The sequence below is a fragment of the Ictalurus furcatus genome, chromosome 3 (genome assembly GCF_023375685.1).
Source record: "Ictalurus furcatus strain D&B chromosome 3, Billie_1.0, whole genome shotgun sequence".
Lineage (NCBI taxonomy): Eukaryota > Metazoa > Chordata > Actinopteri > Siluriformes > Ictaluridae > Ictalurus > Ictalurus furcatus.
Window position 1 is genome coordinate 8,173,535 of NC_071257.1, and position 132,951 is coordinate 8,306,485.

The following is a 132,951-nucleotide window of genomic DNA, read 5'->3' on the forward strand; positions in this document are numbered from 1 at the left end:
TAAGTAATTTAATATCAGTCTGATTTCTCAGACAGAAAGCCAGTCTGGGCTTTGACTAAATTGCAGATAAAATACAATAGTTACTATCTAAAGTAAATCCTATTCAATGTTCTTAATCTTACTAAAATGTGAGCTGCTGTGAGGCTTCTCCTATAATGCCTGATGAGGTTGGAGAATACATGGCAAGGGATCTGAGACCATTCCTCCATACAGCATCTCTCCAGATCCTTCAGATTTCTCCTCTTCAGTTCACCGCACAGGTTTTCTATGGGTTTCAAGTCAGGGGACTGGGATGGCCATGGCAGGACCTTGATTTTGTGGTCAGTAAACCATTTTTGTGTTGATTTTGATGTATGTTTTGGATCATTGTCCTGCTGGAAGATCCAACCATCAACCATTTTAACCTTTCTGGCAGAAGCAGTCAGGCTTTCATTTAATATCTGTTGATCTTTGATAGAGTCCATGATGCCATGTATCCTAACAAAATGTCCAGGTCCTCTGGCAGAAAAACAGCCCCAAAACATTAAAGAGCCACCACCAAATTAAACCGTGGGCATGAGGTACTTTTCCATATGGCTACCTCTCTGTGTGCACCAAAAACATTGCCAAAAAGCTCTATTTTGGTTTTATCTGACCATAGAACCCGAAACAATTTGAAGTTCAGTAGTGTCTGGCAAACTGAAGACGCTTGAGTTTGTATTTGGATAAGAGTGGAGACTTTTTTCTTGAATCCCTTCCAAACAACTTGTGGTGATGGAGGTGACTTCAGATTGTAGTTTTGGAGATGAAGACGCAACTAACTTCTGCAATTCTCCAGCGGTGATCGTTCAAGATTTTTTAACCACTCGAACCATCCTTTTTACAGTGCATTGAGACAATATAGACACACGTCCAATTCCAGGTTGATTCATAACATTTCCAGTTTACTTGAACTTCTTAATTATTGTCCTAATGGTGGAAATGGGCATTTTCAATGCTTGTACTGTTTTCTTATAGACACTTTCTATTTTGTAAAGCTCAACAACCTTTTGCCAAACATCACAGCTATATTCCATGGTCTTACCCACTGTTATGAATGTCTAAGGGAAATTGGCCTATGTGATTCATGGTTGAACAATTTCCTGTTCCTAGTCACCCAGGTGTACTGAAAAAATGTCATGTATAAATGGGACTGTACTTCAAATATAGTTTTCTCATATGAATTCATAGGGGTGACAATAATTGTTGCACACCTATATTTAACAAAGATATATATATTTTTTGATAAACATGTTTGTTTGCAGTTGTTTGATATCTATGAGAGCAGAGTATATTTGTGAAGTTTTGTGAAAAGATCAAAAGGTTAAACAATAAAGGCAATTTTTCACAGCCTTCTTTGCTCATATTTTACCAAGAGTGCCAGTATTAGTGTAAATATATAGGATTACTCACTGTTAAATGTTTTTGCCTCTATGAATACCACAAAATAATGATGTCTCACCAGAACCTACCATGAAGGAGAAAAAATGAGAACAGCATAAGAAAAATTGCTGTGCTCGAATTAGCTGTGTAAAGGGCACAGCCATATAGTGGAGACCAACTACTGTCACAAAATACTGGAAACCAGTATGTGGAAATGATATGCTGAATGCTAAATAAATAAACCAACCAAATGTTAATCCTTGAAAAATTCCAAAAGAAGACCACAGAAGCGTTTATTTAGTACTTTTATGAAAACAGTAAAAACTTTATTTCTTGAACATACATGTTCAAGGGTGCTGTTTAATAATTTCATTTAAATTACATTACATTTTACTTATTTTTTCCCCCTATACTATTATTTGACTGTTGTCATAATCAGGAAGTCCTTCAGTCATTTTTGTGCATATACTTGTACATATACACAAAAACTTCACTGTTGCTCATATTAAATTGGTGCATGTGTTCACATAGCGGCACAGTGGTAGAGTTGCCTCCCAAAAACATGCCAGTATGTGGATTGGTTAAGAGAAATTGAGTATGTGACTCATGCAAATGCAAAGCAAATGACTGGCATCCAAACCAGGTTGTATTCCCACCTCTCAGGTTAGGCTCTGGATCTACCACGACTATTACCACGATAAAGCAGTTACAGAAAAGTGAGTCAGTGTGTACACATGCAGTGAAGAGACTACAAGAAGCTCTTCACACAGAACCAAGAGATTTTTCTTCCATTTCTAAGAACTGTGGTCTGTTAGATGTTCTGTGATAGAGTTTAACTGCTGTATTCTACATATGTATAGATACAGCCTTATTCTATACTGATGTATTCTACACATGTAAGTTCTACAATGTACAGTTGAGGCCAAAAGTTTACACACACCTAGGCTTAGAACATTCAGTCATTTTTTCACAACCACACATTTCATGTTATTATACATCTCCTGTGTTGTCAATTATGGTGTCTACTTTATTTCCATAAGAGGTTGTTTCAAAATAATAGCTAAAAGACAGACGTATTTAAGTTTTTATTTACTATATCAGTTTTTTAGTGGGTCAAAAGTTCACATATACCTTGATAGTATTTAGTGGCATTGCCTTTTAAATTGCTTAAATTGAATCAAATGCTTGGGGTAACTTTCCACAAGCTTCTCATTATACTTTGCTGGAATTTTTTCCTGACAGAACTGGTGTAATTCAATAAAGTTTGGGGCCCTCTTTGCTCAGACATGCTTTTTTTTAGTTCAGTTCACAATTTTCTATGAAATAAAAGTTAGGGCTTTGTGATGGCCACTCCAATACTTTCACTTTGTTTTTGTTAGAACTTTGGAGGTATATTTAGGATCATTGTCCTTCTGGAAGAACCAGTTGTGACTAAGTTTTAACTTTCTGGTTGATGTCTCGAGGTGTTGCTTCACTAGTTCTAGATAATCCTACCTCATGATGTCATCTATTTTCTGAAGTGCACCGGTCCCTTTTCGATCAAAACACCCTCACATGATGCTGCCACTCCCATGCTTTCCAGGTGGCATGGTGTTCTTTGAATTAAATCCATTTAAATTTTTTTCTTTATACAGTGCCCTCCACTAATATTGGCACTCTTAGTAAATATGAGCAAAGAAGGCTGTGAAAATGTGTCTTTATTGTTAAACTTTTTTGATCTTTTGTTTAAATAAGTGTTCACAGCAATACTCTGTTCTCATGGATATCAAACAATTGCAAACAAAACACATGGTTTATCAAAAAATAATCTTTGTAGGTGTGCTACCCAGGGTTGGGAGGGTTACTTTAAAAATGTATTCCATTACAGTTACAAATTACTTCATAAAAAATCTAATTAGTAACATAATCCAAGTATCACAATATGAATGTAATGTAATCTGATTACGTTTGGATTACTTCAAGGGCACATTTGTAATAAAGTCAAGAGAAAAGCAAAATGATCTAAAATACTTTAATCTATATTGTGTTTGGTCAAAAGATTACTTTTAAATGAAAAAAAAAATTAATCCTGATAGTACCCCCTTTTTCTTTTTTTTTCTTTTCTTTTTTTTTTTAACAAAATGTACCTGTAATCTGATTATTTTGTTTTTTGACATAACTGTAACAGATTCGGTTACATGGATTCTGTTACTCCCCAAGCTTGGTGCTGCCTCCCTTTGCCAAGATAACAGCTCTGAGTCTTCTCCTATAATGCCTGATGAGGTTGGAGAATACATGGCAAGGGATCTGAGACCATTCCTCCATACAGAATCTCTCCAGATCCTTCAAATTTTGAGGTCCACGCTGGTTGACTCTCCTCTTACCTCATATTTACTTCATATTTATACACCTGTGAAACAGGAAGTCATGGTTGAACAATTTCCTGTTCCTAGTCACCAGGTGTACTAAAAAAAGAAGTAAAATATCAATGGGAATATACTTCCAATATATTTTTGTCATATGAATTCATAGGGGTGCCAAAAATTGTTTCACACCTATATTTAACCAAGATTTGTAAAAAAAATAAATAAAATAAATAACACCCCCCCCCCCCCCCCAAAAAAAAAAAACAAACAAACAAAAACATTTTCATTAAAAAAACAAAAAAAATCTAGACTGAGTGAACAGGTGATTACCAGGATGAATCCCTAGCCTTTTAAAGAGAACAGGTAATTATCAGGATGAATCCAGGGATTCATCCTGGTAATCACCTGTTCATTCAGTCTGGATTTTTTTTTAATGCTGTAGTAGGGAATTATTCCTTGTGTGAAAGATTTTCAGGCCATGGCAATGTAGGACTCAATGGAAGGACTTATTGGTGATTGTACATGTTTGGTACTTAATTTGTGCTGCCTTTCTGAATGATGCAATGTGTGTGTACAATTGCTTGTACAGCTGCTTGTGGTACCTTAAGTTGTTTGAACTTGTTCCTAAGGAGGAACCCAACTTGTGGTGGTCCTTTACAACTTGGTGTATGCAAACTTTTGACCCACTGGAATTCATCTAATATAAATCTGTCTTTAATCAATTGTTTTAAAATCACCTCTGAGGTGAAGAAATTAAATGCCTTAAAGAACATACATTGTGTGGAACTGTGAAAAACTGAGATTAAATCTTTAGCCTATGTGTATGTAAACTTTTGACCTCAACTGTATATATGTTCTGCTGTATTCTATAATTTATATATATATATATATATATATAAAACATGTTTTGGAAAACCAACAGTTTCTGGTGTCTCGTTGTGAGTGAATATATTTGATTGATTTTCTGCCTTGTGTACAACAACTTTTCCCCACCTTGTGCCCAATATGAATATTGTCTCCACACTTGCATCAGAAGCTATGAAGCAGGGCCTAGCTTTAAACAGGCACGGAGACAAAAGAGCCAGAGAAGTGCTGCTTTCCCACCTCTTCTGTATGGCTAATTCACATGAAGAATGAGAGATCATCAGAGGCATCAGAGGAGGTCATGTCTTAGCCTCTGTCAAGAGGGGCCAACAACAACAACAATAATAATAATATAGTAAACAATTTGTGACTATGAAAAGTATGTGCCAACATTAGTGTTCATAAATAAATTGTGTAATATAAAATTATTATTAATTCATTCATTTATCCATCTTTAATTCTAAAATGAATTATTAACTAAAAATGTTTAAACGTTGGCCATTACTAATTAATTCATGGAATGCATTAATGTTCTCAAATCCATTTATATGTGTTTGCGTTATATTTTGTAATTTTTGTATATTTTGTGTTGTAATTTGCCAAAATGTAGTACATAAGTTATGCTCCCCTTTTATTTTTTGACTTAAAAAAAAAGCCATTCACTTATTTGCACTTCACTGAACTCCTTGTCTCCATATTCACATAATATTTGCAGGTCTAAGGAATATCATATGGTCTTAAAGGAAGGTGAATGACCTCATATGAGGTCCTGGGTTATTTTACACACTGAAAATGAAAGGAACGTTAATTGTGTGTGATGGGCATGTGATAAAATACCAGAGGTTGTGTAGTACTATGGAAAGTTTTGCGTGAATGAACTCAATAGAGGAAGACATTTGTCTGGGGTCTTTAACCACAGCATCCTGAGCACACTGCCTCTTGTCTGCAGCTCACGGTTCAACTTACTGTGCTTGTTGAGAGTGTTAATGCATCTGTGTGCCTTTCCAGGCAAAGAATGTAGATTTCCTGAATAGTGTGGTCAAAACATTGAAAAGCGGCAATGACTGCTAGAGGTTTGGTTGGCCCACAGCAATAAGCAATGACAGCAGCGCTTGTTGAAAGTGTATATACAGATTGTTGAACACCGGAGAGGGATTTGAGTGCTTTCTTCTGATGTTTATGTGCCTTCAGGGGTTTCAGAGTCACTTAAGAATCAGTGTATAGAACCTCTCTCAGCAAGGAGCACATTCTAATCTAATTGAACTGCAGGTTTCGTCGAAATATAGTAAATAAACATAGCTAAGACTTATGGCATATGACTAAACAAACCCATTTTGTTATCCCTAAACCCAGCTGGGTGAATGTGCCAGCATCAATCAGCTGTGTTAATATTCCTTGTGCTGATGTTCCACAGGGATCACTGTTTGGGCCTCTATATTTGAAATAAACATCATAAACAGGCCCTTAATGTGAGAACTACAGACAGCTGCACAATTAGAGCAAAAATTATTGTCTAAAATAAAAACATTCAAAGACTGATTCAAATTTGTCACAAAAAAAGGAGAAACTACATGATGTTCCTAAAAAAAAAAAAGAAAAAAAAAAGTAATGCTATATATAATTACCCCTGGGGCGGCTGTGGCTCAGGAGGTAGAGCAGGTTTTCCACTAAACGTAGGGTTGGCGGTTCGATTCCAGGCCTACATGCCGAAGTATACTTGGGCAAGACACTGAACCCTGAACCCCAAGTTGCTCCCGATGGCAAGTTAGCACCTTGCATGGCAGCTCTGCTACCATTGGGGTGTGTGTGTGTGAGAGAGAATGGGTGAATGAGACACAGTGTAAAGCGCTTTGGATAAAAGCACTATGTAAGTGCAGATAATCTAACCCCCAAAACATGACACTCCTAAAGAATATTTTGAATAAATGCAAACAAATTCTCAAGTCTCTTTGGGGGACAACCAGAGACAGATGGTTGTTGAGTAGGTTGGGTAATGGATATAAAAATACACAATCAAATAAAAATATTATTAAGAACAATCAGGGCAATTTAATAGGGAGGCAAAAAATACCCCAAAATATCCTCACAGTTTCAGAATTGCAGGTATCATCATAACAACAAGCCGTTTACCATGGCTTCATGAAAGAAGACCCACAAAATACAGCACCTTCACCAAGAATCACTGCAATTGCAGTTGATGGTCAGATAAGACCAGCTGTATACCCACTGTAAAATATGGTGGTGGTTCATTGATGCTTTGGGGCTGCTTTTCAGTTGTTGAATCATGCGAAGCGATGGTGTCATTACTTTTGATATTTTAGTCTAAAAATAGACTACTCTTCTTACATATAGCATCTTCTTTATCTCAATACACTTTGACTTTGTACTGTACATACGACTTATTACATCTTTTCAGTGATACAGCTCAGTGATCCTTACAATCATCCTAATACCTTTGTATCATTACTTGCACCACACTGTATGCTTTTTTGTATTGCGCAATTTGCAGTATTCATTCCACGTGGAATATTGCGCAATACTTGTTTTTCTCACTGACATAAACTCTCTTTATGCTGTTAATTTGTATGCTGTCTCTGTTCAATTGCTGTATGCATGTTATGTTAACTGTAGGGATGTGCTATTGTAGCATAAGAATTTCACTGTCTCTCTTATACTCTGTGTTCTTGAAACATATGACAGTAAAGTTGAACTTGAGTATGAACTTGGTCACCTCTGCCAGGCCTCTCTAGGACTGTAGAGAGTTCAACAAGATAAACAGCTGAATCAACACAAAGATGGCTGCAGAACAAGAAAATCGGTGCTTTGCAATGACCAACTAAGTCTTCAGATTTGAACCCAAATGAAAACCTGTGGTTTGAACTAATTGTGAACTTACTAACCATGAGATTGATGTGGATGGGTAAAGATGGCTGTGGACGCTCTTCCCTGGATAGGGTAAAGATTGCACTTGCCAAAAACAATTTATGATCAAGTCTCAATCATTTAACAGTAGATACAATGGTGCTCGAAAGTTTGTGAACATTTTTGAATTTTCTATATTTTTTGCATAAATATGACCTAAAACAAAGTCCTAAAAGTAGAAAAAGAAAATCCAATTAAACAAATATCAGAAAAATATTATATTTGGTAATTTTTTTTTATCGAGGAAAATGATCCAATATGACATATCTGTGAGTGGTAAAAGTATGTGAACCTTTGCTTTCAGTATTTGGTGTAAATGGTCTGAACTTATATAGTATACCTTAGCGGTTCTACAAAGCACTTTACACTGTGTCTCATTCACCTATTCAGACACATTCACACACATGCAAAGCGCTAGTCTGCCATCGGGAGCAACTTGGGTTCAGTATCTAAGGTGTGACCCCCTTGTGCAGCAATAACTGCAACTAAACTTTTCCGGTAACTGTTGATCAGTCCTTCACATTGGTTTGGAGGAATTTTAGACCAGACCATTGAAACTTGGACACAATTGGGTGTTCCAACAGGAAAATGATCCAAACACACATCAGAACTGGCTGTGAATGGATAAAGCAGGCTAACATTAAGCTTTTGGAATGGCCTTCCCAAAGTCCTGATGTCAAGCCTATCGAAAATTTGTGGACTGTGCTTCAAATTCGAGTCAGGGCCAGGAAACCAACAAATGTTATTGAACTTTACCAATTCTGCCAAGACGAGTGGTCAAATATCCAACCAGAATTCTGCCAGAAGCTGGTTGATGGCTATCAAAAGTGTCTGCTCGAGGTGAAACTTGTCAAGGGACATTCAACTGAATATTAGGTGTGCTGTATGTATAATTTTGACCTTGTATGTATAATTTTGACCTTGTGTTGACTACAGAAAATCCCAAATAAATTAAAACTTGTGAACCAAATTCTTGTTTTTTATTAAAGATGCATGTTTTACAACCATTCTTCCCCAGAAAAAGAACAGTTCAAAGAAATTATTGAAAGCCCAATATTGCCATGACATTCATGTTAATGATGAGTGTATGTAAACTTCCAACCGCAACTGTGTCTGAAGCAATGTTTTGCAGGGGAAAAATAGCACTCTAAGGAAACTGCTTATGATTTTTTTTTAAATGAAATATGCATATAGATTATACAACATACCCACTAAATTTATACAATAATTTTTTATCGTTTTCATGTGGCCCATGGACCTTTTTATTTCAAAAGTAAATTAAATAAATTCAGCGGCACTGCGGCGTAGCAGACAGTGTTGCTGTCTTATAGCACCATGGTCTCTGGTTTGAGCCTGAGCTTGGGTTGCTGTCTGTGTGGAATTTTGCTGCTTTAGTGCTCCTCGCACTCCCAAAATATGATGGTAGATGGTAGATGGTAGATGATTTGCTAAATGAATAAATGTAAATGTAATGAAGAAAGTGGCTTTCCGAGTAATGATCTGAGCTCAACAATCAATGAGAACCTCAGAGTAGAGACACTGCTTTGCAAAATTGAGAGCAGCCGGTTGAGGTGGTTCAGGCACCTTACTAGTATGTCCCCAGGTCCTTGTAGAGCTGTATCAGGCATATTCCACTGGACGGAGACCTCTCCTCCTGGAGAGATTATAGCTCACTGTTGGCTTAGGAATGTCTGGGGATCCCCCAAGAGGTGCTGGAATCCATGGCTGGGAATGGAGATGTCTGAACTGACTTAATGATGACTAATTGAACTTCTCAGACTGTTGCCATGATGACCCCCAACAGGAAAGGTGGAAGCAAAAAAAGAATGAATGAATGATCAGAAATATTTCTGATCAGAAATATCAATCCAAGATGAACACCAGCAAATTTCCCATATCTTTCATGTTCCAAATATGGATCAAACCAATTCCAAGACCAGTCAAGCCACATCCCTTACCACTGACTCATCTGAGATTTCCAAATATAATTTAAACAGAATTAGAATTTCAAACTCATAATCAACTATTATATATTTAAATTTAAATTCAAGTCAAACATTCTTCACAAAATGTGCTCATATATTGTATCTTTGATCATTTCTTTCTAACCATAAAACCACATATATGGTTGCACTTGGTGCACATACATATACAGTATAATGTGCACAAATCGTAATATCAAAAGCAGAATCAGTGAGAAACTTTGGGAACATATGACTTTGCATGGGCTTAGTTCTTAGAGTTGATTGTTGGAATTTAAACCACCAACAAAAAATCCAGAATAGTCACTTACTCAAATATTACTCTATCAGTCACAGACCTGAAAACCTAAAGGTGGTAGTTACAGGGAAAATTTGGTTGACACTTCCTCAGCAGTTATCGTCTTACAGGAAAGGATTCCAGTAAAAGTAATTCAAGGAAACCCTCTGCAGACAGAAAGTTTAACAGATATGTCTGTCTGTCTGTCTGTCTCTCTCTCTCTCTCTCTCTCTCTCTCTCTGTGTCTTAAACAGACTCCTCACATTTATCTGTATCATCACTGGATGAAGCTAAAACATATGATTTGCATGGAACTGGAAGACTCAATCTCTGATCAATGTTTGTATCTGAGTGCTCATTAAAAATTTCAAAAGTTATAACTTCCTGTTCTTAATACTACTTTACATTCTAACTGTATATTTATGAAATAAAACTCTCTAACTTGGCCTGACTGCAAGTAGTTTTGATTTAATTTGTTTATTTAATGATTTCTGTATTCAGCGCAGGATGAAGATTTGATGGTTAAGTAGACTTTAAAAGACCTCTCTGTGTACAGCTGTCTGATATGCAGCAGAGAACATGATTTGAAGTAACTATTAAAGAAGTTTGTTTGAAGTTATAAACAAACTGATTTCTCACATTTACTGTAATACGCACAGACACTGCTTGGAGGAATGAACCGCAAAACCTACTCTTGTCCACTGTGTGTGTGTGTGTGTGTGTGTGTGAGAGAGAGAAAGAGAAAGAGAGAGAGACAATGACATGCCCAAAGCAGAGAACAGCTCAACATAAGCTATATAATTATGTCCACATGTTTATGCAAAGTTGTGTGGAAGGTACTGTACTTTCCATGTCTTGCAGATTAGCTCTGATAGGCTGCCCATTTGGAGGAAGGGAGAGTTCTCTTTTCATGTGAACACTCAAATTAAAGGGGAGTGTCTGTGTTCGGTATACGTTGTGTGCGTGAGATACAGGACAGAGTTTCAGGTGTTAATTTCAAAACAAAGTCTCTGGTCCTTTCTGTACATACTGTATATTTAAATACAGTGTTTAGCAATTATTTCTGAATGTCCAGTATAAGATCTTGTTAAAGGTTAAGTTCATCAACAAATATTTAGAATAATTAAAGCAAAGTTTCAATCAGTTAGTGATAAGAACATTTTTAACTGGTTACAGATGGTATTATGGGCCAGCATATACAGTTGCAATCAAAATGATTCAACCATCATTGCAAATCAGGTTTATTGTCAAAATTTACAGACTTTCAGCTGTTTGCAATGAACAAATCTAATAAAGGCAATTGAAATGGTTCAACACAATGAACGCTTCAAGTGGTTTCCCCAAATTCAACTGAAAATGCAACTTATAGTGATTTCTCCAGTCTCAAAATTATTCAACCCCCTGAATAGAATCCCTATTCTATGTACAACAGCACAAATATATAACATGCAATATGTGTTTTTGTTTGATTTGTTCTTTGCAAACAGCTGAAAATCTGTAAATTTTGACAATGAACCTGATTTGCAACTGTACTTATGACAACATTTCCATATTTTTTAAAATCTGCATTCAATTTCACGTTTTATTTGCAGAAGTGTTTCTGACATCTTAAAACGTTCCCTCTACTTGAAATAAAACAACAGATTGGCTTGTCCAAGAAGTCCAAAAGTCTATACTAGCCTTGGCACCATATTTTTCATGCAATACAGAGGCACCAATACGAAAGCTGAAAGGTTAATGCAGTACCCTCCATCAACTCACCCCCACGTTCTGTCCTTTATGGTGCCCCTGCATGCTTATTTTGTGTTCTTGTTGCATAGGCCCTTTTACACCTGGTATTAACATGCGTTTCGCATGATTAGATCACAAATGGTCAGTGCTTGTACAAGTACAAGAGCACATGGGGTCATGTGTGTCTCAGAGACACACTGTGATCTGTTTACTCAAACCACATACATAGGGAAGTGATCAGGGACGCATGTGTACATATTTGGAGTGTAAACGCTAATGTGTCTCAACATTGAAGGACCACCTAGTCACCAGTGTGACCAGGTTTTCACATGCAGTAGAGCTACTTATATTTTTGCAAACATTATATTTATTAAATCTCTATAGAGGAGCACTACCTCAGGCCTATTACCATTCTCAATATGAGCTGTGCTTGTTTATGTAGAAATGTATTTATGTTTTAAACTGTTTAACCTACTTTATTCTCATAATTTTCCTGACCGTTTTAGCACCTCATTGAAATAACTATTTAGGGAAATTGGGTGTTTTAATGGTGCTTCATTAAGTAATGTAGTATGATGTCACATTTTGAATGTTACACTTGCACAGATGGACTTGATGTTTGACTTTAAAATAAAGTTTGAAAATGAGTATATTTCATTTTGGCAGTGTAAATTCAGCCATTAGATGGCACTGTTATAGGAAACCATGTTACGCTGTTGGATAATATTGATCAAAAAACGCTGTGTAGGTTCTTGTTACAGCTACAGACTATAAAAGTGATATATTCTCTATGGCTCAATGAAATGTGTCTCTGCAATAATGTGCAGTGTAGTTCATTAGAGGTGTGTGAGAACAGTAGGCTATGTTGGTGTATGTAGGTGTGGGTGAGAGCTGAAGGCCTACAGTAACTTAAATTTTTAACTCCAACTCACATTTTTTCCCTTGTGTTTCGGTCAACAGCTCCTTTCTGTTGGTTAGCACCAATTTCACATAGCCTAAATATCTCCCAACAGCTTAATATATAGACTCAGGTCCAGATGCATAGCCAGGGGAGAGGATTTCTACTTTGAACCCCCCGTGAAATGGTATATTTTCCTATTCGAAATACTTATTCATGGAACATAACACTCAGACAATGCAGTATATTAAAGTGCACCTATTATGGGTTTTCAAATATTACCTTTCATGTAGTGTGTTATAGAGCTGTTTGTGAATGTAAAAAGTTTGCAAAGTTTCAAAAATCAAAACGCACGACAAAAAGAAGGAAGCGATTCTGAACAGCTGAAACGAGTCGTCAGTAATTCCAGACTTTACTTCCTGTACTAACCTACGTAGGTTTGTAACAAAAAGCCCAGCCTCTGGTCTTCATCTGCTGCTCGTGAACAGACAGGGCTGAAACTCATTATGGTAGTGGGCGTTTCCTTTTTGAAACACAATGACAGCGGTAGACCAATCACAACAGACTGAGACATCTGACCAATCAGAGCAGAGTATGCTCTCTGAAAGGAGGAGTTTACAATGAATCCTTTAGAACGGATCATTTAATGAGTCATTTTTGACTCTGGGAAAAAAGGTAATGCTGCAATTTAAATTATGAGCACATAAAAGTTTTTTTTTGATCTTGGATGCATGTAAATCTATTGTATGAGACCTTTAAAACAAAATTAGGCACGTTTCAAAACCATAATAGGTGCACTTTAAATATGCTTCATACATACCTTGTAATGCAATAACTGTTACTGTTATTTGACATTGAATAACATTTTGCACAGTCATTGCATCAATTTTGCTGTAATGATGTCCATAAAAGGTCAGCAGAGTCATTACGATGAACCACCGTCAAATGAACGCATCCCTTAGTTTGTTCAAATTGTATTGGCTACCAGCTCCTATGGGAAGAAACATTATTAACCAATCAATTTTTCCTGTACCCTGTGAGCTCAGGGCTATCGAGGTGACAGAAGTATGGTGACAGTGGTATGGTTTTATAATATAAAATGCCATTTTAGTATTGTTAGCATACTTATTTTAATACTTCTCAGTGGTATTTTATGGCAATGTTTAATATGGCAAGATTGGTTGATGTTAGATACCTGAAATGATTATGTAACACATTTGTTTGATCACTGCTTTCACTACTTTCTGGCAGGCACCCAACATGCACGAGTGCTTAGCACTTATCACTCTAACTGTACAGATCATGTCGTGATTTTATTTAGTATGTTTCCTCATTCTCCACTGACATCCATTCCTGGCTAGGTTATCACTTGAGACACATGGAAACACTGGGGTCATAATGAGCACATCCAAAGTGTCTAAGGCATTGTCAGGAAATATGCAAAAAAAAACAAAACAAAAAAAAAACAACAACACGTCTGTCATCTAAAGTTCTGAAGCTTCAGCACTGTTTCCCTGAGAAGACGTGTTTTGATTTGTCTTAAACTGTTTAACCTTCTTGTTACGCTGACAGATGCCGGATCAGATGGTTGATGTTTATCACAATTGATAAAAAAGTTTGTCTCAGAAAACTGCAGCCTCATTTCTATAGCCTCTGACTTGTACTTATCTGTCTTGGGTTTACATTATACTATCTTTTATTTGCATGGATGTCGTTTCAGTAATTTGTGTTTGTGTGTGCTGTAGGGCTTTTTTGGGTATCTATTTACAACATCCAGACGCCTTGGCTTTTCTTTCATAGAGAGCCCTTGTTAGTGTACACTGTGAATACTGACTGACTGAATAGTGTCAGCATGGAAAGTAGAGGTACCCTATTGTAGTTAATGCAAAAAAATGTAGGCCTACATATAATTCTAATCTGAAATAAAAGGTGTATAAATCGGCCATAACATTAAATCCACCAGCGTAATATAGTGTAGATCCCCCATGTGCTGCCAAAACAGTTCTGACCCATTGAGGCACGGACTGCACAAGACCTCTGAAGGTGTGCTGTGGTATCTGGCACCAAGACGTTAGCAGCAGATCCTTTAAGTCCTGTAAGTTGCGAGGTGGGGCCTCCATGGATCGGACTTGTTTGTCCAGCACATCTCAAAGATGCTCGATCGGATTGAGATCTGGGGAATTTGGAGGTCAAAGTCAACACCCTGAACTATTTGTCATGTTCCTCAAAACATTCCTGAACCATTTTTGCAGTGTGTCAGGGCGCATTATCCTGCTGAAAGAGTCCACTGCCATTAGGGAATACCATTGCCATGAAGGTGTGTACTTGGTCTTCAACAATGTTTAGGTAGGTGGTATGTGTCAAAGTAACATCCACATGAATGCCAGGACCCAAAGTTTCCCAGCAGAACATTGCCCAGAGCATCACACTTCCTCCACCAGCTTGCCTTATTCCCATTGTGCATCCTGGTGCCATCTCTTCCCCAGATAAGTGATGCACACTCACCCGTCTGTCCACATAATGTAAAGGAAAATTAGATTCAACACACCAAGCCACCTAATTCCATTGCTCCATGGTCCAGTTCTGATGTTCATGTACCTGTTGTAGGGGCTTTCAGTGGTGGACAGGAGTCAGCATGGGCGCTTTGATCAGTCTGCATCTACGCAGCCCCATACACAACAAGCTGTGATGCACTGTGTTCTGACCCCTTTCTCTCATAGCCAGGATTCATGTTTTCAGCAGTTTGTGCTACAGAAGCTCTTCTGTGGGATCGGACTAGATGGGCTAGCCTTTGCTCCCCTCACACATCAATGATCCTTGGGCACCCATCACCCTGTAGCCAATTCACTGGTTGTTCTTCCTTGGACCACGTTTGGTAGGTACTAACCACTGCATACCGGGAACACCCTTACAAGTCCTACCATTTTTGAAGATGCTCCGACCCAGTCGTCTAGCCATCACAATTTGGTCCTTGTTACAGTCACTCAGATCCTTTGTTGACATTTGCCCATTTTTCCTGCTTCCAACACATCAACTTTGAGCCCACCCCTTTAAAGGTGCCATTGTAACAAGATAATCAGTGTTATTCACATCACCTATCAGTGGCTTTAATGTTTTGGCCAACTGGAGTATATACATATATAATGCATTTCTTCAACAATAAACTTGCATTGTGTTTATTTTACAGTCAGGATTACATGTCAAAGTGCTTCCTTAAATTAGACACAAGTTAGGCATTTTTAGAAAGATGAAAAAGAAGCTTTTATTTACAGCAGTATTGCACAAGTTCAGCACAGCACAGTTTCAGTGCAAACACAACAAAATGTACAAAAGAACCAAAGAAAAACGTTTTGCTACAAACGTACTGGGTCTATGAGGTGGAGCAGTTAATTTGCAGGTAATGAGACTGAATTTATTCAAAAATACAGTGAACTGGAATGCAGAACGGCTTGAAATTGAACTTCTCTGAAAATGTATGTTCTGGTGGGGGAGGGCACAAATATTTTGACATGAAACATGACATTTCTATTACCGGGAGTTTGATTCTATACCAATCTTTATATGGTTGTGCAACATACCAGAACACAATGCAAACGTCAACATTTACATACAGTATGTCAAAACAAGTTCTTTGGTTTGACTGATAAACCTGAAACAGTTAGGGCAAGCTAAAAATGGGTTGTTGTCATTTTGACAAGAAATTCAATTGTGCATGAAAGAAATGATTAAAAGATGATGGAAACGAGATGCCCATAATCGCATTTTAACAAGTGGATCGTGGGTATCTTTAATATCTGACAATTCATCTTGGTGTCTATTGTCATCAGTTAACATATCAAACATATTTAACATATCAGTTGTGAAGTGTCAAGAATGTATGACCCATCTTTTGCAACGCTAAATGCAATACTGGGAAAATGGCAATACATGAAAAAGGGTTTGGGTAGATGCAGGTTAGAGCCATGGACTGGATCATGAAGGAAGCCCATTTTGTTTAAAACTCCACAGGTATAAATCCCCTGAGTCACTGAGGCTATTTTTTATAACATCAATACATCACAATTATTGAATCTAGACTCTGTGATTAAGGCTGTTTTTGGTCAATAGTCAGCAAGAATAAAACCTCACTTGAAAAATCCCCTGAATCGCTTTAATCTCACACACACACAATTAAAAGTGGATGCACCACCCATTATGAAATGCCCAATACAACCACAGCTGACCAACCACATGTGTATTATTAAACCCTTCACTCATTAAATTACTCCATGGGCCAAATTTAAAACAATTCAAATCATTAATTTGTTAAAAATAAAAGTTCAATAAAATCATTTTAAAGCGGAAACCTGTCTTTCTCGTCTGTCCTTGTGTTGTGTTTCGTCAATGTTAAATCACTTGGCCTCAAAACACGAAAGGGCATCGTTTTAAAAAGCCAAACTGCGAAATGAACTAGTCATTGAATGTCTGACCTGGTGTGTTTCTATAGCTCTCATAAGCTGTCAATAGCCAGTCGTAGATTTCCTTGTTCCCACCAAGATCTTCAGGGAATACGTGATTTTTCAAACAATTTTGTATGTCATGTGTAGACTATTTATACAGAAGTGCAAATTCTGAGTCAATAAAGAAGGGCAGGCAGAACTGCAACATTACCGCTAACTAATCCACTCCAATTCTAAACAAAACATAACACAACTTAAATACAACAGTGGCAAATAAATACAGAACTAAAGTGAGTTTTTAAACGATATACATAGTTAAAATGAACATAACGAAAAACAAACAGCGAATGGGCACTGAAAGGGAAAGATAAGAGCACTGAGGCCATGAAGGCACGTTTTCGACACGTCTTCACTTGGCGAAAAACGGAAAAACTCCAGAGACAGAGAGAGGCCTCACCACCTTCTCGACCCAGTGTTTTAATGGCTCAGCTTTCCATGTTCGTGCAGGAAACATAGCTGTCTATGACTCCAGGTTATCCCAGAATTCCCCACCCAATTCCAGCGCATCCAGATCCAAATTCTCCTCTGGACAGGGAAAGTAGAGGTCAGCGTGTAGTTCAAAGAGGAACAGATGCTCCCTCATAGTGACATAGAGGCAGACAGAGAGATAGAGCAAGTGAGAGAGAGATAGAGAGAGAGAGAGGGAGAGAGAAAGAGTGAGAGAGCAAGCGCAGTCTCTGGTGTGGCGTATTTACATATCTACAATTGGGTGCTACTTGTCTGCTGGGTGCTCTCTGTGTCCATCATCTTTGCCTCAGGAAGAATTGTAATAGCCGTCCAATCAGGAGCCCGATCCACAGCATGATGGCGGGCTCGTTTTGGGCCTGCGGACGGGCTGCGCCACCATTTCTTTCTGCCTGTTGAGAGTTAAGAGGAAAACATTTGCCTTAGTGTGTGAATACTTTGATTCATGAAATCACTCTCAGAAATTCAGACAACTTATGTGTATATTACAGCCTCCTGTGGTATCAATCACAGCTCAGTGTGATTGAACCACACCCCATTGTCTCTAGCTACACATGCTACTCCTGAGTTACCACTGATCCTGACTCCTTCTGCTCTCTGGACCTGCCTGCTCCATCCTGATGCCTCACTTTTGCTTTGAGCTTTCATCGCCTGAAATCTCTCGTTGCTGCTGAGGCTCACCCAACATGGACTGCCTAAAGACCTCTGTGAGATTACTGTGGATGGTACCACACAGACAGCCTAAAGACTGCAATTGCTAAGAACAGTTTACGCTCAGGTCTCCATCACTGAACAGTTAATAACTTCAGTTCGATACCACAGACTTAAAGTTAAAACTCTATGCTCCTACTCAAGTTCCTGTTAGCACACTTGTGCTGGTGTCACCCAGATGAGGATGGGTTTCCTTTTGAGACTGGTTCCTCTCAAGGTTTCTCGTCTCAGGGAGTTGTTCCTTGCCACCGTGGCCTCTGGCTTGCTCATCAGGGATACATTTAAAAAATTTCATTGTTAAAAAGTGCTATATAAATAAAACTGAATTAAAATTAGCACTAGCTCCTCATGTCATGTCATTCTCCCAGTCAGGGATCTTGGCATCACGATCAGCTAGCAGTGTTTCAGCTAATAAAACGGAGTCTCCTCGTTAAAGACAAATTGGCTTTGTGAGATCTGGCAGCAGTCAGGCTGAATCAGGTGGCCTCTTCTAGCCCTTGCTTTTGGCGTACTTTCACACCGAGCACACAGAGTGACCCCGATAAGAACAGGCCATTTCCCCCTGGGGACTCTTGGCAGGAACCAGCGAGGAAACACACTCCAGAATGAAAAAAAGGAAAAGAAAAAAACCTTTCCTGTACCGCATAAAAGAGGGATGAAAAACACCAGGCTCGAGAGGGCTGCTTCTACTTCAGCTCCAGGATAAGAGCCGTTTGCCTCAGACTAATAAGGCCAGCTATAAGAGCTAACAATCAGGGACGAATAATAAAAAAGAATTCAATCTGGATTAAGGCAGGTGCACATGCTTGGAGAGGAAAAACCAGGAAAGCAAGAGGATACTGACTTGAAACATGTGGTCTGAATTAACCTCAATTTATTCCACTTGGCGAAAAAGCGATTTTTAATAAACAAATACAGCGGGTGAAAAATAGGGGGGGGGGGGGATGATTCAGAAAAAAAGCCCAGCCAAAAACCACAACGTGCCCAAGAAGTGATTGTGTTCTCAGCCAGAGGAAACAGGTGAGAAGGAAGTGGAGTAAAATGGAAAGACATTTAACCCTCTGGTGTGGCAGAAAGAGCGAGAGAGAGAGAGAGAGCAAGCGAGTGAGAGATTGAGTGAACTGCATCAATACCATGAATGACTGTGCCAAAGGAACGATTTAAGTTTTAACACGTCACCCAGTGTCACTCAGGTCACGCTGGATTACTGAGACGCAGTTACACGTCACTTTCAGTCGATGGCTTTCAACCCAGATTTACAAATAAACAACCGAGAAACATAGAAATAAGCACACATCTAGACGTTCTGAGTAAAAGCTACACTTAAAATGCCAACATGAGCTATATGAAGCCATTTTATTTGGCTCTACTCTCGTGCTACTAGTCAAAAACTACCAAGATCCGATGAACAATATACAATCAAGCACAACTGCATTACTTTTCTTTTACTATTATACACATGCACATATTTGGGTATTTTTTGGCAAGTTAATGTCTCAGTTCAATCGGGTCTAAACACTACTGCATCGTGCTCTTCTGCAGAGACAGCATGCAGTCCCAGTTCAGAGCCAAATGACAGGGGGAGCATCCCTTTAATCATCTCCAATTAACTTACATACCACTGTGTAAACAACAGGCAAGGAATCACAGCTATAGTAAAAGATCAGTTCTTTTTTAAGCCTCAGTATATGTACATGGTGCGTATCTAGACCGTACATGATCAGATCACCGCCATGGTTCTTACAAACAACTGCAATACAATACTAAATTAAAAACAGGGGCATGCAGAGAGAAAGGGAACGATCAAGAGTGGTTATTCACTCACCACGAGTTTTTGCTAATATATTCTGAGATTTATTGAAGCTGTTTTAGCAGAAAAAACTTACTTAAATTATCCTTATCCCTATAAAATGTCAGCTTATTATTCAGTTATTTATTTTTTATTTATTTGATAACTATTATCCATCCATCCATTTTCTGTACCGCATATCCTACACAGGACCACATGGAGTCTGGAGCCTATCCCAGGGGACTCGGGGCACAAGGCAGGGGGACACCCTGAAAGCGTACCAATCCATTGCGGGGCATAATCACGCACACATTCAAACACCCATTCACACACTACGGACAATTTAGCCACGCCAATCAGTCAATCAGAGTACCCGAAGGAAACCCCCAAAGCATGGGGAGAACATGCAAACTCCACGCACACGGGGGGATGCAGGAACCAAACCTCCGAACCCTGGAGCCACCGTGCCTCCTTGAAAACTGCTATGAATTTTGTTTTTTAAATCCCTTTTTGATTGGCATAGTTATGAAAGTGAAGTAAATCTGGGGATAATTATACACAATTTAAATGATACTTAACCTGCAAAGTCTATTTGTTGACTTTACTCAACTGCCTTGTCTACAGTCTTTTAAAGCTGTTGTGATTGGGCAATAGCTGATTTATGCTTCATTAACTGGTACAAATTACAGCAATGATTAACTCCAACTCCAAGTAATCAAATCACATGTCCAAAATCGGAGTAAATTCATGACGCCAAGAGCAGAGACAATGCATCAATAACACTGTACGTATAATTCCTTTATCTTAAACCCAATAATGATAGCATGAAAATTACAATACATGTACATACCTTCAATAATAACAACTATTTTCTTGATGGACTGTCTAATACATGGCTTTAACCTTGACAAATGGACATCTCCTCACGCTTGTAAATCATTAAGCTTCTTGCCAGAGACAGAGTGGTAGTTTTGCGTTGCCAAACAGCATGCACGAACATAAATACCGTCACCCATCATCCCCTGAGAGGTGGCTGCTTGAATAAAGAACGGTCCACAGGCACAAAGGAAGACGCTGTTCTGCTCCGCAGGGGCAAGAAGATGTGCAACAAAAGAGCACTGATGCATATCACTGACAAAAGTCGACCGTGTGCACTAGTGGGATGCAGAGTGGGCTAGAACAACGCCAACAACTCCGAAGCCAGACATCTGCTCTGTATTAGCGCTTCACTTGCTTACTCTACTGGAGTGTTTCACATCTCACACTGCTTCATGAAATGCGGAGTAGGAGGCTTAGTGGTTAGCACCTCCGGGGTTGCGGGGCTCGAATACCGCCTTCGCCCTGTGTGTGACACACACACAACGTATGCACAGAGCTTGCATGTTCTCCCCGTGCTTTGGGGGTTTCCTCCGTATACTCTGGTTTCCTCCCTCAGTTCAAAGACATGTTGTAGGCTGATTGGTGTCCAAATTGTCCACCGTTTGTGAACGGGCATGTGAATTGGTGTGCGATTGTGCCCGTTGATGAGTTGGCACCCCATCCAGGGTGTCCCCCCACCTCGTGTCCCAAGTTCCCTGGGATAGGCTTCAGGCTCCCCCAAGACCTTGTAGGATAAGCTGTATGGAAAATGGATGGATGGAGTCCAGTAGGAATTCTGAGACAGAGCAGTGAATAATAACAGCACAGTGGCAAAATAGGCTCTCAGCAAAAATGTTTCCTTTTTTCCACTTCTGAACTGATAATTGATCAATGCTGAAGTAATATCGGCAGGACACTTGGTGTACTGTAGAAGGCGAGTGGCAAAGCAGGCCAACATGGTCTCATAACTCTGTGGGTGTAAAACATTTTGCACGAGTGCACTCGTATGAAGAGACGGTTCAAATTAGGGGGAGGGAAAGTATTAGCAGTGTTATACTTCGTTACAATTTCAGTCTAATTATACTGTAGATGTTGCACGAGGCTTATCAGAAGGCTGCAGATCCTGATCTTTGATCACGTGCTAAAAACACAAATGAGCAGCACTGATTTATTTAGTGTGGTCACGCAACATGTCTCCTCTATTCATTCTTTTGCTTGTAATGGGAACACATGGATGACGGCACTAAAGAAAGCTCTGAAAGTAGGTCAAGTGACATTTATCCATCAGACAAAACAAAGCAAAGCAGTGACATCACAGACATGTGAGAAGGAAAATAAACTAAATTGGAGGTTAAAAAAAAAAGCCCAAACATATCCATTTTAAACTTCTTTGCACAGCTCAGTTCTGACCCTGACTGAGAGCAGAGCTTAGCTGAGCCTCGAGTGCGTCTGCATGGCGCTGAGCAGAATGACCAAGTGGATAATTAGAGCCCAGAGTCTAACCACAGGGTAAACATTATGAAGTCAACTCGTCCAGGGTCACATACGAACCCTGCCATGCAACACTCTCAGCCTCCTCAAACTTTTACAACTATTACAACTACTACCTTCTCTGTACATCTGCAGTGCTACAGTAACATACTATTGTGGTCATTAGCTTAGCTCTGAGACGGCAAAGGAAAAAAAAAAAAGAGAGATCGAAATATTCCTTGCCTTCTTTGGAGCCATCTTTGAACACACATCAGGTAGTACATTTAAAGTCTAGGAATTGAATGCTCGCTTAAAAATGACAAATATATGCAAACACTACTAATGTTCACCAGAGATCATAACGTAAACATCCTTGCTTGAAATCTATAATACAGAGGATAGAGCATGAGAACCAGACAGACTCTCACATGTCACAAAGGATTCTTAAATGATTAATGTTTGTGTAAGAAAATAAAGTAAAAAATAAAGTTAAACACACACACACACAATTGTGCCATCTAAACAGTTCTTGAAAAAAATTCAAACTAGGAGCAAATCCAAAGTTGTGACTGACAAGCTTATAGTCAACGTATGCGCAAGAGACGAGTTGTGGAATGCTGAATATTGTAGCTTCATTACAAGCTTGTTTGCAGATAAGCCTTTTCTGAAAGGGAAACTCTCCGTTCTACAAAAAGAACTTAGTGACAGTGGAAAGCCAAATTAAAAGGCATGTTTTGCAGAACATTGTACGTGGGACACATGACACTGCACCTGTTCTGCTTTCTGGCATATGACATCGTTCTGTTACCGACATCTTAGCCACTTCTACATGGAGGTAAAGGAAAACATAACCAAAACAAAACAACTCCGATAAAGGTGACAGGCTGTCTCTGAGTCAGAATATTACTCATTGTTTCAAAAAGTTGCAAATCAAGCTGGTGCTTCCTGCTCATCAACATATCTCTGTATACTAATATAGTTAACAACACAGGAAAGTTACTCTGAGCTAATGTGTGTGTACATAGCTAAATAGTGTTAAATCATTGGTGGCTATTTTAGCTTAATATAATGAAGTATCCCTTTCAATCCACCATGGCGCAGCTTCTCTTCCGCTATGCTTCAGAGTGTAAGTGCGTTATAGACACGTGACAGCAATGCCAACGTTATGATGATGTCTGAAACGCAAACACAAAACGAACCTCTAGTCTAAGCCGTTTACAATGACTCTCTTTCTAAACCATAGAACACTAATTGATCTATTTTACAGAGCTGAGCAAGTGAAACAACAATGAATAGGAGAGAGAGAGAGAGAGAGAGAGAGAGATCAGCTCATGTGAGATAAGTTGCTATTTGCATAAAGAGCTCAGGGTCTGGCCTACATGAAAGCATGTGATGTGGAAGAGTATGATGACATGCAATACCATACTAGCATCTGACATAAAAGCTAATGTGCTTGTGATAATGAAAGTACACCAAGATAAAGCTTAAAGATTTTCTGGGGCGAACAAATAAAGATAGAGAAATAAATATCGAGATGATCCAAAAAATACAGCTTACATGGCTTAAAAAGAAGCCAAGCCACTGTCGTCCAACACTGGAAAACATGTTACTAGAAGTTTACTGCAGAAAAAAATGAACACAATTATATTATGCTTTATGCACTATGTATATGTGTAATAAATGCGTAATAAGTGTCTCGTCTGAGACGTAAAATCATGGAAGAAAATTATAAAGAGCTCCGTCCTCCATGTACACAGTTAGAATCCATCCATCCATTTTCTGTACTGCTTATACTACAGGGTTGCTGGGAACCTGGAGCCTATCCCAGGGAGCATGGGGCACAAGGCAGGGTACACCCTGGACGGGGTGCCAATCAGTTAGAATAAAATTGTTGGAATCATTTAAGAAAACAGGATTTCCCTTTCAGGAAAGGTTTCAAGCAGAGCCTCTTTACAAGAACTAGTAACCTCCCAAAGAACCCTTGAGAAATTTCTATTTCTAGAATGTACCGCATGACTCATGAGAGGTGGTTCCTTAGGAAAGGACCTTGATTTCTGACTATAAATGAAGTGATGCAACGTTCAGACATGGGAGTAAAAAAAAAAAAAAGGTACACAAATCTTTAAAGTAAAGGTTAGTAAACACATCTCAAGTCAGAGCCCTTCTCCCTATAGTATAGGAAATCTCAAAATGCTTTCAAGACTAGATCCTCATAATGAACTTAGAGAGAATAAATATATTCTTCAGACAGATTTGCAAACAATCTGTTATTAAACACACACACACACACACACACACACACACATACACTCAACTATATGCTTCTCACCTCATGAAAATAAAGCTGGTTAAATTCATCCCCGATGCGCCGCAACTCTTGCGCAATTTCCAACTCCGCTTGCATGTCCCCCGCAGATGCTGCTCCGTGGGGTGGATAGTGGTTAAGGAGAGCAGGCCATAATTCTACGAAAAGATCAACAAAGAAATAAGGAAAGATAAGGTATGTGCTTACTATGCAACTTACCCTCATGAACTAAACATAACACCAGAAAATCCTTTCTATAAAAAAATTATAATTAGGTAGATACAGTCCATAACATTTTTTTAAAAAAGCAGCAATGTAACACAAAAAGAGGTTATTTTATACTCATTCATATCATCATCACTTCAGCACTGGTAGTCATGAAAACATGATTCGGTCGAAATCTTGTCTGTAGTGAGATGTCAAATGTTATGCAATGTTAAACAATCCTCTTCTTGCCTTTTTCCTGTTGTCTTTATCTTATTTCTGATTCCCGGCCTGCCGGTAACAAATCACATTTCAGCCTCTCTAAAATTCTTCCGTTCTAAGAAGCGTTTCAGCTGCCACGCGCTGACGATTTTGAAGAGCATACATGATCAGCATGCATGAACGTTAGGACAGTAGTTTGAACAAGTGAGATAACTCAGTGAAACTGCACTGAAACTCTAAAGACCTACTGTAAATCTGAGTTGTGGTCAGAATATACTGGAGAGAATACCGAGGCTAAGCGCTAATAATACAACCACAATCTGGCTGAAGGTGCAATGATTCTCCAGCTATGACTCAAGCGAGAACCAGTTTTACTGTTATTTCTCATGCCCAATCATATTACGACCATATGCTACTCATTTCCACACGTCAGCCTCGCTGAGGCTTTCACTATAAAATAGCCAAAAAAAACTCACTCATGATATTACTCAATTACATTCTCTACTTTTACAAGCTTGCCACAGGCCAATACAGACAGCAATACTGACGGGTAATGATATAGTGTTTGTTTGTTTACATCTGAAGTGTCACTGTGGTCGGATGGGTTTGCGATGTGCTCTGTTTTGACTTACACACTAACATGATACAGTCTGTTACACTGTGTCAAACATATCACAATGTATGCCAGAACCCTCTCTATTACATCTCAGCTGGCACTGATGCGAATACAACTGGCAACCATACAGGCTCACAGTTACAGGGTCAACTTACTGACATGAGGATTTTCAAGACGTCTCACGAAGCAAAACACGGTCACGTCTGTGTGCTGATTTGATGACTAACTGCTACAACGAAGCCAAACAAAACAAGTGAACACTGATGGGGTAGCCCTGCTTCACATGAGACAGATGAGAGCCTTGATAACTTAGTGTTGCTTTCCTTCTCCAATAAAAGTGTCCTCTTGGAGACAGGACACTCGCAAGGCACTCCAGGAACACGATTTATCACAGGCTCTCATCTCTTGCCTCTCTATAGCAGAGAATAGGAACTGTTAGATCTCGTGTCCGGGCTTCACAAAAGACTATTTTGACTGCCAGAGGATAGAGCTTCTGCTCCGGCTGGTCACCTGAAGCCTCCGCAACAGGACACAGGAAAAAAAAAATAAGCAAACAAGCAAATCAGCTTACTCCATCGCTTCCATTGTGAGGAGAGGTGCATGCTAACTCCCTGTACACTCTAAACATGGGGGTTGCCCTTGGTGCGAAGACAAAAAAAAAAACAAAAGTGTTTCCTGTGGGTATGTGAAAAGGTACACGGACCTCCTAACCCAAACGGATGTTCATGCACATGCAAGTACAGTCACATGTGTAAACAAACACTCAAAGGTTCTGAAAGAAATGTGAATAATAGTTGACATGCTTTTTTTTTTCTTGGGGGTGGGGGGGGGGGGGGGGGGGTTGCAACCAGTAGTGACTGTTTAACGCAAGAGAAGGATAACTAGATTATAAAAGGTGTTTACTAACCTTAATGTAACTTTGCAACACAACTCTCTTCTATAAGTACAGAAATACTAGGCATATCATGCACATTTTGTAACTCCACAGCTGGGCCAAAGTTTTTAAGTGATCATGTCATGCACGGTAAAGTTTTGAGAACTTATTATTATTAATAATAATCCCCCCCACAGAAGTCGTTATGAATGAGATATGGTCGTGAGATTACGGTCAGAAGCATACCGTGCAGAGTGTGGAGAGTACAGTAATATCAGCATGCAGTCCCAGCACTCTAGGGGAAATGTGGCTCGGGTCTTACCATGATTCTGCGCGTCGCCTCGCGCTTTGGAAATGCGCTGCAGGGCGTGAGTTATCACTTGACTAGACGGACTCGGGGTCTGAGTGGCTGTGCTATGGGTGATTAGCGGAGAGCTCGGCTCACTGTCGAACGAAAAATATCCACTCGACGACCTGGAGAGGGTTCGGAACACAGGCGACCTCGACTGGTAAGCCACGCGGCTATTCGGCAGCGCGATCCCTCCCCTAATCACTTCCAATTCTCTGTGCTGAGGGCTCTCACACGGCTCGGCCCGGGAGGCGCTCTCTCCGCGTCCCCCCTGCTCCTTTAAGAAGGCTGGGCCATCGGCCCGGTATTGCCGTCTGCGGGATAAAATAAAACAGCAGTAATTACCTACCGTTTTTGTCATTGCGGGTGTAAAAGTTGTTTTGTTTTTGAATTTGTAACTCGAGTAAACCTGCGCGCATGAGCGAGGTTCTGGCACCGCTGCTCGAACATGCACGCGACGCACCGTTTTTCCCCGTTTCAGTTCACCGCTATGTTTACTAACGACGCCAGTTGTTGTGATGGCCGGGTCATGCGAGGCAGAAGCGCCGGTCAAACTGCGTCACAAGTCAAATTCATTCCGAGCCAAGAGCCAACTTCCTATTTTCTTTCTTCGACGCGAATCGCCTGAAACACGCCGCGTTCGTCACGTGAAACGCGTTTAAAGAGCTCGCGGCTTTGTTAAAGAGCGCTCGAGGATAAAACGTCACTCGCACACCACCGGAGAATTTAGAAATCTTGTCTCGTGCACAGAGGAAACTGTTCGCCTGTGGCGCGCGACTGTAGCTTATGTGAAAGCCTTTTTGTTGTTGTTGTTGTTGTTGATGATGATTACTTTCTCCGTGCTTGCGTTTCTAAACAATGTCAGTACAGTCAGTAACTCACGGGTAATGTAGTGCACAGCTGCCTCCACACCGCGGACTGCTCCAAACGGCTGTAAACATTAAGTTTATCCGCTCGTGCCGACGGCGAGGTGACGGATTCCTGCCGCGTGCGAGAAAAACTGCGAGTACGAGCGGCACGAAGCGCGAAACGGAAACGCGTGTCCTCGGCATCAAAAAAAAAAAAAAAACTACCAACGATTGGATTACAGCGTAGTTGACTGGCAGTCGAGAAGCCAAACAAAAAAAAAACTCATCCAAAAAGAAGAAAAAGAAGTTTTCGGGAAATTTTGAGCTCCTCCTAGCGGCTTGTGAGCAACGTCTCAGCAAATAAGCGCAAAACAAAACAATGTAAATATTCAGCATCCAAAAAGTATAGGTATCTAAAGGTGTATAACCGCAATATTTCGTACCCCGTGCTTTTCATAACATATAATAGTCGTTTTACAGGTGTTGCGTCAACGTCACGTGAAGAACAATCCCGGTTCCAGCTGTGTGTAGACTATTACCAAAGCCGAAAACTGTGCCATCCCTACTGCTCTGATCCAGCGCTCGTGCGTGGGCAACACAGTAAAACAACAACAAACAGGTGCTCTCCTCTTTTCCACAACACGGCTAAATAATTCAGCATGCTTAAGCGGCAGATCAACAAGGACTTTTTATTTATTAATTTGTTATAAATCTCCCCCTTTTCTCTATCATCTAAGACTGATGTCCTGCACAGGAGTGTTATGGTGCGAGAACACCGCGCAACTTTGTCGGCTTATTTCTATATTAAAGTCGAGAGTAATTATTATTATTATCATCATCATCATCATTATTATTATTACATTTCGAAACAAGCAAAAGCAATACTAACATGCCTTAATTGCATTAAAAAAAGTCCCAAAATAATCCATGAGCTGGAACGAATTCAGCCTTTCACGCAAACAATTGGCAGACTATTATCCCCCTTTATTGCCTAAAATAATCATTTAGCGCTTCTTGGAACGGTTCTCCGAGCCTAAAGAAAGATTTAACAAGCGACCTAATCCCAAAGCATTGTGTGCCATACTCACTTGGACATGTTTCTGGGGCATACGGCTTCAGGAGACCAAGGACAGAAGAAAAACCGACGACGACGAGCTAAGAGCATGCAACAGAAATCCACCGCTTACAAAAGAACACAGAGTCTTCTCTGATTGCAGGATGGCTCAATAGAACTAAAAGTTCCGAGTTGTCCTGTTAGTGGGATATATATATAGAGACTATATATATATATATATATATATATATATATATATATATATATATGTATATATATAGAGAGAGAGCGAGAGAGAGAGACCTCTTCCAGTTCGATGAGAAGCGTCGCGGGGTTTATTTTCGACTCTTTTGTTTGCGGCGCTCCGAGAGAAGCGCACTCCTCTGCACTATACTTCCTCAGAGCGACTCCGAGCAACTCTGCGTTACGTTCACGCAGTAAAGCGCCCTTTGGCCCCGCCCACTTAGGGGTGGGGTCTGTAACTTAAAACAGGACACAGGCGTGTCTGCCCAACCCCTGGATCGCTTATAACTACAGTACATGCATATATGTACAGAATAGATTGTAATCTATAGGCTATAACGGGTGAAAAAAGACGTAAGTTCAAAAGTTTGCGCACCCTCTTTCTGAACGTTATAAATGTTCCTTAATTACATTAAGCCCACCGTTTTAACTGCTTCCAACTTCCAACCTTTATACGTTTTACTGCTTTTGGAGCCTCTTAATTGTAACTGTAGACATTTTTCCCCCCAGTTTTCTTTTGTTATTGTTTTGTTGCGGGGTACACCTAGCCTATATTTTATGTTATACAGAGGCATATTTCCCATTTTTCCCCTTCACATAGAAACCATATGAGAGGTTTGCATTCAAGAATACTGTGCAAGGATTGTCCTCTACATTACAGGCTATACAATCCCATCAAGACTGTACATGGTTTTAGTTTTAGTTTATTTGTTTTCAAATCAATTAACTTCTTGTGGCAGCACACATACGTTCTTATTCATAATTTATTATTCATTAATAAAACATGAATACATGAATAAATCAGGGTTTGTAGCTACACACATTCAGAAAGACTAACAAATCTTGGGGGGACAAGGGACGGTGGCTTAGTGGTTAGCGCACTTGCCTCACGCCTTCAGGGTTGAGGGTTTGGTTCCTTCCTCCGGTACTCTGGTTTCCTCCTCCAGCATGTTCAAAAGTGTGAATGTGTGTGTGATTGATGACTGCACCCCATGACAGATTGGCACCCCATCCAGGGTGTCCCCCGCCCTGTGCCCCATGCCCCCTGGGATAGACTCCAGGTTCCCCCTGACACAGCAAGGATAAGTGGTACAGAAAGTGAATGGATGGATGGATAACAAAATTTTTGGCATGGAGTCAAAAATTCTGCCTCATGCAAAACAACCAGGAAACAGAAACGGAAAGAAGTGTTGCATATGTGGAAATAAAGTTTGCATTAAGTTGACAAATTCTGATTCTGGGCACAGGACAATGTTCTAAAGCCTTTTACACATTAGTGTTGGGCGATATAGACTCAAAACTATATCAGAATATCTCATGGTAATTTTTGCCGTAACAACATAAATGACGATATGAAAATAGTAACTTTTTTGGCCATGAGTCACAGTGGTCAGTGTTTTTGCTTGAGGTGGTAGAACAAATTTGATGTGTTTCCACCCTTTGTTGATACAGGTTTCTGACGCACTTTGCAAATCACAGATGTTCGATTCGCATCTGATCTTCTGTATCCGAACGACTTCCACATTACGGAGGAAGCTCCTTCCTCCTTCCTCGTCTAGGGTTTGAACTCTGCCTTCTGACATGCTTGTTCTCTTTCTACGTGCGTTGGGGCACGTAAACACGTCATCGACTATATCGTCAACACCGTGGGATGACAAATTCTTATCATGGGGAGGAATTGCACTGGTATGTAATGGACTACAATGTGATATGGCACAGCCTATTATGTATTATGATGAGGAGGAGGGAGAAGCCAGTTTGTGAGGATGCACACCTTTGGCTAATCAGTGGGAGAGAGAGAGATAAAGGAGCAGCTAGAAGCGCCAGGGAGCTAGAGAGATGCACGTGCGCTTTATGTTTGTGTTATGTTTGCGTTCTGTTCATTATTGAACATTATATGTTTATGGTCAGACAGTTGGCGCTTCCTCCTTGCCCATCTGTAAAGTTTGTTACATGCATTAACCCAAGTCAAATCCCAAAGAAAATCTTAATGAACCTGGCTAGTTGATTGTAGCAATTTCCAGAGCATTATTTTTTAGCTACACTTCAACTATATGTATGGTGACTAAATCTTATCTTAGGAGGTGAATTTTGCTAGTTGCTGTCATCACTATGTTTTTGATTGCACCAAACTACCTAAATTAAGCAGCTAGCTAGCTACTGAGATTTTGACAAATTATATATTATCATTTTGCAGACCACACTTTCAACTGATAGTGGTATACAGAGTAATACAGAGTGGAACTGGAAAAGTGGGTGGGGGCTTGGGTTGGAATTCTGGGCAGCTTATTATTTATGCTAGATAGCCAATAAGCTGCAGTAGACACGTAGGAGCTGCTGAAGAGTGTGAAGGAGACAGGGATGTTGAAACTTCATCACCGTAAAAGAAACACAGATGCACATTTATAGGACATAAGATAGGAGGGGGACGTGTGCTTTCTCCCAAACATCAGTTGTTTCATAACTCAGTTTCTGAATGAACGTCCTGTTATTTAAGGAATAAAATATGATGGGGCATGCTGTTACAGGAAGTATTCAAGAACAGTGTGATGTGATGCTGTTAATATCCAGAAGCTGATTATTTTCCCATAATATCATGTTAGGAATTTTTTTTTGTCTTATATCACAGCAATTTGCCAACCTTTTCATATTAAGAAATTACATCATGTTTTTTTTCAGTTTGCCTTCATTCATTCGTTTTCCTTTCCCCCCTGGTGGAGGTCATGGTGTCAGCAGATTGAGAACATCAGCCCAGACTTCTCTATCCTCAGCCACAGATTCCAATTTCTCCTTTGGGATTCCCACATTTTCCTAAGCCAACCCTGCTATATAATCTTTCTAATTTGTCATAGGTCTTCCCTGGACTCTCGATAAATCTCTAGCGGGAACCAAACAGGAGGTGTCCTTGTAAGGTATCCGAGCCACCTCAACTGGCTCCTCTCAAGAGGCTCTACTCTGAAGCACTCTTGGATTGCTGAGCTCCTCAACCTATCACAGTGAGTTAACCCAGCAACCCTACAAAGGAACCTAATTTCCACCACCTGTATTTGCAACCTCCTTCTAGGATCAACTATTGGATTGAGTCTCTGCTCCAGAACCCTGGAATAGATTTTACCTGGGAGGCTGAGGAGTGTGATTTCTGCATATTTGGAACACACCACGTAGTCTGCTTTTTAAAAACAGGGACCACCTTCCCAGTCCAAATGCACTGCCCTCATTTTGAAGAAGTGTGGTAACCACACAACTTTCCTGCTAACTTGCTGCTATGAAGGTTTCAACGCATCATAGAGATCCACAGAGCTCCAAAACAGTGCCAGAAACCTCATGGAGGGAGGGCTTCAAGTCTTAATATCAAAATTGATGACTGACCTTTGGTCCAAGGTGCTTAGTACACTTATGAGCAAGCTTGTGTTTGAATAAGTGTTTGTTATTGAATCTTCTTCCCACTGGGAAAAAAAAAAATCCAACTGCAAGTCCATGTGCTTGGATCATATGGATACTAGTGAGTAATCCTACACTTGCCTGAGTAGGAGAGAGACTGCCTTGATCACGAAGTTTGGTACCAGAGCCTTTTATGTGTGTGGATGTAAACCTTATTATATCTAGTCCAAACCTTTCCACCTTGTACCCGACACCTTGATACCCGACCATTGCATCCATATGTAGGCCTTCCCCAAACTGTTGCCAAAAAAGTTGGAAGCACACAATTGTCTAGAAAAGCTTTGTATGATGTAGCATAAAAATTCCCTTCACTGGAGCTAAGCGGCTGAACCTAAACCTATTCCAGTGTGACAATGTCCCTGTGCACAAAGCATGGGCCATAAAGACACGGTTTGTCAAGGTTGTTTTGGAAGAAGTAAAGTGGCCTGCAGAGAGCTCTGGCCTCAACTTACCTGGAAGGCCGATTGTGCACCAGGCCTCCTTGCCCGACATCAGTCCCCTACTTCACTAAAAGCTCCTGTGGATGAATGGGCACAAATCCCCACAGCCACATTCCAAAATCCATCAATGGGAGGGCTATTTCTACATTAATGCCCATATCTTTGTAATGGGATGTTCAACAAGCACATATCGGTGTGATGGTCAGGTGTCCACATACTTTTGTCCATATAGTGTATATTAATGTTTAATCTAGGGCATACCAACTGTATAAATTCCCTGTGGGTACTTTCTGTAAAATGATACATACAAAATGCACTCACCCTTCTGCTAACTCATCTCCTTCAACTATTCAAAGGCTTAATCATTAACTCATTAGCCAATGACTTTGATGAGTCATTACAAGAATGTTGTCAATGTGAAAAATGTGCAGGGTTACTGCAGAATTTGCACCTGGTGTTATGAGGAACACAGACAAGGGGACCCAAACGCAGAACACAGACTCAAGGACTGAAGGTTAAACAGGGTTTATTGAAGACAAGTGGAAGCTGGGGTGTGTGGGAAAAAGAGTGTGATAACGTGTAGTTGGGGTCAGGATTTGAACTTTGGTCAGCGACGTGAGAGCTGAGTGCAGAGCAGGAAAGCCATGGGGAAGGCAAGGTGGGACTGGGTGTAGCAGGAACTGAGCCAGGAGTGAACAGCAGAGAGGTGGAACGCCACGGCCAGGGACATGTGCACACACACACACACACATACACACACACACACACACACACACACACACACACAAACAGAAATAAGAGGGACAGAAAATACTGGAAACATGGGGAAATACACGTGGGCCCTGGCCTAGACCATGACACTGGGGGACAACGCTCTAAATCATATCCTGTGATACTGCTCAACAGTTCTAGGAAAGGACTGGGACAATATAGAAAGTGTCAAGACTTTAACAGGATAATAGTTATTGGTGCCTCATGCTAGATATTAAGGTACTTTTGAATGTCGAGTAGTCTAAGTGACTGGATTTGAAGATGTTTGGAAGGTGTTTCATATTCATCCCAGCTAGTTTTCGCTCCTGCCAAGCAAAAGCCAAACCTAATAGTCGATTAAAGGCCAAGATTAGGTATTTGAGACCAGTGGTGACTCCTGCTTGGTTTGAAGAAAAAACCTGCAGCTAAACAGGTCCTCTGCAGATAAGATTGGACACCCCGTCTTAGGTTTCTTCACTGATCCAGCCCTTTGTGTGACTGGTTATAAAAAAGTCTAGTCACCAAGACTTATGAGTACTAGACATTTTATTAAGTGGAATGTTCGAATCAGTGAGAGAGAATACACAAGTACCCCCACCCTACTGTTTCGCTTGCCATCGCCCCATAATGGGTAGTTAATGGACTTGCCAGCTCAATTTCTCTCAGCTCATTGTAGAAACCGGCGAGACCAGACCTGCTCAGGGAATCTACAAACTAAGTCATCACCAAACTCAAGGTTTACTAGGAAGACTGCTTGGAAGAGATTCAAACACAAATTTGGATTTGTATCAAAATACAACTGCAGAGAGAAGTGGAGGGCCAGGTGTTTGGCTGCAGGGCAAATCTCTGAGCCTATGTCACACTGGACATCATGAGTTGTAATGACTCATTAACAACAACAAGCTAGGGGGTAAAGAGGTGAAGATGGCTTTCAACCAAGAGGAATGATCAGTGGAAACAATATGGAGACTGGGTAAGCTAAGTACATCTGTTTGACACTGCAATCCCAGAGACATCCAGTGTCCACAATGAATGATGTTAGGAATCAATGCAAGAGTTGTTTTTCTTATTTTTCTTTATTTTATGTAAACCAGCAATTTCTTTTAGAATATTAATAATGCAAGCTTTATTTAAACCTTCTATTTTAAATAAAATATGTTTATTTTTTCCAGCTGTAGATTTAGGTGGTATTTTAATATAGGATATGACTAATAAGAATAATAATATCAACACAATATGAAGATAGAAGCTAATTCCAATAACCATTCCCTTATAAATAATCTCTGGTGCTGCCCAGCACATTAAGTGTTGCTGTGCTTCACCTTTCGGCCATTTTTTTTGGTAAGTTTTAATATGCACTTTATATTACACAGCTGATTGTATAGTGCTTAAAAACAAATTGGGCCTTTATACTAACATTGCTTGTATTTATTAAAAACAAGATCAGATATAAATAGACTTCTATAATAACAGACCTTCAATAATAATAATGTTTGAATTGTATAATGACATTGTTATTGGTGGAACAAGCAAATCATAAAGCATAGAGATTCACACCACATAACCCAAAACCCACTTTTGAAAAGACAAATAAGGTGCCATTCTTTTTCATCATTCCAAACATCCTAATGTTATCCATTGTAGGAGAAATTGCTAATCTGTTTTACCAACAGGAAGCAGTACAATTTAATCCAAGTGTTGTAGTATATAGGTTTTCTATACTTCAGAGCTTTAGTGTGGCTCTCTGCTGGCTTTAGGACTGGGGAATGGTGCTCTCGGCTGTGGGGAGAAGCCCCAAGGTGTAATGTAGTTGGGCACACTGGCGATGGGTGATTGGATACAACAGGAAGGCATGTTGAAGTCTGACGTCACCTTCAATACATCGTCCTTCACTGCACAACTCCAACAGCTGAACACAACAATGGAGAACAAGTGAGTGTCAATACACACATTTCCACTGCACTGGGATCTAGAAATGTGCTTAATAGGTCACTTAAAACTTGTGGTTGTAAATATTTGTTTCTGTAGAAAATCAGAGTTTAGCAGAACATGCCTTTATATACAGTGGCCTACAGGTATTGCCATGCCCTCTAGTGGTTTAAAATAGCAAAACGGTTGCATAGAATGTATAGAGCTTTATTTTTTTTATTATTATTATATGATTGTTGAAAACTTATGTTTTATACCATTATCTAATACAAACCATATAATACTGTATGGTGTAAATTCATTACAATAAATTTAACTCTGCAAATGCATGAACTGCTTTACTTTGTACAGCCTGCACTGGCTTTGAGTGTACTACTGTTCCTTGTGACATAAAACTGACTCAGTCAACACAAATGAACATTGTAACTTGTAACGCTACACTTATGCTCACACTACTATAAACTATATGGAACATGGCTAGAAATGTTGAGAAAAAAAAGTATGTTTGTGCAACTACAACAGTGTTACTGTGGAAGCACTGAAACATTTTCAGGGGAATGCTGTCAGATTCCCAATACAGTAAAATCTGGAGAACTAATCTGGACATCTGAGTGCCTCTTATGTAATCTCTGTGACAGGTCTGAAAGTTCTGGCACTTTCCACAGGTAGTGAAGTGACAGATTAAGCATATATTAGGACGTTTAATCAATAATTGCAAGGGATTGAACCTCACACACACACACACACACACACACACACACACACACACACACAAGTGCTACAATTATTCATTCAATGATAAACCAACGCCCAATCCTCATGGAAGGATATGTGTAAGCAAAAAAAAAAAAATCTCAAAGGAATAATAATAATAATAAAGATTATCTCAAAGGAATGCTGTAGCCAGCCACTACCACAAAAAGCAAAAACTTATTCTTTAATTTGCACATACTTTTTTTAAAAATTATATCTGAAAACTTTACCTTTTCGTGAACAACATACTGCATCCATAATACAGCTTTGTTCCTTTCACGTAAAAGGAAAAACACTTCTCTGATTAAATTGGGTGGAGTTACATTACGCTTGTTACGTATTACTCATATCACACTCATTCACCTTCTGTTTGTTTCTCAGTAAATCCTGCGTGAGTCACTCAAGTTACTACAGTCTGCCCACCACCCTGCCTGACAAAGAGCTTAGTTAGCATTCCACCACCGCAGCTTTTGTTTAACCGCTGGATAGTTGAGATGAAAGCCGACTCAAAAGACATATTGAGTTTATAAAGGCATGAGGCATATTTCACCACTCACTCCCTCACTCTTCACCACTCACTACTGTGTCTCCACGTCTCTCAAGATGAAAGAAGCCACTTGTGTGTGGGGAAGCCTACCTGATTTATGCACCAGTCTCTTTACTAATTATACTACAAAAAAAAAAACACCCAACACTAAATACTATAAAAAAAATATATATTTACTAGAGCCTTTTTTCTTTGGTAAAGATGATAATTATGAAAATTTTTTAATTAACTCCTGAAAGCAACAGACCAGTCTCATAACTTTCATAAGCCTTGATGATGTATGAGAGAGAGAGAGAGAGAGAGAGAGAGAGAGAGAGAGAGAGAGTCTTTTTTCCCCCATGCTGTGCGGTTGATGAGGCTGTCTAATATTGACAAGTGTAATGAGAGCACTAAGAGAACAATAGCACTGGCATTCTTAAAAAACTCACACCCTCCTGTCACAACTGCTGATTCTACACCATGCAGGCTCCCCAGGGGCCACCACTCACATACACAATAACAACACACATGTGGGTGTGAATAATGTTGCACACAACAACACTGTCACTTGTAAGTACATAGACATATACAAGTACATATGTCTTACGTATAAGATTTCTATAAAAATATGTCTTATATGTTTGTCTTCTGCATTTACATGTCAGTTGAAAAGAGTACATTTTCCTATAATCATTTTCCAAACAATCAGACAAGATACAATATATGTGTTCTAATGTTATAATGCTGTTATAATGACCTCTGCTGCATCCGAAATCATGTACTGTGACAGCACCAACTGCACTTGATTCAGTATGTCCTGCTTGGCCGGTGAGACAGTACGTACTGATCAGGATACGGTCTGTGAGAAGTATGAACACTATCCGGATGTCCTACATCCGCCATGTTGGCATTGTCATGTGACCTACAAAATAAAAAGAGCCGACGCGCAGCCTTCTGCCATTTTTTATTTGGACAGTTCTTCCGTTCCAGTCCTGTTGTATTATGGGATAGCACAGTGTCCAAGTATCCATTGGTTCCCTACTGCAGAATCACGGCGCAAGCAGTGGATCATTGGGGTTTTTCTCACCTACTGAGAATTCGGACATACTCTCCTTTGGCGTGCTGCTTTTCGCCTACTGTAAAGTATGGTAATAGGGATGTAGCCCTCCACTCTTCTGGAAAACTTTCCGCTAGATTTTTGGAATGTGACTGTGGGGATGTACCCATTAGTGAGGTCGGGCACTGATGTCGGGTAAGGATGCCTGGTGCGTAGACAGTGTTCCAATTCATCCCAAAGGCTCTTTGCAGGCCACGCCAGGTCTTTCTGCACCAACTTTGGCAAAATATGTCTCGCTTTGTGCACAGGGGCATTGTCATGCTGGAACATGTTCGAGCCCCTTAGTTCCAATGAAGGGAAATTTTAATGCTACAGCATACAAAGACATTCTAGATGATTTTGTGCTTCACACTTTTTGGCAACAGTTTAGGAAAAGCCCACACATGGGTGTGGTAATTCATGGTAATTAACTGGATATAGAATCTTTGCTCCACAGATTTTCTGCAGATGTGAAGACTTTTCATGTGAAAAGAAAGAAAAATTTGGCACACTACAGCTCCAAAAATAGAAAATTATTTATTACTTGTTCTCACCACAGGTGATGTTTCGAGCCCAATGGCTCTTCATCAGACAATGAACACATACACTAATGAGCCCTTATATACACAACGGAACTTTTCATGTGCACAGAAAGTCAGACGTCTTTCCACTTAGTGTTGGTCTGGCTGTGTCAGTAATGACTCACACCCTCCTGATTCACATTGCTTTTATAATCCCACTCTGATAACTGAATATGCTATATTGCTGGACAACCACTTGCTTCCACAAGAGCTTATTGACCTTTAATTATATACTAGTAAATGCAATTGTTTGACAAACTGCCATACAACATTAGTCTACAGACACACAGTCCACAAGCACTGAATGCGATTCAACCCAGAAAACCCAGATTTCTGTTACAAACTGAATTTTAATATCGACGTCCAAATCCACAAACTCGACGCATAAGACGAGGTCATGGAAGACTCATGAAATTGGCCCGTAAAAATATGCTGATAACTAGAACAAAAGCTTAAGGTTCAGAGGAAAAGAATTCATGCCAAAAAAAATAGCATATGGTCCTAACTATAGAGTTATTTCTGCGACTGAAGAAAGGCTTATTTGTGCACACAGAGGCTGTGTTAGCTCTGGAAGAATGGTAAACACACACTGCTGATTGCATACTGACAGACTGGTGTTAAAGCCACTGTCCTCTCAGCTTCAGTATGCTCCTATACATGGGAGTGTGCTGATAAGGCTGTTGCTGTATTTAGTAACAACTAATTGTGAACAACTGGTCAAACCACAAACCACACGCTATGTGTGTATGTCTGCTGTAGGCTAAAGGGATTGTAATCAATACCCTTTATTGACACTCCCATTCTATCACTAGCTCTCTGCTTCATCTACCTGTTTGTGAAGAGTCATAAAATGAAGAGGATTTCATATAAATTAAAAAAAGACTGCCAAGAAAGAAATTGCTAATAATACTCAAAAAGGTAGCTGCCACCATTTTCTGAGAGACACTAATTGGTGTTCATATGCGTTACAAATGAAGGTGTCATGATAGAGACAAAGTAATAAACATAATAATAGACAAAACAATAAACATTACTTGCTCTTTTGTCCACAACATTTTCAAAACCTCTTCATTTATTACAGAAGTATACTGCTTGAAGTAACAGGAATTATCATGCCACGCTGACAGTACAGTGGAATAAAACGCTAAGTGATTTAGACTTGGCTTAGTTGTTGGTGACAGACAGGCTAGGCTGAGTATTTCAGAAACCGCTGGCTGCCTGAGATTTTTTACACACAACAGTTGACAGAGAATGGCGCGAAAAGCAAAAAACATCAATTAACTGTTTGTAGAAATGTTTCATTGATGAGAATGGCCTGGTTTGAGCTGACAGAAAGGCTTTGGCAACTGAAATAACCACTCTTTACAACTGTGCTGGGCAGAAAAGCATCTCAGAACACACAACACATCGAACCTTGAGGTGGACGGGCTACAACAGTACAACACCACACTGGGTTACACTCTTGTCAGCGAAGTGCAGGAATCTGAGGCTATAGTGGACACAGGTGTGGAGGTTATTATAAAAGTAAATCTGGAATGGGATGTTCAACAAACACGTATAGGTGAGATGGTCAGGCATACACTAATATAGTGTACTTAAAAATATGAAACTGGTGATACTGGTTTGTATGGTTACCATGCTGTGTGTTCTTCATACCAGTGCACCTACATTTGCAAGCAGCATCAGATATATTACACCTTTGAAGTATAATTCTGTTGTTCGATTACCAGACCTACGCGTTGGCAATGATTTTTTTTTATCCTTCAATGATCTGTGCTTTGTGGTTAATAGGTCTTTGAAGCTGACAACGAATTGTGGTCGTACTGAACACGTACCTGGCTGCAGTTCTGTCTGATAGCATGAGTACTAAGGTTTGTTACTCGTGTTTGAGATACCACCCTCGCTCCTGATACACAAGACCTTTTCCGTGCAGAAGGCAGAATTACAAGTGAAAATAGAGAAAAAACCACATCAGTGATACTGATTAGCAACAGAATACAGTGTATGGCCTATATTACATAAATACATAAATACATAAAACATAAATACAAGCACTGTTTCAGGCTAGAGGCAAAAGAGAAGAAATACATACAGTCAAAGCTTAATAATGTATTTTGTTTATTCTTCGCCAGAAGACCTTAACCTTTAAAAGCGAAGTGATATAAAAGGAAAGACACTGTTCAACACAGTTAATTGCGATTTAACTACATTATTCAGAATAAACAGTAACAAACAGCATACCTTATATTTTGTTTGCTATAAAAGAGGGTCTGTGTACAGGTCTATGATCGAATGGAACATGTTTCTAGTGGTTTAAGCTCATTGAAAGCAGGATGCTCTGCAGAAGACAAAGGGGAGTGGAAAAAAATATTGCAGGTTAATATCTCCACTCGACTTAGGCAAGTGAGAACTAACCACTGCATAGCATCAAAGAGCTGGTCGGAAAAAAACAAACAACAGCAGCAGCAACACTGAGTAAGATGTTTGCTTAACTGAGTGGACAGAGAGGAATAGCGTAACCCGTGTCCCTGCAGCTCAGCTAACAGGGCATTCGGCAAACCATCTGGGACGAACTTTGACCTCTCTCGTTAATCTGCCACAGCTGCGTAGGACCTACAGACTGTGTGGGCCAGGGGCAGCTTGTTTAAATTGTGCCTAAATCCTTGATTGAACACCAGGGACTTCATATTTATCCTCAACCTAAAGCTGTACGTACACCATTCATCACTGTGCTGAAAAACAACATTAATGTTCCAAAATGATGGCTCGCTCATAATGCACCAAGAATGGTACAACTGTCTTCAGATGAAGAAACTTTTACAGCTTAACCTGATAAATGTACAACAATAAAATGGCAACAAATAAATGCACATAAATACCCACATAAAACACTGAGACTGCAGTGTTTCCCCTAATTTCATCTTTAAAACATACAGTGAGGGAAAAAAAGTATTTGATCCCCTGCTGATTTTGTATGTTTGCCCACTGACAAAGAAATGATCAGTCTATAATTTTAATGGTAGATTTATTTGAACAGTGAGAGACAGAATAACAACAAAAAAATCCAGAAAAACGCATGTCAAAAATGTTATAAATTGATTTGCATTTTAATGAAGGAAATAAGTATTTGACCTCCTCTCAATCAGAAAGATTTCTGGCTCGCAGGTGTCTTTTATACAGGTAACGAGCTGAGATTAGGAGCACACTCTTAAAGGGAGTGCTCCTAATCTCAGCTTGTTACCTGTATAAAAGACACCTGTCCACAGAAGCAATCAATCAATCAGATTCCAAACTCTCCACCATGGCCAAGACCAAAGAGCTCTCCAAGGATGTCAGGGACAAGATTGTAGACCTACACAAGTCTGGAATGGGCTACAAGACCATTGCCAAGCAACTTGGTGAGAAGGTGACAACAGTTGGTGCGATTATTCGCAAATGGAAGAAACACAAAAGAACTGTCAATCTCCCTCGGCCTGGGGCTCCATGCAAGATCTCACCTCGTGGAGTTGCAATGATCATGAGAACAGTGAGGAATCAGCCCAGAACTACACGGGAGGATCTTGTCAATGATCTCAAGGCAGCTGGGACCATAGTCACCAAGAAAACAATTGGTAACACACTACGCCGTGAAGGACTGAAATCCTGCAGCGCCCGCAAGGTCCCCCTGCTCAAGAAAGCACATATACATGCCCGTCTGAAGTTTGCCAGTGAACATCTGAATGATTCAGAGGACAACTGGGTGAAAGTGTTGTGGTCAGATGAGACCAAAATGGAGCTCTTTGGCATCAACTCAACTCGCCGTGTTTGGAGGAGGAGGAATGCTGCCTATGACCCCAATAACACCATCCCCACCATCAAACATGTAGGTGGAAACATTATGCTTTGGGGGTGTTTTTCTGCTAAGGGGACAAGACAACTTCACCGCATCAAAGGGACGATGGACGGGGCCATGTACCGTCAAATCTTGGGTGAGAACCTCCTTCCCTCATTCAGGGCATTGAAAATGGGTCGTGGATGGGTATTCCAGCATGACAGTGACCCAAAACACACGGCCAAGGCAACAAAGGAGTGGCTCAAGAAGAAGCACATTAAGGTCCTGGAGTGGCCTAGCCAGTCTCCAGACCTTAATCCCATAGAAAATCTGTGGAGGGAGCTGAAGGTTTGAGTTGCCAAACGTCAGCCTCGAAACCTTAATGACTTGGAGAAGATCTGCAAAGAGGAGTGGGACAAAATCCCTCCTGAGATGTGTGCAAACCTGGTGGCCAACTACAAGAAACATCTGACCTCTGTGATTGCCAACAAGGGTTTTGCCACCAAGTACTAAGTCATGTTTTGCAGAGGGGTCAAATACTTATTTCCCTCATTAAAATGCAAATCAATTTATAACATTTTTGACATGCGTTTTTCTGGATTTTCTTGTTGTTATTCTGTCTCTCACTGTTCAAATAAATCTACCATTAAAATTATAGACTGATCATTTCTTTGTCAGTGGGCAAACGTGCAAAATCAGCAGGGGATCAAATACTTTTTTCCCTCACTGTACAAAAACATATATGTGTTTCTTTAGATGGGTGATGACAGATAGATGATTAGATAGTTGATGGAGCAGAAATGACCTTCTACTTACTACATTACTTCTTTGCAATATTGCATGCTCACTGTCCTGTGTCAGATTGCTATCAGACATGCAGAATTGCATTCTTGCTATTGGAAAAACATTGCTACTTATCGGGAAATGATTATACACCTGTGTAGAAGTATAACGGCTGCAATTATAAAAAGTATAACTACAATCAGTTAGTGACAAATGTCTTCTTCTCTCGCTCTCTCTCTCTCGCAGTCACTGTGTACGCTCTTCTTCATGTGTACAAAACCAAAAAAACGAGATGGACATGAGCATGACCAGAATTGCTCATTGAAATGCATTAACCTCTTTCGGCTAAATACAGAGCAAGGCATCGCAAAATGAAACTGAGAGTGCAGTTGCATACCAGAAGCCTGACATGAGCCGATTCTACAGGGTTTGAACCACAAGAACAGTTTCACACGACTGGACTGAAAAGGACCACCCTACACCCACCCTTTTTTCCACAGCCAGTCAGAAGGTTTCAGAACTATTTGTGTTCGTAACTTATAATACATAGTTCGAAATAATTACATGAGAAAAAATAACTAAAGAAAGAAATACATCAATAATAATAATAATAATAATAATAATAATAATAATAATAATAATAATAATAAATTGATTGGCTTAGCAAACACTGAAAGGGGCATTCAGCATCTTAACTGCAAACTTGGCATGTAATTATCATGTTAAAGACATTTAACAGTCAAAAAGTGATAAGCAAAAAAGCCCTTGAAGAGTAGGGGGAAAAGCTTATACAGTAACTACATGATGGATAGCACCATAATATACGTCTGTATTGTGACTATCAATACATCTATAATATATACCTTGGTTTTTTTTTTCTCTTTTTCTTTTAAAATAGTTTTTATTTTAATTCAGCAAAAAAAAAAAAAAAAAAAAAAACATTATATTTTATCTTCTTGTGGAATTTTACCATACATGTCCTCCAACTTCAACCTCAGCAATTTAGCCCAGTCAATCCACCTACAGAAGGGATGTGTTTTGGGATTTTGGAGGAAACCAGAACACCCAGAACAAAAACCCCTACATAATCACATGTAAAACCCCACAAAGACAGCAACCAGAACCCAGAATTGGACCCAGGACCTTTTGAATGAGTTACTAGTCAGTATCTGTCACAGCCATGCACTAAATCATTCCTTTTGTTCAGTTGTTCCTGACGGGTTTTGCAACCTGATCCTTGCCGGTTGAGTCAGTGAATGCTTCTGATAGTGACTGGGATTTGCTTCTCTCTCATTCAGCAGATCAGTTTTTGAATCAGGGAATGTTTTATAAACATAAAAAAACCCTTCTCTGTCAGTTTCTTTAACCACATCTGTGAGTTGTGCAAGTTGTATTTGCAATTGCATGTACACAGAACCTAAGCCATTCCTCCTGTCTCTCCTCAGCAGTTCAACTGAACGAGTGAATTTAATGTGTCCTGTTCAGGCTTGTTCTGTCAGAGCAGGAGATTTCCAGCGTTTCAGTACAGGAATTAGTGGTCAATGTTGGGCTATGTGTGAGAAATATTTCTTCTTCACAGACATACAAGTATTCACATTTTACACCTTTATGACACAAGTAGCAATGATTATTAGCTATTTTATTCTGATCAATTTGTTTGTTGTCTACCTTGGGCAGCAGCATGATTAGGCTACAAATTTGAGTATACCACACAAATAAACAGATTGGTGTAGGACTCCAAAAATCATTTAACTGAATGAACTGAAAAGACTTACAAAAATGTCATCTCTACTCTGGACCATGGAGTTGTGAGGCACCTGCACTACCTGCTGCACCACACTTCCGCCCCTACACACAATGGATCTCTCAGATCTGTCACTAAACAGTTCAAACTAGATTAATGCAAAACATCCATGTTGAATACATAAAAAGTAAACAGCTCAATACATACTGTGAACTTACAGAACATGGTCAAACGTTTGTGGACACCTGACCATCACACCTATATGTTCTTGTTGAACATCGCACTCCAGATTTAGTTCCCTTTTGCTGTTATAATAACCTTCACTCTTCTGAGAAGGCTTTCCATTATATTTTAGAGCGAGGCTGTGGGGATTTGCTCAATCAGCCACAAGAGCATTAGTGAGGCCAGTCACTGATGTCAGGCAAGGAAGCCTGGGACGCAGTCGGCGTTCCAATTCAGGCCATTTAATTTCTTCCACTCCAACCATAGCAAACCATGCCTTTAAGGACCTCGCATTGCACACAGGGGCACAGTCATGCTTTAACGTTTTTGTGTAACTGAGTGCCTCCATCTTTGTGGAAACTGTTTGGGGAAGGCCCACATACGAGTGATGGGCAGGTGTCCACAAACCTTTGGCCATATAGTGTATATATAGTTTTAGTAAATTCAACAACTTTTCCTTTGTCCTCTAAAAGGATATTTCAAGCAAAAATCCTAGCATTACCTGCTCATCTCTATCTGGCTGCTCCAGTTGGATCCTTGGTGTCTGTGTTATAATCTCTACTGCATTTAACTGCCATGACAGCAGACTCCAGACATTCTACATTTTTAATGCAAAAGGCCCTGGTTTAAGAAATCCCCAAAATATTGAGACATTTTAAACCCCTTGTCAGACATCCTTTATATATCTCTCAATGAATGGGTATTGTCATATTGTCGTGGATATTGTAACAGACACCTGCAGTGATCAGGGAGTTATGCTGTGTTACGCTAAGTTATAACCTGCTAAATGTTCAAACTCTGACTATGAAAATCCAAAGGAAGCATCATCTCAGTTTAGAATTCTTACTCAGAAAGTCAGGAAGTTCGTCTCAACACCGGGTTCAGCATATGACGTCATATCATCACAGCATCAACAGTAAACAAAGCAGCACTTCTTAACTCTTAAATGAGTTATACAGTATATATTGGAATTTGCTTTAGATCAGTCAACATACAGAGACATTTGCTTGTTAAATCTCTAACACTCACTACACAGTTTGCTGTTTTGCTGTTTTGAGGAGGTAAATGCATCGCTCATATCACTAACATTGGCTACATTGTTGCTTGAATGCATGGAAGTCAAAACAGACATAATTACAAGTTCTGACTTTCCACTTCTGAGACCATTTGAAAGCAGCATTATAAATGCTGTGCTGAAGGTTAGAGACTTCAGTTAACCTGTGCCACTGATGTCCTAAAGTGCCAAAATAATACCACCAAGCCCTTCACAAGCCAAATGTTCTGAACTCTACAGCAGTGAGATTTTCTAGGACTTGAACCTGACTTTCAATAGAGGTCAAAAGGTGACTCACAGAGGATTTCTTGGAATCTTCATATAAAAAACGTTGCTCTCTCCTCAGCATGATGTGTCCATTATTGTTGTTGCTTGTAGACATGCACTTTTCAGCTTATTTTCTTTATTCCCGATAATACATATTAGAAGGTAAAATGTCCAGAGCTTTGGATTCAACATCACTTTGCCCTGTACTGAGTCAACATATCGTGTGCAAAAGCTGTCTGTTTACAGATAAATAGGCTAGATAAAGTTGATTAACTTTGCAATCATTTCAATAGAAGGAGACTAACAAACTTGCTGAAGGTATTGTTAATCCAATGTAGCTAATGGAACAGTGTTGACTAAATATGACACACGAGGAGCGATTCTCAAGCTATTCATCATATCAGTGTCATCTTAATCAATCTTCCTTCATTTTTTTCTCCACAGAGAAATGCAGTCCCCTCTGAATGTATTGGAACTGAAAGGCCAATTCTATTGTTTTTGCTATACATTGAAGACATTGGGGTTTAAGTTCAAAAGATATGAGACAAGAGATCAGAATTTCTACTTTCATTTCCTCATATTTACATCTAGATGTGTTAAATAACTTAGAACATGACACCTTTTATTTGAGCCCACCCATTTTTTAAAGTGATCAATAATATTGGAACATGTGACTGATAGGTGTTTTTTGCTGCCCAGGTGTGCCCTGTTAAACTGATTGTTCAAAGAATGAATAGCTTTGAATGTCTACTCTTGGTTTGAGCTTTAGGTTTTGCCTGTAAAGACTGCATTTGTTGTTAAAAAGGATAAACCAGCATGAGAGCTGTCTAAGGGAGAAAAGCAAGCCATTTTGAAGCTGAGAAAAGAGGAAAAAACTATCAGAGCCATTGCACAAGCATTGGGCATAACCAATATAACAAATAAATGTTCTGAAAAAGAAAGAAACCACTGGTATACTAACAACCAGACATTGAACAGGTCGGCCAAGGAAAATAACAGCAGTTGATGACAGAAAAATTGTTGAGTTGTGAAGAAAAACCCAAAAACAACAGTTAGTGACATCACCAACAACCTTCATAGGTGAAGGTATCACAATCCACTATTCAAAGAAGACTTCAAGAGCAGAAACATAGAGGCCATACCCAAGATGCAAACCACTCATCAGCAATAAGAATCGGAAAGCCAGATTGGACTTCGACTGGAAGTACAGAGATAAGCCACAAAAGTTCTGAAACCAAGTTGAACCTCTACCAAAGTGATGGAAAGGCCAAAGTGTGGAGAAAGAAATGGATCTGCTCATAATCCAAAACATACAAGCTCATCAGTCAAGCATGGTGGAGATAGTGTCATGGCTTGGGTTTGCATGGCTGCTTCTGGAACAGGCTCACTAATCTTTATTGTTGATGTAACTCATGATGGTTGCAGCAGAATGAATTTAGAAGTCTACAGAAACAATCTGTCTTCCAATTTACAGAGAAATGTATTCAAGTTAATCAGAAATAACTTCATCATGCAGCAAGACAATGACCAAAAAACACACTGCCAACCCAGCAAAGGACCTCAACAGAGGAAAAACTGGAAGGTTTTAGAAAGACCAAATCAATCGCCAGAACTTAACCCGATTGAGCAACATTTCACCTCCTGAAGAGAAGATTGAAGGGAGAACCCCCACAAAACAAACAACAACTGAAAGAAGCTGCAGTACAAGAAAAATGCAACAGTTTGGTGAGGTCAATGGGTCTTCAGATTGATGCAGTTATTGCAAGCAAGGGATATGCAACCAAATATTAAGTGTTATTTAGTAAGTCTTATCTGTTCCTATACTTTTTCTCACCTAAAAATTGGGTGGTCTAATACAAAAGGTTTTATGTTTTATATTGTTTAAGACATCTGAATGTAAACACCAGGAAATAAAATCTGAAATCCTTAACTCTCATCTCATATCCATCTTTTGATCTCAAATTCAAATGTCTTTGGTGTACATCACAAACAAATGAATTGGCCTTGCTGTTCTAATAGTTTCAGAGGGGACTGTATTTTCAAATGACATTTTGTCTACTTTTTTTTTTTAACCACACTTACCATCATGCCTCTGAATTTTAAAATAGAAATTGTGCCAAAATCTTCAGTAAAATGTAACTAGCTAGGTACCATTTTTTCTTGCTAGCTAGCTTTAGTGCCTTTTAACGGTTTATATACAGTCTGGCTATGGTAAATATGGTATGACCTAACATTGCGCTATACAACTGACTGTAAACACAGTCTTACTTTTGTTTAAATGTAAATTAATATTATAATAAAACCAATTAAACATTTTTGTGTTGGAAGCACCACTGTAACCTTGCTCTGGATTCCACTAAGTACATTTAACAAACACAATAAAAAATTCAAATGCAGAGCTGTGTCGCATCTAATTTTATTTTTGTGGCAAAATCTTTCATGTGTAATTATCAATCTAAAAGGTTTTATGTCATTGTTTTAAGCCCTTAGCATATGCTTATTAGATAGGTTAACTATCTAGAAATGCTAGAAAGCCAATTTTCCTTGCAAACATTAGCTAACTACATTTAACAGGCTAGATTTAATTAAGTTCAATTAAGCAAGTAAAGTAATTCATTGTATTTAAAAAACAACAAAACAAAGATGTGACCTTCATGGGCATAATTATGCAGTGGTAGGGAGAGAAAATGTAATTGGCCAAAAAAAAAAAAAAAAATGTGAGATCAATGAGAAACGAAAGTGCTTTAAGTCATCTGCCAAGTGTATCTCATGGAGGGGAAAAAGCGCTTCCATTTTAACTATCATTTAAATACACCTCGGAGTTAAACACTTCCAGTAATCACAGACTTTATCGATATTGCAATGCACTGGCTAGCTACAGTAGCTGAAACACAAGACCTTGTTATGTTAATCTGTACTTCTTTTATTCAATGGACGTATGTGAGGTGGGGTATGGCATGCATTTGAAAACTTGTTACCAAAGTATTCAAAATTGATGGGAATTTAGCAAAATACTTGGGGATATTACAAGAGAACCTGCTTAAGTCTGCTAGAAAAAAAAAAACAGCAACAAAAAACTAAAGCATGGGAGGAACTTCAGCTTTCAGAAGGACAGTGGACAATCCCAAACACAAGTTCAAAGCAATGCAGGAGTGGTTAAAACAAAAAGTCGAATCTTCTACAATGGCTAAAAACCAGATCTTACTGACAATCCTTGGCACTGTTTGAAAACTGCAATCAAAAGACTGCAATCAACCTGGAGCAAGGGCGAACATCACTCCCAAACAGTGTGCAAAGCTGGTAGGAAGAGGCTTAAAGCTGTTATTGCAGAAAAAGATGGTTCTACCAAGTATTATCTGAAGGGATTGAATGAATGAATGAATGTAAGTAGCATTCATTAACTTTTTTTTTTTTTAAAGACTGACTTCTGTGCCAGTGTCATTTGTAAGTGAGATGAATCTTATTACATTTAATGGAGTTGAATACTTTTGCAAGTCACTATAATTATTTTTTCTCCCTGATTGTCAAAGTGATTCTTATTTTCATTTTTTATTAAAACTCCTACAGACATTAGCTTTGTATTGAGTTATGTGTGGCATGTAAGGTGGCTTTGTATAGTTCTGGATACTAATAATGGATGACAGTAAATGAGGATGGCACATGAGTTCTGCATATAGGGTGACAAGCGCGTGTATTTCCGCGTGCAGTGTTAGTAAAGAATGTATGTAAACATTTTGTAATTCTAATACTGTACAGCACATTGCAGACAGAGTGTAGGGAAACTACAGATAGGACACAACAAACGGAATCAAGACCTTTGTACCCTCAACGTGCATCCAAAAAAAATTTGTCTGGTCAACGTTGCTTCTCTGCAATTTTTTTTTTCCACTACTCAATAACAAAATTACAAAACCCCGAGCTGTCAATTGTGGGTACAAGAAGCTGTTTGTGGCACTTCTGAGAACTTTCCATAGACTCAATGAGTCGGAAGAACAGAGTGGCGTGAGATGCCGTGAACAGATCAGTGGAAACCTGTTTTTTTTTCACACATACCTTCTTTAACAAGGCTTGGTCTTCATTCACGTGGCACTAGATGGGAATTAAACTGTGTGAATGTGAGTGTACACAAAGCGAATCATGTTTACTGCAGCACAGAGCTTAGTAAACATCCTCCTGTCAGAAACATAGAAACACTTTAATGCCATTAATTATGTGAATCAGAAATTTTTTTTAGAACAATCTATATAAAGAATAACGTGTATTAAACTATAACATGCTCTTTAAAAAAATCTCTTATATTAACTGATTTTAATAAAAAGCACAGAATAAAATGGCAGAGTGGATTTAGAATAAGCCTTCTGTCTGTAACATCTGTCAGATGAGATTCATATTCTTGTGTGTGAGTGTGTGTGTGTGTATGTATGTATGTATGTGTGGGAGGAAGATGAGAGAATGGAAATTTGGTATGGGGGGGATATCAGCTTTGTATAGCTCTTTGGTTAACAACATACTGAAAAGTATTTTAGAGCACACACACACACACACACACACACACACACACACGCACACACAGCCACTCAAGTTCGTATTTACTTATAAGAACAAACAGAATGAAACATTGTCTTTAACCCATTTAATGCTCATTATAACATTATACATTCGCAGAGCTATAGACTATTACATATCATTGCACAAGTAAAAACAAGGCACAAGAAGGGTGCAGTGTACATGTTTGATTTTTTCTTGACCATTGATCCAGGTGGTAACGCGACACAGAGTGCCAAAAATGTGAAGAAGGTTTGTAGAGGCGTGATTAAGCGTTCTGCTGTGATATCCAAACATATTCACTTGATTCCTTTGCATTAAGAACCCGACATTGTGATAGCACATTTTTGTTATGACATATTATTTGATTTCACTTTCAGATTTCATAAAGTGGTAGAAATGACCAGCAGGCTTGCAGAGTTTACAACAAATATATTCAGTTTTTTTTCTGTCACTAGATTTTATGTTTATATTTTAGTAATAGTGTAATAAGCACACACACACACACACACACACACACACACACACACAAAAAAAAACCCACTTTGAAACACTTACAGCTCGATTTTGGTAGGGTGGAAAATCATTTTATTTGATAGTTTTAAGATCATATTTGGAGAGAGGGGATGGACCCAAAAGCATAAAAGGAAAGTCATGTGAGAAAGAAAGTGAAAGTACAGCATCTGACCTTGTGTAATAAGATAAAGCTATTAATGGTATTAATGATACTGCCAGATATTATGCAAATAAATTCCTTCATTTTGTGAAGTAAAATTTAAATTAAAAAAATTTCACTGACAAGATTTCACTGGGTTTCTATAGATATTATGCTTCATTTACGTGTGCATTAAAAAAAATCAGCAGGTCGTTTTTGTGTGTGTTTTTACAGTGTGTTTTTTTTTATTTTTTTTGCAGCTGGTGTGGATTTAAAAGTTGGTTAAAAATAGAAGTGCTATGAAAAGACGCTTTATAAAAGCTTTTGGTGTGAACTGGCATTTACTAGCCATAACTGAGCTGTTTGTTCTTATTTGTTATAGATAAAATAATTAGGTCTGTTGTATTTAGTTAGTAGTTAGGTAGTGTGCTGATATAATTTTTTAACATTCACTGGGTGTTAAGAAATGGGACAAGAATTATAAGGCAGTGCTTTAAGTCAGGAGAAAATACAGTCTTATAGCCCCACAACAAAAACATGGTGTGAGGTGTTACCTCTGTGTATGTGTGCCAGGCCAAGGCCAATTAAATAATGCAGGCATGAGTTCCAGGTACTGAAAAACTCTTCTTTGTTCTTATTAACGTGCTCAAGATAATATAAAAATATTAATAAAATATTAAAAGGGTAATTAGAGATTATTCATCATTTACTAATGCGACTAGACATTAATGCCATAGTGGATATACATGTATATGCCCTATAAGTTCAGTGAACAACCACCAGCCAATAGCAGCTCCTCAACCACCACAAAATAAATAACGGCTAAAAACATGTACAGGAAACTGGGTTTTTTTCCCTCTGAGAGGGCCCCAGTGACACTGACCTTAGTGTAAAGGCGTGCAGCAAGGCTACATTGTAAGACCTTCTCCCTGTAGCACAAAGCATTCAGCAGGAAGCTCAGGTCTCCTTTATCTACAAAGAAACTGGGGAAGCTGTTGAAGAGAAGAGATATGTTTGCATTAGTGCTGCAAAGTGAAGCAAAATCAATCCATCTGCTCAGGAGCCAGAAATAAATAAAAAAAACAAACAAACTTAAAGCTAGAGTACGGAACTTTTGCCTCTCTATCGCCATCTCTGTTTGAAATATAAAACTTCAAGTTACTTGCGGAGTTATTTTTTCGTGTGGGTTGTGCTTCGGCACTGCTCCTCTGCGCGGATTAATCTGATGGTTTGAGGTATACTTATGAGTTGCGTATTAGCTCCAGTAATTGACAATGGAGGTGGCGGAGGATAAGGTTTTTTTGGAGTAGAGGTGAGTTGCTCTCTCTCATAGCTAGCAGAAAATATGTGCAATTTCCCACACTGACCATAGCAAAAAAAAGGAAAAAAAAAACATAGGAAACTCGATACCCAGCTGAATCAAGCAAGTAAGTGTGCTAATGTTAGCTAGCTACCTATTGAGCCACTGAAATGTCTTAACTGTTCAGCAGAAAAAAAAACATCTCTGCATCAGTCCTCAGTCCATTCAGATCTCAGAGTTTTCGCCACTTCTCAAAAGCCATGACAATATTTATTCTTGTTTTAGCACGGACTTGTTCGCTTTCTTTTTTTAACTGCAGGCTCTCCACAGTTCTAGGTTTCTTGGTTTTGACAACAGCTGATTCCCCAGATGTCAACGATGATTGCGTTTAGAACGATCCAGATTAATCTAGATGACAACTTTAAATTCTGAGCAACTGCTGTAAGAACAAGCTACGAACACGCCACCATCCCCAGCACCCACACACGCGATGTAGTAGCCGGCTCTTCTTTCTGTTTACGGACGTGACGTAACCACACAAAAACGAATGACGTCAAGCTGACATTTCCTGCAAAATCAGACCAGACAGCTCAAATTATAAATCATTATTATAAGCTTACCACTGTAAATTCTTCACTTTTTTTATGTACTTACTCAATAATTGTTTTTGTTCATTTTTAACCAAAAAACGTTCAATAGTGCACCTTTAAATTGAGATTATTTGTTAGCCCTTAAACTTCCATCTTACTATTCAGTCACTCATTTTAAGGCATATTATTCAGTAACTACAATGAACACAGTTGTCTACCTTTCATGTCTGAGGACACCTCTATGCTCTATTATCTAATGACTAGAAACCCAAAAACCACACTATTTCTATTTATTCCTCAGTTTTATATGTTCCAGCATAGAGGACAGGGATGACAACAACAGCTTGGTTTCTGTTTATTATCATTATTGTTATCCTTTCTTTAGTACATTTAATATATGAGTTTTACCTTGCTAAGTAGATATGTAATCTATTCCAGACTAATATGTTCATTTAATTTTCCAGATATATGTTTATTTAAATCACACAAGTTACTGTAGTTAACATTGTACACTTTGCATTTTACAGTTACCTCATGTAAACATTTTTACACAAATTGACTTAAAAATTAAGACAAGATACAATTGAGCAGTTTAGAGATTAAGGGCCTTGTTCAAGGGCCCAACAGTGGCAGCTAAGTGGTCCTGAGATTTGAACTCAAGAACTTCCAATCTGTAGCCCAGTATCCCGATGCCTTAAACACTGAGCTGCCACTTCCCACCACTAAGCCACCACCATTTTCATTCGCCTGTAACAACATGTGAACTGCACACAGATGCAAAGGCAAATTAGACAATTCAGACCTGGTTTTGAGGCTGTCGGAGGCATAACTTGTCCTGTTTTTGATCATTCCAAATACCACACTTTTCCCATTCTGCCTGTAGTACTGGCTCAAAAATTCACAAAGCACCACCTATTAATCTAGGACAGAAAGGCAAAAACATCCAAAAAGCCAAAAAAAAGCAAAACAATCCCCCCATTTCCCATCCAATTTGGTCGCCTGCCAATGCGCACCCTGCGACAGCTAACAACTGGGGAGTGTGAGACATATAGACATATAAAGCCAGCCAAAGGCATCTTTTCGAACAGGGCAGTGTAACAAACTCCGTGGAAAGTGCTATCTGCCCTCTTCCACATATATGAGCCTACAGATACCCACGATAGGCTAGTGTCGCTATGATTGACAGGTGTGAGAAAGTATGGCATCCTTCCTACCCAAGGAGTACGGCCAATTTTGCTCCCTTGTCTCCAGGCTACAGGTGGCATTGTCGTGATTCAAACTTGTTATCTCCAATACTAAAGGATATTTAAAATAAACACAAATTGTCAATCTTGAAAAGGAAAAAAAAAATGTTTTTCTGAATTGCTTTTAGTTCCTTCATAAAAACCCTTCATAATCCATCACCATGATGAAAACCAAAGAATGTTCAACACAAAAGAGATGGCTGTCTGATGTGATGTCAGCTAATGAACATAAAAAACATCCCGTTAAAAATATACCATTGAGCACAATAAGGCCTGTAATAATAAAACTAAAGTCAAATTGAAGACAGTCCACATACACAAACCTAAGAATTTAAGAGCTTGAAATGTTCTGCATGAAGAACTGTCCAGGACTATCTACAAATATCTCCAACGTTGTTGTACACTACAGAGACGCTGTGCTGTTACTGTTCCCGGTGAAAGCTTTGCCAAATATTAATTAGGAAAAATATATATTTTTAAATGCACCACTCAGCAAAATGTTATGTTTATCGCAAACTACTGTACACCATTCCCAAATGTTTATGTTCAAAATATTACTCATTACAACTATTATTCCTTTTACATATTCTTTTTTTGCTCGTTTTCACAAAGAGCACCAATTGTTCTGGAATTGAACATGTGTAAAGTGGTGAAGAAACAGCTGTATTTTTGATGCTGGTAGAAGGCATCAGGTCTCAAGAGTTAAATTAAGCTGAGTATACCTTTAAAAATAAAAACCCATAAATACCCCATAAAAAACACCAAAAAAAAACAAAACATTCACAGTACATGTATGAACCATTTACATACAGCACCAAAACTGTCTTGGTATACCTGATGAGGGTATCAACCTGAATGAAGCATCACTAACAGCTGTGGAAGTCCTGGGTTCAACATCTGTGCATGAAAAGGGTCACGAATACCTTAACACTAATATGGCTATACACACTTAGAAAAACCCAAATTCCATACGTATTATATCTGTATGACTAACATCCTGCCCCATACGGCCACAACAGGAAGAGCGGGAAAGGGCAAAGGAAAGAAGGAGAGCTGGTCTCTGTGACTGTGGGGACACCAAGTTAATTAAAAAAAAAAGCCACTAAACTTTTCCCTGCCATTTTTGCTACACAACCTTATTAACATCTCTGCAGTTCAGTTAAGGCTGCTTCCAAATACAAGTCTACTCTTAAAAGGTACAAACTGAGCATGATGTAATCAAAGTAATTAGTTAGTAATTAGTGGAAACATCTCCCACTGAGGGGAACACTGCATAACACAACGAATCAATGACTTAGAAATATTCAGTAAATGCTCGTTTCTGACTCATAGCTTACATTTTTGATGGCACGTACATGTACTGCATTACAATATACAAGTGAAATTGTTACACCAAATCAGGACATGAATTTTCCATTCAAGGGGCTTCCCATGAACGTGCCTAGGTTAAACCCTGTATTTCACTGCAAACGCCCCCTCATGACTGGGTATTCCACCATTTCCTCCTCAAATCATCTTCACTGTTCTGTTGTTTCCTTTTTACCTTTGATCAAATTAGTGAGAAGGAGGCTTGTAAGGGTTTTTTTTCCCTCCCTCTCCTCCTAATATGATCATGAAATAAGTCAATTTTCCACAGCTTAGGCAGAATTACTATTTTAGTATTGAGAAGGCTTCTGGTAATCAAATTGCAGAAGACAAGTTGAAAGTGTCTTCAGGCAAACTGTGAACAGAGAGCTTATACTTGAACATTTGTGTGTGTGTGGGGGGGGGATTTCATAATTTGCTTCTATTTCAGCAGGCTATAAAAAGTTTAAATAAATAAAAAACAAACAAACCAATACTTGATAAGTTATTCAAGCATACTCCTGACACAGCATCAGCACATGCTGCTGCGTGTTCAGTGACGCACCAAAACGTCCAACTTTCTCTTTGCATCGTCACCACCAGTAATTATCATTAGTTCAATTCTACTTGGAATGAGTGTTTAAAGAACAACAATTGTTATGTGTTTTCTGTTTTTGGCCTTTCATTTGCTTGAAAAAAGATCATGAGTACACCACAATGTGCTGCTGGACGATCACTAAAATAAGGCAGAAAACAAAAAATAACCCTAAGCAACATGAGTTTGCCAAGCAAGCCTTGTGATATAAGCTTTTCTCTTTTTTGCCTCTCAGTCAACGGTTGTTGAGAAACGGCGTGTGGTTTTAAACATTCTGAAGCTTGATTAAGTGCTTCATCTGCTTTCAGAGGAGGTGTTTGACACAAATTTACCTGGAGCAGACCATATTGTCTACTTCAAAAGTCACAAAGATATCCGAGTTACACGTCAGAGAGGGGGTCCTGTTCTCCATCATGAAGCCCTGATGCAATGAATTGGCAAAAAAAAAAATAAAAAAAATGAGAATGTGATATTGTGTATGTGATGTTCTTAATATTACCATGTTGCTGTAGTTCAGAACATTCAGCACTCTTAGACTCACACACACACGCACACACGCACACACACACACACACACACACACACACACACACAAACACAGATTATTGCACTGCAGTTCTGTTACCTTTTTATTTCACATCTTGTGTGGTGAGAGCTCAGAAAACTTAAATGTCAAATGGGTATGAGTTAAGAAGGTGCACTTTTCAGTGTCGTGCACTGTTCAATTCACTACGGGGGTGCAGTTTTGTGGTTTTCCCCTGCTTTTCACACTGCACGGTGCAAATAAGTGCAAAGCCATAAAGACGTGTGTTTTTAGATGTAACTGTGATATACATTAACGTTCAATTATATAGGCTATGAAATTTGAAAAAAAAAAAAAAAAAAGGAGCAACATTATCTAGGTTCATCAATGCAACAATATGCGAGAGCTGCCCCCTAGTGGCTGATCTAAGTGAAGGCTCTCCGCTGGGATTCGAGATCTTGAGATCTTCTGGATTCATCAGATTCATGGCTGCCTGTAAGTGTAAGTGTGTGCAAGGCTGCAATCTGGTTAGATGAATTCGTGGGCTTCCTCTCGTTTCAATTGGGGAGCCATTAATATACAGAACTTCCAGCTAGTTAGGGTTTCCTTTGGCACAAGTGTTGCTGGACTTCAGTTTGTCTGTTGGTTTTAAAAAAATATGGTATGAGTGCTTTACCAGAGAAGGCTGCTCTTGAAAATTATAGGAGAGCCTTCGCCTTAACAAGAAGCGCTACAGTAAAATTTAGCCAATGAATTTTTAATGACTGCAGACACAAGAGGTTTGAGACGGTATTGTGTGTATATGGGCACTGATGCACTCACCATGCCCCCGGTACACTTGCGACATTCCCGTAGGCAGGCCACGTTGGCCCATGTGCTGTAGGCTTTGAGGCCAGCCACCAACGCCTGCAGGGGATGGTTACTCTGAAGATCCTGCCCCTGGCATAGAGCTTCATCCAGCAGCCCTGCAGTGTGTCTACACACACACACACACACACCATATAATAATGCCTTATACATTATTATTGTTGTTGTTATTGAAATTGTTGATTTTAATAACTCTACTACTACCTACTATAATTCAGATACAATGTAGATATAAAAATAAACCCTAATCCAAATAAAAGCATCTTTGTATAATGATAATATGGGGTCAATGATAAAAGTGGCAGTTCAAGTATACTGAGAATCTTAAGTACTGTCCTGGAGTACAGTTCCAGTGGTCAAAAGTTTAAGATGTTAAGTGAGTGTGTGAGTTAACCGGAAATGCTCTGTACGCCACCTTCCTGAACGTCATCACAGCTCAAAGCATACCTGTAAATAACAGATTAAAGAAACAAAAAAAGACAACAAAAAAATCTAATAAACTACCTAAAATGACTAGTTAGTAAAATTGCTGAGAATCAAATTCCAAAGAAAATTTGTTGAACTGTTCGAAGTATTATCAATAACGGAACTCTTTTCTCTCTCTCTCTCTCTCTCTCTCTCTCTCTCTCTCTTTAAAGCTGCTATGACATGCTTCTGAACTCCTTCTGTGTTCTGTGTGCGTCTATATTCTGTGGTATTTCTCAGAAGGTGTACTGACGTGTGTGCAGCCTCTAAAAGCTCAGCCAGCAGAACCCCTTAGTCTTTAGACCAACCAACAGGTGCTACATTTTTTCAGTAAAGGATATAAGATGTCTTTTCCAAAGGTCTGATGATATAACAATGATATAAAAATAAAATAATGATTAGAAAACAGTTATACTGTTATACTATGATGCTATATACAAGCGAAAAACACAGAATTTGTATTTTTACATTGTTATCCTTCTATTACTGTGGGGTAATAATAAGACATTTAAGGTTTAAAATATTTCTGTAGCTTCCCTAAAATAAATAAATTAATGGATTAATCTAGTTAAGAAGACTGGCACACCAACCTTGTGGTGAAGGTGAGAGCAAGGGCAGTATCCAAGTGGGGCATCAACCTCAGATGGTGAGTCTGGTATGCAATGATTTTAACCTCTTAGTCTTTTGGCCCACACTGTCTGCAACTGAGAGAGAGAGAGAGAGAGAGGGGAGAGAGAGAGAGAGGGAGAAAGAGAGATTATAATAAAATATTAACATGTTGACAATTGCAGTATACTGTAGAGTGTAGGGATGTCACGAGAACCGATACTCGGTACCAACATTCTTAAAACATGACGGTACTTGTTTTCTGCAGTAGTATTAGTACCGTTTGTGACGAAAGTACCGAGGTTGCGATTCTTCCAGACCTGATGGGGGCAGCAAATACGCGCAAGTGTTTTAGTCGGTCCACAAGTGGTGAAGAAGAAGAGCAACACCTACAAGCACACGGGAAAACTACAGAAGTTTAGCTTAGCTTAAAAAGTTTAGCTCCGCCCCAACTCGTTGAGAGGAAAGCTAGTATCGGTTTCCGGTGTGCAACCGATGCTATCGTTCGTTTCAAACAAAGCGAGGAAATACCTGGAATTTGGCGAAGCACCTGAAAGACGGTCCTATATTATGTTTGTTTGAGGCAGGTGGCATTGTGGCCGTGAAACCAGCTAACGTTATGCTCCATGTAATGTTAGCCATAGCCAGTTATTTGTTAACGACACGAACACATTGCGATGTTATAAAGTACCTCCTAATGGGGCTCCATGCATCACCATTCAGCCTGTGTCCTGTCAGCAAACTGTAGTCTAATGTCACTAATAATTATTCAAATGTTCATGCTTTTAATAAATCGTTTTGGCCTGCCACCATATCAGTGAATTTAAACTAATGCTTGAATTCAGAGTATAAGGGGTGTGTGTGCGCGCGCGCGCACGCGTTTAGGAGTGCACATCCGGAGACTCATTGTCAGACAGTGTTTGATAACTAAAATATCCTCCCCCTCTGCCTCTCTCTCCCCCACTCTCTCGCTCTCTCTCTCTCTCTCTTTCTCTCTCTCTCTCCCTCCTTCTCGCTCTCTCTGCCAGTATCAGCCAGAGGAGGATGTCCTCCAGGAGAGTTTTTTAATTTTATTTTTTTAATTTTATTTTTATAACACACCGTGGTATCGACTTTGGTATCGAGTACCGTGTACTTTTGGTGACCGACTACTAGATTTTTGGTATCGTGACATCCCTAGTAGAGTGTATATATAGTGGTGCTTGAAAGTTAGAATTTTCGTTGTATCTGCACAAATATGACCTAAAACATCATCATATTTTCCTAAAAGGAAACAAAGAGAACCCAATTAAACAAATGAGACAAAAATATTATTATACTTCATCATTTATTTATTGAGGAAAATGATCCAGTATTACATATCTGTGAGTGGCAAAGATATGTAAACCTGTAGGATTAATTTGAAGGTGAAATTAGAGTGATTTCAATCAATGGGATGACAATCAGGTGTGAGTGAGGACCGTGTTGTATTTAAAGAACAGGGATCTATCAAAATCTGATCTTCACAACACGTTTGTGGAAGTGTATCATGGCATGGACATGATTTCTGAGGACCTCAGAAAGTGTTGTTGATGCTCATCAGGATGGAAAAGGTTACAAAACCATCTCTAAAGAGTTTGGACTCCACCAATCCACAGTCAGACAGATTGTGTACAAATGGAGGAAATTCAAGACCATTATTACCCTCCCCAGCAGTGGTCAACTAACAGAGATCACGCCAAAAGCAAGACGTGTAATAGTCGACGAGGTCACAAACAAATCCATGGTAACTTCTAAGCAGCTAAAGGCCTCTCGCACATCAGCTAATGTTGATGTTCATGAGTCCACCATCAGAACACTGAACAACAATGGTGTGCATGGCAGGGTTGCAAGGAGAAAACTACTGCTGTCCAAAAAGAACATTGCTGTCTGTTTGCTAAAGCTCACATGGACAAGCCAGAAGGCTATTGGAAAAATGTTTTGTGGACAGATGAGACCAAACAGAACTTTTTGGTTTAAATGAGAAGTGTTATGTTTGGAGAAAAGAAAACATTGCATTCCAGCATAAGAACCTTATCCCATCTGTGAAACATGGAGGTGGTAGTATCATGATTTGGGCGTGTTTTGCTGCATCAGGGCCAGGACAGCTTGCCATAATTGATGGAACAATGAATCCTGAATTATACCAGCGATTTCTAAAGGAAAATGTCAGGACATCTATCTGTGATCTGAATTTCAAGAGAAAGTGGGTCATACAGCAAGACAACGATCCTAAGCACACAATTTGTTCTATCAATGAATGGTTAACGAGGAATAAAGTTAATGTTTTGGAATGGCCAAGTCAATGTCCTGACCTTAATCCAAATACAAACAGAAATGTTGTGGAAGGACCCGAAGCAAGTAGTTCATGTGAGGAAACTCACCAACATCCCAGAGTTTAAGCTGTTCTGTACTGAGGAACGGGCCGATCTGCAGGACTGATCAACGTTACCGGAAATGTTTATTTGCAGGGGATCACACCAGATGCTGAAAGCAAATGTTCACATACATTATATAATTTTCCTCAATAAATAAATGACCAAGTATAATATTTTGTCTCATTTGTTTAATTGGTTTCTCTTTATCTACATTTAGGACTTTTGTGAAAATCTGATGATGTTTTTGGTCAAATTTATGCAGAAATGTAGACAATTCTATATTTTCTATAATTCTAATAACTTCCAAGCACCACTGTATATAACCATCATTTATTTAGTGTGTTCATATTCACAGGTTCTTCATTACTAGAAGTATAGTAATATAGTACTAGAAATCATTTTTTAAAATAGTCAAGTGGTACATTGTGATGTTAATAGTGGAGAGAAATGACATCAATTGTAAATGTTTGCATGAACCTTTCTGAGTGTGATATGAAGAATATACAATTTATTGGAGAATATTTTACTAACCTCCTTCTCCCCCATCCCTCCACTCATCAAATTTGCAAGTGCTATTCTTCTTGACATTTTTTTTTTAACTCTTCTGGACATTATATAAAAACTTTTTTCAGATCAACAAATAGGCTCATGGGAAAAGTTCTTTTTAAACCCAAATTTTAATTTTTTTAAACTTAAAATGATATTTATGGTACTAAAAATGCATTTTCCTTTTTCACCCAATAACCATGGGGGATGCAAACGTTTGCACGCAACTGCATCATGAAAGAATACAGAAATCTACCTAGCTGCAACAAGTGTGAGAAAAATGATGCAGTGTATCGTTGTGTCTGTGTGTGTGTGTGCTGCTGTGGTGGACTGTCAGCTTTGTGTTCAGCGCTGTACGTGTGTGGGGATGTGTTTCACTAAGATATGGTGTCAAAACTGAGAAGCATGCACCTGTTGCCTCTGAACCACCGCAAGCTGTATCTCGAAATCTACTCACTGCAGGTGCTTTCCCACAAGACAGGAGTGAAGAAGGGCCAAGTGGTGGATGTGTGTTAATGTGTGGCTGGTTCCACTGTGACGGGGTCTTGCCCTTTGTGTGTGTGAGACTTACAAGCGTGAAGCATTTACTGAATAATTCTTTTAACTCTTGCATCTGATTTTTCCATGTAGTCGCGTGCTATTTTCAGAACAAACATGCTTAGCAAGTTCTCCAATAGCAGTGCATAAGGGAAAACTAAAAAAAGAGAACTGTCGTTGTAAAATTCTTACTCATGTAGCTCTTATAAATCAAAGTAAGAGCCAAGATAGGTTCATTAACATTCTGGCTGAGGTTTAGAGCTATGTCAGCTTTGACCGTTAGCTAGACCACACAGGAGATGACACCTGTACCCGAGTGTGTGTGGGTATGATCAGGGGAAATCCTCTAAGAGAAAGCCCCCTCCACTACACACACACACACACACACACACACACACACACACACACACAAACACACACGTTTTTGTTGAGATATAATTTTACTTTTGTTTTTATATCTTATATTTATGCAACTACGTATAAGTAATACGAATTTTCTAGATTTAATCATATACCTAACCCTAACCTTTACCTCAGTGACCACAAAGCAATGCATTAAGCCTTTTATTTATAATAATAATAAAAAAGTAGCATATAACTTTCATCTTGTTGGTCCAGAGAAAGTAGGCCTACCCCCTGTTTTTTCTGGTTTTGCTACATAGTCACCACATTTTAGACTTGACCATTCAGAAAGACACACACACACGCACACACACGCACACATTTTGCCACAAGTCGCCAATGTGCAGTAACATATACAGAGAATTTCAGAATTATTGGCACCTTTGAGTAAAATACGCCACATAGATAATAAACTGACCTAGACATTGCCACTAAGCTCCTATTAGAAGAAGAAGAAGCCTTTATTCATCACATATACATTACAGTATAGTGAAATTATTTTCTTTACATATCCCAGCTTGTTAGGAAGTTGGGGTCAGAGCACAGGGTCAACCATGATATAGCACCCCTGGAGCAGAAAGGGTTAAGGGCCTTGCTCAAGGGGCTTGAACCCCGGCCTTCTGACAAGTGACCCAGACTCATAAACATTGAGTCATAGATTTTTTATGTTGCTTCCAGACTGTCCCTTTATAACCAATAGCAGAATGATTTCCATCACGTACCACTAAGCACGTTTAAGGAAAAAAACAAAAAAACATTCAAGATGTCAATCAACAAATTAGCCCAAAAACAGCACAGAAAATGTTCAGAACACACAAAAATCAATAACAACTTTGAAGGAAAGAGCATACCAAAAAAAAAGTTCTCTGTGTGCTCACTGGTCTTCATTGGTCCAGTATCTCATTAAACGTGTGTCCCAATCATATAAAGAATTACAGAAACGGAGTGTGCCAGGGAGATTAACCTCCAGTATTAGTTTTGACTGGGCATTACTCTAAAATATCGGATGACTTTGTACATTTCAGGCAAAATAATTTAGCGTAGTGTGTTGTAAACAGAGTAACATTTTCAAAGCTACTTTCATAGCAACGCTCGGTGGGCTGTCATACAAGTATCACTACAGCAGTAAAAACATCCCTCCGGTATATCTGATTTTCTAATGTGCGTGTGTAAAAGTGGTGGAAAAAGGCAAACATTTTTCGCTTTTGTCTTTTACACTCTCTTTTTCTCGCTGTCTTGGGGATACCATCTTTGGAGACAACCCTGCTACTCATCCACCCACGCACATGTGAAACACACATGCACGCACAAAGCCACATGTAAAGAGGAGACACAGCAGTAGTAGTGGGGAGGCCGAGAGTCCCCCCTCTGCACGGGATGCTCTCTGTGGTGAGCAGACTCTCTACACGTCACTGTTGTTTACACGCTCTTGTTTTATATGCTCTCTGCCCCCATGACCACATTAAATGCCTTTTATAGTATGTGCATCCTGTTTTTGATGTCAGCACTTGAAAGATATCAAAACAGAATCAAACTGAGTGCGCTCAGGAGTCCTTGTTTCCGTGGCGGCTCATCCATATGGGCAGTTCATTTTAATCAAAGTCCTCGTTCACATCTCCATACATTTTAACTACTGTTGAGTCACCAACGATGAAAAAATGATGCTATTTGACGATATACGCTGATGTTTCATTGAATCATTGATGCTCATCTTTCTAGATGTAGCATAATCATGGGGCAACATGCTCACTGCCCCATTTAGCTTCCACAGAGTTGTACCTAGTGGTCAAAATTGGGTACTGCAAGAAACGCTAATAGAGGCCCATAGAGGCAGGGCTCACACTACCCCATACTCAAAGGAGGAGCAGAGGATAGGACAAGTAATGGCAGGGTTGCAGATTGGGTTAGATGAAAAATACTCAGTCACCAAGATTTTGATTTATAGCAAATAAACAGAATTAAATGAAATACATTTCTGCAAAAAGGCAAAGCGGAGGTTCAAACAATGTGTATATGATGTACAACACCATTTCTATTGTAAGATATATTGCAAATATTGAGAGATGGGAAAGGGGGTTATGGAGGGGAAAATGTCCATAGATCAGACGTATGTGTCAAAAACATTTTTTTATTTTTTTTTTCCAGTGCCCAAATGGACAACTTGTCAGCCCTGGTTAATGATATTTCCTCACAAACAGCTGAACAAATATACATCTAAAACCACTTTAAAATAATCTGCAAGACTGTATGCTGCATGATTGTATGTTGTTAACGCTCAACTTTATATTACTAGTTACTCTAGAAATTCACTAGATAGTAGCTTACAGCATAAGGCAAATCTTATTGACTTCCATCCATCCATCCATTTCTATACTGCTTATCCTACAGGGTTGTGGGGAACCTAGAGCCTATCCCAGGGAGCATTGGGCACAATTACATACACATTCACACACTACAGACACTTTGGACATGCCAATCAGCCTAACATGCATGTCTTTAGACTGGGGGAGAAAACCAGAGTACCCAGAGGAAACCACTGCAGCACAAGGAGAACGTGCAAACTCTGCACACACTGGGCGGGAATCAAACCCCCAACCCTGGAGGTGTGAGGTGAACATGCTAACAACAGCCACCATGCGCCCTAGTCTTACTGACTTTTTTGACTTAATTTTGTTTGAGGCTATGTTGTTCTTCATGATGTCCTGCCCCACTAAAATCTATGGTCATGCGCCACCACTGTTTTGCTCATAATTACGCAGTAACCACCTTTTGTCTCGAATGATGGAATTATTACAGAAGCTGATTCATTCAGTTCTCATACACAAAGATTATGTCTTACCTGTGACTGTGGTGCACTGCTATGATGAGTCCCAGCTGCAAGCAAAAGAGTAGGCGTTAAAAGAGAGCACAACAGGCAACTTAAAACTGAAACTTTTGAACCAAGCAAGTGGAGGTGGAAAAAGTAGAAAATATTCATATTTACTGGGGATGAGTACTGTATGTATGGGTATTATATATTGACAATGAGAGTAGCAAGTCAAAATTATAACTGAATAAAAGTATTTAAAAATGACAAATGTTATGAAGGTTACGGTTAGGGCTTGAAGCATAGAATTCAAACTTTTCTTATTACTTAATTGTATAAAATTTATACAAATCCATCCTATCCCATGTGATGTGAATGATTTCTTAAAAGAAAAAGAAAAGTTGAAAGAATTTGTTTTTCCTCCAGAAGATACAACTGAGTAAGAGTGTAAATATTAAGTGTTACTTTTACTTTTACAATTACTTTTCAGCCCTGAAAATACTGTGGTACTGAAATGACTGAAATGACCTTTTGCAGTATTTGAAACGTGTGCTTTTAAACATGTATCAGACTAGATAAATGGAGCCTTTGTGCACTTATCGTCCCTGAATATCTGTATATCAGTCTAAGTTCAGGCCAAAGTACATTGCGTTTATGGGTATTATTAATGGAAAAATTGTAATACCATATTTTCTTCTTTTATTCTAAAAGTAGTACTGGGTCTGGATTGTATACTGTATAAAATTTTAGCCATATGCATTTACACTTGTAGTCACAAGCACCTCTCGTTAGACAAAAAATATCATATTGCTGTATCATAAGTTAAATGTAATGAGCTGATTTATATATTAACTACCAGCTTCCTTAGTTGTTTCTCATTTTCAGTTGGCTTAAGTCTGTGGTCATACAAACAACTGTATGCCATTTTAAATCTCCTTAAAGGGGATTTTGTGCATTTTGTTGTAATTCTTGAGCATTTTGTTGTAATGTGTTGAATATATCTTGGAGAAATTATTGCATTTCTCTCAGACCTCCTGTACTGGTATGAGCAAATTGATTTCAATGCATCGCAGGTGTGTTTACACTATCAATTTTAGGTGGATAATGCTCGAACTATGGTCTATCATCAAAAATCCACACCAATAATTTTTCCCAGTTGCATCCATTACGGCAGCGGCTGAGAAGGGTCCACTGTCATTATACAGTACGAAAGTGGCCTCTAGGGGTGAAAATAAAATCTATCACTGACAAATTTTGTTGTGTTATTTGTAGTGGTTTTTTAAAATTCATTTGGAATGTCTCTATTTTTATTCGTTATTTGGAGTGTTACTTTTTGGTTCAGTTTGGATGTATATCTTTTATTTTACTTTATATATTTATTTAATATTAAAAAGTAAAGAGCATTTTCATGGTTCAGTCAGTACTGTTTATTTTTGTAATAAAGTTCAGCAATATTTTACTTTGAGTGTTATTTTTTTATTCAGCATCAATTTTAAAATCTATCAGTTGATTAATCGGTTATCGACAGGTACTTGCCAACTTAGTTATCTGTATTGGTAAAATTCCCTATCGGTCGACCTCTACTATCTGGATATAATTCTGATGCTGCTGTTTCATTGATTTTCTCACCTTTCCAGCTGTGCAATAATGGGGAAGTGTGTTCAGTACCCCATTTAGCTTCCATAGAGGTGTACCTAAGAGTCAAAACTGGGAACTGCAAAAACAGAGGCCCATTGGAACAAGAATCATGCTGCTCCATGCTCAGGGAAGGAGCAGAAAACAGGACAGTTATTGGCAGGGTTGCCAGGTTGGCTAAGTTAAAAATTCTCTGTGGCCAGCAAAATCTGGTTTTATGTCAAATAATCAGAATTAAAGCAAATAAATTTTCGCAAAAAAAAAAACACAAAGTGCAGACAGTGTGTCTATGATGTACATAATCATTTCTATTGCTAGACATTGGCAAAGATTGGGAGAGGGAAAGAGTGGTTATGGAGTAAGTAATATCTGTACCTCAGAAACATGTTTGAAATATTTTTTTTATCAAAGGCTGAGAAAAAGAATAAAAATGTGTCACCTTCATCTCTATCCAGATATAATTCTGATGCTCAAGACACATAGTATGCTAATGATGCAAAAAAAACCCACCTCAGACTACACTGGTTGTCAATGTTTATGGTTATAAACCCTTAAATTCTCTTTTGTAGCAGCTTATCAGTTAAAAGTATTAATGGATTTCTAGTCTGGTTAATTTTTATGCGTTTGCATTATCTCCCTGCCATTGTTCACCTGAAAATATCCTTTAGCTACCTCGAGAGCTGATGAGCCTTGGCCTTTAACTCTTCCCAGGAAAAAAGGGGCAGCCTGACACTGACTTAGAAATATTATCCAGCTCTTTTTAAACAGTGCCAAATCACGTTGGATTGCTCTGACAGGGCAGGGAGTTTAATACATGAAATCTTTGCCTCATGACTAAAAATAAAAGGAGTGTCAAATGTTTAGTTTCAGGTCACTCCCTTGTGGTCAGCAAGAGACAAGCATCATGCATTATTAAAATCAGACAGATTCACAAATGAGTAATACTGCTGAGTGCATGATGAGTTCCTGACCTTCATGGCAGTCATTGTCGTCATAGTGAGACCCAAACGGTTCGGGTGAGAGCAGCAAGCTTGGTGTTGAAGCGACTGCCTTTACACTGAAATGGAGAGGGGTACTACCCATCAGATGACGCTGAACCAAACCTGTGTGAGACATTAACAGTTTATTTGGATTACCACAGAGACCAATTTGTCATGACCAAATTTCCATACAATATCTTAATACATAGAACATGCTATTTCTCCATGTGACATGACAACTAATGTCCCCATCACAGTCCTGCAAAGCCTGCACACAAAAGGTACAAAGTTAATAAGGTCTGTTATATGATCACATAAACTTAATATGGTCACACATTTTTTTAAATCCATAGAACATTCACTAAATATTTAGTAGAAGAACTGAAATCTGTTACCAAATGTTTTATTTGACATTTATCTTATCTCACCAATCCCAATGTGGGTATTATTGTTATGAAAACTGTCTCTAGTGAAATAGACCCTCACTATAAGTGATCTAAGACTTCCTGATAAACAGGAAACAGGACTGAATGTTGAGCTGGGCCCCTACACATCACACATCTTCAACATTAGGGCTATACCAGCAACTGCAATTTATTCAACTGATTCTGCAATCTTCTAGAGCATAATTGCGAAAAGCAATGCAATGTTGGTCATTTTAAAGCTATAAACCTTTTTAAAAGGCACAAAATGATTTTCACAATAGTTCTTTGATCATTATGGTTCAACAGCAATATTCAGCCTAACAAAGTTCTTATCATTCTTTAGGGTTAGGGTTATTCATACCATTTCTCAACAACTCAGCAACACTTAGCTGAAAGAAAAATGCCAACTCCAACACAAAAATAGCATGGAAATGGAAGTGCAATATGTGTACACAACCATTCAGCAATGCTCAACGCTCTAATGACAATAATTTCATTTCATTCATGATGTCCATAATGGTTTTTGTTCAACAATAGGCCAAAAAAAGAGAAAAAAAACATTTGAAAATTTTAAAGCAAGAGCTGCACAAAATACTGTATCGTGATTCCATTGTTATATCTTGTAACTCTTTCTGCCATACAATAGTCAAATAAAAAAAAATCAGGCCCTAGGAAAAAAATTAGGAGCACAATGACATTTACTTTAACCAGCAAAACATTTAGTGTCTTAGGTTTCCCAGCTCTTTCCTCATTATCACAGGTAATTAAAATTGTCAAATGGTATAGTTATTAATAGTGGAGAAAGATCCACTAATAGAATAAATTAGTTCAAATGGTTGCATGCACTGAATGTGCATAAGCTGCCATCTTGTCTGAGGTTGGTCAGGATGCTCACAGCTCGCAAAAAACAGTTCCTAAATTTGTTAGTGGGCCCATATATTGTACTCGTCTGTAAAATCAGGGAAATATCACAATCATTATCATAACATGCTATTTCTTTGTGTGTACAATAATTCAAAATATAATATAATATTCTATGTACACTAGATGGTCAAAAGTTTGTAAATACCAGACCAATAACACTAATATGTTCTTGTTAAAAATCCCATTCCAGATTTAGTTCCCCTTTGTTGTTATAACAGCCTCCACTCTTCTGGGAAGGCTTTCCAATAGATTTTGTAATGTGGCTGAGGGATTTGTGCTCATTCAGCCACAAGTCTTTATTGAGGTCAGGCACTGATGTTGGGTGAGGATGCCTGGGGTGCAGTCAGTGTTCCAATTCATCCCAGTGGTGTTCAGTGTGGTTGAGGTCTCTGTGCAGGACACTCAAGTTCTTCCACTCCAAACTTGGCAAATCATATCTTCATGATCCTCACAGGGACATTGTTATGCTGGAACATACAACTATGTGGTAACAGTCTGGTGAAGGTGCACATATGGCTGTGATTGTCAGATGTCCACAGACCTTTAGCCATATAGTGTATTCTATATATTCCATAGGCAAACTCTGATAAACAGCAAGTGTTGGTTACTAAACATGATAAAGGGGATGAATAAATTCACTTGTCTGGCAGGTTTTCCTGTGGTATCCTGACATGATCAAATATCAAGATGCTATTGTTAACTCCATGTAGGCCTTAACAAGGACACACACACACAAAAAACCAAGAAAACCTTTTCTAGCATAATCAAAAAATGTTAGTGTTTCTTTTTAAGATTATCTCAATTTGTCACACCTACTTTATGTTCCATATCAATTGCAGTCACTCCTAGACGCATGACCCCATTCTGATCTTGTATTGGCACAATGAAACAGTGAGAACCTGAGAGAAAATAAGAACAAATGCACTTTAAATATTTTCATGGATAATAAAATGCGTAATAAAATGCAGTGCTCCTTTGCACTGGAAAGTCCATTGGGTTTAATTTCCAATTCTTCAAATAAGGAAAAAGAGAAATATGTCCTATAATAATGGAGACTTATACTACAGATAAGAGCAGTCAATGCTCACAGCAGGTAATGAACATGTAAAATGATAAGGTAAGAGCATTAAGCCCATTACTATCCTTGCTGCAGGTGATTCAAGTTTGTTCACTGCATTTATTATCTTAACCTGCTACCCAGAGAACATCATCAGAGTGTTCAGTAATGTATTTGATAAGGATCTTAGGCTGTGGTTTTACAAAAATAATTTTCTGAAATGAAAAGAGCAAAAATATATGTGCAGGCAATATGTGTTATTTGGAGTTCAAACAGATAGTTTTAGCAAAATTTCTGCTAAGTGTAAAACTCTCATATATATCAAGAACAATCAAAACCAGAATATTTTCACAGACAACAATTTGCTTGCATTTAAATTATTTGGAGATACATAATACATTTTTCCATGTTGGAAAAGAATTGTGTTTATAAATTTTAGAATGATTTTTGTTAGAGTAAAGGTAAATATACAAACCAGTTATTTAAGTGAAAAATTTGAATGGTTATATGCCTGTTCTTATAAATGGGTGCTAAAGATCACTCAGTTGGAAATGAATCGGGTTCCGGGTTAACAATCCCACAACGTCAACTGATAAAACATTCAGAATGCTTGACAGATTGAACCTTCTAGGAAGAAGACATTCCTACTGTATATCCATTGCAGGCAATGCACCTTTTTGGTCATACATGCCATGACATTCTCCACTGATCATGAGCTGTGCAAAAACAGCAGCATGGTTTCCTTTCATTGCATTTCCAATGTATACAGTATCTTCTGTGCATTTTCACAAGGTGCGTAGTCAACAAACTTAATTATGTACTTAATTATGTACAACACTGTAATAGTAACCCTGCTGTTCTATGCTTTAACGCTGTAACACAGAGACCCAGGGACAGTACATTGCTCCTGTGAATAATGAAGATTGACTTGGATCCCGGTAGTGTAACTGCATTTGCATAATGATAATGAGTGAGTTCTAACATATTATTGTTTTTTTATCTATTAATATCAACACTATTACTTAAGCTGTCTCGCATATTTTCATCTTTTGTTCTAAGAAGAAAATCAATTTTGCGCATTAGTCAAACAAGAAATAAAAGTGTAAAGGTTAGCTGACACAAGATTAGCTTTGCCCCAGATTAACAGCATAATTGAGGGAGCAGTTCATCAACTCTTTACCTGTGTTGAAGGGTCATAGTGAGCCTCAGTGAGTATGCCCTGCACATTACTCCCATGACCTCTTTCTGTCATGGCAAACATCCCAGTGAATGCCAACTCCTACAAGTTAAGAAAAGTAGAGATGGCCTTTAACATAACATGCAGAGGTGCTTGAAAATTTGTGAACCCTTTAGAATTTTTTTTTTTACAAAACTGCATAAATATGACCTAAAACATCCTCAGATTTTAACACAAGTCCTAAAAATAGACAAAAAGAACCCAATTAAACAAATGAGACAAAAATATTATACTTGGTCATTTATTTATTGAGGAAAATGATCCAATATTGCATATTTGTGAGTGGCAAAAGTATGTAAACCTTTGCAGTCAGTGTCTGGTGTGACCCCCTTGTGCAGTAATAACTGCAACTAAACATTTCCGGTAACTGTTGATCAGTCCTGCACATCGGCTTGGAGGAATTTTAGCCCATTCCTCAGTACAGAACAGCTTCAACTCTGGGATGTTGGTGGGTTTCCTCACATGAACTGCTTGCTTCAGGTCCTTCCACAACATTTCTATTGGATTAAGATCAGGACATTGACTTGGCCAATCCAAAATACTAACTTTATTCTTCTTTAACCATTCTTTAATGAAACAAAGTGTGTGCTTAGGGTCGTTGTCTTGCTGCATGACCCACTTTCTCTTGAAATTCAGTTCACACACAGATGTCTCGATATTTTCCTTTAGAATTCACATGTATAATCCAGAATTCATTGTTTTGTCAATGATGGAAAGTCATCCTGGCCCAGATGCAGCAAAACATGCCCAAATCATGATACTACCACCACCATGTTTCACAGCTAGGATAAGGTTCTTATGCTGGGATGCAGTGTTTTCCTTTCACCAAATATAACACTTCTCATTCAGTTAAAACTAAAAGTTCTATTTTGATCTCATCCATCCACAAAACATTTTTCTTTAGCAAACTGCAGATGGGCAGCAATGTTTTTTTTTAAGAGAGTGGCTTTATCCTTGCAACCCTGCCATGCACACCATTGTTGTTCAGTGTTTTCCTGATGGTGGACTCATGAACCTTAACAGTATCCAATGTGAAAGAGGTCTTTAGTTGCTTATAATTTACCCTGGGTTCTTTTATGACCTCGTGTACTATTACATGTCTTGCTCTTGGTGTCATATCACAGCAAACCAGTGACTGCATTTCCTATCCTGCACTGCGGTCTACAAACATGGCCGCCATGGACTACACATCCCACACACACACACACACACACACACACACACACACACACACATGCTCACCTTCTCCACAATTGCAATCACACACACCTGTTGCCAATCTCATACTCACTCACTCCATGCTATAAAAGAGACCTTTTGAACACCATGACTTTGCATAGTATTGGATTTGGATTTGTCTGCCTGCCTCTCTCCTAATAAACTCTTATCTGCGTTCGCATCCATCCTAATCTTCATTACATGGAATACGTGACAGAATACTACGCCTTACCATGGATGCAGCAGGAAGAAGGAGGAAACATCATGCCAAGGTATTAAGGTACACCATACCGAGACTCTCTCATAATAGACATAATAGAAGCTTAATAGAATAGAAATCTATTAAGCTTCTTCATTGGGTAGCCATGAATCCCCCAGAGCCATACGATGGATTTTTTTTTTTTTTGGAAAATACCCTGAGTATTTTCTCTTTGACTGCCAATTGCATTTTTTGAGCCTGGCACACCCCAAGACTGACCAGAGGCAGTGGCTAGGGTTCATCCTCTCCCAGCTTGTTGGCCAAGCCCGCCAGTGGGCGGAGCATCTGGCCCATACAAATTCCAAGGGACTGCAAAATGTAACTCAATTTGTGGGACTATTGGTAAATTTGGGAGTCCAGAGTATGCCCCCAACCTGGAGGAGTGTTTGGGGAAGGCCTGCCTCATAGATAAACCTGACTTGCTGTTCACCACCTATTATGAGCAGGCAAACTGGGTGACCACCTCCCCAAAGCTCCTGCCTAAGATCCACTATGTGGTTTCAGCAGCTGAGGTCCAGCCGGAGATCAATGTGGCGACCTTCTTCCCAGAGCTCCAGCAGGAGACCCACGAGGCGGTCTCATCCCCAGAGTTCCTGTCCAAGGTCGAAGAGATGGCCTCCCAAGCCAAGTTCCTGCCCGAGGTCGAAGAGACGACCTCTCAAGCCAAGTTTCTGCCCGAGGTTGAACAGATGACCTCTCAAGCCAAGTTTCTGCCTGAGGTTGAACAGATGACCTCTCAAGCCAAGTTCCTGTTCGAGGTCGAAGAGACGACCTGTAAAGCCAGTTTCCTGTCCGAGGTCGAAGAGACGACCTCTCAAGCCAAGTTCATGTCCAAGGTCGAAGAGACGACCTCTCAAGCCAAGTTCTTGTCTGAGGTCGAAGAGACAACCTCTCAAGCCAAGTTTCTGTCCGAGGTCGAAGAGACGACCTCTCACGCCAAGTTTCTGTCTGAGGTTGACGAGGCGACCTCCCACGGCAAGTTCCTGCCTGAGGTTGAAGAGACGACCTCCCACCCCAAGTTCCAGCTAAGGGTCGACAAGGTGACCTCCCATGCCAAGTTTCTGTCTAAGATCGATGATGTGACCTTTCACACCAAGTACCTGTATGAAACCGACGTCACGATCAACCAAGTTATGCTCATGCCAGTCTGTTGACACAACCACCCAAGATCTCCTCACACCCGAGTCAGCTGACACAGATAACCAAGTTCTGATCAAGCCTGAGTCTGCTGACACGGACAACCAAGTTCTGCTCATGCCCGAGTCTGCTGACACGAATAACCAAGTTCTGTTCATGCCTGAGTCTTCTGACATGAATAACTAAGTTCTGCTCATACCCAAGTCTGTTGACACAGACAACCAAGTTCAGCCTGCAGAGTCGATGGAGAACAACGCTCCACTTTCCTGCTTTGCTGAGGACGGCGCTCTGCCTTCTGGCCCCGCTGAAGACGCCGCTCTGCCTTCCTGCCCCACGGAACAGGCCACTCAGTCTCCCGGTTCAGCTGAAGACATTTTTCCGAGAGGGCCGAGAGGTTGTCACGATTTCCCCACAAGCTAGCACTGCAGTACTCGGAAAGCTGATGCTCGAGCTCGTTGCGTGAGCTCGAAACCCGAGCTCGAAGCGCGAGCCCGATGCGCAAACTCTTAGCGAATGCACACTTTTGGGGCTTCATTGATATTGACTTTGTTTACTTTGGACACATGCTTTTGTTATGGTTTATGTCCTGCCTGAAAGATGAACTCTTTATCAGTAATAATGAGTCCACTAATACAATGTCAGCAAAGTGAAGGATACCCAAGGTGGTTAGCAGCTAGAAAAATTGCATATATTTACAGGTTTGCAACCAACAAGAACATAAAGTGTGGATTAACCATTTACATCCCACCTTTTCTTCACACATATTTGATACCAATGGCGAGGTATTTTCCATTTTAGGCTTAAAAGGACTCAATGTGTGGTAAGCTGATGCTACTGGTGCCAAAAAAATCAAATGTAAAGAAATCTCACTGAAACTGTCTGGTGTTTTAAAAGGTGAAGTGTAGGAAAAATAAATAGTAAAACCAATTTCCATCAAATTTGGGTGAGCAGTGCAGGAATTACAGCACTTTTTATATGTGGCCCCCTCCTTTTTTAAGGGACCAAAAGTTTTTGAACAATTGGCTACTCAGCTGCTTCATGGCCAGGCGTGTGTGTTAGTTGATTTCAAGTCTGGAATTTACATTTGTAATTTGTTGCTGTTAACTCTCAATATAAAGTCCAAAAAGCTGTCACTGCGATGAGTCTGAAAAATCAAAACAAACCCATAAGAGGGATAGCAAACCATTAGGTGTGGCCAAATCAACTACCCACAGCAAAATCCCCAGTGTTGATTTAACACCCCAGAGTGTTGAATTTACACCCTACAATGTTTATATAAGTCCATTGAACACTCTGGGTATTAATTGAGCACTAGGGATTTTACTGTGCTTGGTACATTCTTTACAAGAAAAAAGTATGCATTGGTGAGCTCAGGAGCACCAAATGCCTGGAAGACCAATAGAAAACAACTGTGGTGAATGACAGAAGAATTCTTTCACTGGTGAAGAAAAACCCCTTCACAACAATTGGCCAGATAAAGAACACCCTCCAGGAGGTAGGTGTATCTGTGTCAACATCAACAATCAACAATCCCTTAAAAAAGAGGGGGGATCACATATGAAAAGTGCTGTAATTCCTACATGAATACCCTTGAATTAAAGCTGACCGTCTGCATTTTGAGTTCAAATTGATTTAATAATTTTCATTTCATTTCAACTCCAATATACTGTGGTACACAAATGAAATAATAACTTTGTCAATGTCTAAATATATATGGGTCTTACTGTACAAGTAAATTAATCACAGAGTCAACATTTCCTAATAACTGTGTTACTTGGACTCTCAGTTCTGGAGCATGCAGCCAAAACAAACACAACTCACTACTGAAATATTTTTTGGAGATCAAACTGACACAAAATCTGTGAAGAAGAACAAATAGTACAACACAGGGAAGGACATAAGTCTAGGATTAAATAAGCAAGGATTGAGGTCAGGACTTTGTGCAGGACACTCAAATTCTTCCACTCCAACCTTGGCAAACCATGTCTTCATGGAGCTTGCTTTGTGCACAAGGGCATTATCATGGTGAGACAGGTTTAGGCTCCTTAATTCCAGTGAAGGGATATCTCAAAACTACAACAGACATTCTAACAGATATTCCAGTGGTGACCAACCCCGATCCTGGAGATCTACCTTCCTGAAGACTTTAGCTCCAACCATAATTGTGCCCACATGACCTTCTAATCATTGCCTTAAGAAGTTCTTGGTCAACTAAAAGAGGTGTATTAGATTTTGGTTGGAGATGAAACCTGCAGGAAGGTAGATCTCAAGGCTTGGTGACCACTGCTCTAGCCAATTGTGTGCTTTCATCTTTGTGGCAAAAGTTTGGGGAAGGCCCACATATGGGCATGATGGTCATGTGTCCACAAACTTTTGGCCATATGGTGGACATATTACAATGTAGGTTCTCAAACCAAGTCCAAACCCAGCAGACTTTCATTTTTTCTAATCTGAACACCAACTGGTGAATCATCAAGAGCTCCATGGTCTGGATCTGTTTGAAGCAAATGTCAATTAATGCAATGCAATGCATCTTCAGACCTGACGTAAAGAACCCCTGCTATAGCGTATATTTTTCAACAAGCAGATGGAATGTTAGAAAGCAGCACCTTTGCTCTGGTGGCTATATCTCTCTGATGCACAGACTCCTGCTTATGAAATACTTTTTTTTATGTCTTGAAAGGTACATCAAGACATGATGAACACTGCATGATTTGGTGTATAGTTGGCCATTGCTCCTTCACCTGATCACTGATATGGCTTTTCACTAGAGGCATTTTCAAGAAAAAATTCAACGTATGTTGAACGTATATCTCTCTGCTCTGCTCCAGAGTCAGATCATAGCTAAATGGAAAACGGCATTTCAATGAAAAACGCTTGGTTAAATAAAAATACACTTTATTATTCATTCATATATTCATCATTTGTTCTTTTACTGTATACTAGTGCAAGCTGAGCTGCCTGAGTCGTCATGACAGAGCTGCAGTATATATATATATATATATATATATATATATATATATATATATATATATATATGTTTGTGTGTGTGTGTGTATATGTATGTATGTATGTATGTATGTATGTGTATATATATATATATATATATATATATATATATATATATATATATATATATATATATATATATATATATATTTGGAAATTCCTCATAGGGTGAGTTCAGCAAAAGTGGGACGCCAGGTAAAATGGGACAAATATACATTTCATGCTAGATATAGCCCTTTAAATACCAGGAGCCAATCAATTTTAATAGCCATTAATGATTACCACAAGGGTCTTCATCACTGGTAAAAATGTTTTCATGTGCCTGATAACATCGTTGTGGGCATTATTCAATATGTATTACCTGTTTATATTTTTAATTTTTACGAAATCTTAGGCGAGGTAAATTAATTCTAAATCAAAATATTTTATAGATATTTTAACCATTTTTATGATTGTATAGGCTCATATACTTTTCAAATATTAAATATTTTCTGACAGTGTGTCCCTTTGTAAAATGTTCTTAAATACCTTATTGTTCTAAATAAAACTTTTGTAACAAATCAGTTGTAGCAAACATATTTTTATTAACTTAAAATTGCTGTCCCACTTTTGCTGATTATCTGTCCCATTTTATCTGAAAATGCTCTTTTATCGAATTAATGCTATATCAAATTTACATTTAGGAGGGTTGAGTCTTTACAAAAAACTAGCATAAAAAGTATAAAGCTTTTGTCATTGTGCCATGGTGAATCTATCAAAAACGGTCCCACTTTTGCATAGTTCAACCTAAAGATTCAAATAAAGAGCAAGAAATGTATTAGAGTTTAAAAAAAAAAAAACAATTTAATTTTGAATAGATTTCTGCGGACCCTTTTGTTTGCTTTGTTTTAGATAACTTTGGTTAAAACTTTTCAGACTTTTCTGAATTTTTTGCATTTAGGAAGAAGAACAGCTTATAATTTGTAAATTAGATGTAAATTAATTGCTGAGTATGACCACACTTCTGTAGATTTTATCTGTTCAATTTAAATAAATAAATAAATAAATAGATAAGGTCATCCCTCATTATTTTACTTTTCCACGTTTCTTTGGCCTTACATATACTCCATTTAATTAAGAAAGCATTTTTTGCATTAGCAGTGGTCTTCTAATACAAAACATATTATGGTTGCCATAGAGTGCATTCAGAAAGAATTCAGATGCCTTCAAATTTTCAGACCGTACAGGATTTCACTGAGTTTTTTGTGATTGCTGCGGTCAAAAAATGATGTGATATGATTTTGCTGTGTAAATAAGTTGCACATCACATAGGCATGCTCTCTGTCTGTTCTCTCTGATCTCTATCTCTCTGATAGCCTGTGCATCTTCTTATCTGAGTACACAGAAGTCCCTGTCCCTGTTCTGACACAATAAGCTCTCTGTTCAGAAGCTTAGTAAAGCTGAGGATTGTGTAAAGGACATTAGACATTGGATGTTAACTAACTTCCTTCTACTTAATTCTGATAAAACAGAAATACTTTTATTAGGCCCACGTGTAGCTAGAAGTAATCTTTCTGATCACATGGTTACTCTGGATGGTCTTTCTGTTTCATCATGTGCAGCAGTTAAAGACCTTGGAGTGATTATTGACTCCAGCCTATCATTTGATGCTCATGTAGATAATATTACTAGGATAGCCTTCTTTCATCTCAGAAATATTTCTAAAATAAGAAACATATTGTCACTACATGATGCGGAAATACTAGTTCATGCATTCGTCACCTCTAGATTAGATTACTGTAATGCCTTACTGTCTGGATGTTCCAGTAGGAATATAAATAAGCTCCAGTTAGTCCAGAATGCAGCTGCTAGAGTCCTAACTAGAACTAGAAGGTACGACCATATCACACCGATATTATCAATACTGCATTGGCTCCCAGTAAAATCTCGCATTAACTATAAAATACTTTTATTAACCTATAAAGCACTAAATGGTCTCGCGCCACAATATCTAAGCGACCTTTTGGTTTTATATAATCCGCCACGCCTACTTAGATCAAAAGATGCAGGCTATTTGACGGTACCTCGAATAGTGAAGGCTACAGCAGGGGGAAGAGCTTTCTCTTATAGAGCCCCACAGTTATGGAACAGTCTTCCTATTAGTGTTCGGGACTCAGACACAGTCTCAGTGTTTAAGTCTAGGCTTAAAACGTATTTGTTTACTCAAGCCTACCCTGACTAGATTCTGTTCTACTACTTCGCAGTCATAATAATCTTTTTTCTCCCTCTCTCCTTTCGCCGAGCCCCACATGAATTTATGGAGATACTAGAGATCCAGATCCTTTCTGCCTCTGGATGGAGCTCAAATCTTCTCTAATTCCAGACTGCTGGGACTACGGCTGCTCCTAAGGCCATACAGACTTCATATAAATCCATAATGAACTTTTTCACACTATCTGTTGTTACCCAGATGAGGATGGGTTCCCTTCTGAGTCGGGTTCCTCTCAAGGTTTCTTCCTCTTAAAACATCTTAGGGAGTTTTTCCTTGCCACCGTCGCCACTCAGTGGCTTGCTCAGTTGGGATAAATTCGCACCTTTAATATCTGTATACCATGTTGATATTTCTGTAAAGCTGCTTTGAGACAATGTCTATTGTAAAAAGCGCTATACAAATAAAATTGAATTGAATTGAATTGAATTGTTCCTAGCTAAGTAAAACAATGATCTAACTGTCAGACCCCCACCCTCTTCCTCCTTTTCTGTATATATACTCTGCCTATATCAGTATTAAACTAAGAAGCTTTCACCGAACTCTGTCTGTGTGACTTCTTCCTGAGCTCGGTACTGTCAAGGTAACTGCAGCATGGGTCCAAGAATTTAATTCTGAGGCCGGTATCAGCAAAATATTAACACTGTGGTTTTTTCTTTTGTGCTTTTTTTTTTTTTTTTTCCGAAAACTACTTGAATTGTTTGGTGCATGTGAATTGAAGAGAGCTTTGGCTGAATGTGCATTGTGATGATGTCACATGACACATCTTGGCCCAAATATGTGGAAAATCTATACTAATTTTTTTTTTAAATTGCAAGCTCCTCCAAATATTGCAGTTTGCTTGATTTTGCATTAATTTCTGCGTTTGCAAAATCACGAAATCCTGGAGGGAATGAATTTTCATTTTACATGGCATTTTTACACATTTTACATATTGCTCTAGAGTGCATTACACTCACTTGACACTATTAGGAACACCTGGTCATTCATGCAATTATCCAATCAGCCAATCATGCGGCAGCAGTACAGTGCATAAAATCCTGCATCCTGTCAGTGCAAACCTTTGCCCCAATTTGAGGTCTTGTGGACTTTTTTGCATGTTTTCCTCAAGGATGTCTCTGTAATTCGATATGTTCATTTTTCCTCAATCCTGACAAGCCTCCCAGTCCTTGCTCCTGAAAAACATCACCAGAGACTGATGCTGCCACCACCAAGCTTCACCATAAGGATGAAATTAGGTGGTGAGCAATGCCTGGTATCCTTTAATGCTTTGTATTCAAGCCAATCAAACCACAGAATATTGTTTCTAACGACTAAGCAGTTTTTTCAGTGTCTTTTGTTAAACTACAAGCAAGCTGTCATGTAAATATTGTCTGGCCATGCTACCATTATGGCTTGATGAATCGTGTCATCAAGATCTCCTCTCCACATAAGACCTCTAGAATTCCGTCAGAGTGACCTTCATGTACTTTCCCACCTCCCCGAATAAACCTCTTTCTCTCCTGCTTGCATAGTTCACTGGGTGAATCTCAGTTGGAAGAGGAAGAGTCTCAATAGTTCTTTCCATTTAGGAATGAATGAAGGCAATGGATTTTAAGGCCCTTCAATGCTGCAAACATTTTGTTCCCTTTTCACAACATGTACCTCTACTCAATCCTGTCCCAGGGATGTGTGAACAACTCATTTGACCTTATTGTTGCCAGATATTGGTAAGCAGATGCAAGGGCAGGGCTTTATTAAAGAAAACACAAACAAAACAAACAAAGTGGAAACAAGGATCATTCACAATCAAAAACAACAGTAGGAGCATACACATAAATAATACTCAGAACAGCTGAGGTGAAACACAACAAAATCTTGACAAAGAAACCAGAACTAATTAATTAATTACAAGACAGATGAGAGTAATCAGTGAGGCTTGAGTTTGGCTGGAGAGGCTGCCCCATCGGCTTCTGGCTCAATCTTGGCTGGGCAGGTCCTGATGCTAACTTTGAGGTGTGGAGGGGGAATGGAATCTATGGTGTGTGTTCTGATCAGTAGTGAACTGCACTATGTACAGTTTTGAATGGGGTCAAATGTGTTGTTTGATCTTTCTACTGAGGAAAAAGAAATGTGACTGATTAGGTATGTGTTTCATAATGGCTATGTCTCAGATCTGCATACACTGCATACAAGTGATACTTATAGTGCCTGCAAACAAAACAGCAAAACAAAACAGTACTTGTGTCTTTCCAGCTTGATCAGGGTACTTTGATGTTGAGCTTTCACTTGCAGGCTCACACATCCACTCACTTCACAGTCTGATAGACAGAGAGAGATCACACTTAAACGTGGGTTACATAGCAAAATCCCCAGTGTTGATTTAACACATAGAGTGTTGAAGTTACAGTCTTTATAAAATGAGCACTCTTTGTTTTAATTCAACATGGTTTAAGTGTTTCACATCAGCATGTAGTCATCTGGCCCAAAATCCTCTTCCTGCAATAAACTTTAAATGTTGACACTGATTAGCCTTTTGCTCTTCCCAAGGACTCCACAAGAACTCTGAAGGTTTGCTGTGGTATCTGGCACCAAGACATTAGCAGCAGATACTTTAAGTGCTGTAAGTTGCCAATTTTTGCAGTGTAGCAGGGCACAGTATACTGCTGAAAGAGGCCACTGCCATTAACCTCCACAAGTCACATCCACATGAATGCCAGGTGATTCATCAGACCAGGCCACCTTCTTCCATTTCTTCATGGTCCATTACTGATGCTCACGTGCGCACCCATCGGCGGTGGGCAGGGGTCAGCATGGTCACTCTGACCAGTTTGCCCCATATGCAGCAAGCTGCGATGCACTGTGTGTTCTGACACCTTTCTGTCATAACCAGCATGAACTTTTTCAGCAATTTATGCTACAGTAGCTCTTATGTGGGATCGGACCAGACAGGCTAGCCTTCACTCCCCACACGTGAATAGGTATATATTACCAAAAATATTTTTGCTATTATGCTGAATGTAGATGTTAAAATAAATACCAGCAGCAAGTATTTTAAAGTATAGTAGTTTGCATATACTTACAATAAAATGAATACGAGATATAGTCAATTTTCATTATGATTTTGCCCAAAGTTTTGAACTGATTCTTATTACAGGATATACACACATTTCATGTTAATGTCTTGACATCCTTGGCATTCTATTGCATATTCTGAATGCAAACTTTTGCACTTACCTGTACTGTATGCAAGCACTGTGTTGTTTAAATAGTAATTATTGGATAATGACATTTTAAAGTTATGAATGAGAAACAATTTGAAACAAACAAACATTATATTTAATTTGCAGAAAGGATTCATGCATGTGAAATGCATGTGAAAAAAACATTTCCCTCTAATCAAGAGGGAATCATTTTAGGATTATGCAAAACTATATTATGTTGTTTATCCTATGGACATATTACAGTTAAATGCAGTTGTACATTCTCTCCATTCTATCACTATTACCACAGGAGGGTGCTGTAATGAAGTATTTCTGGTGAGGAGAGCCTAAACTAAAATAGCCCAAAAATGCTAGAGCCAGCCCTGGATCTGATCACTCATGCCATTTGTTACAGTGTGACTGGGACACACATGTGGCTACATTACAATTGTACTGGGCAGATGCACACCTTAGGGCTGTCTACTTACTTACCTGGCCAGTGCAATCACATAGCAGATGAGCTATACACAATCCTGTGACTGGGAATTGGCAAATTAACAAGGTGGGTCAGTTAACTTGGAATGCTTAAGCAGAGTGTAAGTCAAACTGTTTGCAAACAGACGGACAAATCATTGCCCAATATGGTTCACAGAGAGAGCAAAGATGGAGGCTTTCAGCCAGAATGCTGAAAGGATTTTTTTTTTCCAACTGCTGTCACTGATGTTTTTCACTCTTCAGCACATGCTATGACAATCTATGCAACCAGGCCAATTGTTCTGCCTGCTCTTGATGTTACTGGTGGGCCCTCTGTGGCTACTACCCAACAAACTGGTCTTCTTTTGGGTTACAAACCTTGAATTTATGGATCTGGCACCTGGGAGCGACTCCAGCATAATGCTACATTTATAAAGGGTCAGACACATTCTTGTGAGTGAAATGCCTCTGGGAGTGCATAAACTAGTAAAATCGCCTCTTCATTTAAAAAAAAAATGTGTTTATGAGTAGGATCTGGATTTGTTGCTAAGCAGTTTGTGCAACTTGCCAAGTGAACTGAATGTGAATGAAAGACATAGATATAAATTGGCTTTTGCGCTACACAATTTTTGCTGGCCATTATTATGGCCAGATGAGTTAACAAATATCCACTGAAAAAAAACTGCACAAATATATTTAATTTAATTACCTGGACTATTTATCAAGAAAATCAAGTTAAACACTTATTTCTCAACTAGGTAACCACTCACAGGTACAAGCTCTACAATTTCAACTCCTTTTAGGTTGAGCAGCTGCTGAGAACAAAATGTTTCATGACAAACCATAGAATAGGATCAGGAGGATATGCAGTCAGTACAAACAGTACAGAGTAGCCTATCTGCAAAATACACCTAAACCTTGCTTTATTGTAGTAACTTTATTTGTAGTCTTGATTATCCTCACCAAGTCAGAAGACAATTGATAGGTACACCAGGACGATTGCACAAGATAATTGCCATTATTGTTCAATCAAAATGTTACAGACTACAAATTACAGTATGATAGGCTACACTTTCACATGCTACATTGTACAGATCAGAAATGACTCAAATAGTATTAATATGAATTAATATGAGAAAATGTGAGCTGTTTTAATATTTCACAGGTGAGGTTTCAATTATAAGTCAATTCCCCCCTCATTTAGACAATAGCTTTCATCTGGAACTTCTGGAACCTGTGAGGTTGAATACTTATGCAAGCAGCATTTTTCCAGTTAATTAATTTTGACTTAAATTGACATGAGTTTGCAGTTAAAATACTGACAGGAAGAATACATGTATTTATCATTTGTTATTCAAACACATCTGATCAGTTCCAGGTGAGTTGAATCTTTTTGCAAGCTACTGCAAATGTTTGCATTTATTTGATAACATATGATATAGGTAAATGTGAGTGCTTATGAGGGCAACTGTCAATTTGTAAAGTGCAAACTACTTGTAACATTGCTAGCCAACCTTTAAACCAAAATACAGTATATAAAGCAACAAAATTAACATTTAACTCGAGTAAGAATGGACGAATAACACAACATATTAGAAATTAGCAATTGGTGTAGTACACATTCGGCATTTGTGGTATTTTAACTATGAAGCGGGTCTTATTACTCTGCAGGCTTCATAAACAAAGCGTCATAGGTTCACAACCAGCAAAAGTTAGTGTGCTAGATAAAACTATCTGCTCTTTGTAATGGAGAGAAGTTGTGTTCCTTCATCTGGTATAACAGTTATACTGAAGTATACAATAAATACTGAGAACACAATAACAAAAGTGGACCATTTTGGATGCATTTCAAACTGTATGATACTCTACTAAACAGAATGTAAGTACACCAAAGGTGTCATTGCTACTTTGGCCTCTTATTGAGTCTTCAAAATAATTTGGGATCCAGTCCTGAATTCTCTCTGCATGTGTACTTTTTAGAACAATTCACAGATTTAGGCTCCCTGGGGCTTTAATCCCTCAGTCAAGCTGATCTGAAAATAGTTTAGTGTCAAAGGATGGAAATCATTGGACTTAAAGCTGTCAAATAACACGTGCCTACAGATCCACAATGCAATCAGCTCAACCCCTACCTGACTATGTCCTGATAAATATCTTATCACATAAGATGATAAAACACTTATTATTAGAAAAAAACTATTGGGAGACATAGCAATATACAAATGTAGACCTGGAAATTCAGGTACCACACTAATATTCCAGAAATTGCTTTGAATGGAAACACTTTATCAATTGTGCATGTAAATGCTTTCAGCAATCTGTTGTTCTGGACAATTTGTTCACTCTCTGCAAATAAATGTGTGTGTGTGTGTGTGTGTGTGTGTGTGTGTGTGTGTGTGTGTGTGTGTGTAACCATTTGGAACCAATCAGATGACTACATCATGAGGCTTGTAAAACCAATTCATGGCACGGAGACCTGGAGGGCAAAACATTGTTCCAAAATGGCAGCCAGGACTGGACACTCCATGGAACTGCAGCACAGGCCTGTCAATTTGCCATCTGTTTGAAGCCACAAATATTTTGATCACCTCTCAAAAGAAGAAAAACAAAGGTATTTGTACAAGCTGCAAGTTTTGGACACCTGCAATCCATATACAGCATCCGCCACAGTATTTCAATAACTGAAAACAGCTAAGTCCCTGCCAGAGCTCCACTTTGGCGATGTTTACATACAGCTTGTGGAGAATCCAACCTCTTACACTGCTGCCATGATAAAAGCGTACATAAGTTCAGACAGTTATCTGTATTTTCAATCTGGATGGGTCAGTAATGCTGCCGTTTGGTAAAAGTGAGTACTAATTAGCTAACGTTAGTTTCAGGTTCACTATCATCCGCGTTCTAGGACAGTAATATTTCGGTTAGGTTGACATGACATAAATCCAATCAAAACATTATTTTCAATGCCAGGTAAACTATTCCTACTGTTTAAACTGTTAGTGCATCCAAATGAGCAACAACTATCCGCCATTTTGGCTAAACAGATCTGGTAAAAATAACTGGCAAGCAGTGGAAGAAAGCCGTGTTTTGCCCTCCAGGTGGGCAGTCCTATAAGAATGTGACGTCATGTGAAAACTATTAATAAAAGCATTCAATGTGAATTTTTATGTAGGATATTTACAAGTGACCTCCTTATGTGTTTTAGTTGCATCAGCTACATTGTCAGCTAAAAATCCTCATGTAGTCCATGGTTATATGGCATCTCTTTGCTTATCTGTGAAACACACCAGGCGTTGGAGTGAAAACAAATAGTGTCTTAGTCTAGGTCAACATGGCCTAAGCAGATGTGGACAGCCACTTGGCGCAAAACCCAAAGATGCCTTTTCTCCTACATTAATTTCTTACATTCAGCCCACATGAAATCAATTTAAATAATTTATGTTGACACAATCTGGGGGAATTACATCCCTAGAGATTTATTCCATCTAAATAGTACATTTCTGACAAGATTCTATCTGCGCTGAGTTTGTAGGGTGCATTCATGTTAATGAACATCGTCTTTGATTGTATGAAATTTGGGCCCCAATCAGCTGCTTAGTTTGCATATGCTTATGCCCAGTTACAGTTATTTATAAACAAAAAGGTGAAAAAGTAGTGAGAACCATATATTTATACCTAAGTGAAGTGTAGATAATGAGTCATAGTCTTACAACCCCAATTCCGAAAAAGTTGGGACAGTATGGAAAATGCTAATAAAAACAAAGAGGAGTGATTTGTAAATGTACTTTGACTTGTATTTAAACAAAAAAATGTATAACGACAAGTTATTTGATGTTTTACCTAATCATCTGCATAGTTTTTTGAAGATAAACATTTATTTTGAAATTGATGCATGCAACACGTTCCAAAAAAGTTGGGACAGGGGCAATTTAGGACTTATAGCAATGTGGCAAGTTGAAATAAGAAGGTGATGTGAAACAGGTGAGGCAATCGTCTAATCATAGTATATAAGGAGTCTCCAACAAAGGCCTAGTCTTTCAAGAGCATGGATGGGTTGAGGCTCACCAATCTGCCAACAGATGCATCAGCGATTAATCCAACACTTTGAGAATAACATTCCCCAAAGACAAATCGGTAGGATTTTAGGCATTTCACATTCTACAGTGCACAATATAATTAAAAGATTCAAGGAATCCGGTCATATCTCGGTGCGTGAACGGCAAGGCCCAAAACCACTTCTGAATGCGTATGATCTCCGATTCCTCAGACGTTACTGTCTTAAAAACCGTCAGGAGTCTGTAATGGATATCATGACATGGGCTCGGGAATACTTTGGTATACCTTTGCCATTCAACACCATTCGCCACTGCATCCACAGATGCAAGTTAAGGCTTTACTATGCAAAGTAGAAGCCCTACATCAACACTGTCCAGAAGAGCTGCCAACTCCTCTGGGCTCGGTCTCATCTGAGATGGACAGTAGCAAAGGGGAATCGTGTTTTGTGGCCCGAGGAGCCAACGTTTCAAATAGTTTTTGGACAAAACAGCCGTTGTGTTCTCTGGGCCAAAGAGGAAAAGGACCATCCAAGCTGTAATAAATGTCAGGTCCAAAAGCCAGCATCTGTCATGGTATGGGGGTGTGTCAGTACCCATGGCATGGGTAACTTGCACATTTGTGGGGGCACCATTAATGCAGAAAGATATATACATATTTTGGAGTAACATATGCTGGCATCCAGAGCAGGACAACGCCAATGTCACCTCATTTTATATAGGTTTTTGTCCACTCCAGCATATTGAAACATTTCAGTGATGTAGGGTCAGAGGCACATATCCTCAAAGTCGACACTGCAGACTGGAGGCTTAACCATTTTCAGACTCACACTGATATGTGATCCATGTAGCACGCGTGCATGTGAATGTCTCTGCACATCACAAATTCGTGATAGTTTTTTTATATTGATGAACTTGATTGCATGCTGAACTGAAATGATTGGATGATAAACAGAGCTCATTCAATTGATATACACCAATCAACCATAACATTAAAACCATCTGCTTAATATTGTGTAAGTCCAACATGTGCCACCAAATCAGCTCTGACCCATCAAGTAATGCACTCCACAAGACCTCTGAAGGTGTGCTGTGGTATCTGGCACCAAGACGTTAGCAGCAGATCCTTTAAGTCCTGTAAATTACGAGATGGAGCTTCCATAAATGATTTGTCCAGCACAGCCCACAGTTGCTTGATCAGATTGAGACCAGGGGAAATTGGAGGCCGAGTCAACACCTTGAACTCTTTGTCATGTTCAATTGTACACTGTATAATGAAATTCTTATGCTGCATTCCTTCAGATAAACCATCAATACTGTACAGATTGTGTTAGAAAATGGTTGCAAATTATACTGTGGGGTGAGGTGTACAATATATTTATTCATAAAACTGTTACTGTACACTAGAAAAAGCAAAAATATGCTATAACAGTCCATTTTATATTGCACTAAATGCACTACAGTCTTCGTTACCTTTGGCTTACTTGTTTGTAATGCCCACTGGATCATAAGTTGGTTACTCAGTTGTTGTGTTTTTTGGTGTTTTTGTGTGTGTGGATGTTTTAGTCTTAAATATATGACTTATCTGAGTAATTTAAAGTCTATATATAAACACCACTTTAGCAGCTCTAGCAATATATTTCTGAACACCTTCTTGTGTATACATAAAGGAGGTACCATGTTGATATATTTGTTTATAATGTGGTATATTTGGGTAAAAAAAAAAAAAAAAAAAAAAACCTGAAAATATTAACCCATTTATGAAATAAAATTAACCCAGCGTTTTTGTAAAAAAATGAAACCATCCTTTGGGTTGAAAAACAACCCATTTGCAGGGGTACAAAAATGAACAACCCAACTTGATTGGATAGTTTTGCCCAAAATGTGTTCTGTCCTGTATATACCCAGTGTCTTTTTTAGAGTGTTGATTCATTCCCAAAGTAATGGCGCCAATGGAAAGTCTTGTGGTTTAAAAAAACTCATGTTCTCATGTACTCATGTTCAATGATCATTGAGTCAATTTGTTTCAATCTGTTCGACTCGACTCACCAGGGGGAGCGCAATGCATTTCCTGTCCACACTCTACCCAAGTGCGCATCAGATCGCCTCTTTCCCTCTCTCTCTCTCTCTCTCTCTCGCTACCCACTTTTCAAATACTATTGTAACAGTACACCCGACGTCTTATACGCCTGTTTTTCCTTTAATGATTCACTTTGTCTGTAGAGGAGATATGGAAATGAACTAATTTAACTGTCCAGTGCGCGCTCGCACCTTTGTGCGTTACCCAGTCAAGAAAGGGTATTGATCGATAAAAACGGGAGACAAGCATACACAATGAGGACATCAATGCTTTGCGTCTTAATCTTAATGATGTGGCAGTGTGATTGTCTGCGTTTTGTGTGTCCGGAGATGTGCCGGTGCGCCATCAAGACCATCAGCTGCAACAGCGCGACTGAAGCCACGGCGCAGAAACAGCGCGGCGCATTCGGCAGACTGTAAGTGAAAACTGTGGGGCGAATATTATGAAGACATATTCACTGGTGTCTCGTCAGTGAGACCGAGCTATCATCTCAGAGACATGAGCAATGGATCGGTTAAAATAATCGTTTCAGGATTAGAAAAAGTTGTAATTTATCCAGTTTGAACACAACACATCTAGATGTTGGAGATGATGTTATCTTAAATGTCTAGTGTTCTATACAACATTGACCTATAAGTTGTGACAACTTATTCAACTGAGATAAAATATTTTGGAACAAAACTTTGTTGCACCCAAGACTGAATTAATAAACCATACATACTGAACTGTAACTTAAAATAATAAAATATTTTATTACACAGATGCAGTCTGGTAATTATCCCTAACATACTTTAGTGTATTATATATGCCATAAATATGCCAGGGGCTCAACCTGACCCACTCAGGTTTGATCTTTTCCTTTACAGAACAACTAGCTAATGTTGCTTCTTCTCAAACATCCCAGCTCATGTATAAGAGTACAAATTAAATTGCAGTTATCTAAGCAATGGTCCTATTATTTTCATTATAGACATGATACACTTATCTGATCCAGACATTCTCACAGTAACTAAAGCTGACTCTCGGTAAATTTTGCTGATAGTGGTATGCTCTGCACGGCAACAAATATATCTTGAATATAGTCAAATTGATGTAGTGTTTTCTGTCATAAGATTAGAGTAATACAAATAGATGTCATGCAATGGAGGCTGAGACAGATGCAGTTGCAGGTAGTGCAGCTTTAATGAGAGTTCAAGCAAACAATCCAAAACACTAGGCAAGTTCAAAGTCAAAAGCAAGTTCTGGTAAGGCGATCAGCAAACTGGACTAGGCAAAAACACTAGAATTTCGCAAAACCAATGAGTCATTGTAGGGCCTTGATTGTCTGGGGCGTGGGCTAGTCGACGACAGCAGCCACCTTCGACTGGTCCATGGACACTCCCTCTGGGCTGATCACATAACCCAGGAATCAAATGGTGTGTTGGTGGAGTTCACGCTTCTCGCCCTTCATGTACAGCGGGTGCTGCAGGAGGCGCTGAAGGACCCGGTGGACATGTTTGAGTTGTTTATCTGACCATGATATTTGGGTGTTGTGAAGCTCCATCCACACGAGGCCCAGTCTCACGGGATATTTGGGTGAAATGGGGGAGCACAGTGACACAAAGGGGGAGGGGCTGCATGCAGTGTGTGATTGTGTCTCTCTTGATGGGTCTCTTGTCGATAGCCTGGATTCTCAGTAGCTGCGTTTACATGGACAACAATAATCCACTCTTAATCCGATTAAGACCATACTCTAATTACGAAACTACCATGTAAACAGCAATTTTTATTTACCTTAATCTAATTAAGGTCATAATCGAAGTAAGCAATAATCTAATTAAGACAGGTGGAGTACTCCTGTTTTAGTCGCATTATGGACGTGTAGTGGTGACATGTAAACACCTTAATCACATTATGAACGTTGTGTGGGAGTTTTCAAGATTGGCCAAAATACTTTCCAATTCCTATATTTACATCTTACCTTTGCTATGGCTCATCCTCTCCTATTGTTTTCTTATACATACAAATGCCAAAACATTCAAAAGAAAGACATCATGTACATGTTTGCGTGCTAGAACGTTAAAGAAAAGGTAAAGACATTTAAAAATATTTTGTTATAAAATAAAAGAGCCTCGAAAAGGCCCTTTCTTTTGAATAGAAATAGACGTGTGTGTGTGTGTGTGTGTGTGTGTGTGTGTGTGTGTGTGTGTATGTGTAGTTTTAATAGTAGTAGTATTAGTAGTAGTAGTAAAAAGATACTTTAGGAGGAACACAGTGAAACCTCATGAGCACTGAACAGTCCTTCATGTTAGTACTAGTCTTTTATGTTAGTGCTAGTGCTGTGAGAACACAATCATCCCAGTAACACTGTTCAAAGGAGCTGTGTGTCATCTGGGTATCAGTTTCAGTGCAAGCTATTTTGATAGGGCTTCTTTTTCATGGGTGCCCTGAACAATAAGCTTACTGCAATGGCCAAAATATCAGCACAGTATAGTGACATACAAGATGGACCTCGTATTACACACTGGAAAACTGGCCTCATCATTTCAACACATGATACCTCAAAAATGTAATAATGTTTTGAAACGCTAATAATTATAGTAGGCTGATCAACTTTTAAAAAATTGTTTGTGCAGGTTATTTAGTTGAGTATTAATGTTTGACAAATATAATTACACAATGATGCTTATACTTATTTTTGCACTTAGCAGGTAATTGTAAAAAACATAGTACCTGCTCATGAGCCTCCTTTTGTTGGGAGTTATTCAATAGGAAGAACAAAAACAACAAAGGTAATCCACTTATTAATTTGTTTTTTTTTTTTTCTTAAATCTGTGGTTAAAAGTAACAGTATAGGTTTCATCCTTGCAGCCACCATACAAGATTGTGTCACTGGCCTGACAGTGGTTTGAAATTTGTCATAATGAGCAAGTTGGAGTTTGTTGATTTGCAGATTGGAGGTCCTTTGCAGCCATTATGGCTTTTATTTCCACAGAGGTATATTAATGACAGTAGCTAACATTTCTTGCTGTCAACTAGCTTGTCGATACAGCAACTCATGGAACCGTTACCATCCTCACACACCTTCTTAATTTGGCACATGTTGCGGGACGTGTTCACTTTTGGTTCTTGCTAGCTTTGAAATTCTATTTCAAGCCATTCTCTCCTTTTAGAAAAAGCCTTGTGTCTTTTTTATATATATTGCTTGCCTCTTTTCCTTTTGAGGAGGAGCAGAAATGGAGTTGTGGACTTGTGTAAGAAAAAAAAAGTATCTGGTGGAGAGAGGTCAAGTTGTTTTGCCAAAACTGAATACATCTCTGGCTGTCCTCAGGATCTAGCTTGTTAGTGATGTATGAAAGGTAGTGCCTGGTGAGAGTGAGGAATGTATGTGCTTCATGTCCTTGAGAGCTTTAAATCATCTCCTCTCTCTGATACACCCAAAACCTTGAGCCTTGATAAGAATCAGTCAAGGCCATCAGACAAATTAACGATACACATAAATGAGTACAACATGCAAAATTTTTAATGGGTGAATTTACCAAACAGCTCATATTCATTTCGTCATGCTGCCTTTTCACTGCAGACAACCTTGGAATTCGCTCCCTAGTGGCAGTCATATTGCATCTATACTGTCACCGGTTACAGAGCTCATCTGCAAAATTACCAGGTTATATAGTTCTGAAGACAGCTCTGCTACAATGGAAGAGTTGATGGTTTAACAACCTGTGGGGGTGGCACAGTGGAACAGTGGGTATCCTGAGCTTGGGTTAGTGTCTGTGTGGCATTTCCACATCCATATAGGTTTCCTCCATGTTCTCTAGTTTCCTTACATCTCACAAAGACATACTGGAAGGTAGCTTGGCTACTCTAAAATTCCACCTACAGTCATATAAAAAAAATAAGTAAAAAAAAAATCCATGGAAATTGTTGGCTTTTTTTGACATATTTGGACAAGCAAACATTTGATCCTCTTTGAAACAGTGCCTATTAATAAAGATGATACACCTCTATCAAATGACATATAAAATTGACATTTTGTAGTAATTTTCACAATTTAAATGAACAAAAAACAGATCAGTCACATGGAAAAAGTAAGTCCACCCCTACATTTATCACACCTTCAAATCCATAAAATTAGAATCAGGTGTACAAAATTTGGTGCCAGTGAGTAGAACCTGCTCAGGGAGTGCAGGTGGATCTGCTAGTAAGTTTTGCAACTGTTCAAGTCAAAGTACATGCTTCTACAATCAGAAAGAGTTTGCACAAATTTGACCTGCATGGAAGGCATGGCAGGAAAAATCCTTTGCAAGACTACAGTTTGTCAATGAGCATAGGCAAAGACCAGGACTTTTGGAATAATATGCTCTGGAAGAATGAATCAAAGATAGAGTTGTTTGGCCACCGTAACAGCAGACATGTTTGTTGCAGACCAAAGACAACTTTTCAGGAGAAGCACCTTATACCAACTGTGAAGCACAGTGGTGGAAATGTTATGGTTTGGTGTTGCTTCACTTCCTCAGGGACTTGACAGCTTGCATTCATTGATTCAACTATGAATTCTCCATCATATCAAAGAGAGCTTGAGGATAATGTGAGGCCATCTGTCTGAAAGTTGAAGTTGAACCGAAAGTGGACCTTTCAACAGGATAATGATCCTAAGCACACTAGCAAATCCACCAAGGAATGGCTCAAAAAAAGAAACAGAGGGTTATGGAATGGCGTAGTGAAAGCTCGGATTTGAACCTCATTGAAATGTTGTGGGGGGATTTGAAACGGGCAGCAAATGCATGAAAACCCTCAAACATCTTGCAACTGAAAGAATATTGCATGGAAATGTGGTAAAAAAAATTCCAGCAAGCCTGGTGGACAATTATACAAAATGCCTACAAGAGGTAATTTCTGCTAAAGGGGGAAACACTAACATCTGAGGCCAAGGGTGTACTTGCATTTTCCACATAAGAATATCACATCTATTGATATTTCTATTGAATAAATGATTGAAAGCTAATTTTCCTTGTAGTTTTGTTCAAGTATATCAACTTTATTAATAGACACTTTTTCAAAGACAATCAAATGTTTGCTTGTCCAAATATGCCAACAATTTCCATGAGGTGTACTTATTTTTTTCACATGACTGTAGATGTGAATGAGTATATGAATATGTGTGAATGGTACTCTGGGATGGACTTGCTTCCCATCCAGGTTATTCATCCTTGTGACGAATCAAGGATGGGTTCCCCCCCCCAAAAAATACACGCCCTCCCATCTGGTGGTCCTGGCCCCCTGGGCAAAATGTCCCCAGCAAAACTAGGAGGCTGAGCGGCGTCCACAGTGGAGCAGGGAGGCAGAGCGACGTCCTCGACGGGGCAGGAAAGCAGAGCGACGTCCTCGGCAGAGCAGGAAAGCAGAGCGACGTCCTCGGCAGAGCAGGAAAGCGGAGCAAGGTCCTCAGCCGAGCAGGTAAGCAGAGCGACCTCCTCAGTCAAACAGGGAGGCGGAGCGGCATCCTCAGCGGTGCAGGAAGGCAGAGCGACGTCCTCAGCTGAACATGAAGGCAGAGCGACGTCCTCAGCTGAACATGAAGGCAGAGCGACGTCCTCAGCTGAACATGAAGGCAGAGCGACGTCCTCAGCTGAACATGAAGGCAGAGCGACGTCCTCAGCTGAACATGAAGGCAGAGCGACGTCCTCAGCTGAACATGAAGGCAGAGTGACGACCTCAACTGGGCAGGAAAGCACAGCAGCGTTGAGTGCAGGGTTGTTGAACAGAGGGGAGTATTGGGTATGTCAGGACACGGAGCCGCGTCTTCAGCTGAACCAAAAAGCTGAGTGGCGTCCTCAGACGAGCAGGGAGGCTGACTTTCGTTCTCCGCTGACTCTGCTTGCTGAACTAAATCCATAATAGGGGAGGGAGGGTGGGAGATGGTATTAGCCCGACCACAGACTCCCCCTCCTGTTGGCATGGCGTAGTCCTCTGTGAACATGGGAGGTGAGTTGAAGGCCAGGTAATTCCTGGTGACCTGCTGCTTTCGTAGCACTGCTTGGTACTCCCCCGCCTCTTGGTGTAGCGTGGCGATGTACTCCACGATCATCAGTGGCATCCTGACGCCCCAGTTCCAGTTCTCCATCCTGGCAATCTGCTGCTTCCGATCGTATGTCTTTCGTTCTGTCACAACTCAAGTATGGGTTCAGAAGCAATCACAGATATTCAAAAGTTTAATTTAAACAAACAAACAAACAAACAAAACAACAAAACAAAGACGCTGAATGAAACAAAACACGGGAACACGGTAGTCTAAGACAACGAAAGACAGAGAAACAGTGCAAACAATGGCTATATATACACAAGTGTGCTCATTACCAAAACGTCAATCAGGTGCAGGTGTTCATGTGACATGTAGTGCAGTGCAGTGGCTGATGGGAACTGGGGTCCAGAGTTTCCTGATATATGACAATCCTCAGTAAGTGGAGAATGTATGATGTGCCAACACTGATGAAATAGAAAAATATCTGCAGCTGAATGCAAAGAAACATGGTCACTTCTGAGTGTACACATTTGTGTTGTGTATGTATGTTCATATAGCACATCAAATCTCTTTCCATCAAGAATTATGTATGGTATGGTAGGTTAAAATGTCAGTGTAACATCAATTAATTATTAACTGTGCCCAAAGCAAAAACACCACATGGGTAGTTTCTCTCAAAGAACAAAGAACACTCTCTATGCAATCAAAAGGGAGTCAAAGTGGTACTTATCAGACTACTCACAAGCTCCCTGTTAGAGTTTTGTCTAATTTGTGTTAACTTCCTCTCCCCTGGGGTTACAGGTACAGTTTGATCATGATTTCAAGTTATTAATGAAGTTTCGCATGTTCTCCCCATGTCTGTGTGGATTTCCTCCAGGTTCTCCAGTTTCCTCCAACTGTCCACATGCTGGTAGGTTAATTGACTACTTTAAATTGCCCATGGGTGTGAGTGAGTAAGTGTGTGACTGCACATCACTAGCAAACAGACATTGACTTTTAATTTTTACATTTTTAAATATAAAGAAAATGTTTATGCTCATGCAATACCAATGTCTTTTTTCAACATCTACATAAAACCTAACTGGAGTAAAATGAAGGAAGAAAACTACTTTAATGAGTGTGAACAGCACAAGTACTGTAATTGTATAAATACTTATCAGACTACTACCTATTGCTATTGTTTTGAGTAATTGTTCATTTACAAACAACACAACTTTAATTAGCAAATAGCTGAGTAAGTACTGAAAATGTTAGCTAAGTTGCAGTTGCTGGGGTAGGGGTTAGGTGTATGGTTTACCGAAGCTCAAATGAATGCAAATGAGTGCAGCCACCACTTTAGCACCATGTTAAATTTGGCCAATCAGACAAAGACTTCATGAAGGGGAAGACTTGATTCATCATAAACAAAGCCATATACAGTGAGGGAAAAAAGTATTTGATCCCCTGCTGATTTTGTACGTTTGCCCACTGACAAAGAAATGATCATTCTATAATTTTAATGGTAGATTTATTTGAACAGTGAGAGACAGAATAACAACAAAAAAAATCCAGAAAAACGCATGTCAAAAATGTTATAAATTGATTTGCATTTTAATGAGGGAAATATGTATTTGACCCCTCTGCAAAACATGACTTAGTACTTGGTGGCAAAACCCTTGTTAGCAATCACAGAGGTCAGATGTTTCTTGTAGTTGGCCACCAGGTTTGCACACATCTCAGGAGGGATTTTGTCCCACTCCTCTTTGCAGATCTTCTCCAAGTCATTAAGGTTTCGAGGTTGACCTTTGGCAATTCGAACCTTCAGCTCCCTCCATAGATTTTCTATGGGATTAAGGTCTGGAGACTGGCTAGGCCACTCCAGGACCTTAATGTGCTTCTTCTTGAGCCACTCCTTTGTTGCCTTGGCCGTGTGTTTTGGGTCATTGTCATGCTGGAATACCCATCCACAACCCATTTCCAATGCCCTGGCTGAGGGAAGGAGGTTCTCACCCAAGATTTGACGGTACATGGCCCCGTCCATTGTCCCTTTGATGCGGTGAAGTTGTCCTGTCCCCTTAGCAGAAAAACACCCCCAAAGCATAATGTTTCCACCTCCATGTTTGACAGTGGGGATGGTGTTCTTGGGGTCATAGGCAGCATTCCTCCTCCTCCAAACACGGCGAGTTGAGTTGATGCCAAAGAGCTCCATTTTGGTCTCATCTGACCACAACACTTTCACCCAGTTGTCCTCTGAATCATTCAGATGTTCATTGGCAAACTTCAGATGGGCATGTATATGTGCTTTCTTGAGCAGGGGGACCTTGCGGGCGCTGCAGGATTTCAGTCCCTCATTAAAATGCAAATCAATTTATAACATTTTTGACATGCGTTTTTCTGGATTTTCTTGTTGTTATTCTGTCTCTCACTGTTCAAATAAATCTACCATTAAAATTATAGACTGATCATTTCTTTGTCAGTGGGCAAACGTACAAAATCAGCAGGGGATCAAATACTTTTTTCCCTCACTGTATGTTGATACGTGAAATTCTGGAGGGAACATCAGACAGCGTGGCGTGGTGACATAATGACGTGTACTGTTAATCGATCTATGTTCTATAACATGTAAAACAGGAACATGAAAGGAATATTCTAAAAGCGACTCATGTAAACACCTTAATCACAAGATTGTCTTTGACAAAGAATAAGGTCAATAATTAGATTATTGCTGTCCATGTAAACCACCTACATATCTTCTGAAGAATATATTTATTATTATTTATTATTTATAAGAACATTATTTTTTTCAGATAAAGGAAGATATAGACTGATTGATTGAACAGAAAAAAAGATTTGGGCAAAAAGCTGGTTAGGATTGAAACAAATAAAGAAACTTGAAGTATTATCATCTTCACTGAATGTATTCTTCCATGTGAAGTAAGGGGAAGACTACGCCACCTCTCCAGCTCAGCCCTCATTTTTTTAAAATGAAATTTATAATTGGTTTTGAACAAAGAAGAGAAAGATTGTGTCATATGTATTGCAAGATATTTAAAGCCCTTTTGAGAGAAACAAAAAGGCAGTGATTCTTATTGGATCCGCAAGGCTGAATTATTAATGGAAAGCATTCACTTTTTTTTTTTGAGATTTAAATTGTAATCCAAAAAAGTTCTAAACCGACCCAATAATAATATAATCCTGGGACGACTAGTCATGGCATCACTAACATAAAGCAAAAAATATAAAGTATAAAGACATGCAATGTTCAATACCCCCTTTTTTGATTCCTTGAAACAATGTGTTTGATTTCAGTGGTATTGAAAGAGGTTCATTGCGATCTTTGAGGGACCATGTGCATCTTTGATGAGTGCATCATGTTAATGGGAAATAGATTGAGAATAATTGGTTTGAATGGATGCCAAAGGTGAGTGGTATAGTAATTTAACACACAGATGTTGCTGAAACAATTTCTTTTAAAGCTAGAAACAAATATGGCCAATTTCAATTTGCTTGAAATTCAATTCAATCAAAACCTTCTAGGCATCCAAAGAGATAATAATCTCTGGACTCAGAGAAGGTTCAGGCAAATACTTTTATGTACACATACATATACATATACAGATGTTAGCTAGTCTGTGAATATTAGAGCTAGATCTTAGCTAGAATTTTAGTGTCTGTGTTTAGAAGGGAAATAGGACGGTATGATCCACATTAAATCAGGTCCTTATTTTTTTGAGAAGGAGTGAAATGGATGCTTGTGAAAACGTTGGTGGCATGGAACCTGATTCCAAAGATTCTATAAACACCTCGAGAAGAATTGGCACAAGTTTTTCCCTAAATTTCTTATAAAACTCAAAAGGGCCTGGGGATGCTCATTGCCATGATGATCTTACTGATTTTTTTTTACAGCTCGAGTACATCTAAATATAAAGCTTCTACCTTATCTGACTGTAGAGTTGGAATGTCTAGATTATTTAAGAAATGTTCCATATCTGTTGAATTGGTAGGGAATTCTGAAGTATATTATGAAGGAATAAAAGTTTGTGAATATATTGTTAATTTCTTTTTTGGCTGCTTGTTAAAGTTTGCTTAGAGTCTTTTATCTGAGGAATAAGACGCAAAGCAGCTGGACATTTCAGCTGGTAAGCCAAAAAGCCGGCTTGATTTGTCTCCACGCTCATAGTAAAGACCATGCGTCTTAAATATTAATTGCTCTGCATGAGTTGTAAATAAGAGTAAATTTAGATTAAATTGAGATTAAAATAGTCTGCAAGTCAACTCTTTTTTTTTTTTAAAGTAAGTAGGCTGTAGGCGCTTCAGAATATTGTCTATATAAATCTAGTATGGATTGTGACAGTGCTTGTAATTCCTTCTTACACTCTTTATTGGCATATGATGTATACAATATTATTTGACCCCTAATAAGACACTAATTTCTTACACTAATTTCATAGCTTTGATAAAATCATGGACAGTTTTCTCATTTGACATGAGCTCATTTGGAAGACACCTTTCATGATTTGTGTGTCTCACATTTCAATTATAACAATAAATGTTGGCTCCCACTGTGTTGTGTTATATAGGAAAGAAACATTTCCTATACTATGTGATTCGTAAATTTGGGACAAAAATAAACTCTTAAGAGAGGTCGGTTACTTCTGTATTTGAGTCAAGTGACAGTCCATATATATATATATATATATATATATATATATATATATATATATATATATATATATATATATATATATATATTATTTCTTGAATTGAATGATACTTTTTTGCTCTTAGTAACAGAGTAGTTTAACACAACTTTCTTCAAGAGCAGATGTATCATTCATGTTTATTATATTGTAGCTGTCACGTAATGGGAGGTTGAGACGGATGCAAGGGCAGATAATAATAATAATAATCCATCCATCCATCAATCTTTTGTACCACTTAATCCTTTTCAGGGTCACGGGGAAACCTGGAGCCTATCCCAGGGAGCGTTGGGCACGAGGCAGGGTACACCCTGGACAGGGTGCCAATCCATCGCAGAGCACAAACACATACACAATCACACACCCATTCATACACTACGGACACTTTGGACATGCCAATCAGCCTACCATGCATGTCTTTGGACTGGGGGAGGAAACTGGAGTACCCGGAGGAAACCCACACAGCATGGGGAGAACATGCAAACTCCGCACACACAGGGCCACGGTGGGAATCAAACCCCCAACCCTGGAGGTGTGAGGCGAACGTGCTAACCACTAAGCCACCGTGCGCTAATAATAATAATAATAATAATAATAATAATAATAATAATAATAATAATAATAATAATAATAATAATAATAATAATAATAATCATCTGTATTTTATAAAGCGCCTTTAAAAGCAGCTTCTCAATGCGCTGTACACAAAATAAGCAGTACACAGAAAAATAAAACATATAAAAGTTAATAAGAACAACAACAACGTTAATAATAATAATAATTATGAAATAATCATAAAAAAAAGACATCTGCAGTCAAATGCAAGTTTAAAAAAGTGTGTCTTGAGTAGAGCTTTAAAAATGCCAAAAGTCTGAGCTTCCCTGAGTTCAGGAGGTAGAGAGTTCCAAAGTGAAGGAGCATAGACAGAAAAAACCCTGTCACCTATAGATTTTAGACGGGTTTGTGGAACAGTTAACAAATTGCACTGTGAGGAGTGTAGTCTGCGATTTGGGGTGTAAGGGATTAATAAATCAGATAAGTAATGTGGAGCCAAGCCAGGAGTAATATGTTCACATATCCTGGATCCCATCAGGATCCTGGTGGCAGAGTTTTGAACATATTGCAATTTGTTGATTGTGGATTGAGAAACTCCGGCTAAAATGGCATTGCAGTAATCCAGCCGAGTGACAACAAATGAGTTTATCAGTTTTCAGCCACAGAGAAATTTAGCATTGGGCACCTTCTAGCTATATTTCTGAGGTGAAAAAAGGATGCCTTCACAGTGCTCTGAACAAAAAAATCAAATGTGAGGCTGGTATCAAAAATTACTCCAAGATTCCTCATTTTACTTTGGGTCTCTAGAACAAAGCTATCAACAAACAGATAGTGGAGCAGCTTTGCGAGATAAGAGCTTTATTGAAGAGAGGCAGGCAGAAAAATCCAAAATGTGAAACAATAGCGTGGTCAAAAACAGGCAATTGGTCAGGCGATCAGCAAACAGGCATAAACAAGGCTAAACAGTAATCGAGAAACAAAGATCAAAACCATGAAACAAAAGGACTAGGATCAAAGGCTTGGTATGTTACTGAATGCAAACGATACTTTGAGACGAACAAAGAGACACGAGGGGTTTATATACTAAATGCAATCAGGGGGATAACACAGAACAGCTGAGAACAATGATGACACAAAAGGGAAACAACCAATGATAATACAGGGGCGAAGACAGGACATAAACCATAACAAAACACAAGTGTCAAAAGAAAACCAAGTCAATGTCGTTGAAAACCCGAAAGCGTGAGGTTGTGCTTCGGGTTTCAGAACATGTTGCTTGCTACAGCGCTAGTGCGAAAAGAAATCCCCCCTCTAAAGGTGCTACTCCCGGAGCGCCAGAAAAAACACTCCATCCCCTGGCGGTCCTGGCCCTCTGGGCAAAATGTCTTCACAGCCCCTCAGCTTCCGAGGCAGGCATTGTCCCACAGATAGCAGGCTCCTCAAGGAGCTGAGGAGCAGGCATGAGGCTGGGGCAGATTCACCAGGGTCCCCAGGCAGCACCCAGTCATGGGAAGCTGGATTGTCAGCTTGTGGAACAGGATGGCAGAGGGACGTCCTCAGCTGAGCAGGAAGCCAGAGCAATGTCCTCCGCAGCGTGGGAAAGCAGAGCGACATCCGTAGAGAAGCCTGGCCTAGTGACATCTGAGACAGAGTAGGGAAGCAAATCGGTGCTCTTGGTTGCAACGGGAGGCGGAGAAACGTCCTCAACTGAACAGGGAGGATGAGTGGCAGAACGAGGGCTACTGCGATGCCACTCCTGGTTGGCTCAAATTAGGGAGAATTTCCCCTCCTTCTCCCATGACGGCTTTTCCCTTTCATATAAGGCTTCTTGACCAGGGGAAAATTCTTTTGCATCCATAGTGCGGCGAAGTATTCTGTCACGTAATGTGAGGTTGAGATGGATGCAAGTGCAGATAAGAGATTTATTGAAGTGAGGCAGGCAGAAAAATCCAAAAAGTCATACAATAGCATGGTCAATAACAGGCAATTGATCAGATGATCGGCAAACGGGCATAAACAAGGCTAAACAGGAATTGAGAAATGAGAACAGGATCAAAACCATGAAACTGAATGCAAATGATACTTTGCGATGTACAAAGAGACAAGAGGGATTTATGTACTAAACACAATCAGGTTAAACACAGAGCAGCTGAGTACAATGATGACACATATGGGAAACAGCCACTGACAGTACAGGGGCGGAGACAGGACATAAACGATAACAAAACACCCCTGTCAAAAGAAAACAAAATCAAGGTCAATAAAAACCCAGAAGCGCAAGCTCGCACTTTTTGGGTTTCAGAGCATGCTGCGTGCTACAGCGCTAGCACGGGGGAAAATCGTGACAGTAGCATTATATGCTAGATATTGGTGGGGGCACAGTGGCTTAGTGGTTAGCATGTTTGCCTCACACCTCCAGAGTTGGGGGCATGATTTCTGCCTCGGCCTTGTATGCAGGCAGTTTGCAAGTTTTCCCGGGGTTCGGGGTTTCCTCCATGTACTCCAGTTTCCTCCCCCAGTCACCAGGGATAGGCTCCAGGCTCCCCGCAAACCTGTGTAGGATAAGTGGTACAGATGTGGATGAATGTTAGATACAGCTGTGCCCAAAAGTTTGTAGACCCCTTGCAGAATCTGCTAAATCTTAATACTGTTAACAAAATAAGAGGGATCATAAAAATCCCGATTATTAAGAATCAAGGGTATGTAAACTTTTGAACGGGGTAATTTTTATAAATTCAGCTATTATCTTGTCTTGTGGACTATATGTAAACATCTGTTATGTGAAATAGCTTATTCAGGACAGTACTAAATAAAAAACAACATGGGATTTTATGATTTGTTAACCGTATTAAGATTTAGCAAATTCTGCAAGGTGTATGCAAACTTTTGGGCACAACTGTATGTTCAGAGCTAGTCAGTTCAAGCAAGCCTGATCATAGTGACATGATTATGTAGCTTGGTGGTGCCAGTGCAATGGCCATAATACAGCACCATTGAGAAGGTTAAGGGCCTCGTTCAAGGGCCCAACAGTGGCACCCTGGTAGTGCCCAGAGTCTTTTAACCACTAGACCACCACTGCAACTACTAATACAAATCATTTATATGTCATGAATCAGCCTATCAACTGATTCTCAACATACCAAATAATGTTTATCTTTTTATTATGAACATGTCATAAAATGTAGCAAGGTCATACACATGAAATGAATTTGAAATGAGATGTATATAGATTGTCTGCAAAACATCAACAGTCATAAACCATCCACATGATGTGTAAAATTAGTTAATAGACTGGTTGTTGATAGTCATGTCAGAGGTTGTTGGTAGTCCATAGATTAATTGAGTGTTTGTAGAGTGTCTACAACAGACTATCCAAATTATGTGTTACCCAAAATGCTATCAGCATCACATGCCATTGTGGAAATGTTTCTGGAAGTTTTCTCATTTTCAGCTTTATACTATTTTATATTGATGTGAATATATATGTGAAGCATTTATTTCTATAAGATGAATACAGGGTGTCTCAAAAGTCTTCATATATCGGGGAAATTAACACTTTTTAGCAAAATGTCTTCCTATATATATATATATATATATATATATATATATATATATATATATATATATATATATATATATATATATATACACATATATTTCTTTCAGATAGCCTTTAAGAATGACAAAAGACGAACGCACTGAAATCATTCTCACGGCTGGATCAGGAAGCTGTCCCAAGGTTGTGATGTGAAGCACTTCACACACGGTGGCTAACAATTGTGTGCAGTTAAATGAAAGCAAATCTGAAGTCATTATTTTGGGCCCCCCTACTGTTTCTTCTGCTCTTGAGGCCCAGTTAGGTCCTCTTCTGTTAACAACTATATCAAAAATCTTGGCGTTATTTTTGACTCAAACTTGCACTTTGATAAACGAATCTGAGTTGTTCTTAATGGAAGCGACATATTTTTTTTCTTTGTGTTATAATGTTATTTAATGTGATGAATTTTAATGTTTTATACGGCGCTTGGGATCTGCTGTTGTCTTTAAATGAGCTTTATAAATAAATCTAACTTGACTTGACTTGACACTGTTGCCAAACTTATTAACAAATTCAAAAAGACTAGAAGTGTTACAGACCAACCAAAAAGTGGACGTCCACAAACATCCACTGACGAAGGCACAACCGACATGATGCTGGCAAACATAGTCCCTTATGTATGGAGACTTATGGGAGATCCTGTAGAAGTAGATCTCCTTCTGCATCAGTTAGCTTTATATAAGCTAAGGACAAATAATACGCATGTTCAACAGATCAAAACTCTTTCACGTTTTAAAGTGCATGACTTTTGAGTCCTGTGACTGTAATATGTGAATGTAGGTTAATATGCTTGTATACTGCAGTGTTGTATGAAGCGTTGAAAGATCCCATTCTTTTTTTAATACTACAAGGTGACAAACCATTCAGTAATTGAAATTGTAGGTCAATATACTGTATAAAGACAGCTATGTTGCCATTGTATTATGCACATGTTTCACTCATATGGAGTTTACATGTATGTACCTTTCTAAAGCTTGGGCACCATGTTTTGCTATCTTTCATTCATTCATTCATCTTCAGTAACTGCTGTATTCTGGTCACTGGAACACTGAGGGCCAGATGAAAATAAAGCCTGAACAGGATACCAGCCCATCGCAAAGCACCAGGCACACTTGCATCACACATTCATATCTAGCAGCAATTTAGTGTAACTGGAGAACCCAGAAGAAATTAATCCATGTTGTATTTGTTTTCATGTGATGAATATCAGATGGTAAAAAGTGTTTTTAATTTTGTTTGTTACAGTATCATTTTGGTATTGGGCATTGTGACACCATACTTGATATCAGTACTGAAGTTAAAATTATGTAGGCTATGAATGTGGTTCGATCAGTTCCTGTCCTCTCTTCTAATAAGGCAAGCAAGTGAGAACATATGAAACATAAACACTGAATACACGATTCTTTAAATTAGTTTCAGTGGTAATCTTTTTTTAGTGAGTTATTATTGTCCTGAAACAAAAGTGATTTTGATAAGAATATACACACAGAGTGTTTCATCTGTTTCCTCCTGTTTACTATTAATGCATTTTGTTTCATGGCATTTTCTGGCCATGTTATTTTGTTTGAAATATTTGGCTGTGTATGTATAAGGGTGGCAGATACACAAATGTCTGATGCAGTCATGTCTATATCAAATGGTATATAAACATCCACAGTACTATCAGTGTCAGTGAGACTGAAGACCTTGTCGGATTACCTCTTATCAAGTTGGCTGATCCTTTGCTGACTCAGACTTCCTTGAGGCTAGTTTATAAAACACTGTGTGAAAAGAACGTGGTAAAACTGTTTAATAGCTTTTACAGTGCTGTACAAGCAATTGCATACAGGTGATGGAGGAAAAAAACCCGAATGGTTGTTGGCATCAGAGTTGTTGAAGTTGCAGTGTAGAATAGACATGACGGACAGGTCAAGTTACAAATAAATAGTCATTCAAGGCTTTAATCATTAAACAGCTCATAGTATGCGTCAAGGTCTTGTTGAAGTTGTTAAAGTAACATCATAAAATCATTGAGTACATAGACACCAGGCTTGCTGCAGCCAAAGAAATGACATGAAAAGGAAATGTCAGAATGATGAGTATGTTGTTTTAGTAAAGCTTAAATGGACCATTAATACTTCAATGGATTATTAATGGACTATTACTTGACTATGCAAGTAGGTAATACATTTTTTTGCTCTCTGTTCTACAGTATACTTGTAGAATCTCACATCTGCGTAAGTAACTGGAAAAATGAACAAAATCTTAAGTAAAATTGTTATGTTTTGTATTTTACTGCAAAACTTTTTCAGTTAATGACTGCCTTAGTCTATAGACATCACCAGTCACTGGATATCTTTACTGCTGTAGCTCTGCCAGGCCTGTAATGCTTGATTGCTTTTGCCTCATTTTAACATGGTATCTCTTATAAGTAAACAGTTATTAACAATGCATGTAATTTTCTTTTAGTGTTCTGAACTATATCCACTTAAGGACAATTCCCAGTTTCAGCTTCGATGGACTGCGAGGTGTCAAAAGAATGTGAGTATCCTTTACGATTTGATCATTGAGTAGATGTGTCCAGGACAGAGTGTTTCAGTAGTGTCTAGACCACCGCCATTAAACACAAACGCTTGCCTTTAAGCATGAAAAAAAAATTGTGATATGAAATGCAGACTGAAGAAGGAAATAGGGTTGTTTTCTTTGGTGTGAAATGTAATATGACATAACATAATAGTAAGATATTTTTTTTTATTATTATTTAATTTAAAACTATTATATGAATGAAAAGATGCAGGCACTGGAATAAACATCCAGTTGGAGTCTAGTATACTCTATTGCCAATATATTCTTGAATGAATAGTCATTATGTTTCTAACTCTAAATATGACCGTCTGTGCTTCGGCTTTATTAGTGCATTGCCAAGAAGCCACTACAGGCAGAACTTTCAAAAACAGTTTCAAATCCAAAACCAAGAAACTAAGAGTGAGGTTCAGTAAGGTCAAGACATTGTGAGACATAAAGGCTAGTGGCAGGTTTTGGACACTGTGGTGCCAGAAGATAGAACAGGGTCAACAGAGGGCATGGGAGCTGAAGTGTCAGTAAAATGATGTAAAATGCACTAATTTTAAAATCTTTTTGTTTATTATCTATTGTGTCATTTCAGAGAAATTGCTCAAAGTGTCACACTCGAAACCATAGAGACCCAGGCCTTCAACAACCTTCTCAACCTCTCAGAGATGTAAGTGTTATTAAGGACCAGTGACAGTGCATCTTCACATTATCAGAAAAAAATCCTATAATGCTATAGTACATGTATAACAAGTAGAAACAGTATCATGATTGGTATATTGCTAAAATTCTTATACTTTTTGTAATTGTTATATCAGTGTTTTTATTTATGCTGTTTAGTTTCCATTCTATTAATTTCCATTTCATTTAAGAAAAAGTACACTATCACCATGTGATCATACATTTTTTAAAGACAGGAGTGTTTAAAGATTATTGTCTTTTGATGTACCAATAGTTTCATTGTTTGACAGGTACACGCTGTTGTTCATGTTTCTTCATGAAATTTATTGCTGGATTGTCATCTATGATTGATTCACAGATCAATCCAAAACACACGGAGCCTGGTCCATATCCACCAGCGGGCCTTCAACAATCTACCCAAGCTGAGATACCTGTGAGCACCATGTTTTTACATATATCCGAGGTCTGCAGCTTACCTGCCGTAACCTGTTCTAAGTAATGCCCAGCATAATGAATAGATGAAGGCACAAGCAAAAAACTGAGAAGATTTTTTTTAACTACAGTGCAATGCAAAAAGTCATGCAGATACAGGTGAAGCGCCTCATGTAATGTTCATGTAAAAAACAAGAATGAAGAAAACGTGTGATCTCTGTGACTTTAACCATAATATGAATGTTGGTACCACATGGGCTGGTTTGAGTATTTCAGAAACTGCTGATCTCCTGAGATTTTCACACACAATTGTCTTTGAGTTTACACAGAATGGTGCAAAAAAAGTAAAATAAGAAAATCCTGTCTGCAGTGAGTCTGCAGGCTGAAACACTTTGTTGATGAGAGAGATCAGAGGCGAATGACTAGACTGTTCTGAGCTGACAGGAAGTCTATAGTAACTCAAATAAGCACTCTTTACAAATGTGGTGAGCAGAAAAGCATCTCAGAACACAACACATCAAACCTTGAGGTGGACAACAGCAGAAGACCACATCAGGTTCCATGCTTGTCATCCAAGAACAAGTCAGTCCGTAAATGATTTTTTTGTGCTTTTTGCAGTGATGTTTGTCACAGTGAATGTGCGTTGTGATGATTTCACATGACATGTCTTGGCCCAAATCTGTGGAAAATCTGTAGTAATTTTGAAAACTTGCAAGCTCCTCTGACTATTGTGGAGTTTGCTTGATTATGCGTTAATTTCTGCGATCGCAAAAGTTACTGTCTATAACCCTGGTTCTGTGAAACATCGAGTGGAGAGATCCACCTATGGGAAGGGCATCCGTACCTGACCTCTGTAGAAGCATCCAATTGCACCAAGTCTGACTGTGACAGACAGGAGCATGTGTCCAATACCAGGTAAGGGCACAGCCCTTACCTTAGTGCATAAATGACCTGCACACACTCCTCTTCCTCAGTGAGCAAATTCGCTTCTTATGCAGCAAGCGGGGCAAGCTTGGTGGGTCTCTCCACTTGATGTTTGAGAGAACTGGGGTTATGGACAGTAACTCCCTGATTGCCCAACACACTCACAGTGAGGCCCTGTAAACCAGGGGATGGTCAACTAAAGGGGATAGGCCCAGCTTGCAGCAGAACAGATGTCCTGCAATGAGACTCCCTGAAACAGAGCCCATGAGTTGGCCACGCCCCTAGTAGAGTGTGCTCTGAGGCCCTCTGGAGACTGTACTCCCTTCGATTCATATGCCAAGGTAATAGCTTTCACAAGCCAATGGGATAGAAATGCTTAGAAATTGGGTGCTGTACCATCAAACCCAACATGGCTTTTAGCAATAGCCGCTAGGTAGACCTTAATAGTGGAAAAGGATTACCCACCATCCATAAGGTCTTGCAAAAAAACATAAAATGTCCAAAACCGAACACTGATACAATATCAGGCGGCACCCATCCCACCACTTGTTGAACATACACCACTTACAGTGATATAGGAAACATGTGGAGGAGGCCCTAGCACTCTGTATGGTGGTGGCCACACGTGGAGGAAACCCCATTGCGTTCAGGTTTGCCCTCTCACAGGCCAGGCACAGAGGGCCACTCTGTCTGGGCAGAGGTGATAGATTTCTCTGTTTGCCTGAGACAGGAGGTCTGTGTGTAATGGGAGGGGCCATGGCTGGTCATATAGGAGTGGAATTTTCTCCACCAGCCACGGCGCCTTGGGTCATCTGGGTGCCACCAGAAAGAGGGTCAGGTTTTGATCTCTAGCCCCGGCAATGGTGAGGGCTATTAAGCAAAGGGGAGGGAATGCTTAGAGCAGTACGTTGGGCCACAGATGGGCCAGTGCATCTACGCTGAATGGTGCGACCCTGTCCCTTAGTGAGAAGAACATAGGACAATGGGTGTTTTCGCGCGAGGTGAAGAGATCTACGGTAGCCCGGCCGAATCTCTCCCACAATAAGTCCACTACTTGTGGGTGTAGGCGCTAGTCTCCATAGAGTGGGTTCCCCCTGACAGGAGGTCTCCACCCTTGTTCAAGATGTGTCACATGTAACAACTGCTATATAAGCTAGGATCCTGAAACCTGTCATTCTCAGCAGGGCTAAACCCATCTCCACAAACAGACAAAACACTCTCTGACTCAATGAGAGACCAAAAGGAAGAACTGTGAATTCGTAATGTATGCCTTGTTAGGCTAAATGAATGAATTTCCTGTGTGGGGGATAAATGCTTATGTAGAAAAAAAGCATCTTTCAGATCGACTGTCCAGTCGTTGAACCAGTCATTCTGATGAATTAAACAAGAAAGAGTGCTGTGTGTCAGCATTCTAAAAGCGTATTTTCTCAAATGTTTGTTCAACACTCAGAGATCCAGAATAGGACGAAGTGAGCCGTCCTTTTTGGAACCAGGAAATAATGGGAGTAAAACCCCTGATGATATAGGTGCAGGGTAACCATTCGAATTGCTCCCTTCTCTAATTCCAATAAAATGCGGGGTTTCTTCTTAAACTGAAGTCTGTATCCCTTGGTTACAGTTTGAATCACCCACTCGGGGGCTGACACACACTGCCAAGCTGTTATGTGATTCGTGAGTGTTGCCACCTGAGCCAGAGAATCGCTCAGAGCTGTGCATGTGCCTCGTTTGCAACATGTGGGGCTGCCAGGGGATGTTTTCTCCTGGAAACTAATTAATTTAATTCATTATATTTTAAAAAATATTTGTTGTGTTTTGGAGAACACTGAGGCCAAATCCTTTATTAATATGTGGGAGCTGTATGTGGGAAGCCATGCGGTCTCCCTGAATGCCCCATCGATGCAGGGCTCTCCAACATGAACTATGAGGGGGAAAAAACACTGGGCAACACTGTAAATGGTGAAGCCACTAAGAACACCTGGTGAGTACACACTGGTAGGCGGGGGGGGGGGCTGACTCCCCTGACAGAAAGCCTCCTTCTCTTGGATGGGTGAGCTAGGGCAAAACTGGAGTCTAGAGGGATGGCCGCCCGAAAACGTGGACTCAAAGCCTCAAGGCTTGGAAGAAGGGGGATTCTCCCCCAAGGCCTGGAAGAAGGGGGATTACCCTGCTGAGCTGTTGGCTTGTTACAAGGTTTTGGTCTGCTAGCATTCTGGAAATTACATCCTGGGATTAGGGCGCTGCACAGAGGGGTCCTGGCGGAGCATAGATTTCCTTAGCAGACACAGTTTGAGAGCCTCATCCTCCTTCTTTTTGTCGTCACAGTGTTGTTGCATCAAAGCGATGGGGAGGCCAAAAAGGGCCCGGCCGGGTGCCACTGGGTTCCTGCGATGTGCTACTTCTCGCTATTGGGGAGACCTGAGCCCATGCTCCCCAACCACTAAGAGGGCCATGGAATGCCCGCTTGCCTGAGAAGCTTGGCGTGCATTGCGGAGGACGAGGTCATTAATAGTGATGATCTCCTTCCAGAGCGAGGATGAGGGACACCCTTTCTCCAGTTGCTGCCCCATGTCAACCAGGAGCTCAACCTGGTAAGCTGATAGAAGCAATGAGACATTGAGGGCCCTGACAGCCAAGGCCTTGTAAGAAGCCTGGTGAAGGGATGCGGTCCATTTTGCTGGGGAGAATGGGCTTGGGGGGAATGAGCAGGCCACCTTGGAAGGGGTTAAGGTGTCTGGTGATGGAGGCTGAATGGCGGGGGGTCACCCATACTGAGAGCCGCCATATATCCTTAACCTCAAGGCCTACCCTGTGGTCTCCCCAGAAGTGTTTCATGTGCTTGGCACATGCGGGGAGGACTGGGAGGAGCTGTTTTCTCAGGCCGTGAGAGGGTCCCAGGAGTTTCCCATTGTAAACATTGGTCCGTGGCACTTTGCAGGGCCAGCCATTCAATATTGAGGCGAGCAGCCACTCACTCACAAAACTTGAACAGGACAGGCTGAGGTAAGGCCACGGGAACATTAGCCTCGGGTGTTAGAGAAGATGGGATGGCCTAGACATCCTCCGAACCCTCTAGAATGCCCATGTTGTCCTCATCACTGAGAGCTGGCGGCTCATTAACAAAGGAGGTTTCACCAGGTAAGATGCCCTCGAGGGAAGAAGGGTCGCTTTGGTCGGCCCAGCTCAGAGAGGCTGCACCTCGGGAGATCCCCGGAAGCGCACCGTCATAGCTGTTTCCCCTGTCAGAGTCGGACTGTCCAAAATCTACGCTCTGAGTCACGGCCACTTTGAGCCTTAGGCGCTGGTGCTTTTTGGGAAGCGCTAGGCAGTGACTACAGTTGAAATCAATGGCTTCTTCTGTGTGTTTGAGACCCATGTAGAGCACACAGAAGGGATGAGAATTCATAGCTGCGATGAGGGCACCACACGCAGCCGGGCAGGCACACAACTTGTTATCCCTGGCTGAAGCCAAAGCCGGTTTAGTATGCGCCATGGCGGCGAAGCACAGAGCTCAGTCAAGTCCATAAGGCAGGCAGCCATAGGGCAAGGGAAAAAATGGTTTAAGAGGAGGTGGGCAGCCTAACGACCAGTGTGAGCATGGGCTAACCACACAGTTAACCTGGCTATCGAGACACTTCTGACGGAGGCTGATCCGAGGGATTTGTCCTCCTGCAGACAAAAATGCAAGTCAGCAAACCAACTTTTGGCATTGGACATGCGCTCCTGTCTGTCACAGCCAGACTTGGTGCTAATGGATGCTTCTACAGAGGTCAGGTACGGATGCCCTTCCCATAGGTGGATCTCGAACACAAGATGATGAAAGAGAATTGAGAATCAAAATCCTGGAGGGACTGACAAGAGTCTGAGGCTATCAGGTATGCTGAACCCAATGTGGTCTTTTGCTGTTGTACACACAACATACAACAATATTAATATCAATGCTTGTTGGCTTTCTATTTTTGTCAGTGCAGTAGTGCTTTGCTAGTTTCATTCATTCATTCATTTATCTTCAGTAACTACTTACTGCTTACTAACTCCTGGTCAGGGTTGCAGTGTATCAGAAGTCTGTTCCAGAAGCAGTGGGAGCAAGGCAGGAATACTCCCTGCTGGGATTCCCGTCCATCACAGGGCACCATGAACACTCACATTTGCATACTTTTACACCTACAGTCCATTTACAGTCACCAACACACCAACTGCATGTCTTTGGGAGATGGGAGGAAACTGGAGGAAATCCACAAGGACATGGGGAAAATATTGACAGTAACCTGAACTCAGAATTAACTGGCCTGGAGCTGTAAAGTGGGAATACTACCTGCTACACCACCATGCTGCCTATCCTGAGGATTTACATTTATTAAAATAGATTTTTTTAAAACACATCCATCTTCTACCACTTACTCCTTTTTAGGGTCACGGGGAACCTGGAGCCTATCCCAGAGAGCATCGGGCACAAGGCGGGGTACACCCTGGATAGGGTGCCAGTCCATCACAGGGCACAATCACATACACACTCACACACCCATTCATACACTACGGACACTTTAGACACGCCAATCAGCCTACCACGCATGTCTTTGGACTGGAGGAGGAAACCGGAGTACCCGCAGGAAACCCCCGCAGGAAACCCCCGCAGCACGTGGAGAACATGCAAACTCCGCACACACATGGCTCCGGCAGGACTCGAACCCCGGACCCTGGAGGTGTGAGGCAAATGTGCTAACCACTTGGCCACTAAGCCACCGTGCGCCCTTTTTTAAACACAATGTAAATTATAATGTTTTAATCAGAATGTACACTTTTTTGAATAATAAGGCAATAGCTAGGCAAAGAACAACTTCTAGCTGGATTTGGGGAAAAAACTGTCAAGAATCTGTTTAAGAGACGAAAGAGTCGATTCTTATTGATGAGCTGAACAAATTACTCTGACTCACTGAAAAGAGACAAGCTTCAGTTGTGGCACACCATGCATCTCTATAGGTACATTTCAGTTTATATTTCTGACTACACTATTGGTATGCTGCAGTTATATTTTAGTGTCTCTCACTGCATACTGTACTAGTATTAATGTTTATTTGAAACATCTGTTTAAGTCTCTGGGCCACTGATCAGAACTGAGTTCAAGCCCCAGCACTGCCAAGCTGCCACTGCAGGGTCCCTGAGCAAGAGCCATAACCCACTCTGCTCCAGGGGAGCTGTACAATGCCTGCCTCTGCATTCAGACCCCAGATTCCTAACAAGCTAGGATATGTGAGGAAAAGAATTTTACTGAATGTTACATCTATATGTGGCAATAAAGTCAGTCTTTGTTTCTTGGTAGGATTTCACTGTATGTAACTTGAAGATAGCCCCCATTAAAGCTTGGATAAATTGTAGTTTACTACTAAATGGACAGTATGATTAAAAAATGTGATTGTCCTGGGCTCTGTAATCATTGTATTAAATAGTAAAGAATTTCTCTTCCATGTCTATCAGTTATTTTGCATGTGCATGGGTGGCCCATACAAGTGGATGACACAGTGCCCTCTACTAATTTTGGCACCCTTGGTAAATATGTGAAAAATATGGCTGTGAAAAATTGTCTTTATTGTTTAACCTTTTGATCTTTTGTTATAAAATTCACAAAAATTCTCTGCTCTCATGGATATGAAACAATTGCAAACACAACACAGGTTTATCAAAAAATATAGGTGTGCAACAATTATTGGCATCCTTTTAGTCAATACTTTGTGCTACGTCCCTTTGGCAAGATAACAGCTCTGAGTCTTCTCCTATAATTCCTGATGAGGTTGGAGAATACATGACAAGGGATTTGAGACCATTCCTCCATACATAATCTCTCCAGATTCTTCAAATGCTGGTGGACTCTCATCTTCAGTTCACCGCACAGGTTTTCTATGGGTTTTAAGTCAGGGGACTGGGATGGCCATGGCAGGACCTTGATTTTGTGGTCAGTAAACCATTTTTGTGTTGATTTTGATGTTTGTTTTGGGTCATTGTCCTGCTGGAAGATCCAACCACGGACCATTTTAAGCTTTCTGGCAGAGTCAGTCAGGTTTTCATTTAATATCTGTTGATATTTGAGAGTCCATGATGCCATGTCTCCTAACAAAATGTCCAGGTCCTCTGAAAGAAAAACAGCCCCAAAACATTAAAGAGCCACCACCATATTTAACCGTGGGCATGAGGTACTTTTCCATATGGCTCCATCTCTGTGTGCACCAAAACCTCCTCTGGCGTTTATTGCCAAAAAGCTCTATTTTGGTTTCATCTGATCATAGAACCCAATCCCATTTGAAGTTCCAGTAGTGTCTGGCAAACTGAAGACACTTTTTTCCATCTATCTTTTTATAGCTTTTATATTTATACTTTTATTTATTTTTATCTCTATATAAGTAAATTCTATTTTTATGTGAATTCTCTTTTATGTCACCAGACAGTTGTAAAAAGCATTTCCCTTCATGGCTTACTGTGTATGGTTTTTTTTTGTGTGTGTGTGTGTGTGTGTGTGTGTGTGTGTGTGTGTGTGTGTGTGTGTGTCCAATAAATTTGACTTGATTTGATTGGGTTTCAGTCGGCACACTCCACTTGGTCTGAGGCCATATATTTTTCTCATATGAATTCATAGGGGTGCCGATAATTGTTGCACACCTATATTTAACAAATATATTTTTTGATAAAACTGTGCTGTTTTTGCAATTGTTTCATATCCATGAGAGCAGAGTATTTTTGTGAATGTTTTAAACAAAATATCAAAAGTTTAAACAATAAGGACAATTTTTCACAGCCTTCTTTGCTCATATTTACCAAGGGTGCCAATATTAGTGGAGGGCACTGTATAAAATAAACAGGAAGCAAATAGGCAGCTTAATGGAGTAGGTGATAAGCCTGGGATCTAAATACAAACGAGGCTGATGATTGACCAACGAACTAATGCCACTGTGCTTTGCTACTTGAGAGGTCATTATTTTGTTTGATAGGTTCTTTAATGAATCACATGTAAATTAATCACATGTAAATGAACTATATGAAAATGAATAAATAAATTAAAGACGATAGGTTCTTTAATTTTACACCCACACTTTAAGAAAATCCATAACAAACACAGCATAGTTTGCTCGACAAAGAAACTACTCAGATGGCTTTTTGGTCTTGACTCAGGTGTGTATCTTCTTATGTGGAGCAAAAACCTGCACTCGCACTTTGGAGAGAGGTTTGGATGAAGGGCCTCAGACCAAGTGGAGGGTGTGGACTGAAACCAAATCAAATCAAGTCAAATTTATTGGACACACAAACACACACACACAACCATACAGAGTAAACCATGCAGGGAAATGCTGGTTGGTGACATAAAAGAGAATTTACATAAAAAATAGAATTCACTTAAATAGAAATAAAAATAAATAAAAGTATAAATATAAAAAGATAGACAGCAAAATATATATTAACTGTATGTGGTATAAAGTGTAGATATGTACAGTTGAATGTGCCATACAATGCTGTGCATCATCGAGGTGAGGTAGGTGCAGTGAAAAAGCTAACAATATAATATTAACATTTATAAATGCAGGATATTTTGTATGTATTGACAGAATGTTGTGTGTGTGGGTGTTGTGCAAACCAAGATCATCAACACTGCTTAGAGTTACTTGAAATACAAAGAGGTCCAAACTGAGCAAGCCTAGGAGGACTGTTTTCAGCTTAAGCCTGTTATCTGGGCTTTGATAGCACATTGTTTTTGGCGACACAGTGCTGATTGCATTTCACTTCCACAGAAGCATCTCCAACACCGGGATAGTTGTGTTTCCCGACTTGACAGCCATCGGATCTCTTGAAGCCGATTTCATACTGTGAGTTCTGCAGGTGTTAAAATAATTTATGGGCTAAACAGGAGAGGCTAATGGACATTGATAGTGAGCTCTATGTTGCAACACATTTCACCATTTTTTTTTTTTTAACACATTATAAATGTAATTATTACATTGTGGAATTAAGTGAAGTGACTGATGGTGTTCACCATGATTACACTAAAAAATATTCACCTTGATGTAACATATCAAATAAATCCTGTATAACGTTGTTGACAAGTTTAGTCTAACCAACTACCAGCAAAGTGTCTCCCAGTTCTAAAATCAGATGAATCTTCTAGCAAGTTACACAAGACAACTTGAGCTGGGCAACTGGATCAATAGAACATATTAGGAAAGTTCATTCTAGAAAGGAACTAATGCAAGTCTAGTAATAGTAATAAGGTTCAAAGTAAGAGAGAGAGAGAGAGAGAGATCAAGTTAAGTTCATCAAGTCCTATTGTATAGTCTGCTGTTTTACAATGTTTGGATGATCAAACACCAAAAGTACACTCAGGATAGTAAGATTACAGTTCCAAGTGAGATTACTGTCATTATTGTTTTCTTTTTAGAGATATCTGTGACAACCTACACTTGCAGTCAATCCCACCAAATGCCTTCATTGGAATGACAGCTGAAGACATAACAATGTAAGTTATCTTATGCTCTCTGTCAGTCACTCAACTAAATTATCCATGTCCTTACAGGGTCAGTTTTTAGTTGCTTATTTATGCCCTGATTATTAAAGCCTTCAAGGGCATTTGTGTTTCGGTATGTCACTCTTGAATAGATGTTATCAGTTACATTGGTGGTACATGTTATATAAAAAGTATATTCCCTAATAATATTCCTCTGGTAATGTTTCACTTTCAAAGGAATCTGTATAACAATGGCTTCAGGGAAATATACAAACATGCCTTCAATGGCACAAAAATAGATAAACTGTAAGTACTGGCCCATTTCTAACATTTACATTCACTATTTCTTTGAACCATAGCAGATTAGCATGGACACTTAAAATCCTTTTCTGCTTGTTTCACAGAACCTTAAAGAACAACCGAAAGCTGCAAATAATCCACAGGGATGCTTTTATGGGAGCTTTGGGCCCATCTGTATTGTAAGTCATATCCTGCAGAACTTTAGGCACTTGATCAAGATAAGTCTTTAAATGTCCTATGTTAGCCAGATAAATCAGTTAGTATTTATGTTCACTAGGTAGGAATTAAAAAGCAAAAAAAACACAAAAAAACAGATCACACTATGACTTGAAAAAATATGTAATGGATGCTTGATATATTGTTTAATTATACTATGCCCTTTCTTTTGCATGCTGTATTTATTCAGAGTTTGGTATTTTATTTTAGAGATGTTTCCTCCACTGCTCTGGAGACATTGCCGTCTCATGGCCTGCAGTCTGTGCTGATGCTGGTGGCTCGCTCAGCGTTTTTGCTAAAGAGATTGCCGCCTCTAAACAGTTTGGAGAGCTTAAGAGAGGCTCATCTCACCTACCCGAGCCACTGCTGTGCTCTACTCAGCTGGGACACTCACAGGTCTCTGCTGTTTCTCTGTATTCATGCTTGGGACTCCTGACCTACATACATATATTGTTTTTTAGCTTAAATTAGCAAATAGAGACCCTTTGTTAACAGATACACAGTTAACTATTAATGAATCATGGTCTTATTATTTTAAATAGCTCATTTTCAAGCGATAAGTCAGGTGTATCAGAAGTACAGGAAACCCTCTGTAGGAGATCGTTATATTTAGAGGTTTAATTATAGTGACCTGTGTGAACAATTTATCTTGATCATACAGTAGATTACTTAACAAAATATTACTAAAGCTTCTAGCTTGATGCATCTTGGTAGCAGATCTTTCTTTAGCAGACATTCTTATTATGTGTCTTCTTCAACAGGGAGTCTCCATCTTCAGCACAGAGGAATGGATCTTCATACTGTGAACACCATAGTCCGTTAGATAAGTACGGTTTATAAGACTATATAGTTGTAACATTACATTTCTGGTAGAGAACGAAAAGTTTGCAATGTTTGAAGACTCACCTGAGCATTTACATCTACTTTAATATAGTTTTACATGTAGACAGGACCCTATAAATCAACCCCCCGTCCCCCCATCCGCCGGCTCATCATGGTTATATAGATATTCTATCGCTGGTTATATAGATATTGTAAAACCCAACAACAGGCACAAAAATTTAAGTGGGAAGTCTCTGTATCTCCATAAAATATGCAATAAGCAAAACAAAATATGCTTAATTTTGTATGTATTATTTACAACATATGCTCTAGATATTCCCAGCACTGCCAAGATATACCCTTATGCTCTATGCATTATTTTCTGAGTTGCTGTACAATGTTTTTGCAGATTTTGTGCAACATATTCAGATTGACATATTTCAAAACATATTCCTTTTGGTCCCTGAGTTTTCAGACACCTTGTATAATTAACAACATGTTAACAGCAGTTCCAAAATCAAGGTCAGATTGGCCGGTTCAATATTTTGATACATGCCACAGAGCATAGTAATGATTATTGCTTGATTATATCATGCAGGATACCAGTCTGGATGTATCTTGGTTTTAATTGTACTGTACAAAATAATTGTACAGTAATGTGTTTCTATATTGATTATTCCAAACTGAGCGTACATTATGCAATACTCACTGTTTTTTCTCTTTATGACTATATATTTAGGGGCTCCGGAAAAGAGGTTTTCTATTCTGACATTCTGGATCCACTATCTGAAGCCAGCTTTGGCAATGTGGACTTTGAGTACCCGGACTTCTGTCAAATCAGACCAGCCCTCCAGTGCAGCCCTGAGGCAGATGCCTTCAACCCCTGTGAGGATATTGCTGGGTTTGGGTTCCTCCGTGTGGCTATCTGGTTCATCAACATCCTGGCTATTGCTGGCAACCTGACTGTGCTTCTTGTGTTATTCGCCAGCCGCTGCAAACTCACTGTGCCACGCTTCCTCATGTGTCACCTGGCCTTCGCCGACTTCTGCATTGGTGTTTACCTTCTCATGATTGCCATTGTGGACCTGAGGACACGCGGCTACTATAGCCAGCATGCCATTGAATGGCAGACAGGAGTGGGCTGCAACATTGCAGGCTTTCTATCTGTCTTTGGTGGAGAACTGTCCATCTACACACTGTCTACGATCACCATAGAACGTTGGTACACCATCACCCATGCCATGCAGCTAGAGCGTCGACTTGCTCTGCCCCAAGCTGCTGTAATAATGGTTGCTGGCTGGCTGCTATGCCTGGGCATGGCACTACTTCCACTCGTGGGCATAAGTAGTTACAGCAAGGTCAGCATGTGTCTGCCCATGGACATTGAAACACCTCTGGCCCAGGCTTATGTCATTCTTCTGCTGCTTTTCAATGTGGGGGCTTTTGTGGTGATTTGTGGTTGTTATGTGCGGATCTATGTGATTGTACGGCACCCTGAAGTGCCTGGCCGTGCTGCTGATGCCAAAATCGCCAAGCGCATGGCCGTGCTCATCTTCACCGACTTTCTTTGCATGGCGCCAATCTCTTTCTTTGCCATCTCAGCTGCCTTTAAGGTGCCCCTCATCACAGTCACCAACTCCAAGATCCTGCTGGTGCTGTTCTATCCTATCAACTCCTGTGCCAACCCTTTCCTCTATGCCATCTTCACCAAGGCCTTCAGGAAAGATTCATTCATTCTGCTAAGCTCCATGGGCTGCTGCGAGAGCAAAGCCAACATGTACCGTATGAAGACCTACTGCTCAGAGAACACTGCAAAAATGATGAGTTCCTCAGTTGGCAAGAGCCTTCACACTGCCAAGTGGTTGTCCATCTATCCTCAACAAAAGTGCCAGCTGCAGATAGAGGGGTTACAGAAAGACAGCTGTGGAGAACATCTCACATAACACATTCCGACTGCTTGCCTGAGAGTTCTCATCTTTTTTCATCACTGTGCAGTGTTGTATGGTGTATTATGTTAGCCGTGTCCCTTCAGAGTATTTTAAAATTTGATTCTGACTCAGGTAGGAGAAGGGCTCTTTCAGAAGGAATTTGTCACAGTTATTTTATCTCACATAAAGAGGTTTAATTTTTTCTGAAATATAATGTTTTGTCCCATGAGAACCTGCTTTGTGATTCTGAGTTTATTCATACCCTTGACAGAGGAGTAGACAATACGGGCTGATAGACTTGGACACCCTGGATTGGGGCTATAGGCTAAAGAAAAATGAAGAAACTGATTGTCCTCATATGTCACATCACAATTCATCCTTTCCATCCATTTGACACTTTTTACCTTGTGAAGTGATCATCACTGCCTAGTTCTCAGACATAAGTAGGAACATCACAGACTGGACTCAGAGCACCCTGAATAGATCCTTTCCCTTCATCCTTAATCCAGTATGTCTTTTATAAGTTTGTTGTTGTTATTTTTGTCAAACAAATTAGGTTTTGTATCATTTTGATTGTTTTTACTGTATTGTTGTCTACATCTCAAGGATCTTGTCGCATTTCTGACAGGTCAACATAGCCTACATCGGTCATCACAGAGGTCAGAGGGCAATGACTGTGTGTTCTGCCTCTAACCTTTTTTATGAACATAATATAACACGTCAGACAGCCTTTCTATTCAAACACGGTGAGTGTATGTTTAATAGTGTGCACGGTGGCTTAGTCATTAGCATGTTCGCCTCACACCTCCAGGGTTGGGGGTTCGATTTCCGCCACGGCCCTGTGTGTGCGGAGTTTGCATGTTCTCCCCGTGCTGTGGGGTTACTCCGGTTTCCTCCCCCGGTCTAAAGACATGCATGGTAGGCTGACTGGCATGCCCAAAGTGTCCAAATGTGTATCTGAGTGTGCCCTGCAATGGACTGGCACCCCGTCCAGGGTGTACCCCATGCACCTTGGGACAGGCTCCAGGTTCCCCGTGACCCAGTAGGATAAGCAGTATAGAAAATCGATGGATGGAAGGATGGATGGATAGATGGATGTGGACAATAAATAAACTCCAGTTTTTCTAAAGAACAATTCACTTCAGTACTTCAGTCTGTACTCTGGCCAGCTACCAAAACACAGGCCGAGCTGATCCATCTGGTAATCTCTTAAGTTATTTTTCACTTTTTTTATTGCTTGTCTAAAATGATAAATGAACCTTTGAGATTTCCTTGCCTTGCTGTTGTGTTATTTTCTTAAAAATAACTTGTCCATAATGTAGCATTAGTAGCACTTACCAGGTGGCAAAAAAGGTCTACCAGCTTGACCATCTCAGCCTCGGTTTCTTGGTAGCTGGTCAGACTAAGCTGGATTCGGTTGCAATAAGTAAGTAAACTTTACTATTTTTTACAGCGTCACATATATGTACTTATATATGTACATTTTGCAGTATTTTAGTTGAGCAACTTATAATTAAATCAGTTAAATAAAATTTACAGTTAACAATTTACGACTTAACACAGGTGCTGTTTTGACTAACAAACAAAATTCTGAGATGTAGTCATATAGTCTGATCAAATTCACATTCTCTCAGATATTTTCCTCTTGCCATCTTGTTCCAAAATCAAGGTCAGTTTGGCCCGGTCAGTATTTTGTTAGTAATGTTAGATGTTTTACTCAGCATATTCAGATCGACATATTTGCTCAACATATTCCTTTTCGCTCCTGACTTTTCAGACACTTTGTATAATTAACAACATTCACCTGAAAATACATACATCATAGAAAAATAGTTTCTATTTGAAATAACCAAAAGGATAATAGGTTACAACAGACAAAGTAAAAGAAAAATTATTATGCAGTTGTTGACTAGCTGTTGCTCCTAACAGTCTGATCACATCCATATATTTTCAGATATTTTCCTCTTGTCGTCTTGTTCCAAAATCAAGGTCAGCTTGGCCTGCTCACTATTTTGAAACATGCCACAGTGCATAGTAAAGATTATTGCTTGATTATATCATGCAGGACACCGCTCTGGGTGCACTTTGGTTTCTCCACTGAGTTACATTTTTTGTTATGGGTTTTTTTTTCCTGTGATTGGAGTTAGTAACCAAACTCCCCTGCTGAAGAAAAACTAAATAATAGATACCCCCATAGAATTTGTAATGGTTTTAATGGTTATAATTTCAACTGTATTAGTTTTAATGGAAACTGTAATGGTCCCTGTGGGTCTCTACTGGTCATTTGTTACCTTGTTATGTTACCTTTTCTAGTAGATACCATTAAGGACCAATCATGGTAATGGTCAGGGTATTAATGGTTAGCTGACTGTTTGTAACGGTATTTATAGTGGAAACTATTAGAATTTCCATGATGGTTTCTATTGCTTTTTTTTCTTTCAGCAGGGCCATATGGGAATTAAAGTTTAACAATGAACAGGCAAGGAGATTTACTAGGTCTTTTATTATTATTATTATTATTATTATTATTATTATTATTATTATTATTATCTCAGAGTCACAACCAATGTGTCACTAAGTTTGCTATATGAGTTTTTAAATATTTTAATATATAGAAGATGTCTTGTTCGTTTAAACTTGATTAGTGTGTTGTGGACGTCATTATTGTTAAATACAACACGGTGCATTCTTATCTGTAGATTTCCCATTCACGTAATAAAAGCTATAATCCTTGGCAATTCAAAAGAACCACTGAGGATTTTGTTGTTGTTTTGTTTTGTAAGAGTGGGTTCCTTTACATTTATTATATTCAGTCATGCTGAATCTGAGGAAAGTTATGGCTATGGACTGACTGTACAGAATGGAAATGAAGCAAAGTCGTCAGCGTCAGTGGAGGTCGATGGCGGATGACGTCACGGCGAAGTTAACGCGAGATGGCGCGCGTGGTGCTGAAACGGCGCGAGCAGCTGGAACGCACTAAAAACCTCTGCTGTACCAAAACCTGCACGAGAGAAGGTCGCTCCTGTTGGAAGAAGCTCGCTCCACGTTTTCTGTAAACATGCGTGGAAAAACGCGCGTGTGCTAACTGGGTTTAGCTGTACCCCGCACTCCATAGAAGAACCGTGCTCGTTTTTAAGGTGGACGAAAGGATTTAATGATGGCTTCAGAAGTTCTAAAGTTGCTCGTCTTTGGGTTTTTTTCGTGTTCGGTCAGTTTGACTGTTGGTAAGTTATCGGGAGTCAGTGCTCTGTTTACACTAACATTAATGACTGTCGGTAAAAAAATAATAATAATAATAATGTGCGGATAAAGTGTTATCTTTGTGGTGTTCTGTCAGTGGGGGAAATATATGCAAAGCAGTGATTTACGGTTATTATTATTATTATTATTAAACTTGATTTGCAAAGGTAATTGTTAATGAGTTGAGAATAAACTGGAGTGTCTTGTGTCCTAGACTAGGTTTGTTTTCAAATAGCACGAATTGATAAGTTGTTATTTCTGCCATCCTATAATACAAGAATCATGAAGATGTCAGATGATTGAATTCAGCTCAGTCTATTAACATCCTAAAAACATCAGATATAGCAATTGTCATCTGGGTGTTCATTTTATTATTAATTCAACTAAGAGTTCAAAAAAAAAATCACAAAATAGACCACACTTTTCAACTTTAAAATCCAGTGGATTAACAGCCATTTAAGTTAGCTTTGAATATAAGGTGTGGAATTGTGGGTAATTTTCAATGACCTCAATTCACAAATCTGTTCTCAAAATTGAGTCGCATTTTTAGTCAAGTTCATGTTTTTTGGTCAGTTAGGATTACAGGGGCATTTCAATTTAAACAGGCGTTCATTATTTAATCCATTTGAACCACAGGAAAATAGTTACCTTTACACATTTTACCACTAAGTTAGTCTAGAGAGCATGGGGAAATTAGAAGTTGTTTAAAAGTTCGTCCACTGAGTATATATCCTTTCCATAGTGTCTAATAGATGTGAGTTCACTTGTATTAAGAGCTTCCAGTCAACACAATATGCTTCCTCTGATAACAGATCTCAGTCGTGAAGGACAGTTTCCTTTGGCTACATTTGAGCTGGGCATTGAAGCTTTGAAAGCTGATGAACTGTTTGATGCGACTGAAAATAGGAACGTTTACAGCCTAGAAGGGTTGTTGATGTAGGTTGTTACTACAGACAAGTGCCACAGACAGAAACAGTGGCAAAAACGCTAGGAAAGAATTGCAAAATGCCAAAATTATTATTAGAAAGTAGTACACATTTACCTGTAAATGTCAGTCTGGACAACAATTAACAGTAAACAAAGTGACACCGTATTTACATATGTAAACAATTCAGTTCATCATTTTCAAACTTTAACTGAATTCGTATTCTAGTGAACTATTCTTCTTCTTCTTCTTCTTCTTCTTCTTCCTCTTATTATTATTATTATTATGAACAGGATAGTGCTTGAAAATTCTGTCAAAATGAGGTGCTTTAGAAGACAACTGTCTTTGGTTTTGAAAGGCTTTGAGCTCATCACAGATTGAATGGTGATTGAATGATGATCACGATAGCACAGTTGTGAGGGTTTTTGTAAAATATTATGTAAATGTGTGTCAGCACATTTGTGGGATGTAAACAAACAAAAAAAAGTATACCAGAACATGTTAAAAGCTGGGTATTGTGATATTGCTCTGAAAAATTGCTCTGAATTTGACATTACCACATAATATTGTCCGCCAACTGCTGAGTTGCACGTTTGTGTCTCTTGTGTCTGGCCACCTTCAGGTGGGGGGCCATTTGGTGGTTTGGAAACCTTGGTGGTGCCCGATCGAGTACCCAGTGTGCACTTGTCTCAGGAGGAGATCCGGAAACTACACTTCAAACCCACTGTGGGCACCATGCAGTGTTTCGAGGGTTCTGAGGTCACATTCAACTGCTCAATTGACTTTGCTGACATGGGACAGGACCTGAGTATCCTATGGTTCAAAGATGGCAAGGAGATACTTGATGGCACACAGACCGCTGTACACAGTCATGGAACAGTAAATCTGATGTCCATTATCAGGTTTGAAAACCAGAAACTAATTTATAAACCTTGAGGAAATAGAATGACCACACACACTGCCCTCCACTAATATTGACACCCTTGGTAAATATGAGCAAAGAAGGCTGTGAAAAATTGTCTATATTGTTTAACCTTTTGATATTTTGTTATCAAAATTCACAAAAATACTCCGCTCTCATGATATCAAAAAATTGCAAACACAACACTGTTTTATTAAAAGTATATATTTGTTAAATATAGGTGTGTAACAATTATTGGCACGCTGTTTATCAATCTTTTGTGCTACCTCCCTTTGCCTAGATAACAGCTCTGAGTCTTCTACTATAATGCCTGATGAGGTTGGAGAATACATGGCAAGGGATCTGAGACCATTCCTCCATACAGCATCTCTCCAGATCCTTCAAATTAAAAAAAAAACATTAAAGAGCCACCACCATATGTAACCATGGGCATGAGGTACTTTTCCATATGGCTACCTCTCTGTGTGCACCAAAACCACCTCTGGTGTTTATTGCCAAAATGCTCTATTTTGGTTTCATCTGACCATAGAATCCAAACGTATTTGAAGTCCCAGTAGTGTCTGGCAAACTGAAGACTCTTGACATTTGTTTTTGGATAAGAGTATTTTTTCTTGAAATGTAGGTGACTTCGAATTGTAGTTGTAAATTCTCACCCAAAACGCAACTAACTTCTGTTAGTTCTCCAGTTGTGATCTTTGGAGATTTTTTGGCCACTCGAGCCATCCTCTTCACAGTACATTGAGACAGTAAACGCGTCTAATTCCAGGTTGATTCATAACATTTCCAGTTTACTTGAACATCTTAATTATTGCCCTGATGGTGGAAATGGGCATTTTCAATGCTTGTGCTATTTTCTTATGGCCACTTCCTATGTTGTGAAGCTCAATAACCTTTTGCAATACATCACAGCTATACTCCTTTGTCATTGTTATGAATGTCTAAGGGAATTTGGCCTATGTATTACCTCATATTTATATCCCTGTGAAACAGGAAGTCATGGTTGAACAAGGTGTACTAAAAATTTTTAAATATCAATGGGAATATACTTCAAATATATTTTTATTATATCTCATATGACTTCATAGGGGTGCCAATAATTGTTGTGCACATATATTTAACAAAGATATATATTTTTTCAATAAACCTGTGTTGTGTTTTCCATTGTTTGATATCCATGAGAGCAGAGTATTTTTGTGAATTGTTTGAACAAAAATTCATAGCCTCATATTTGACAAGTCAATATTAGTGGAGGGCACTGTATGATCATACTTGGTCCAGTAGGATTGATTGATGTAATGTGGCAATATTTTTTACAAATGCCAAATGTTTTGATCATTTTGATCATCAGGTTCATGAGGTTTAGGCTAAAAACCTAGCCTAAAACCCTGTTTTTACTTTCATATATTAAAAAATCACCACAAGAACATAAGTGGGCTGAGCTAAATATTTTTTGTCCTTGTGCATGAAAGTTTAGAAATAAACAATTGTACTTTTTGATGTTGGCTCCTTGTCAAAGTTGTCTAGAAGGTGATATGCTGTTGATGTGATTTTCTGAATCTTGATTTCTCACAGTATTAAGAGCGTTCAGCGAGCTGACTCTGGTGAGTACCAGTGCAGACTGAGCGTCAGTAACAAAGTGATTGAGTCAAATCCCATCATTGTTGAGGTTGCTGGTAAGTTCCTTATTATTTTGACATTGTTCAGAAAGAAGTTCTTATGTTAGTGAGAGTTTATGAACATAGACTCGGGTTATCTGGTTGTCTCAATGCAGGTTTACCAACCTTTACAAAACAGCCAAGTGATGTAAATGTAAGCAGGAGCAGCTCTTTCACGTTGACCTGCGAGGCTGTGGGTCCCCCGAATCCTGTCACTATTGTGTGGCTTCTCCAAGGCCAGAGGTTAAACCATACCAGTCTCTCTCCAAGCACCATGACTATCCCAGGTAAGCATTTTGTAAGTGGATCTCAAATTTTGCTCTTGCTGATTTTGTTAATCCGTCAGTGAGTATCACCGTTGGTCTCCTTAAGATTTGGCATTAGTTTCCAACTTTTGTAAACCAAATTTAAACAATTTGAAAGGTTTTAATTCAAGTGTACATTAAATGGTTTGATTTGATCTCTGAATTATGGGAGAGATTCCCATATCCCATATTCCCATATATATTACAGAATATGGGTATGCTGAATATGCTTAGTATCTTTCCAAACTGGCCTAAATATTCACGAAAAATATTTGTGTGTGTGTGAAGTGTCGTGTCTGTTATCAGCATTTAAACTAAATGATAAATGAAACAAAGAAGTACACAGGACAAGTAACGGTGATTTTTAGATGCATGAATGGCTTTGAAAAATACACATATCAGTCTTGGTATGTTCTATAGGTTTTAAGCCAGCAACAGAGCATTATGATATCCTGCTGTTCTGATTATTCACGCCATTCATATTCCACCACTTACCAAACAGTTTAAAACAACAGGAAACACGTGAGACCCTCTAAGTATTCAAAGGGAAATGAGGTGCTATAATCAGATTCCTTAGGGATAAGAAAAATGCGAAAAAGCAATGAGTCACATATATGACACATAGCCACATCACACAGAATCTTAAAACAATGAAATAACAACATGGCTATCAGTATTTGGGAGGTATTTTCCCTCTGTGAATAACCCTGGATGTTTAGAAGTTGTCAATCAGACTATGTCATACACATCTGCCTGGCTGTATTATACCTATATAACCACATTACCACTCCCACAGTGTTCTAAAAGAGCTTAATATAACTGCAACATTTCCTGAACTCACAATGCTCTTGAGTTCTTGCATTGTATTGACAGCATGCTTAGGCCTGTCACAATAACTGCTTTTGTTGGACGATATATTGTCCCAGAAATAATTGCGATAAACGATATTATTGTCATTTTAAGAGCGTTTTATGCCCCTGATATAATGGTAATATAATAGCATAATAATGCAAGTACACCCTTTCAAAGAACAATGAACCTTTTGATTCTAATGAATATTCAGACAGTGTAATACAATATTGTGAATTCTTTGTGCTTTACTTACTCATTGTCCGTGTTTTAGTGCATTGTTATGGAAATAGTGTATCCGCAGCATGACTAGCACCTTATATTTAAGTTCAAGTTTACTAGTGCGTTCGTGTCATTTTGTGCAGAAGCATGTTGTAATATTACGTTTATGTTGTGTAAATGTCTGATTAACCTCATATGTGTACAGGATGCGTTTGGGTGAGTTAATTAACCCGCTAGTAAAGCGCTTCAGTTTATTGCTGTTCATTCACCATTCAGCTTCAGCTCCAGCTTAAGCGGCTCAATCCCCGACATTATTGACTATGACTGGTTTACTTGAAACACTAGAACTATTCTTTCTACATTTTTCTTCTTCAAAAAACATTTAGTTTATTGTTAATATCTTGGTGTCATTATTTTCAACAGTATATATATTTTTTATTTAAAATCGGTGGTAGTGCTTGCTACACATCTTGCAATCTAATGAACACAGTTTTTGCATTCGAATGTGTGTTGTTGTTTTTTTTTATATCTTAAAGTCGACAATTATTCAAAATTCAAATTTTAATTTGACAGCCCTAGAGCAACAAGTGGACAGAAGCAGCGCAAATGGCTAAAATGTTGCTTATGTAAAGAAGCAAACAAACATGTAAACACATGGGCAATATCAACGTCAGCAAAAATTATCTAGGTCATGTACATATATCTTATGATAAGTCAAGTAACATAATTATCGAGATTTTTTATTGCTGTCTCCACCACAATAGCCCCCAGTGACAGTGTAGGGGATTTAAAGCCAAGGAAAACACTGAGCCACTGGTGAAATTTGCTGTACAAGATCCCAAAGTTGGACTTTGATTTATCAAAAACGTCATCGTGAGCCACTGGCACTAAGCACCAGTGAAATCTGATACAGGCAGAGAAAAACTACATTGTAAACAAAGCATTTTCTAGGTTGAGGTCAGGTTGCAAGACATCTGTGAGTCTGCAATATCTACACTGTAATTTTGCAGTAATTAGTTAGTATTCATTATTCTGTTCTGTTATACGTGAAATGTTTTGTCAACTGCACTGGAAAAGTGTTACTGAATCAGTGATTCTGACGTTTCCTCTTCTTCTTCGACATGCCTTAATGAGATGCTTTCCTGCAGCTTTGTTAAAGTAAGACTACATACACACTGTTAAATTTCTGGTTAAGCTCATTTATCTCTATTTAACAACAAACCACTCACCTAGAAACAATAAAGACTGCGATGTTGTGAAAGTGGGACCAAAGAGGTTAAAGGTCACATTTTTTGCATTGTTCAGGGCGTGTGTGCCGATAGACGAGGGGAAGATGGAAAGCGGGGGAGGGGACAGAGAGTGTGTGGAATGGGGGAACGGGCGTGCACGAGAGAATGAGATTAGCCACACAAAAGGGCTCATTGAGGCCCTGAATGCAGAAATGTTCGAGAGTAGTGAGGCAATACGCAAATGCTAGCAGGCTCCACTCACAGAAATTAGGGCATTATATTACCTTTACTGAAGTAATGAGACCCACCTTTCTACAGTCTACATTGCAATAAACATTCAGTTTTCTAGTATTATATGTCTCTTATGTAACACACACACACACACACACACACACACACACACACACACACACACACACACAGAGAAAGCTGTTGGTGTGTCTTTACATTAACAGGTTAGAAGTGATCGTGAGGGTTGTTTTCTAGCCTGCTGACCAGCATATGACACAATATTTTTTTTTTCCCCCATAAATGCTTACCAGGCACTCTGTATGCTATGAGAAAAACATTGTTGTTTTTAACCAAACCACACTCTTGCTGAAATTACATTAATTTACAGATCTTTGGAAAAGTCACTGGGTATTTCCGCTACCAGATTGTTAACATTGGAGTGCCACAGCAAGTTCCACTTTCCTTTAAATGGGCGGTCTGTTTAGTGCGTTTAATTACACAATCTATCAAGTATTTTTTAGTTTTGACATATGCACTACCCACTTGTATTATGTATTCACCAAGTGAGAGAATAGTCATCTGGGAAATGGTACATGAAAAGCAATGTAATGTAATCTTTATTACTTGTTCCTCTACTACGTGCTTTCACCTGAACTCGGCTGAAAGTGGAGCTGCTACTTTGTAATAGTCTGAAATTATATTCCGAATCTGGTCTTTTCGGAATGCCATCACACTCCCATTTCAATATTTGTACGTTCCTGCATTGACTCGACTGCATTTTTACTGCTACTGTGCTTATAAAAAAATATAGTATATAATTTCTAGTCACTATGATACACTTTACCTGGCTGCTACTTCAATAACTGTTATGTCCATATTTGGCATAACATAGCATGGTATGTTTACATTTATAGCATTTTTAAATTATATTGTTACTCTTCGGCACCTATCTTTTGCACCACCTGTTATATTGGACACTTCCACACTAAAACTGAACTGGTTGGCGCTACACTGTCACTTATTGTGCCTATTGTCCTGTTTTAGTAGTACTGTACTGTCTTTTGTTGTTAGCAAATGTTTGCATGTACACTTTGTAAAAATGTGTAGATCTTATGTGGTTAGTGTGTTGTTTTATGTAGCACCATGGTCCTGGAGGAACGTTGTTTCGTTTCACAGTGTACTATACCAGCTGTATGTGGTTGAAATAACAATAAAGCCACTTGAACTTGAACTTGAGATGGATATGGTTGATATTTTGACCCATGTAAACAATCAAACAAACAGTTTCCTGTTTATTACAAAAGGGAGAGCAATAGTAGACCCATTGTGGCAGCTTTTCTGTGCAAGCATGGCAAAAAAGTGACAAATAAACGAAGACAAAAGGGATATTATGGCTGTGCTGTCACTGGCTTTGGCAGGCTCTTTTCTGAGTGTACGGTATTGGGTTGATTGGGAAACAGGGCTAGAAAGAAAGAAAGCCTGGTACTGTTTCATGTTCAGACTGAGAATTGCATACCCTGTCAGTGGTTTAGTTTGCCCACTGGAAACAATGCCACTGGCCTTCATTGTGGCCTGAATACTGATCTGAGGCCATGTTAAGGGTTAACATGGTTTGGACACACACACACACACTGCAAAATACGTAGGTACATGTGAAAGAGGATCTTGAATTTTTCAGTGTAGTCAGTCGAACCTTTCCCACAAACAACACCTAGTTCCACTTTTTGGATTTAGCTGATATTCGTACTGTCTTACTGGTATTACAAAATGTGAATACTGTCTTCAATAACACAGTGATACCATCACAATGATATCGTAATATTCAATTGCATTAATCATTGATCTAATTCTGATATAATTAAATATCATTTCTCATGTCTGTAGGTGTGGACTCGCCCACTCAATACAGCTGTGAGGCTCACAATACCAAAGGAGTCACGGTTTCCAGAGAGGCTCAGGTCAACATTAAAGGTAGAACATCATGGATTGAATTCGCTTGCATTCAAACAAAATTCCCACTTTGGAGTTGAAAATTTATTAAGATTCATGAAGCCAAAGCCTTAACTCGGTTGTCTTGCATATTTGTTTCAGAGATTCCAGCCAAGGTCTCCAAAGTTACTGTGGTGAAACGTGAAGCAAACAAACTAAACTTAAGTTGGACTCCTGGACATGATGGCTTTTCCCCACTCAGAGACTGCCACATCACTGTAAATAATTTAACTTGACATGAGTTGTGCAGCGATCTTAATAGTAATAAGTCACAGTATAGCTCTTACTATAGTTGTTACTGAAGTCACTGAAGCCTAAAGAAATTTTGGATGTTGAGCGATTACAGTCAAAATTAGATGAACACCAAAAAATATATTAATATTAAATCATTTCTATCTGATAATTGATGTTTTGTCTTTGTTCTAGGTGAGAGAGCTGGTCAGAGAGTCGGGCAGCCCTACTAGGGTGCACAAAGTGTCAATCCCTCCTTTTTTTTACGAGATCACTGACTTGAAAGCCATGACCTGGTATAACATGAGTGTGTACTGCACAAA

General features: G+C 39.3%; 4 protein-coding genes across 7 annotated transcripts in view; 2 read left to right on the forward strand and 2 right to left on the reverse strand.

Moving 5' to 3' along the window:
• Positions 1 to 13,361: 13,361 nt before the first annotated feature.
• bcl2l11 (BCL2 like 11) lies at positions 13,362 to 29,931 on the reverse strand. Of its 3 annotated transcripts, XM_053620617.1 has the most exons (5): positions 28,988 to 29,931; positions 28,719 to 28,881; positions 26,756 to 27,096; positions 24,542 to 24,675; positions 13,363 to 17,776 (listed from the first exon to the last, which is right to left on the reverse strand). In XM_053620617.1, exons 2-5 carry the CDS (start codon positions 28,793 to 28,795, stop codon positions 17,663 to 17,665), a joined length of 666 nt encoding a protein of 221 aa, XP_053476592.1. In that variant the 5' UTR covers positions 28,796 to 28,881; positions 28,988 to 29,931; the 3' UTR covers positions 13,363 to 17,662. The 3 variants fall into 3 exon arrangements, with proteins under 3 accessions (XP_053476591.1, XP_053476592.1, XP_053476593.1); XM_053620616.1 differs by lacking the exons at positions 28,719 to 28,881; positions 28,988 to 29,931 and adding an exon at positions 27,665 to 28,711 and having other exon boundaries at positions 13,362 to 17,776; XM_053620618.1 differs by lacking the exons at positions 28,719 to 28,881; positions 28,988 to 29,931 and adding an exon at positions 27,192 to 28,711.
• Positions 29,932 to 35,222: 5,291 nt separating this feature from the next.
• Positions 35,223 to 72,170, reverse strand: acoxl (acyl-CoA oxidase-like). The gene is given in 17 exon segments (XM_053620160.1): positions 35,223 to 35,542; positions 40,324 to 40,392; positions 45,498 to 45,564; positions 52,079 to 52,169; positions 52,408 to 52,516; positions 54,217 to 54,334; positions 56,937 to 57,018; positions 57,943 to 58,096; positions 59,043 to 59,156; positions 65,779 to 65,813; positions 68,352 to 68,398; positions 68,401 to 68,483; positions 70,349 to 70,421; positions 70,522 to 70,608; positions 71,458 to 71,533; positions 71,536 to 71,574; positions 71,947 to 72,170. Coding segments are annotated over 17 exon segments (1,695 nt in total). The 5' UTR covers positions 72,145 to 72,170; the 3' UTR covers positions 35,223 to 35,289.
• Positions 72,171 to 89,651: 17,481 nt separating this feature from the next.
• On the forward strand, positions 89,652 to 121,546 carry lhcgr (luteinizing hormone/choriogonadotropin receptor). The gene is made up of 11 exons (XM_053620619.1): positions 89,652 to 90,074; positions 106,944 to 107,015; positions 107,641 to 107,715; positions 108,085 to 108,159; positions 116,855 to 116,929; positions 117,499 to 117,576; positions 117,802 to 117,870; positions 117,969 to 118,043; positions 118,291 to 118,476; positions 118,842 to 118,907; positions 119,642 to 121,546. The coding sequence occupies exons 1-11, from the start codon at positions 89,914 to 89,916 to the stop codon at positions 120,843 to 120,845; spliced, it is 2,136 nt and encodes a 711-aa protein (XP_053476594.1). The 5' UTR covers positions 89,652 to 89,913; the 3' UTR covers positions 120,846 to 121,546.
• A 2,174-nt stretch (positions 121,547 to 123,720) lies between these two features.
• Positions 123,721 to 132,951, forward strand: part of mertka (c-mer proto-oncogene tyrosine kinase a) — a 24,947-nt gene continuing 15,716 nt past the window's right edge. Inside the window, exons 1-7 of one of the 2 annotated variants that reach the window (XM_053620620.1) lie at positions 123,721 to 124,054; positions 125,618 to 125,897; positions 127,490 to 127,590; positions 127,689 to 127,859; positions 132,293 to 132,379; positions 132,500 to 132,615; positions 132,824 to 132,951. The exon at positions 132,824 to 132,951 is cut by the window's right edge and continues 56 nt beyond it. In XM_053620620.1, coding sequence (XP_053476595.1) covers positions 123,985 to 124,054; positions 125,618 to 125,897; positions 127,490 to 127,590; positions 127,689 to 127,859; positions 132,293 to 132,379; positions 132,500 to 132,615; positions 132,824 to 132,951 — 953 coding nt within the window. In that variant the 5' untranslated portion in view covers positions 123,721 to 123,984. The remainder of the gene's footprint in view (positions 124,055 to 125,617; positions 125,898 to 127,489; positions 127,591 to 127,688; positions 127,860 to 132,292; positions 132,380 to 132,499; positions 132,616 to 132,823) is intronic. The other variant, XM_053620621.1, reaches the window with a different exon arrangement.

Excerpts from the sequence above, each read along its gene's own strand:
- bcl2l11 (XM_053620616.1), bottom strand. The coding sequence starts at position 28,026 with ATGCTGAATATTTACATTGTTTTGTTTTGCGCTTATTTGCTGAGACGT. Across the intron at positions 27,097-27,664 it reads AGCTGTGCACTACATTACCC|ACGGCAATACCGGGCCGATG; the intron begins GTGAGTTACTGA and ends TTTATCCCGCAG. Across the intron at positions 17,777-24,541 it reads ACCAGCTTTATTTTCATGAG|GCAGAAAGAAATGGTGGCGC; the intron begins GTGAGAAGCATA and ends AACTCTCAACAG.
- lhcgr (XM_053620619.1), top strand. The coding sequence starts at position 89,914 with ATGAGGACATCAATGCTTTGCGTCTTAATCTTAATGATGTGGCAGTGT. Across the intron at positions 107,016-107,640 it reads CTGCGAGGTGTCAAAAGAAT|AGAAATTGCTCAAAGTGTCA; the intron begins GTGAGTATCCTT and ends GTGTCATTTCAG. Across the intron at positions 118,477-118,841 it reads CTCAGCTGGGACACTCACAG|GGAGTCTCCATCTTCAGCAC; the intron begins GTCTCTGCTGTT and ends CTTCTTCAACAG.